The sequence below is a fragment of the Chelonia mydas genome, chromosome 17 (assembly GCF_015237465.2).
Source record: "Chelonia mydas isolate rCheMyd1 chromosome 17, rCheMyd1.pri.v2, whole genome shotgun sequence".
NCBI classification, from domain to species: domain Eukaryota; kingdom Metazoa; phylum Chordata; order Testudines; family Cheloniidae; genus Chelonia; species Chelonia mydas.
In genome coordinates this window covers 19772974-19897508 of record NC_051257.2, presented here as the reverse complement: position 1 = coordinate 19897508, position 124535 = coordinate 19772974, and the positions used below count along the sequence as shown (strand labels likewise).

At 48.0% G+C, this 124535-nt stretch overlaps 4 protein-coding genes and 1 long non-coding RNA gene across 14 annotated transcripts; 2 read left to right on the top strand and 3 right to left on the bottom strand.

The window, feature by feature from the left end:
• Positions 1-4451: 4451 nt before the first annotated feature.
• GAS2L2 (growth arrest specific 2 like 2) lies at positions 4452-20697 on the bottom strand. 4 transcript variants are annotated; one of them, XR_006286376.1, is made up of 7 exons: positions 19252-19666; positions 16354-16592; positions 15430-15537; positions 13419-13515; positions 12153-12453; positions 8853-11181; positions 4452-4605 (listed from the first exon to the last, which is right to left on the bottom strand). XR_006286376.1 is itself a non-coding variant. In XM_043531371.1 (7 exons), exons 2-7 carry the CDS (start codon positions 19607-19609, stop codon positions 9159-9161), a joined length of 3126 nt encoding a protein of 1041 aa, XP_043387306.1. In that variant the 5' UTR covers positions 19610-19628; positions 19712-20697; the 3' UTR covers positions 6858-9158. The 4 variants fall into 4 exon arrangements, 3 of the variants coding, with proteins under 3 accessions (XP_043387306.1, XP_043387307.1, XP_037736427.1); XM_043531371.1 differs by lacking the exon at positions 4452-4605 and adding an exon at positions 19712-20697 and having other exon boundaries at positions 6858-11181; positions 19252-19628; XM_043531372.1 differs by lacking the exon at positions 4452-4605 and adding an exon at positions 20125-20697 and having other exon boundaries at positions 6858-11181; positions 19252-19628.
• Positions 20698-23630: 2933 nt separating this feature from the next.
• On the top strand, positions 23631-27491 carry C17H17orf50 (chromosome 17 C17orf50 homolog). Its single transcript, XM_043531370.1, has 3 exons — positions 23631-23875; positions 26421-26629; positions 27430-27491. The coding sequence occupies exons 1-3, from the start codon at positions 23631-23633 to the stop codon at positions 27489-27491; spliced, it is 516 nt and encodes a 171-aa protein (XP_043387305.1).
• Positions 27492-36556: 9065 nt separating this feature from the next.
• Positions 36557-80317, bottom strand: MMP28 (matrix metallopeptidase 28). 2 transcript variants are annotated; one of them, XM_037880736.2, is made up of 8 exons: positions 79955-80147; positions 67582-67661; positions 64826-65013; positions 51502-51723; positions 47750-47995; positions 45456-45605; positions 43771-43938; positions 36557-39425 (listed from the first exon to the last, which is right to left on the bottom strand). In XM_037880736.2, the coding sequence occupies exons 1-8, from the start codon at positions 80048-80050 to the stop codon at positions 39031-39033; spliced, it is 1545 nt and encodes a 514-aa protein (XP_037736664.1). In that variant the 5' UTR covers positions 80051-80147; the 3' UTR covers positions 36557-39030. The 2 variants fall into 2 exon arrangements, with proteins under 2 accessions (XP_037736664.1, XP_043387015.1); XM_043531080.1 differs by lacking the exon at positions 51502-51723 and having other exon boundaries at positions 79955-80317.
• A 1949-nt stretch (positions 80318-82266) lies between these two features.
• Positions 82267-99669, top strand: LOC122463181. The gene is made up of 3 exons (XR_006286305.1): positions 82267-83827; positions 84524-84588; positions 95378-99669. It is a non-coding gene; the product is annotated as an uncharacterized LOC122463181 (long non-coding RNA).
• TAF15 (TATA-box binding protein associated factor 15) lies at positions 90365-121034 on the bottom strand. Of its 6 annotated transcripts, none has more exons than XM_043531078.1 (16): positions 120865-121034; positions 115771-115810; positions 114205-114256; positions 113897-113987; positions 113696-113816; positions 111258-111454; positions 109414-109528; positions 97667-97701; positions 97074-97106; positions 95225-95334; positions 94295-94424; positions 93037-93138; positions 91508-91592; positions 91328-91416; positions 91120-91222; positions 90365-90749 (listed from the first exon to the last, which is right to left on the bottom strand). In XM_043531078.1, exons 1-16 carry the CDS (start codon positions 120872-120874, stop codon positions 90710-90712), a joined length of 1353 nt encoding a protein of 450 aa, XP_043387013.1. In that variant the 5' UTR covers positions 120875-121034; the 3' UTR covers positions 90365-90709. The 6 variants fall into 6 exon arrangements, with proteins under 6 accessions (XP_043387013.1, XP_037736349.1, XP_037736348.1 ...); XM_037880421.2 differs by having other exon boundaries at positions 90365-90764; positions 93034-93138; positions 120865-121021; XM_037880420.2 differs by having other exon boundaries at positions 93007-93138; positions 120865-121020.
• Between the last annotated feature and the right edge of the window lie 3501 nt (positions 121035-124535).

The window sequence follows — 124535 nt, the reverse complement described above, 5'->3', positions numbered from 1 at the left end:
CACGGCGCTGCAGGCGATGAGTAGCGGGGAGAGCACCCCTTGCAGGGCAGGGTCCCCCTGGGCAGAAGGTGCCCACTACTGGAGCCCCGGTGGCACCCAGGGCAATCCCCTCCCGCCCAGTCCCCAGGAAACAAAAGGGCCGGCACCTTCCCTAGCTCCACTGGGCAGAGCTGTGCCTTCCCCGGCTTGTGAAGGGGAAGCCTCCATGCCCCGACCATGCTCTGCTCCCCAGCAACAGCACCTGGCAGGCGGGCGGGGCAAGAGAAACCCCAGCGCCCCGAGCCTGGTCCCCCACAGAAGCACAGGGCAGGCAGAGGAAGCTACAGTGCCCGGACCCCCACTGCGGCCCTAGGACTGGAGGAGCTCTGGCGCCCTGCCATGGCCTCGGGGCTGGGGGAGCTCTACCCCCTGCGGCATCCCCTGGGCCCTGGCAGGAGTGGGGGGACAGAGGTCCTGGGCTGCGGGGGGGTGCAGAATGGGGTGGGGCCATAGGTGGAACAGGGGCAGGGCCACGGGGGCAAGGAGCAGAACAGTGTGGGGCCTTGGGTAGGGCTGCAGGCAGAAGGTGTGGGGAGGAGGCCCCAAACTTGCTCTGGCCCAGGGTCCCACGAAACCTTAAACCGACCCCCACCATACCCCGATTACCCCAGCCCTAGCTCCTCGCTATGGGGACAATCCCTCCCTGCCCTGGCCCCTTGCTCTGGGGACTGACCCCCACTGTGCCCTGATAGGGCAGGCAGCAGGCTCCGCATCAGCTCCAGCAGGTGAGTCGCGGGAGAACGGAGAGTGAGCCACGGGGGGGACGGGGGGGATGGAGAGTGAGCAATGGAGGGAGGGGGAAGAGGAGTGAGCAGGGAGCGGGGCCTTGGGAGAAGGGGCGGGGCAGGGGTGTACGGTTTTCAGCAATTAGAAAGTTGGCAACCCTATTCCCCCCCCACCTCCCCCCCATCATCACTACCACCAACTGCCACAGAACCTTCCGGGCCCCCACGTTCCACCTGGCAACTTACCTTCCCCCTACCCCCCCCGCATCATCACTACCACCAACTGCCACGGAAACTTCCGGGTCCCCACGTTCCACTTGACAACTTACCTTCCCCCCTACCCCCCCCATCATCACTACCACCAACTGCCACGGAAACTTCAGGGCCCCCACGTTCCACCTGGCAACTTACCTTCCCCCTACCCCCCCCCCATCAACTCTACCACCAACTGCCACGGAACCTTCAGGGCCCCCACGTTCCACCTGGCAACTTACCTTCCCCCTTCCCCCCCCCATCATCACTACCACCAACTGCCACAGAACCTTCCGGGCCCCCACGTTCCACCTGGCAACTTACCTTCCCCCTACCCCCCCCCACCATCACTACCACCAATTGCCACAGAACCTTCAGGGCCCCCACGTTCCACCTGGCAACTTACCTTCCCCCTACCCCCCCCCATCATCACTACCACCAACTGCCACGGAACCTTCAGGGCCCCCACGTTCCACCTGGCAACTTACCTTCCCCCTTCCCCCCCCCATCATCACTACCACCAACTGCCACGGAACCTTCAGGGCCCCCACGTTCCACCTGGCAACTTACCTTCCCCCTTCCCCCCCCCATCATCACTACCACCAACTGCCACGGAACCTTCCAGGTCCCCACGTTCTACCTGGCAACTTACCTTCCCCCTTCCCCCCCCCCATCATCACTACCACCAACTGCCACGGAAACTTCAGGGCCCCCACGTTCCACCTGGCAACTTACCTTCCCCCTACCCCCCCCCCCATCATCACTACCACCAACTGCCACGGAAACTTCAGGGCCCCCACGTTCCACCTGGCAACTTACCTTCCCCCTTCCCCCCCCCATCATCACTACCACCAACTGCCACGGAACCTTCCAGGTCCCCACGTTCTACCTGGCAACTTACCTTCCCCCTTCCCCCCCCCATCATCACTACCACCAACTGCCACGGAAACTTCAGGGCCCCCACGTTCCACCTGGCAACTTACCTTCCCCCTACCCCCCCCCCCATCATCACTACCACCAACTGCCACGGAAACTTCAGGGCCCCCACATTCCACCTGGCAACTTACCTTCCCCCTACCCCCCCCATCATCACTACCACCAACTGCCACGGAACCTTCCGGGCCCCCACGTTCCACCTGGCAACTTACCTTCCCCCTACCCCCCCCCGTCATCACTACCACCAACTGCCACGGAAACTTCAGGGCCCCCACGTTCCACCTGGCAACTTACCTTCCCCCTACCCCCCCCCCATCATCACTACCACCAACTGCCACGGAAACTTCAGGGCCCCCACGTTCCACCTGGCAACTTACCTTCCCCCTACCCCCCCATCATCACTACCACCAACTGCCACGGAAACTTCAGGGCCCCCACGTTCCACCTGATAGCTCAATTGCCTCCCCCTCAACGGCCACGGCACCATCAGGGCAAGAACATTGCCGGAGGCAGCTCACCAGCTCTTTCTACAAGTGACTCTCCATGCTCAATTATCCAGCACCTCAGCAGATGAGAGAACGTGCCAAAGAATTGTCATCCCTTGTTTGTCTATTCCTCCTTTCAGGTTTTGCACTTACCCTGCCCTCCCTAGTCACAGCTGGCCTTCCTGCTCTACAGAGGGCTATCTCTGTTCATATGGGTCTCTTTAGCTGCACACAGACACCACTGAATGCATGGAGACTTATGAACATAGAGGAGGTCTGACCTCCTTTAAAGCCCTCTTCCCCTGGGAACAAGTGGGACCTGATAATGTTGCTGTTTATTACCTGATAACTGCCACATTAACCCACCTCCCCGGATCCATGCTCCCTCCAGCTAACCTGTCAGACACAGAGCCCTGAAGAGGGACCCCCTGTATCATGGGCAGTTTGTCTTCAAGCTTTAAATCCAGAAAAATGAGTTTCCAACAGGTATAAGACACAGATCTCCAACCCTTTCTCCAGCCATCTGTTTCCGACTCAGTTCCTAATCTCCGATTGCCTCATTCTCATGCCACTTGAAACAATCACTAAATTGCCTCCTGATAACGAACCCTGCAGAGAGAGCTGTTTTACCCTTCCTGAAAGAGGAGGAGGGGCGTGCTTGGTGATGAGTCATGGAGGAAAATTTACTGTAAAAAGTTTCAAACCCATGTTTCTACAAACATTACAGAAGCTGCAGCAACACTTGGAAAAAACCCTTTCAGCGAGGGCTGAGTGAAAAATTTCCACAAACTGTTTTTTCAACAGAAAATTGGCTTTTCAACCAAATGAAATTGTTTGCAAAGAGTATTGGCTTTTTTGGATTTGCCCAGATGCCCCAAAACTGGAATATTTAATCTAAAAGCTGAAATAGTGTGAAATGCTGTCATGCCATGGTGCCTTGTGGGAGATGTAATTCAGGTGTCTCAGACTCCTAGTCTCTAGAGCAGTGGTTCCCAAACTTGTTCCACCGCTTGCGCAGGGAAAGCCCCTGCCGGGCCGAGCCGGTTTGTTTACCTGCCGCGTCCGCAGGTTCAGCCGATCGTGGCTCCCAGTGGCCGCGGTTCGCTGCGCCAGGCCAATGGGAGCTGCTGGAAGCGGCGGCCAGTACGTCCCTTGGCCCATGCCACTTCCAACAGCTCCCATTGGCCTGGAGCAGCGAACCGCAGCCACTGGGAGCAGCGATCAGCCGAATCCTATGGACGCGGTCGGTAAACAAACCGGCCCGGCCCGGCCCGGCAAGGGCTTTCCTTGCACAAGCAGAGGAACAAGTTTGGGAACCACTGCTCTAGAGGCCAGGCTCCCCAGTCAGACTTCATCTCCCATGATGCATCTCCAACATGTGACTTCCGGGATGTGCTAACTACCTTCTCCAAGAAGGGAGACAGTGGTGTGTCATGGGAGATGCATTTCGCAATCAAAATGTCTTGGGTCCCAACAGAAATATTTTACCAAAACCTCAACATTTTCTGTGAAAAGCACCCTGACTTTTCCAAGCAGCTCTACTTTCAGACTGGTTATCAAGGAGCTTGTAGTTCTGAACAAAGGAAATTAATCTGTATCCAATGCATTTAAATTAAACACAAGTCTATGACGGATCTTCTCCATTTTTGTTGGTTCTGTATATTTACGACACTCATCCAACATGGTTATGTTTGTCAAGGTATTCAATTGATCTGTCTCGTAAGGCCTGGTCATAAACTAACAGAAACCACTCCAAGTGAATGTTTAGCTGATTAGCTAAATAATTTCATTTCATTCTTAAAAGATCCTTCTTGCCAAGTAGACTTGTGCCATGAAAACAATGAGGAGCCCAGTGGCACCTTAAAGACTAACAGATTTATTTGGGCATAAGCTTTCGTGGGTAAAACCCCCACTTCTTCAGATGCATGGAGTGAAAGTTACAGATGCAGACATAAATATACTGACACGTGAAGAGAAGGGAGTTACCTTACAAGTGGAGAACCAGTGCCGACAGGGCCAATTCGATCAGGGTGGATGTGGTCCACTCCCAATAATTGATGAGAAGGTGTCAATACCAAGAGGATATTCCATGAATACGCTAAAGCTCTGAGGTCTCTCCAGGGTGCTGATTGTCTTGGTAAGTTTCACTGAAAAATTCATGGCTAAGTCTGGGACAAAATTGGAAGCAAACAGAATTCAAAGCATGCCGTCAATAAAGACGCACTGTCAGAAGTAGGAAATTGTAGACATTTCTTAGGAATGCTTCAGGGTGATAAAGACACTCACACAAAGGGCAGCATCACGGCAGTCACGTTCTGTGTACATATTGTTTTGGTTCATTAATGTATCCCTCATTAGTGGGGCAGGGAAGATTAATGGCTATTTTCAATTTCTAATTTCTATGGTCTATTTCATACTGTACCTCTGTTCCATCTGGGCAATGTATAATTCTTTGGCTGCCTCCACCGACATCAAGAAGGCCCTGTATTTTGGTTAGATATTTTAAAGGGAGCTTTGAGAGAACGGCTCAATTGGTGTCTTTTTCCATCCCCAATTTTTAAAGGAATTCAGCAACAAGGATCTTCCTTACTACAATTACCTCTGCTGCTGCACAAGACAAAGCTGTTAAACGTTTTCATACTCCAGAGGGAAAGACAGCAAGAAAAGAAGGAGGGTCTTGTGGTTATGGTACTGTACTGGGGTTCAAAGTTGAATTCCCAGCTATGCAATAGACTCCCTGAGTCATCTTAGATAAGTCACTTGATTTTCCTGTACCTCAGTTTCCCCACTGGTAAAATGGGGGTAATAATATTTCTATAGCTCACTGGGGTATTGTAAGGATAAATTAATCAACGTTCTTAGACCCACCATCTTGCAGGGAAACAATGAGTTGGGCGATCAAGCACTCAACAACAGCTGAAGCAACAAAACCCAGGGCTGTAATTCTCAGAATCAGTGATTCCAAACCACATCTCATACCGACAATGGGGTTGTTAATGTGTTTCTAATGACAGCAAGAGAACATAATGAAAATGGAACATGTGGCAACTTTGTGGGTAATGGAAAGTGTAAAATATCACAAAACTGACCCATTGCAATTGAGGTGGAAGACGGTGACCCCTACACATCTCTCAAGTCAGTTTCAACCCTGCAGCTTTAAGACTCTTGTAGAGGGTGTATTGAAATTCTCACTGAATCTCTGTTCCATTGAGATGGAAGCACTTCTCCACCTAGTATTACCTGCACAAAGAGTTATTAACGTTCCTATCATCCCCACTGATTACAGTTCAGATTTAGATCTTGCTGAAGCCACCTGAAAAAACAACCTGGGTGAACTGTCCAATCAAATCACTCAGCACATGGTTGAACAGCATTCATAGAATTATAGACTTTAAGGTCAGAAGGGACCATTATGATCATCTAGTCTGACCTCCTGCACAACGCAGGCCACAGAATCTCACCCACCCACTCCTGTTACAAACCTCTAACCTATGTCTGAGCTCTTGAAGTCCTCAAATCGTGGTTTAAAGACTGAGGTGCAGAGAATCCTCCAGCAAGTGACCCATGTCCCATGCTGCAGAGGAAGACGAAAAACCCCCTGGGCCTCTGCCAATCTGCCCTGGAGGAACATTCCTTCCTGACCCCAAATATGGCGATCAGCTAAACCCTGAGCACGTGGGCAAGACTCACCAGCCAGACACCCAGGAAAGAATTTTCTTTAGTAACTCAGATCCCACCTCATCTAACATCCCATCACAGGCCATTGGGCATATCTACCGCTAATAGTTGAAGATCAAGTAATTGCCATAATTAGGCTATCCCATCATATCATCCCTTCCATAAACTTATCAAGCTTAGTCTTGAAGCCAGAAAGGTCTTTTGCCTCCACTGCTTCCCTTGGAAGGCTGTTCCAGAACTTAACTCCTCTGATGGTTAGAAACCTTCATCTAATTTCAAGCCTAAACTTCCTGATAGCCGGTTTATATCCATTTGTTCTTGCGTCCACATTGGTACTGAGCTTAAATAATTCTTCTCCCTCCATGGTATTTATCCCTCTGATATATTTATAGAGAGCAATCATATCTCCCCTCAGCCTTCTTTTGGTTAGGCTAAACAAAGTGAGTCTCCTTTCATAAGACAGGTTTTCCATTCCTCAGATCATCCTAGTAGCCCTTCTCTGTACTTGTTCCAGTTTGAAGTCATCCTTCTTAAACATGGGAGACCAGACCTGCACACAATATTCCAGATGAGGTCTCACAGGTGCCTTGTATAACGGTACTAACACCTCCTTATCTCTACTGGAAATACCTCGCCTGATGCATCCCAAGACCACATTAGCTTTTTTCATGGCCATATCACATTGGCGGCTCATAGTCATCCTGTGATCAACCAATACTCCGAGGTCCTTCTCCTCCTCTGTTACTTCCAAGTGATGCGTCCCCAGTTTATAATAAAAATTCTTGTTATTAATCCCTAAATGTATGACCTTGGACTTTTCACTATTAAATTTCACCCTATTACTACTACTCCAGTTTACATTCCTGACCCCATTTGCCATTCCTGATCCCCCCACCCACCTGTCCACAATCTTAAATATGGAGCAGGCCACATCTGGACCTGACTTGTCCTACTGCCTGGACCTGACTGTCCTGTTTCCTGCTGCCTCCTTTAATGAACAGAAATTTAAAAATCCAGAACATTTTTTTGCAAAAAAGTTCCATATTTTTGTAAATCAGCATTCCAAAAAATGCGAAAATTCCCACCAGCTCTAATTAACAAAGACCTTGTAAACTCTTGCATTCTTGTCTTTATGAACTCACGTTTCCTATTTAATCCTCTCTTGGAAAGCCTAGCCATAGGTCCAAAGTTAGGGATTTTTAATGACCCAAAGGAAAAATAGGTTGTTTTGGAAACAATTTCTCCCGTGTAAAGTGCAACAAAGGGTTCATCTAGTAAGCTATTTCATCCCTGGGTTACAGGCATCGTTGCTATCAATGGATCAGTCTTTGCATATCCCCATTGAAACAGAAGAGTTACTGAATCAGACGAGTTTTTGGAATGTCTCTATTGCACAAACACTGAGAATTGTATAGTGATCAAAGGTTTAGGAATACGCTATATAACTGGAACAAGCAGCATTATTAATAGTCACCTCAAATACTATTTCCAAGAGTTATAACAGTAAAGACAATTCACACATAAATTACACAGAGCATTCATGGGTATCAAGACACTGTGGGTGGTCTCTATAGGGCTCTTTCCTGATATCACAGGGCATCTCTAGCGCCAGCATGTTGGTTAAAAACAAACCCACCATCTGAATCTATGATTGTATTTCTTTCAGCTCTTGTCGTTTCAAGTAACTTCCTATTTCAAATGCAAGGATGGCTACTGGTTTAACAATAATAATGACAAGCTTAAAATACGTGCAGGCAACTGTGGCCCAGATCCTGAGCTGAAGTAAATCAAATTTACATCAGCTGAGTATTTGGCCCCGGTAATTTCATGAAAAAGGGGGAAATGGTCTGATTAGGGACTTTGACACAATTCGTGTGCTATTCCACTTCCAGTGTTTTAGAAAACTCCCTTTGAATTCAACGAGAATTTTGTGAACAGAATGAGGCTGGCATGTTGCCCATTTCATATAAAAGGCAGAGCAATCTTGGGGGAACCTTTTCAAAAGCAGGGCTCAATACTTCCTTACAAGTGCACTTGGGATTCCCACTGGGATCAATACAAGAGTCATCCATGAATCTAGGACAATAATAATAATACTTTGCCTTCCTCTTGTGCCTTTCACCTGAGGATCTCAAAGTGCTTTACAAATATTCACTAAGTTTCTCGGTGCCTTAAGAGGTAAGCATTATTAGCCCCATTTTACAGATGGGGAAACTGAGACACAGAGGGATTTAATTATTTGAACCCAGTTGTCCTGCTTTAAAAACAAGACCATGCTCTTTCTCCTCTCTGCATGGGCTAAACTGGCCTCTGTATTTGCAATTTATGGGCCAAATTCTCCTCCCAATTCCACAAGTACACCATCCCTGGAAATCCACCAGATTAATTGAGAGGGGAATTTAGAAGTACATCTGTCAAAGAAAAATATTACAATGGATTTGGTGTGGCTCTCAGGGGCAAGGAGAAAATGATCAGACATATCACTGGCATCTCCCCCTGCTGATAGTACTTTTGCACTAAAAATATTTACATTTCCATCTGCTGGAAAAGAAAAAATGTGGTAGCCATTGTACCACACTATTAGTTATCAGTTTTCACCCTTTGTTCTAAATTCTGTTCTTAGTTCCAGACTTGGGACCGAGTTTTCAAAGATGCCTCATCCCAAATTGCAGACTCAGTTTGCCACTTTGAGGTGTTAGTGCATGTCCAAAAACCAGGAGAGAGCACAAAATTGTACCTGCAGTTTTTGAGGGTCATGTTGAGGCCTCTTTGAAAATCTGCCTCTTAGATTCTCTTCCTTCAAAATAAATGTCGCATTTCTTTGGCCCAAATGAACAGGTTATTTTTTTGAGCCACTCAACTGAGAACCTGGGAAAACTTCAGCTTCACCCCCAACATCATCAGTTCACTGGCTTCTCATCTGTTGGGCCAGAGTCTCCTCTCTAACCCCGTTTCTCCAATGCGGCTGGAGGAGAATGTGGCTCACTGTAGAGCTATAAACACTGACAACTGGGAGGCAAACCTGTCACCAGCAGGCAAGACATCAGACCCAGGATTCCTCATCTTCTTCTGTGAGCCACACTTTGGTATCTGCTAGGACTGTCTTCTTCCCAGATTGTGGGGAGCCACTGTGTTCTGAAAGCCAAGCCTCTTCCTCGGACCCAGCATTTCCTGTGCTGTTCTGCCTTATACTATCCAGGCTGTCCTGAGCTGGCCGGATCTGATGCTTTAAGCTATGGGCCTTCTCTTGGGCTTTGGCACTGGCCACTTTCTGTGCCTGTCGGTAGGTCACTGGAGTGGGGATTTTGGATGGCCGTTTCTCAGGTCTGTTGTCCCTGCGTGGGCGGATTTTGGGGCGTAGCTTTAGCTTGTAGATGGATGGCACCCGTTCGGGCTTCTTCAGGGACCTTTTGGGCTTACCTTGAGGCAGTTTGGACTTTTCAAGGCCGCCCACAGAGGCTGGAGAATTGATAGATGCCTTGGGGCCATCAAAGGCTGCCTGAGGAGCTTTGCTATTTCTACTGACTGCAGCAGACCCTGCATGGCTTGTGTGAGGCGGCTGCCTCCTTGACCGGTTGCCTTTGGTTTCACTGGACACGTTCTCCTGGAACAAAGCCCCTTCTGGCTCCAGAAGTTTCTTTTCCACCTGGTTTCCATTCACCAGAGGTGAACTTGGCTGAGAGGAAACCCTCACAGCCCCCTTGGGTGGGATCTTGGCGATCCAGTTCTCCACATCCACTGGGTGGAGTGGCTTGTGCCCCTGGGAGAGTTCATCAATCACATCACCATAGAGGAATCCAGCCGGGTGCCATTTTGCCTCTCCTCTAGGCACATAGACACCACTCCGGGGCACACCCTCGCCACAGGGCAAGGTCTGCCTGGCACTTGTAACGGAAGACAGGGAGGGCGTGGAGGACCTGAGCTCACTTACATCACGGGCTGTGGTGACGCTCGCTAGGCTGCAGTCCAGGGCGAAGTCGCCCAGCTGGTTCCCTTCAGGGTGGTGGCTTTCATCCGAATCAGCCTCTAGAACCTTTATGTTGGATAAGATCTCATCTTCTAGGCTCCTGTACAGCGCCTGCTCCTGGGCCAGGTTGATGGGCAAAGGCGTATACACACATTCCCTCTCCTCTGAGCAGCCTGTTGGATCACCACCACTCCTGCTGCTGCTGTTATTGGTGTTCCCTGGCTCTACCTCCTGCCCCAGTTTGGCCTTTGGATCCTTGTCCTTCCCTGCTGGATCTGACAGGCCAAGTCTATCTTCTGGGCTTGTGGGAAGGTTGGTCAACAATGTCTCTGGCTTGACTGCCCCACTGCATTGTCTGTGCCCCTGAGAGCCTTCCTCAGCCCTGGACATGACTTTGATCTTTGAGAGAGCTGGAGTTTTTGCCATTTCACTGGCAGGGGCTTTCCACCCATTTCGGAGGCGGGACTCCCCCTGGTGGCTCTGAACAGGGGTTGGGGGCCTGCTGAATGTGGGGCCGGCTTTGACTGGGATCTTAGTGCTACTTTCCTGTTTTGGAGTCTGGCCCATGTGTTTAACTGGGGAGGATGGCAACACAACCCCAGCATCCCCCCAGCCGTGTGCAGCGTTGAGGCTCTGTGCAGCTCCCTTGGAATCCTGTTGTGAGGAGAGGTGAAGAGGTTTCATTGGGCTGCAGGAACGGACCATCCCAGGAAAGCTCTTGACCCCTGATTCCTGAGGCTTGTGAGCCTGTGGAAAGGGTTTGACTCCATACTGGGTGCCCCTTGACAGCTGAGCTGTTCTGTCTTTTGGCACTGTCATCTGGGGCCTGGACTCTGTACACCTGGCTTGCACAAGCCTAGCTGGGTCCTTCTGATTCTTCCCAGGGATTCTACTAGTCTGACGCCCTCTCTGGGGCTCTGGGAGAGCTTCCGAGGCGCCAGAACCATCCTCCTCGCTTCCAGTCAGTTGTGAGGTCAGGGAGGACGTAGAAACACACAGCTTATCCCTCCGGCTCTGGGTGGAGGCGGTCTGCTGGGTAGCAGATCTTTCTTCAGCAAACTGCTGCCTCCGTGAAGGAGTAGCAGACCGCTCGGTTGCCCTATAACAGAGACAAAGCATCAGATTGGTGTGTCAGTCGCCTCTAGCCCTAGGGAGGCGGGTACCCGCGTTGCTCTGGGCATGACGCTGGTTCTGTGCTGACAAGCAATGGGAGGGCGTATACATCCCTCGTTAGGGGCTGTAATCATTGGTCTTGTGATGCGCTCACAAGCTGGCACAAAGGCCAGTGCAGGCCACCACCTCTGGGAGGTGCTGACAAGCTCAAAGTCAGCAAGACAGGGCCCCATAATGTCATCAATTCCACTAAAAAACACAGGCATGGGTTACATTTTGGGTTACAAATGTTACAACAGTTACATTTTGGTGCTGCTGCGAGCGAGGGGCTGAGTGCGCTGCCTGAAGTCACAGTTAAGCACGGGCAGACGCCCCAGTACAACTCTGCCAGTGCATCTCTACCCTGACATACCACCCACCCAATCTACACAGGGACATCACACAGATTGCCAATAATCTACCTGCATCTGGAAACAGCTCTACCTCTTCTAGTTCCGGGCCTTGTCCTACAGCTCTGCCAGTGCCCCTCAATCCTGACCTACAGTCCCCCCCGTTGTTCCAGTCCTAACACACACAAGCACTGCCAATGACCCTCAGTCCAGTCCTGGGGCCTCACTTGAGCAGAAACCCTATAGCAGTTAAGTGACTCCCTCCAGCTGATCCCAAGATGACCCTGATGGGCACTGAAGAAGACCATGGCCAACTATGCTCAAGCTTGAAACAGGTCCTTTGAGGTGGGAACCAAACAGGAACAACGGGGGCACTGGGAGTCCTGGAAGGCACCGCAAAGGAAGCCTGGCTAGCAGTAAAATGTACCGTTCACTGTGTAATTCTCCAGCTTTGTCCAATGCCAGCCGCTCTTCAGTGTCAGTGACTATACCGACTGCTCAGCACAGCATCCATGGGAGTCATTCGGGAAACCAAGCCCAAGGCCTTTCACAAACTTCTTTTCATTACCTGGCCGAAGGGACCCTCCTGGGTTCTGACTGCTCCCGCAGGGGCCTGAGCCTGGAGTCCTTCTTGCTGGTGCTATCTGGCGATGGAGATGAACGAAGCTTCCGGCTGGTGCTGAGGCTCTGGGGGGTGTAGGTCCTCCACTCCACTGGGGGCAGTGGGCTTTGGGACCTGCTCACGATTAGGGTGGGCTGGGGCTTCTTTGGGTTGTCTGTCCTGGGTGTCGGGCAGACCTTGATCTCATGCTGCACCTGAATTGCCTGCAGCCTTTGAGGGCTTGTCAGCTTGACAGCCTGCTTGTGAGCTGTGAAGAGATTCAGGGACTCAGCATCTCTGGTCACCACACTCCGGTGGATTAACCTTGTGGGGGGGCTGTACTGGTGTGCCAGACCTAAGCAGTGCCAGATAGTACCAACCACTTCCGATTCAACTGTGCATGTTCTAACTGGCCATGGAGACTGGGGTAGACCAGAATTTACGCCAGCCCACTCCAAGCCTCATGGTGAAAATCCCTTGTGAATTCTCATGATGGATTGGAAAGTTGGCCCTGTGGCACACCTAGGAATTTCACATGGGTCTTTAACCTCTAGGAATAATTTACTCAGCTGGAATAAAGCAAGATCTCATTGTCTTACGACATTTCTATCGTCCAGATGCTGAAATGCAGTGAGAGCAGATCTCACATTATTCTGCCACCGTAATTGGCTCCCTGAGGCATTTTAAACCTTGTGAAATATACAAAAAAAAAAAACAAAAAAAACCCTAAATACAATAGTCCCAAAGGGCAATTCCTACACACACTCCTAGGCAGGACTGGGGTGTTGTAGGTCTCTCTCCCTTCTGAAGTGCTAGCCTGACCTCTAGTGGCACTATGGGAGACAAACGGCTTCCCTGGAGCCTTCTCCATGCTGTAAGGAGGCACCTGCCTCTTGCTACAAGAACCCAGAAAGAAATGACCCCTACCAAAAAGTTCCTGTGACCCTGTCAGAGATTTATAAAGGCTGAGCTGCTTTCCACCCAGCACCGTAGCCATGGGCGAGCCTAGGGAATTGTTCAGATCGGATGTGCTTCTCCGGTCTGTCTATGCTTCTTTGCTGTCCTTCGCTGTGACCCACACAGTCTTCTACTACTGAGGACCTGATGACAGTGAAGGGGACACACCCACCGGATTCTAACATCATCCAAGGAGAAGAGTCACCCCCCCCGTGCAGACCTCCCCAAGGCTGCACACATCGAATCTGCCAACTGAAGCAGCGCAAGGAGACTTACACAGCGAGGTGCACCGGCAGGGGTCATGCTTATCCAGATAATGCTCCAGCGTGTCCCAGCCACCTCCAACCCGCACCATCACATGATTCCGGAGGATCTGGAACAAACAGAGCACCCATGAACGGGGACTCACCTGGGCCTGCAGCGTCCTGAGCTTAGAAATGAGTGAAAGCTCAACAGATGGATATCGCCATCCTGTTGGTGTTTTTCCAGTGAGGTGTATACAGTATTTCACAGGCACATGACTGGGGATGCACACGGGGTTACATGCACACGTACACGTGATGCGCATAATAATAATTCCAGGTGCCACAGCATATTGTGGTTTTCATGGCCACAGGTGGGGAGAGAACCCAGGACCTTTGGCTTCCAAAACAGCCTCTACCCCTTGAATTAAAGGAGAACCTCATACTCTCTGTGGGCCAGCTACTAGATAACATCCTCAAACAGATGTGCAGCCAGGTTTTCCAAAGAGATCAGGGCCAGATTTTGCCGCGCTTGGCGCCCCAGATTTTCCAAAGAGCTCAGCACCTGTTGTGTTAATACAGCACAGCCAGTGCGTATTCAATGTGCTGAGCCCTTCTGGAAATCCCAGCGCTACGGACTGACCCTGATCGGTGCAGAATATCCTAGTCTTCCACTGACTTCACTGCTCAGCCCATCTCAGGAGCAGGCGTTTAGCTTGTACACTACAATACACGCATGCAAACACATGCACACATTTGGTTTACATGCCTGCCTATGCATGCATACCTAGCCATGCATATGGTTGCATAGGTGTGTGCACACATGAATAACCGCTCTTACCCAGGTACATGTGGACAATGTGTAAAAAAAACCATGTAGTCCAAAGAGGATTTGAATACACTCAGATGAACCGGCAGGGGTGGAGGACCTGCAGCCAGGAGCGCAGTTGCCTATGATTCCTGCCACGGAAAATATGCAGGTTCTCACACACAACACAATACAGAGCTTGCTACCACCATGTCTTACTCCAGCAGGATGCCTCGGGGACCTAGTGATTATTCAGTTAATTGAGAGATGTACATGCAGGTCAGACCATGATGGCATCTTTGATGGCAGGAGAGGGGTTTGAGGGTTAATCTGGGTGGCCACCCCTATAAAGAGAAGAAAATCTGAGGGTCCTCTCCAGGCAACCATAACCTGCAGGGCACATGGGTTTCACTGCAATCACTGATAAGGCTATCACCCAGGAAAGTTAATGAAGGGGCCTAGAGACCTGAAAGAAACCAACTGGAGAGAATACAGAGGAGGATGGAGAGAGGGAGGGACGACCCTACCCATGTTTCCCCCCACAGTGAATGCCCCGCTGGTGAAAGGCACCAGACTGACAGCTCTGGAGGCTGGAGCCCGTACTCATCCACTGGACAGCTGGTATGGCCCTGGCAGCACTAAGGGGAGTTTCCCTCCCGCAGCCCTATTCATTTCTCACCCACAGAGAGCACTTCTAGGGAGAAAGGAGAACGCACGCTCCATGGCCCAGTCAGTCCAACCAATGGGCCGGCTGGAGTGGTGGGGTTTTGAGACATGGTCCCCTGTCCCACTAGGAAGTGGAGTGACTCATTTCACCAAGTGACATCAGAGGGCTTCAGTGTTGGGTCCCCATTGAGCTGTCCCATCCTACTTAAGGTGAAGACATGCAGATCCCATCGCTAATCCTCACTGCCATTCAGCCTGAATGCGTTTTGCTCTGTGCTAACGCAGCATAGTATGAAAATCTCTGCCTTGCGTATGGTCACGATGCTCGGTTACTCTGACTCCGGCAGCCTCGCTTGCCATATCGACACATGCCATCTTCTGGAGTGGGACCAGGCACAACGAGAGGTGAAGAGCCCATGTTTGGTGAATCCCCCCCCCAAGACACAGCATCCCAGCCCCAGATGGTAACAGCAGTGCAGGTGCCCTTCCAACCCCTAGCCTAGATTAGACGATCCCGGTAACACACAGACCAACATAACAGCACCTGGAAAGCACACCCTCCTGGACTTACCCTGACAAAAATAAGGGTGTTGGAATCGCCCACGCGGTATTTTCCTTCAGACACCTTGATCATGGAGAACTGGACTGGGCACGTGCAGCGGCTCACCAGGTGTTGGACCTGTGGAGTCCATTCACGGTCAATAGGAGGAAAGTGCTATCCCTGAACACCCTGGATAACATTATAGCTTGGGGAGGGGGTGCCAGGCTCCTTAGGCCCATTCTCTGTCAGACAGACCGGGGTGCCAGGGCTTATCCAAATCTCATCAAAGCCACTCGATCCTGTAAAAACAGACTGGAAATCCCACACGAAAAGATTTCTGCTGCTGCCTTCTTGTGCTTGGGCCCTGAAAACCAGGCTTCTGGCTCGGGCTGTATTTGGAAACTGGGAGCACAGAAGCCATCACAAAAATAAAAAAACCCAACAGGGGTTGGGGAGGAAATTAGCTGAACATTCTTGAACCTCTAACGAAATCCAGGTCAGGATCACGTAGCGCTCGATGTGAAGATCCAGGAAGTTTAAGCCATGCTAATTTGGGCCTTCGGATTTCTAACTGGGGCCAGGTAACGATTGAAGAAATCAGTTCCCTTTGCACTATTTTGTTCAGTAATTTGACCCTTATTATCTTCTAACCCCAGTTAGTGCGACTAACCACCAGAAGGTCTGGCCTGCTGGAAACAGAGGCGCAGAACTCCTGCTAACTCTGCTGGGCTTTAAATACCCATGAGACAAGAATAAGAATCTCTCACATTCAGGTAGCACCTTCCTCCCTGAAAGGTTCCAAAGTAGATTGCATATAAGAGAGAACCTCCCCCCACATTGAGACAGGCCCCCACTCAGGTCCTCCTGAAGTTCACGCCTGGACAGAATAATGAGTATCAGGGAACTCAGACCCCCAGTGCCTGCCAGTGGCTTACAGTGTCCCCACCCCTTTACCATCTGGTCCAGGTTCTTGAAGTCACAAGGCTTCCTCTGGGGCTTGGGAAGTGGGGTATCCTCAGGGGGGAGGTCCATCTCCTCTCGGATCTCCTCCTCAATCTCCTCCTCCATTTGGATCAGGGTGGGAGCACTCATCCCGAAGCGAGAGGCCCGGCGGGACACCTCCAGCAGGCACAGCACAAAGTTTTTCTCATTCTTCCTCAGCACCAGGTCCTCCGTCTCAAACATCAGCACCTCTGAGGCACAGCAAATGAGCGAAACGTGGGAAGAAGGAGAGGAAGGATGGAGAGAAGGAATGAGAGACAAGGGCAGAGCCAGTGAGAGCAGCAGCGCTGATGTGTCCGGGGTGGTGAATTGTCCCACGGATGCAGCATGTACGCTATGATGGGCATTTGATCGCGTGGCCACAGATCTCTGCAACAGAGACTGTCTGATGTAGGAAGAGCTAAGCAAGGCCTGGTGTGGTGAGACAATATGAGTGAGAGCCAGCCTGACCTATTACCATTCTGCAGGGAGCCAACTGTGAAGACATGGGTGAAGATGTACCCTCAGTGTTTAACCTCTTCAGGCCTAAGGGGGTACAGTAAGTGGTGGGAGACATATTGGATATGTCCTGCCCTGATAGGCCAAGTGAAGGGGTACTTGCATGGAAAATCCTTGATACACCAAGCAAATGTGTAGGTACATACAAGGTGTCAGTGTCCTTGCATGAACATACATCAGGGATTCCTTAGGTATAAATATGGGGTATCCTGCTCATGAGATCATAGAATCAATCATAGAATATCAGGGTTGGAAGGGACCCCAGAAGGTCATCTAGTCCAACCCCCTGCTCGAAGCGGGACCAATTCCCAGTTAAATCATCCCAGCCAGGGAGAGATGCCAGGCAAGTGGGCATTCAGACCCACCTTACAGTGGGAGAGTGAAGGGGCTCATTCTGCTTAGTGTATCAAAAGGAAGCCCTAGAGGTGACTTGATCACAGTGTATAGGTACCTTTGTGGGGAGACAATACTGGCTTTTTAATTACATCTAAGGGAGAAAAGTAGAATAAAAGCCAATGGCTGGTAGCTAGAGTCAGACAAATTCAAGTTAGAAACAAAGCACAATTTTTAATAGGGAGGGTGATTAACCGTAGGAGCTAGCTCCCAAGGGGAGGGGTGGATTCTCAATCTCTTGACTTCTCCAAATAAGGCCTTTCTGCAAGAGATGCTTGAGGCAAACACAAATCACTGGGCTCAACACAGGAGTAACTGGGGGAAGCTCTCTGGCCTGGGTTATACAGGAGGTCAGGCTAGGTGATCTAATGGTCCCTACTGGTCTTAAACTCTCTGGATCTATGAATCACGAGCACGCCCAGCGCTTTTCTGGAAGTGGCTGCTAATGTCTTGATAAAGTGAGGCCGTGAGCACAGACATTGCTTTGGCTGGGGAAGGGTTAAACAGAATCTGGGCTCCCCCCGGCTCAAGCTGTTCAAGGAGCTGAGGAGCAGAGGTTGGGTTCTGTGTGAGAGAACCAAGGCCTGGATTAGCCCTTCCGCAGCCTGCTGCCAGTTTTGACCAAGGAACTAAAACAACCACGTGGGCACAACCTCAGCCAGTCAACGAGGCAGAGATTCACACGCTGTTAGCCCACACCCCCCTCCCCGACCCTAGCTGCCAGCGCGGCACTGAACCCCAATCGGAGGGGAAATACGGAAATGCGTTAAGGCAGTGCTGCGTTAACGACATTCGCAGCTGCTGTTGCACGGGGCTTTAGCGCAGGCTGCCAAAGATTCGGGTGTCTTTTGGAAAGAAGATATTCAAGGGGCAACGCAAATCAATCCAATCTACTAGCTACCTCCGACACATAGCGCTCGTATGTCCCTTTGCCAACTCCTGTCCCTACTGCAGTTTGTTGTTATTGTAGGGTTGCCAGTGCTAACTTGAAATCAGATTTGCAATTCCTTTTTTAGGGGGCGGGGAAAGTGTTCTGACTCCCAATGCGTTGTTGTTATTGTTATTCATTATTCGTATTGTGGTAGCACCTGGAGGCCCCAACTGAGAGCAGGGCCCCTTTGCGCTGGGCGCTGCACGTACACACAGTGAGAGACTAGCCCTGCCCCAAGGAGCTGACAAGCGAAATACACAAGACACACAAGAAGGTGGGAGAAACAAAGGATATTGGCCCCCTTTGCAGATGGGGAAGTGAAGCCCAAAGGGATGAACTGAATTGCCCGAGCTCACATGGCTACTCAGTGGCAGAGTCAGGAACAGAATCTAGGCCAGTGCCTTAGGACACGATACTAGACATTATGCCCTTCCTTAAGATGCTTCATCTCGGCGCTCAATCCCCAGACAGCATCTCAGTTTGGACTAAGTTTAATGAGAAGGGAGGGAAAATGCGCTTGTGATCAAGGCTCTGGATGGGATCAGGACACTTGGGGCTTCCCTAACTGGGCCACTTTGTGACCTTGAGCAAGCGGCTTCCCTCCAGTTTCTCCTGTCTATAAATGGAGGATAAAGATGGAGGTGACGGGGCTAACTGAATGTTTGCAAAGTGCTTTGAGATCCTCAGAGAGAAGGTGCTAAGAAAGAGCGAAGTATATTAGTTTGTCAGCTTTTTGGGGGGCAGGGGCCATCTTTTTGTTCTGTGTTTGTATAGCATCTAGCATCTAGGGTCTGGTCCATGACTGTTGCTCCTACAGGCTACCATAATACACCTAATAAATAATGTACAGCGCCCAGCACAATGGGGTCCTGGTGCATGACTGTGGTCCTAGGCACCAAAGCAAGACAAATAAATAATGAGAAGAAAAAGAATTGCCATGGGGTGAGGGGGCAGAAAAAGGTGTTAGAAATAAACAGAAAAGAAAATAATGGAAAGAAACTGGAGGAAAAGATCAGAATCCCCTTTACCTTTAATATCCATCTCCTTCCTGCACCACTGGATGAAGTTAGACACGTTATCCCTGGCCTGGAAGGTCCCTGGCTGGGCAGAGTCATTACAGATCACCCCGTATCTGGGCAGCTGGAGCTTGTGGGCCAGGCCCGGATAGTCGTGGGAGAACTCTCTGGCCACATGGGTGATGTTGTTGGCATGGTAGCACAGCATGGAGCCTGTCTCCAGCACCTCCAGGAGGGACCCAACGTTGACGTCCAAGTCATAGAGTTCCTTGAGCCACTCGGCCAGGTCCTCCTTCATGGCGTAGAGATACTGCTCACTGGACTTGTAGGGCCGGATGCTCTGCACCGTGGCCCCCTGAATCCCAGCCATCTTGCCATGAGACACGGGGCTAAAGGGAGACAGAGAAGGGGCGTCAAAGACTTCCATGTGGGACACTGAACCATCAACCCCTTGGTTTGGTTCCAGACTTACCCCGGTATGGTGAGTTTCCACCTCTCTGCCCCCAGAGTGGGTTCTCATGGGCCTGTCCCTGGACCCCCCATCGCCATGACTTGCCAAACTGCAGATCTAGGCTGAAAAAGTTGCAATATTTCTCCCCTCCTGAGGAGCGGCAAGTTCACTGGTGGCACAGCTCACTTGGTCCCCTAGTCGTGGGTAAGATCCCCTAGCCATCACAATTGCATTCCTGCAGGGAGAGCAAGTTCCTCCATCCACCCCACACGCAGATGCTCGGCTCCTCCGAGCCCTCCACTGGAAGGTGCTGTCCTCACGCCTCATTCCTGCGCCCACGGCCCAGAGCCCTCGCTACCCCATCCCCCTGGAGGAACCTGCCTGCAGCCGTGCCCCATTGCGAGGGGACACACATTCCTAGGCTGGGAACTGACCTTTCCCCCGGGAGGCTCTCCCTCTTTCTTCGACAAGGAGCTGGGGCGTTTCTCCTTCACCCAGAGCTCCTGCTGCCTGCCCTTCACCCCCTTGGGAATGTCAGAAGCCTGTCTCCTTCCCCCGAGCAGTTGCTTGGAGCTGGAGTCGATTTAAACGGGAAATCACCCCTCCTGGACAGCCCAGTGTTTTGTTTCCTTCCCCAAGTGCTGTTCTCTTCTCCTTGGTGACACAGACTTGCTACAAACACTCCCCGTTAACCCCTTAGGCTCCTGCTTTCCCAACCAATGGGCCTCACTCCTTTTTTTTTTTTTTAAAGCAACAATCCCCAAACCAGGAGATTTTAAAACAACTCTGAACTCCCCCAAAGTTTGGGAGCATTTGGGTCTGGAGCATTGGTTTGGGGGCGGTTGTTTAGAAATATCATATGACTCTACGGCATGTTTCCTCCGAGGATCTCAAAGCACTTTACAACCATTAATGAATTGATCCTCAGTTCCTCCTCCCCCACGGCCCTCTCTGTGCAGTACTGTAGGTCTGTCCCATTTTACAGATTGGCAAACTGAGGCACTGTGACAGGGAGGCGGCTTGGTCAAGGTCCTACAGTGAGTCAGTGACAGACCCCCCAGGAGTCCCAGTCTCCTGCTCAAAATGCTAAACACACCAGGCCAAATCCCACTCCACCCACGCAGCCCTGCTGAAATTAGTCAAAGCGGATAGCCACAACTGAGGTTAAAATTTGGCCCTCTGCCTCAATTGAAAACCAGAGTGCCAGATCGTCAGCTGGGGTGTAACTCAAAACACCTGCACTGGAGTCAATAGAGCTGTGTCCATTCACACCAGCTGAGGATCTGGCCCTTTTGAAGCCAGGCACTGCAGGGCCCGGGCTCATCCGGCCTGTGTAACAGTCTATGGTATCATACGCCAACTGGAGCTTGGGCGCGATCAGGAGGGCGACCACATTTTGGAGTCGGTTTTCCAGGACAGAACAATCACACCACGGTGCCACGCCATGTGGTCGCAGCACCTGCATCACAGCCCCACAGTGTCGCCTCCGCGCATCGGGAGCTGATGGGCCATCTCCCGATGAAGAAACCGAGCTCTGGGCCCAGAGTGAGGCCGCACTGTCAGCGTAGCCATGTCACCACGTCTTGCCACACCTAATGCCTCCAAACGTGGCAGCCCAAGTCATTCGCTGCACCAGCCTGGTCCCTGCACCAATGATCTCCTAAGCGCCTGGATGAAACCGGGCACCTCTCTGGAGGTTTACATGGATGGCTGCTGGGCAGCAACAAAACACGTGGGGCCAGGGCTACCCCACCCTCCTGTGGAGCTCGTGTGTCAGTGAACGTTCAGAGAGAAGAGCCGAGGAGAAGATGCAGATATACTGATGAGGCCTTTCCCCGTAAACGAACCACATTTCCCTGACTGGGGCCCGAAGAAAGATGTGGTCACATTACAAGGTGGGTCACAGATCCAGAGGAGGGGTGAGGAGGCTGCTATAGGGTTAGAGATTATATCAAGGAGAGGTTCTTCAGTGGGAGCTATGGGAGGTAGAACAGACCCCAGCAAGGGCAAAGAGAGCTGGGAGTATGCATGAGTGGATGGACAGATATTCTTGGCCTACTGCTCCCACTGAAATCCACTCTCGCTGGTTTCAAAAGAAAACGGGGCCTTTAGGGTTAGACCTGCTGCAAAGCTGGGCCCTCATGCCCAATGACACAGCCTGGGGTGACCCACCAGGTCACTCCCTTCCACTGGCATGTGTGTAGAACCTGCCTGGAGAACCCGCAAGGTGTCACAATGAGCCGCGGGCCAGCAGCTGGCGGCTAGGGAGCTGAGAGTGGCTTTGCAGCGAGTGGCAGTGAGGCCGCAGCAGGTGAGACTCAGCTAAGAGGCTTTCTCCTGAAATCCCTTGAAATGTAATCTTCAGGAGGAATTTAAAATGTTAAAGCTGAGTGAGCAGGTGGGCAGCTGGGGGCTTGTGATATTGAATCCTGCCTCAGCATGGGGGGCTAGACTAGGTGACCTCTCGAGGTCCCTTCTCCCCCTCCATCACCCTGGTGTAATATGACAAGGGCCCAGACAAGGAGGGCAGGCAGGTCTTTCTCTACCTTGTTTAAAACCCAGCAACAGACTCTGTCTAATCTCCTAACCCTGCCCAATATTGGGACAAAAGATTTTATATTCCCCGGGGAGTGTATTACCTTAGCAAGGACTCCACGGGCCGCTTGATGCCAGAGAGATCAGAGGGACAGACCCAGCAGAAGCATGGGCTGCCTCGGCTCCAGCCATGATGGATTTCATAGGAACTCAGGACTGAAAGGCACCTCCTGGATCACTGTGGCTTGTCCCCTGAAAGCCTCATACAATCCCACGCTCCGTTCCTCTTGGACTTGCCCACTGGCAGGGATGGCAGTATGCAGGGCGCTCCATTGCGCTGTCCCCAGGCTCAGCGGTGGTTGCAGCAGGAGTTTGGTTTCAAACACTGAACTGTACTGGGCTTTGTCTGGGGCATCTCATAGTTACTGGCACTCTAGCTGCATTGACACAAGGCAAATGCTGCAAGAAATGATTTTGCACCATTCCGGCATTCAGTGCTTCCTCTGGGAGTGTGGCATTGCCATGTGCTTGGAGAGAAGGGCGAATTCCTGTGGTCCCCTTTCCCATCCCCTGCTGGCAGGAAGGGGGCGACTCCAGGCCCTGGTCTGATCACTCATTGCTCCCTGCGTTGATTGGCCATGTCCAGGCAGTGCTCCTGGGATTGGCATGCCACTCACTCGCAAGGGGGGCAGAGCCCTGATAAGACCCGCCAAGTCCAGACCCACACGGCTCGAGCAGCAGAGGTGGAGTGTGGCTGGATTTTGGTGGCACGCACGTATGTGTTAATGGGATTTGTTGCACCCTCCCTGGTGCTGGGCAATACCATGTAACATTATGCAAAGACCATTCAGCCAGTGACAAACTCCTCCAACGTGGTAGCTTCCTTAGTTTGTTCAATGGCTTAGAGTGCATTGCAAGGATTTTACTTCAGAGCTTATAGACACAACAGGTCCCCTCCCCAAACCACACCCACCATTAACTATGGCCTACTACAGCTGGTTACAGCTTGAGAGATGAGATGAGCCCCACATCATGCTTTGGAAGGCAACAGACTGTGGGACCAGATAACTGAGTCCAGAGCTGGGGGCCTCTCACTGGCAATGCCCAATGCCAAGGCATCTGGATCCAGCAACCGCCAGCCGAAGCACCCCTCGTGCTATAGGGTGAGGGCCATAAGACAAAAGGCAGTTTTGTTCTGTGGTTTCACGTAAGTGCCCAGAAGCCTTCGGCCACGTGGTCAACCCAGAGAATGACCATCACATGAGTCAGGCAAGAAAGGGCCCTGGCTGATCAGCAGGGTCACTGGTCCTAGCAGCAGGTAGAGGATATAAACATACTGAGGCCTTAGCCCCAACTTCATTTTATGCTGCTGTTTGCCCCTCCCCCAGCATTTCGATAGCTGCCCATGTCTTGGTGGAGCAAAGAAGAGGAGGAGGAGGAAGAGAAGGAGATGGCAGAGGAGGAGGCCGAAGAGCTGGGAGTGGTAGAAGAGGACACAGAGGAAGAGAACGTAGTCTCCTACATCCCCCTTTCTCCTCAGACGTCCAACACAGAGCAGGTCCAAGAGCTGAACAAAGCAGAGGAGAACTGGTTCTGGAGCTGGCTCTCGCCATTCTCCATCTTCTCCGGGTTGACCACGGTGGCAGACAGGTACCGGCACTGGGAATCTGGGAGCAGGCCGTGCTCTGCAGAGGGTGACCCACCTGGGGGAAAAGAGGGGAGCCGGCAGCAGTGCTGGTGTGCCTCACACCTACAGTAGGGGAGATGTTACTACAATGGCATGACAGCTTGGGAGGTGTCCCTCCAAGTCCTCTAGTGAGGCCAGAGGATCACTCCAACCTGCCACCATTTTCTAAATTCCCTGGAGGCTGAAGTCCTCTGTTCCCAGCTCATGCACAGCACCAGTGGAAGCGTCCCGCACACTGGGCCATCAGTTGTGGCCAGGCTGCTCCAGAGGGACTGTTTGCATGACCTGCTCCATCCACTGAGACGGATCATTATCAATGCCAGGTCTCTAAAATGCCAGGTCTCTAAAATGAACTAGAGCTGTGCAAAGCCCTGGGGATGAACTAGAGCTGGGCAAAGAAACAATTTTTCAGTTCAGTGGCTGACCCAAACCACTGGAAACCAGTTTGTTGCGGGGCAACCCTGGGGCTTTTTTAAAAAAACTTGTTAAATATAAAATTGCGGTGAAATGTTTTTAAAAAGACATTTTGCATTAAAAAAAATCTAACTGTTCTAACGCAAAAAATGTCGAAATAAAATGTTTTGATTTGGGGGGAATTTTTTCCCCCTTTTTTCTTTTCTGTTTTTAACTGAAACAATTTGACAAATTTAACCCAAAGTCATAGAATGTTTCAGTCGTCTCAAGTCTGCATTTTTTGACAGAGAAATTTTTGGCAGAAAAATGTTATCGAACTGTGACTTTGGAATACCGTGGTGAGAGTTTTCGTGTTATGGACACTTACCCACTACAAGTGGGCCTGAGACTGGCGATAACTCGTTCCATTCAGACCATATCACAACCTTCACATGGGTGATGACTTTCAATCACTGCTAACATGGACTGGATTGAAAATGGTGACCTAGAGATGAAACAGGCAACCTCCAGTTACTTCAGTACTGATCCCTACAGCCTGCCAGTGTTGTGTGTGTAACAGATATAAAGAGCAACACTATACTTTCAGCCTAAATTAGTTATATTAAAGGAAACAACAAATCAAGAAAGAACAAAAGAAAAGTCTCCATATGAGAGCACCATCTGTGCATCTCCTCTGGAATCTGCTGCTTCATTTCTGCCTCCCAAAATGTCAGCAGAAAGAATCAGTGCTCAGAAAGCCAAGTCCGAGATGGCTTCCAGACCGGCACTGGTGCAATCGCTGCCTAAATAGTGTGTCCATTTCTGGTGTCCACAATTCAGGAAGGATGCTGATAAATTGGAGATGGTTCAGAGAAGAGCCATGAGAATGATTAAAGGATTAGCAAACATGCCTTACAGTGATAGACTCAAAGAACTCAATCTATTTACCATAGCAAAGAGAAAGTTAAGGGGTGACTTGATTCCGGTCTATTAGTAGCTACATGGGGAACAGATATTTAATAGTGGGCTCTTCATAGAATCATAGAATATCAGGGTTGGAAGGGACCTCAGGAGGTCATCTACTCCAACCCCCTGCTCAAAGCAGGACCCCCAATCTAGCAGAGAAAGGTCTAACATGGCTGGAAGTTGAAGCTAGACAAATTCAGACTGGCAATAACTGTGAGGGTAATTAACCACTGGAACAATTTAACAAGGGTCCTCCTGGTGGATTCTCCATCACTGACAAATTTTAAAACGAGATGGGCTGGTTTTCTAAAAGCTCTGCTCTAGGAATTATTTAGGGGCAGTTCTCTGGCCTGTGTCATACAGGAGGGCAGACTAGATGATCACACTGGCCCCTTCTGGCCTTTGAATCTATGTACCACATCCAGTCCCCTAGTTTGTCTCCCACTTTACTCCTATGCCCCTTCAGGCCAGTATTCTTCCTGAGGAGGAAGGCAGGGGAGGATTTCCTTCCCAGCATATCAATGGCATTCCTTCATCAGCAGACCAGGTTAGCTATTGGGCAGTGCAAGGCTCGCCCTTGCTTCCTAAAAAAGCTGGTGAGGCTTGTTCTGAAGGCATCCGTATCTTAACATCAGAGCAGGAGCTTGGATCAGAGGGTAAGAATTTAGCAAGCAGGTCAAAATGTGGGTTCAGAAACCTAACCTAGGAACGTGAGACTTGCCAGACCCCTGTCCCAGATCTCTCTGGTTTCCTCCTGGATTGACTAGACCCTTGATCTATCTCCACCTACTCTAGTGCCCTGTCCCCAAGTGTCCACTACCGGATGCTTCAAGGAAGGTGATCGTCTGATCAATTGTACCATGCTGTCCAAAGGCAACATTTCTTCCTTTGTCTTGCAGGTCAGCAGCTGTCACCCCTGAAGGAGGTTTAATGTTTTATTTTCTTAGCTTGCATAATGAATGTTATTAGTCATCTGAAATCTAGCCAGCCATTTAAAAACATGTGTCATTTCATCACCTTGAAATGGACGTCTCTTAAACTTGCCACACCTGTGGCTACAATCAGTGTCATCCTGCAGGGCTGGGGAGAGAGACTAGCCGCACAGCAGAAGCCATGAGGACTTCCTCTCATCTCCCTTTTCCCTCCTAGGAAGAGATCTCCGCAGGAGCCCATCTGTTGCCGGCTGGACAAGAAGAGGCCCCCCGGCAACACATGCTCCGAGTGCGAGATCCTGTTCTGCAGGAAGTGTGAGGTGCTGCACTACAACCCGAGGTTCATAGAGCACTGCATCCTGGGCCATGGCAAGGAGGAGCCAGAGGGCAGGCGCTCGGGCCTCCTCAGCCCCATTCTGAGCGCAGGTGGGTTGAACAAAGAGCTGATGGGCTGGGATTTGACTTTGTGAAGCACTGCTAGGCATACCGGGTGCATGGGCTCCAACCTGCCTCGTGCTGCAGGCATGGCATCGGGCTAGCCCAGGTATGTCAGGGCCTTACGCAGAGGATCCGTGTGCTTCCCCTTTACCCCCATCTCAAAGTAGATCCCCCCTCTTGCCCTCCCCCTTCCCTACATCAGTCACTTCCCGTCCCTTTGCCCCCATTCTCCCCTTCCTCTTGCTAAGGAGTGGAACCCAAGCCAGCCTCCACGTGCAGTGCCTGAGAAACTCAGTGTGCATTGCACACCCTTCTCTGGGGTCTCCTTGCCTCCGAACCCGCCCGTCTCTTCCTGCAGCCCACACTGCTCCCAGAGCCCTGGGCTCTTCCAGCCAGCTGGCTTTCTCTCGCGGCAGAGCTCTTCCCAGAATCATGGCATCCCTCAAATGGTAACGCCCTCGCTAGCCACCTCTCCAGCTCCAATGCTGGCTGGAAGCTCAGCCTGCGTGTGGCGAAACATCAGCACTGAGGACGCACCGCTGATGCCAACATTGCACAGGGTTAGGGTTAGGGCCACAGTAGATTCCCAAGCTGGTGCAGCTGGCTGGGGGTTGGCACCTGCCCTGCGGCAGGGAGCAGCGTCTAGAGCAGCAGCAAAAGGAGATGGGGAAAGAGAGGCCGCTAGACCACTGACAATTAAACACGGAGAGGAGACTGAAAGTTACAGCATTCATCATTCAGGCTGTCAACCCCCCCCCATCATAACGTGTGATCGTCCCTTATTCCAGATTCCATCAACCTGGCTGTCGCTCCAGGGGGAACAGAAGATGAAGAAATGGAGAGAAAATGAAGTGGCAACTGTAATAATTCTCCTTTATTCCCCCATAAATCGCCTGACACCGCAGACATCTTGCATCCGCATTCTTGCTCCTAAAAGAAGGTGAGGGGCTGCCTGCCTGAGGACGTGTCTATCTGGCCCGTGCCCTCAGTGGTCTTCCGCAGCACACAAGAGCCTTTCCCGTAGGACTGGTTGAAAATTAGCCATTGGAACGTTTTCTCGATGGAAAATGGGGCGTTTCCATTAAACAAAAATGTCTGCAGAAAGCATCTGGTTTTACTCAAACCAATTGGGTGTGTCACTGCAAATGCAAAAATCTGAACATTTGGGACCAAACAACAAATTTATTTTTTGTTTTTTTTTGAATTTCAACAGGCTTTGGCCAAAACGAACAAACAAACAAACAAAAAAAGTTTGGTTGGCAGCATTTTCAGCCAAAATTTTGTGGGGTTTGGTTGCCAAAAATTGAGACATTTTTCAGTTTGGGGCTTTGGGGGTTTTTTTTGACAAAAAGTCAAAAATTTCCACCCAAAAACCCTCCCAGCAAACCCATACATTCTCCAACCAGCTCTCCCCTTGCCAGCCCCACCCCACGGAAGAGAAAAGCAATGCAGGGGGTTTCTTATACACCTCAGACCAATACCTCCACCTCCTCCTCTTCCCCGCTGGCATCTGAATGCTACATATAATAATAAGGGTATAATACAGATTGCATTAGCGACCCAAAAAGGTGACAGGCACTTTCCAACCGGAGACAGAGACAGTCCCTGGATGTGGAGCATGGAAAAAAAATCCCAAGGATGCCGAGGGATTATTCAGGGAGATAAAAAGGGCTGCAACGAAGAGTAACGGGGTGCAAGAGGCTAGGGTAGAGTCTGTTGGTGGAGGAAGGCATTTGGCAGTGGACGGAGATACATACATGCCGTACAGCCAGTGCTGGGAGTGGAGAAGGGCTTTGGATCCAAACAAGCGTCTTTCCATTGGCTGCAGTGGACTTTGGATCTAGCCCCAGGGTTTTCTGTGACTGGCACCCCTTCAACCTCCACTCACTGATAATTCCCCCCATCAGTCCCGTTTCCACGGACCGGCCATCAGCATGGGTCACGTGTGTACTGGGGAGCGTCTGAAATTCTCCCACCATTAGTCTAGCGCTGGTGTAACCTCTCCCAGTGCTAGCAGTGATGGGAGCACTAGCCTGGGTTGGCTGCTCGTGTACCAGACTTAGCTGACACCAGTGGCTGGCGTGGAATAGCTCAGCCACGGCTGATCACACAGGTAGCACCGCACTGCTGACAGATCACGGGGGGAAGATTTCAGAAAATCCTAAGCGTAGACACACCCTGACTTGGAGAGCAGAGTGGGGAGGGGTAGCTCCGTGGTTTGAGCATTGGCCTGCTAAACCCAGGGTTGTGAGTTCACTCCTTGAGGAGGCCATTTAGGGATCTGGGGCAAAAATTGGGGATTGGTCCTGCTTTGAGCAGGGAGTTGGACTAGATGACCTCCTGTGGTCCCTTCCAACCCTAATCTTCTATGGTTCATTAGAGCCACTCATCAGTTGGTCAGGGAGGCTGAAATTCACCGGTGTAGAAGGCCTACACACCCCTTAAATCCCAGTCAAACCCCCAAAATAGGGTGGTGCATAACCCTTGTGCTTGTTGTGACAGATGCTATTTCGCCAGGTGCTCGGGGATTGAACCAGGGCCCCAGAATAGTTTTCTCATCCTGCAAAAAAATTTGAGATTTGAACGTTTTTTCCCATCCTGCATGGAGACAAAAAAGTCAAAAATCTTCAAAATTTTTATGACCTTAAAATCTTGGGGGGCGGAAATCAGTTTGGGTCAATTGAAATATTTCACTTCAATCATTTTGAAACGTTTCATTTTGTTTCGACCTTCCTCCCCCACCCCCACTACAATGAGCTGAAATTGCCAAACCAAAAATTGTTTCAAACTGGGAAACCAAAACTTTGCATTTCAAAACCATTGCAACGGGACAGTTCGACAATTTCAAACCTTTGTTTTCCAACACTGGCTTGAGCCAGGAGCTTCTTGAAAACTGACCCTTTCCCGCCATCGACAATTCCTGAGGAAAAACATTTTGTCAAAAAATTCCCCACCAGCTCAACTCCAGAGCAAAAACCATGAGCTGCTCCAGCGCAAGCTAGAGAGCCAGGCTCTGTACCTCGGGCTGGAGGACCCATGTCATCTGTGGACTGGGCAAGACACACACACTGACCGGTGGGTTACATTGGCCCTCTGCAAAGGGGTCAATTTCAGCCCAAGGAAATTGTGGTCACATTGTGTGTATGAGCATGTGTGTGAGAGAGAGATTCTCCCATGCTTTTCTCTGCTACCTGGAGTTCTGAATTTTTGTTCCTCAAGAAGGTCTTCACCCTCCCTAGGACTCAGTTACTTTCATGTAGGTGCAGTAGCAAGTTAAAAGCCGCAGAGCAGTGATCTGAGAATAGGGGTGCAGTTTAAGGGGTGCTAATTGGATAGCAGGTGAAGCGCCACTAGGAAGCCCAGAGGGGGGGCACTTGGGTTCTGGCTGATGAAGGCACAAGAAAAGCTGAGGTCTCTAATCAGAAAGAGACAAGCTGAGTTTTTCTCTCTGTGCAGCACTCTTTGGCCCATGCTAGCAGGGGGAATTGTTGATAGCCAAGGTCCAGCAGCTGTGCGGATAGGCTGTAAATTAGATGCCTAAAACTAGAACAAGGAGGAGTCCGGTGGCACCTTAAAGACTAACAGATTTATTTGGGCGTAAGCTTTCATGGGTAAAAAAAACCCACTTCTTCAGATGCACGGAGTAAAAACTACTTAACTCTAGACTACGGACCTTTTCTGGGGTCATGTGTTAAAACATGACGGTGCCATGATCTCCTTATGTGCACAGGACCAAGCTGTGTTATAGCCATGTTGCAGCCCTGGGATTTATACATTTGCTGGTGTAGATGCACCCATCGTCCCTGTCGGGAGAATGGCAGGCTCTGGTTATTGCAGATCTCACAGCTGAATAGACAATTCTCAACCACAGAAGACAAAATGCTACTGTAAGTGCTTGTCTCTGGACCAGCCACATGCACTGGTCTGATGGGACCAGGCTGTCTCCTGTGGCAGATGGCACCCGATTCATCTACCAGCCATTTCCAGCTCCTCCTCTCCCCAGTCCTCGTCAGGCTGTCTCCTATGGTGCCCGATTCACAACTACTCTACTTGCTTTTCTCCTCTATCCTCTGCCGTCACCAAACGGTGTCCTCACTCATGCTTGGTGACATTCCTCCTAAGCGCGTGGCCCTCTGATCTCAGGGGGACGCTCCCAAAGCGCAGTCAATGAAGTGCTCATTAATCTGAAGCCACCCTTCCAATCCCACTGACCAGCGGAAGGAAGGAGGAGTGTACTCTGTCTTTTCCACCACTCGCCCTCCAGAACCTCCTGTCTGCCGCACAGGTGCTAGTGGGTCTGTGCTCCTCTACCAACCATTTCAAGCTCCCCCTCTCCCCAGTCCTCGTCAGTGGTGGCAGCATGAATTGACCTGCTTCAGGACTGTTTCACTCCCTTCAACAGGGTTCTGCTTCCAGCTAGAAACTTAATGTTCCGAAGATCACCGCACTCCCCAAGGAATTTTTTGCCTTGGATGGGGTGGATTTTTCAAGCCCTGCTTGTTTCAGTGGTCTTGGGTCTTGCAACACTGAAAGAGCTGCGAGGTGCTCATCATATCTCTTTGTTCCCACACAACCGCAACCCGTGCTAGAAGGGCAGGAAAGAGATTTATAAACAGGCAACTTCCGACCTTCTATATTTGCTCGTATATTTTTCTAGTTGCCTAGCAGGCTGAAATGCCTTCAGCTCCCTGGTTGGAATAGAATCACCCTGCCTGCCTGTAGGTATCCTGATGCCATGGATCTGGTCCCAGGTGAGCAGATGAGTTCCAGGGATATTAGCATAGCAGGTGTCTGGAAGCTCATCCATTTGCTGGAAGAACTCCAGGTCTAGCTATTAGGTGCTTGGATGCCACAAAGCTAGGTTTCTGGCTGAGAGATGAGCTCCAGAGCTGGCAGCAGATGGCTAGATAGCATGAAGCCAGCCATTTAAGTTAGGGACTTAATCTGAAGACACGTTAGTACTAGGCTGAGAACCAAATACTGGTTTTGCAATCTGGGCTCGGTGGGAATGCAGCACTGCCAAACCCAAGCATATGAAAAATAATGGATCGGGTCCAAAAGAATTCATGAGATTGGCATGAAAATCATGAGGTTTTTTTAATAATAAATATTGGGTTCTTTTTGTTTGCCTTCTGGTGTTTGAGCCTCTCTAGGATGCGCTTGCTTCATGTCTTTAAGATTTTCTCTGCAATCACAAGGACTAGAAACTTAATTTCTTTTCATTTCTTCTGACTTTCTTCTCTAAAGACCTGCCTCCAGGAGCTGAGGGTTTAAGAAGAACACCATTAATTGTGAACGCTGGCAACACGAGAATATGAATAGTTCCCCAGACACCTGCTCTCCTGCCCTGTAACAAAGCTTGCAGGATTACAGTGTCTAGTTTGGATCATTTGCTCAAAACCTCCATACATATAATGGACATTTTGTGGGCCATAGATTTAGCTTCACACGTTTTGGCTGCAACAGTGTAACCCTGCCCCCACCCCCAAGAACGAGTGTGCAAGGAGTTTGTGACTTGACACAGAATTGTACTCTGCTAGCCAACACCACATTGGGGAAGGAGGTCCGCGTGGCCGAAGAATCTCAAATATTCCTGCAGGCTCAGGAATGCTGCGTGCCTGACATACTCGGAGAAGCAAGGTCACGGAGGAGAAAAGACCCATTGTAAAATGGGCTCTGAGACAGGGCTGCCTGGTGGCTTGGAGCTTGCCGTATTGCATGAAGTATGAGCTCCATCCAGCCCAAGGAGCTAAGTTGGGAGGATCTCAGCATAGACAACTGGGGCAGTGCTAATTAGCAGGTACCCTGTGTATATTTCTTCTGTCCTATCCCAGAAGGGAGGTCAGGGGAAGCAGTTCCTTTTATTTTCCCTGCTACTTCTTGGACTTCATTGGAGAATCCTCCTCCTTCCATTTCTGCTTCCCCACTTTGATCCAGCTCATGTGATTCACTTATTGCTCAGGATCAACTCTACGATAACAAACCAGTGCATGTAGCCCAGCTCTCCTGAGCAGCCCTGCAATAACAAACCAGTGCATGGAGCCCACTGCTTTTGCGTAGCCCTACAATAACAAACCAGCATATGCTGCCCTGCACTCCAAGAACCACAAACCAGTCCGCATGTAGCCCAGCGCTTCTGAGCAACCCTAGGATAACAAACCAGTGTGTGCGGCCCAGCACTCTTGCATAACCATACAATAAAAAATCATTACATGCAATGGAGAAACAATATTTCAGCTCAGGAAGAGACTTCCATTTTAAGCTCCAGGGAGTTATTGTGAGTGACAGAGTGGAAAAATGGGGAAAACGGCCTGAAAACCCGCCTTCATCAGAGCCACATGCTCTGAATTAGACCCCTCCCTACTCCCCACTGAAGCTCAGAAATCCCTTCATTTCTCAGCAACCGTTTTGGACATTCCACAATGTTTGTTCTTGAGATGATTTTACAAGTAAGGAAGTGCACAGCTGCGGACAGTGTGCTGCCATGCGAACAATCCCAGAATGCACAGAGCCTGACCGCAGAACATTGCACCATGGGATGCCTTCCCAGAAAGCAGCCTGGTCTGTACTGGGCCCAGTCCTATTCAACATATTCATAAATGATCTGGAAAAGGGGGTAAACAGTGAGGTGGCAAAATTTGCAGATGATACAAAACTACTCAAGATAGTTAAGTCCCAGGCAGACTGCAAAGAGCTACAAAGGGATCTCACAAGACTGGGTGCCTGGGTAACAAAATGGCAGATGAAATTCAATATTGACAAATGCAAAGTAATGCACATTGGAAAACATAATCCCAACTATACATATAAAATGATGGGGTCTAAATTAGTTGTTACCACTCAAGAAAGAGATCTTGGAGTCATTGTGGATAGTTCTCTGAAATTATTCACTCGTGCAGCGGCAGTCAAAAAAGCCAATAGAATGCTGGGAATCATTAAGAAAGGGATAGATAATAAGACAGAAAATATCCGATTGCCTCTATATAAATCCATGGTAGGCCCACATCTTGAATATTGTGTGCAGATGTGGTCACCCCATCTCAAAAAAGATTTATTGGAATTGGAAGAGGTTCAGAAAAGGGCAACTAAAATGATGAGGGGTATGGAACGGCTTCAGTATGAGACTGGGACTTTTTAGCTTGGAAAAGAGATGACTAAGGGGGGATATGATAGAGGTCTATAAAATCATGACTGGTGAGGAGAAAGTAAATAAGGACGTGTTATTTACTCCTTGTCATAACACAAGAACTAGGGGTCACCAAATGAAATGAATAGGCAGCAGGTTTAAAACAAACAAAAGGAAGTGTTTCTTCACACAATGCACAGTCAACCTGTGGAACTCTTTGCCAGAGGATGTTGTAAAGGTCAAGACTATAACAGGGTTCAAAAAAGAACTAGATAAATTCATGGAGGATAGGTCCATCAATGGCTATTAGCCAGGATGGGCAGGGATGGTGTCCATAGCCTCTGTTTGCCAGAAGCTCGGAATGGGCGACAGGGGACGGATCACTTGATGATGACCTGTTCTGTTCATTCCCTCTGGGGCACCTGGCACTGGCCACTGTCGGAAGACAGGACACTGGGCTAGATGGAACTTTGGTCTGACCCAGTGTGGCCATTCTTATGGTTATCTGGAAAAAGCACAGTGCTTTGTGGATGTTTGATTCACAGGGAAGTGCCTCAAACCAGCATAAACAAAGCACGGGGAGGCACCCTTCGGCTGTGGTTATTCTGCTTTAGTTATAGTGGAAGAACATGCTCTGTAGAAAAGATCTTATATAGCTCAGCAGCCTTTTAGCTCTGCAGTTAGCAAGATCCCATTCTGCCTTGAGCCTAGATGTTTATCTAGCACCATCTTGCTCTAATCACAGCATCCTAACAGCGCTCCCTGACGAAGGAATGGGTCCTTGCTGTAAAAGCAAGTGACAGGCGAGGAACAGCGAGCTCTGCTCATTGCACCGCCCTCGTTAACACAATTGGAGCCCATCTGTGGGAAAGGATAAGCACTTTTCTCACTAGACAGTGGGACCTGCATGGAGGTGAATGGCACAGCCTGACCACAAGGTCATAGATACAATCACAGATCGAGTGCTAGGGAAAAACCCCTTCACAAACGACCCCCATCCAAGTGTCAGTCCTTATAGAAGCGGTTAAGAGTCTGGCAGTGCCTTGCGTTTGTACAGCGCCTCGCACAATGGGGTTGTGGTCCATGATGGAGGCTCCCAAGTGCTATGATAATACAAATAAAGTATTACCAGAACCCCTGAAACATACAGCTAGGGGCAGGCTCACCTCCAATCAGGGCTGGAATCAGCACCCTTTACTATCAACATCTTGCCTCCTGCCTTGCTAAGTACCTCCAGTGACCAGAGAAGAGGACACATTGTTTAATAGTTAGCGTAGGGGCGTGGGTTTTGGTTCTATTCCCGGTTCTGCCACAGACTTGCTGTGTGGCCTTGGTCAAGTCACCTTATCTTTGGGTGCCCCGTTTCCCCTTTTCTAGAATGCGCCGAGCAATACCCACCTCCCTCCTGGGATTGGGGGGCCTTGTAGGATTCAGTCACTAAGATGTATCAGGTGCTCTGCGGTCCTTGGATGGAGATGGGGAGTGTCTGTAGCTCAGCCTTGGTCTAATTCCAACACTGCGTGAGATCCTATTTGTCCTTCATCAAATGAGGCGAATCCATGCCACCTCCGGGAATATGCCCTTTTGTTAGCAATTCCACGTCTGATTTCCCTGAAGTCCGGGGAGCTGCCATCCTTTATGATTAACATGCTTGGGCTTTCTTCCCAGCCTCTCTTATCTGAAGAAGAAATTCCTTCCCAGCCCTTTCATAGACCTGTGATTGTTCTGTTCTTTCCCCCTATCTATCTCCCCCACGGCCACTGGGAGCTGGTGGAGGTTAGGCTAGGGGGCCAGATCCCTCTGCGGGGTAAGTTGTTTGAGCTCTGTGGAGTTGGAGCAGGAATGAACTCGGCCCACCCTGCCCTCCGCACGTATTGCGACACCTTCCGCATTGTTCTGCGCTTTATATCCTGTCCCCCGCCAACATACCTGGGTGTCAGTAGGCAGCAAACAAAACACACCACTGGCCTGTTACAACACGAAGAAAAACAAACAGGGGCAGATGCCCCTTTGTCTCTTCAGTAATGGGGGAGGAGTGACTCCTTAGCCAGAGCCGGTGTGGGCTAGGAAGTGGTCAATATTGTGTCTCACCAGCTCATCCCCAAACAAAACTGGCATCACCCAAGCACTGCCGCTATGGACGGCCACAAGTTAATCCTCCATGGTCCTTATTTCAGCTCTGGAGGAAAAGGAAATTAACGATCCACAATGCTGGAAGAAATCCTTGCTAATCGGGGGCCTGCTCTTGTGAGGTGAGGCCCTTTAATCCTCAGTGAAGGATCGCATCCCAAGGCAGGAGCAGGCCCTTATTTAGTATAATGCCCTTCATACACACCGTAGCCCGAAATGCTTACACAGTTAAACCAGCTCTTCATTGTAGGGACTGGGTTTTAGTACAGGGAAGAGGCAGCTGAGCAGTTGGTGGCCGGGGTGAAAAAAAGCCCCTGGGAAATCTGCATGATCTGTTGTTGTGCCAGTTGCAATTTGAACAATCAAAGCTGGTTTCGACAGCTACGGATGAAAAGCTTCTAACAGGTGCCTGCGACAATCAGATCAGAGGGAAACTTTTCCCCGCCCCTGGAAAATAACCCACTTTGTGCCTTTATTGGGAACACTGCATTTCATCCTACTTTGGTCCAAAACAGTCTCCAGGATTCCACTAACAAAGCCAGCCCACTCCATTCCCTTGCTGGCAGCTAATCTGTTAAAATAAACTCAGCAATGCCAGCCGCAAACATTCGAAAGAAATCAACAACCCATACGCCTTCCAAATAAATCTTGAGATTGGCTTAAAAATCAAGAGATTCCTTTTATTTGTATTTTGAGCTTTTTAGAGTTCACTGCGGTCACATTCTCAAGCTTTTCTCTGCAGCAAGAAAGGCTAGAAACTTGCACTTGTTTTTACATGAAAGCTGAATTTCTCACAAATATCACATGCCTCCAGGAGCAGGGGGCTTTAAGAAAAAACATCAGCCGGTGTGAGACCTGGCAATATTGTGAGCTAAGGGTGAGATGCCCGGAGCTGCCTAAGCGATGGGATACCCAGATCCCATTCATTGCAATAGTCCCTCTGATTGAGGGAGTACAGTCACTATCAGTTAGCAAGGTTCACAACAGAGATACCTGAGGTATCACCTTGTTCCCCATGCTTCAGCAGAGGGCTCAAGCTGGCATGATAAATGTGAAGGGGTGACTGGTACAGCATTCTCCGAGAAGGCTGGAGGACTCTGGAAATTGCTCTCCTACCAGAGTCAACCCAGCCCAATTCGATGGTCTTCTGGGCAAGCAGTGGAAGACGCCGGTTTGAGAGGCTTTGGAGAAAGGGCCAAGGAACTGGGATTTGGTTTTTATATGGGAAAGGCCTTACCCTACATTGTTATCAAATCCTTTAATTCCTGCCCAGGAGTGCCCTCTGCTGGACCAAACCAGGAGGCCAGGCTGCTTTAAGAGCTGCTTAAATCAGCAAAACTGGAGAGCCACACACACTGCGAGAGAAAGCTGGAGAAGCAGGATGTAAAGGGAGCTGGAAGCCAGGAGACCTCCAAAGAGGGTGCGAGCCGGGACAGCTGCTGGTGAGGAGGCAGCTTTAGACAAGATTTCAAACGCTTTTGATGGCGGACTCCAGCAAAACATGTGTCCCCTTCTACTTCCGAGACATTCACTCACTTTCCCGGGGGCTCAGGAGTTGAGAGTCTGAAGTGTTCTTGAAAGAAAACAGGGCAATGTCTCTGCAGGCCCCTCTCCCAGCACAGGAACAAACCCTGCTGGGCAACTTCTGCAGCGTGGGCAGGATGCAAGCGTAGGGTTACCACTCTGGTTTCTTGATTTCCTGGGCTACCCAGGCCAGCTCCTGCTGAGGCATCCAGAAGAGAGACATCTCCAAGAAGATGGAGAGAATGTCGTAAATACAATCCCCAGAGACCAGGCAGAGAAATTCCCTAGCTGATCCATCTGCGTGATGTGGCCCCACCACTGAGCACCACATCACAGCCCAGTCTACGGCATTACCTGGGAAATCAATACACAATCACTGAATCGGCCAGGAGCCAAAGATGGAGCAGAGTTATTATGTCCCATGAGTCCAAACCACCCCCACCCTCCCACCCCCGCTATTTCGTCTATTTGCCCAGTCTAGATTTCGGTTTCCAGGAGCGTAGCTTTCACCATTGCCCTTAGGAGATTATGCTTCTTTTCAGATGCTCCCAGCTAATTCAGAAGCACAAGCCGACGATGTTTCAAAGGGTTTTAATTGGCGTGTGCAGTGTTTTGTGTTTACTTTCATGGCTACACAGACCACCTCCTCCACCAAGCAAACGGATGCCAGTCTAAACTGCTGTAATTTACAACTTCTTCTGGATCTCTCAGCAAGTTACAGTAGCCTACGCTAACCCCTGAATTTGGCCTGGAGAATGATCAGAGTTGTTCTCATCTGTCACCAAATGAACACAGCAAGATTAGAGCCACTGGAAAAACGGGGGGGAAATTCGCCAGTCATTTGGAAATTACGTTCCGTTTCGCAGGTTCAACGTGGGCCCATTCTCCCTTGGTTTGTTTGTTTTAATTGAAAACGTTCAATCTGCATTTGTCAGCTCCCCCCTTTTTTTCGGTAAATGGTCCAGTGGAAACCCCAGTTTGGGGTAAACGAAAAATGGCAATAGCAGGTTTGATAAAAATTCCCATTAAAAATATTGTGAAAAACAACATAAAAAGTATGTGGAAAAAGTCAACAGGGTTTTAGTTTTTAGAGTCTCCACCCCCCAAAACTTTTCATCTTACGGGAAATATGTTGGCATCTTTGGACCAAAAAACCCCTTCCAAATATGTTTAAAGTTTCAGCCATCTGGACCCTGGCACGTCAGGGTGGTAGTTCTGGGATTATCCAACCCTGCCAGGCTAAAGGGCCAGTCTCCTCCTGTTTGCAAGTGGAGATGTCTTTGAACTGAGAAGCTGGTCTGGTCTTCTCTAGAGCTCTGTAAAATGCCCATTTTAGCGCTTCTGCTTAGGGGGGGCCATGGGCTAATCCACTGAAGAACACGCAGGCCGGAGAGATCTGCCCACTGTTCATCTCAAGGTAGCGACTATCCCTGCTCACCTGTGCCAGTCAGTGGGATGGCTCCTGAGACAGGAGTTCAAGTAGGTCATTGGCAAGAGGCACCTGGGTGAAGGACCGACCTGGGAAGCTAAACATGTATCTAAATAAAAGCCCTCCCCATGGGGATCAGCCGCCATCTTTTCGATGCCATGTTCAGGGCCGTGTGGGAGATCAGAAGAGAGTCTGACTGGAATTCCCGCCCGAGCAGCCAATCCACGGCAGCTGGGCGGCCCATTTCCCAGTCGCCACCACCTGCAGCTTGGCCTGGTCGAACTTCCAGTATTGGTCGTCCCTGAAGAAGTAGACGAAGCCATCCTGCTGCGTCAGAGCGCCATTCACCCCGGCCGGGACCCCGTTCCAGTCCCTCAGGCTCCTGGGGTAGTAGCGCTCCACCTGCAGGGACTCCTCGCTCACCACGTAGTACTTGGGGCCCTTGAAGAGCACCAGGTGGCGGAGCTGCTGGAAATAGAGGGCCGCGTCGAGGTGGCGAGGGAGGTTGCTGGTGCTGCACTTCTGGGGGAATCCCGCCTCCAGGGCGGACCCTTTGTATCGCCAGCATCGGCCGCCTGGGGAGAAGCCAGAGACAAAGCTGTTTAGGATCGCTGCAGGGGGGAGGCTGTGTAGGGGCCAGGACACACAGAGGGGAAGTCAAGAGCCATGATCTATCGACAGCATTTTGACAATGACAAGAGAGAGACAGGGAGCTGGTTTCTCAAAGGTGTGTAGTTAATAAATACTACACAGCACGTTTCATCAGCCGATCTCAAAGCGCTTTACAAAGGAGCACAGCACCATTCCTGCAGTTTTACAGATGGGGAAACTGAGGCACAGAAAGGCAATGTGATTTTGCTCAAGGTCACCCAGCAGGCCCGTAGCAGAGCTGGGAATAGAACCCAGGTCTGCCGAGTCCCAGTCCAGTGCTCTATCCACTAGGCCACATGGGCAGGTCAAACAGGCACTTGGAGGAGGACAGATGGTGTTGTGGTTCAAGTGTAACACTGCACCCCAAGTGGGCTGCCGGCAGGAGGGATCTGGATCTAAAAGCAGGAGCCTTTCCTGCCAACCTAAATGACCCAAGGCTGCAGCAGGCTCGTCTGTGGCCCAGTACCACGCTGCGGGAGGTCCCACGCCCTGGGCTGTGATTCAGATCTGGGGCCAGCTCACCCGTGGTGAATCGCACAGAACTCAAATAAACCGCCTTGGAAGGATGAACACCTTGTGGACGGTGCCCATACCCAGCACCGCCCACCTTACTTTGCAAACCATAGCTACAAGAGGTCAGACCTGCCTGCCCTCATTCACCTCCGTGGGCATGGACCCTGAATCCTAATGCCTGCATTTGGTAGCAGACTCTTTCCGCAGACACACCCAGCCGCTCTGAGATCATGGGCAGAACTGGGGAAGATGCTTTCCACAGGAATATTATTAGTTCCCGTAGCCAGCTGCTGTGTCCTTGGACCATCCATCTATACATGCTCCCCAGTGCTGGTCACACATGCCTGCTGCACCACTGATGGCTGTCAATCAAATGAAAGCAAAAGGAGGTGGGGGAATCAAGGCCATGGCTACAAAAGGCTGACTCAGAGGGAAGAGGGAGATGGGCATAGATTTCTTAATGACAAACAACCAGCAGGTGTCAGTGTGGTCCAATTTATGATAGGTTCCCCAGCCCTACATCAGAATCCCTGAGCGATTCCCAGGGGAAGAGGGATACTTACCAGGTTTGGGGTTTATTATTAAAAGACAACAGCCCAACTAATGCCCCCTTCACAGATCGACGCGCAACAACAGAGGATCCTAAAGGGCTAACGTGGACTGCAAAGAGGCCTAGATGCGCTCAGGAAACCTGTGATCAAACCCAGCTCCGGGCTCACAAGGGGGAACTCACCTGCACGGGATATCCTACCTAAGGTACTTATAGGGTGACCAGCACTGTAATACCTAAGCACCTCACAATTTCTTTCAAGCTTTTCTCCTCCCAACACCCTGGTGAGACAGGGCAGGGTAAGGCTGTTATCTCCATGGCACAGCTGGGGAACTGAGGTGCAGGAAAGGCTAAGTGACTTGCCCAAGGTCTCTCAGGAAGTCTGTAGAAGAGCAGAGAACTGAACCCAGGTCTCTCAAGTCCAAGGCTACAAACACCTGTCTTATTCCGATTATATTTACTCGGTGCCAAAGCGCGCGTCACTTGCCAGACACGCAGCAGATAGGGCAGCCATCCCGACAGGCCAACCAGCTCAATAAACTCTAGGTCAGTGATTCTCAAACTTTTTGGCTCCTTTCACATAGCCCCGACCCCCAGTTTGAGAACCCCTGCTCTAGGTCTTCACCCCCCACTGTTCAGGAAGTGGAAGTGGGAGAGGCTGGCTGAAGAGACTGGCAACGGGATACAGGGCCATTCACCTCTTCCAGGGCATGGACTGAAACCCCTGTGAGAAGAGCCTGTCTCCGAGCAGGATTTATGGAGCGCTTTGTGCTACCCAGGAGATGGAGGAGTGCTCAGTCCCTCTCCCAAAGGGCAAGCAGCCTAAATGAGGCAGGCACTAGTGGATGAAAGCAGCAGAACTGGCCTCCTTAGAGACGGACTGAATGGGCTGCTGGCTAATCTCCTCTCTCAGCCGTTGTGAGGCGATCCCTCCCGGGCAGGGGTGAGGCAAGATCACCCTGCTCTTCCTGTTCCTGCTGCCCGAGGCCCCAGGGCTGCCACAAGTTGTGCAAAAACCAACACAATACACAACCAGCTGAGCACTTGCTATTCCCACTGCTTCCCATAGGGGCCGCTGGTGCGCAGCGCCTCAATGCCAAGCCAGTCACTCCAGAGCAAAACCAAGGATCTCAGGACAGATGCAACCAGCGGTGAGTGCATGGACCAGCCCTTACTGGGATCCTCCACACCGAGGACCCTCCATTGCCACTGAGTGCACCTCCTCCGGCTGGCGAGCCCCGAGCGGTGCAGTGAAATCCCGGGGTCAGGGCCGTCCTTACCCATACGCAAAGTACGCAGCTGCGTCGGGCACCAGGAAATTTGGGGCTGCGTGTTGCTCCAGCCCCTGCTCCGGCTCTTCCCCAGGGTCCCCGTCCTGGCTCTTCCCACCCCAGCCCCCTGGGCTCTGCAGCAGGGCTGGGCCTGCACTCACCCTGTTCCACAAGCCAGCCTCCTGCCCTGTGGAGGCCTGGGGCCCCACACCACCCCCGCATGGGGGGGCTACGTAGGGCCCCTGAATAGCTAGGGATAGCCCTGCCCAGGGACCCTGGAGATCAAAGGGAAATGTCCCCAGCTGGCATTTTGGGCTGTAAACTGAGATCCCTGCAATTGCTGGCTAAAGGCACTGGACTCTGGCTGTCTACTATGGACCCGTTACCATTGTGTCTGAGCGCCCCACAATCTCTGATGTATTTCTCCTCCCCACACCTCTGTGAGGTTGGGCTGGGCTGTTATCCCCATGGTACAGATGAGGATCCGAGGCACAGAGAGGCTAAGTAATGTGTCCCGGGTCATGCAAGAAATCTGTGGCAGTGCAGGAATTGAAGCCAGTTCTTCCACCACCCGCTCTAGTGCCCGAACCGCTAGACCATCCTTCCTTGCAAGGGTGCTCGTGCACAGGGAGAACCTCCCTGACAATCCTTGTAACCATGGCCTGCCTTTGCGCCTCTCTTCTTTTCCACTGCGAAGCCAGCTGCCTACGGCTGGCGGGTTATCGTTATTAGTTTGTATTATGGCTGGGCCCCCTTGTGCTCAGCGCTGTACAACCACATCGGCAGACAGAGTTGGGGCCCTGATCCCTCCCTGGTGGTTATGGCAAAACAAATAAAACAGCCGGAACAGCAGTAACTCCTTCCCCTGTAACCGCAGGCCCTCGGCACATGGGCTGATTTCCCACTGCCCCATCAGCCTCAGCACTGGCTGGGCACTAGGTTACTGGCCTATGGGTTATAGCAAGGGAAGAAAAACAAAAACTCTTTTCAAAGAGCCTCCCCCGCTCCCAGGCTGTTTCTGATCCTAGCCCTGCAGGGGGGGCGGGGGCGGAAGCCAGGGGCGGAAGGGAAGAGGGACTGCTGGGCCCCACCCTGCTGTAGGAACAAAGCCTCCATTCTGAACAGCCTCCAAGCTGTTACAATTACAAGCCAATGTGACACTGACATCCATTCTCCTTTGCAGCCGAGTGCCTGGGCCTGCCCTAATGACCCTGAGCTGCCCCTTTAAATGCTGGAAATGGCCCGACTTGATTATCATACACATTGTAAGGAGAGTGATCACTTTAGATAAGCTATTACCAGCAGGAGAGTGGGGTGGGAGGAGGTATTTTTTCATGCTTTGTGTGTATATAAAAAGATCTTCTGTACTTTCCACAGTATGCATCCAATGAAGTGAGCTGTAGCTCACGAAAGCTTATGCTCAAATAAATTAGTTAGTCTCTAAGGTGCCACAAGTCCTCCTTTTCTTTTTGCGAATACAGACTAACACGGCTGTTACTCTGAAACCTTTAAATGGCCAGTAAGTCAGCCCACTGCAGCAGTTCCCAGTCAGATGGGGGACTACATCGTCTTAGCCATTGGGGTCCCAAACACCATGGCCACAGCCCCTGTAACACTCGGGGCTCAGAGCACTGCACTGGCCTCTTGCTAATCAACAACACTTAGCGCTTGGAAAGTGCTTTCCACCCCTTCGTCCCAAAGAGTTTCACAAAAAAGGGGGAGCGTCATTCTCCCAATTTTACAGATGGGGAAACTGAGGCACAACAAAGCAAAGGGGACCTGCCCAAGGTCAGCGGCGAAGCCAGGAACAGAATCCTGAGTCCCAACTCCCAGTCTAGAGCCCAATGCACCAGGCCATGCTCCGGACGGACAGACAGATCAAGGACACAGCCACAAGGGGGAGATTTTTGCTCCTCCCCATCTGGGTCTGGCTACCTTTGAAGAAGTAGAATTTGCCGTCTGCCTCCGACACAGCAGCCGCATCAATGCCAGCTGGGAGCTCTGCCCATTGGGTCTGGAGCAGCTGCGGGTCGGTGGTGTTGCCTCCCTTCGCCACAACCCAGTAGTGGTGGCCTTTGAAGATGTAAAGGTTGTGATCTGCATCTGTGCAGAAGGGGAAACCGAGTTAGAGGGAGCGTGGCCTTGCAAACCTGAGCAGGGGGTCCTATCTCTGCAAGCCAACCAGCCCCCCTCTGCGCCCCACCCAGAACAGAAAGCAGCATCTGCAAATCCATTACAGCAAGGGCCTCTCTCCTGCCCCTCCAACATCTCTGCTTCTTCCCCCAGGAATCCATGCTCAGGCTCCTCACTCACCCTGGGGGAGCTCATCTTCTCCAGTGCCAGCCCCATCCCAGTGTGTGTCAGCTCCACCTCTCTGCCCCAACATCTCCACCTGGGGGCCCTGCAGGCACCTTGAACATGCCATGGCAAACCCGCCACTTCCTCCCAAGCCCTCCGCTCCCCGTCCAGTCAACCCCACCTGCCCATCTCCTCACCGCAAGGCCATCTTTGACTCACCTCTCCTCTCCCTACATTCGGGCTCTGTGCAAGCCCTACCAGCTCCTCTGCTAAGCCATCTCTAAGCCCCATCCCTACCCAACAGCACTGACCCTTCGGTCCGCTCTCCCCCGACCCCTGCAGCCGCCCGCCCCTCCATGGCCTCCCAGCTTCTCCTCTCAATCCATAGACACTGCTATTGTGGAAGGCGTCTTCCTCCCCTGTCGCTCCATCTAGGTTACTCCCCTTCCTCGCCTGCCTTTCGCCAACAGAAGTCAGCCCAATAAAAGATACCATCTCACCCACCTCGTCTGTCTCCTCCTCCATCAAGTTCATTCTTCGCCCTCCCCTTCAAGGCTCTGCATCGCTGAGTTCATTTCCTACTACATCCGCTATGCCTTCCCCCTGTACTCCTCCCTCAAGCCTCCTCGCACCTTCTTCCTCGCTACCATGTGTACTTAGCTACCCCCCTAAGGAGCGTGTTACAGGTCTACCGCTCTGTGCCTGATCTGCCGAGGACAGGAGTCTGTCACAGTCCCACCCTGGGACACTTGGCTCCTCCTTTTAGTTCTGGGGGTCCCCAGTTCAATCCGTGGTGTGTTGGCCAACACAGCAGCTCTCCCACTTGGCATGTCTTTTTCTTTCCCTGCACACCTCTCCTCAGGACACACGTGCTACTTCCTCAGCTCTGTCAGTGGTACCCTAGCCTTGATCCCCCCGGGGGTTATTAACACTGCCTCCGCCATCAGCAGCTGGAGGGGAAACGGGCCAGTGGATCTAATACAGTGCTTCTCGGACTTTTGTACTGGTGACCCCCTTTCGCACAGCAGGCCTCTGAGTGCGACCCCCCTGAGGGATTAAAAACACTTTTTTATATATTTAACAGCATTATAAATGCTCGAGGTAAAGTGAGGTTTGGGGTGGAGGCTGACAGCTCGTGACCCCCCACATAATAACCTCACGACCCCCTGAGGGGTCCCGACCCCCAGTCTGAGAACCCCTGATCTAATAAATCTGTCTTTTCCATCTCGAACGTCTACAAATGACAAGCAACAAGAGAGGGCGGGCTGGACGGAGCAGCCGGGAGAGGGCTCCAGCTGCGTGTCGGCGGCTGGGAGACTCACCGATGGTGATAGCATCGAAGAAGGACTGGCAGTAATAAGAGCCGAGGCTCCCCTGCAGCTGATTGTCGCCTGGAAAATCAGGGCTCCAGTTCTGGAAATGAGCAAATAACTTCCCAGGAAGCCGCACAGCGGAGCCCCTCGAAGGCTTTCCTGTGATGGAAAGGGAAACCATGAGATGTGTAGAGTGGCTGATGCTTCCATAAAACGGCCAGACTGGGTCAGACCAAAGGTCCATCTAGCCCAGTGTCCTGTCTTCCGACAGTGGCCAATGCCAGGTGCCCCAGAGGGAATGAACAGAACAGGTCATCAGCAAGTGATCCATCCTGTGTTGCCCGTTCCCAGCTTCTGGCAAACAGAGGCTCGGGACACCACCCCTGCCCATCCCGGCTAATAACCATTGATGGACCAATCCTCCAGGAATTTATATAGTTCTTTTTTAACCCTTGTATAGTCTTGGCCTTCGCAACATCCTCTGGCAAAGAGTCCCCCCAGGGCTTCGGCAAACCCAGGGAAAGGGGGGGTCTGTAGATGCACTTAGACATCACGCAAGCCTTTTATCTGGATGCGAGGTTACGACCAAGGGACCCGAGCTGGGTGAACCTTTTCAGCCGAAACATTTTTTTTCAGCAAAAGATGCAGATTTGGCTACCCTGAACCGGTTTGGGAATTCACGTCAATTTCACTGAATTGTTCAGAAACATTTTCAGATGATCAAAATCTAAATGAAACTTTTCAATGTTGCTGAAACAATTTTTTTGGTTACTTTTCAATTCACCTGAAATTCTGACCGGTTTTGGTTTTGATCAGACAACGATGCCCTGCCCACCCCCCCCCACCCACCACGCCCTCTCCCCCGACGTTTCAGAATTGCCAGAGAACCAGAAGATCCATCGTTCACCCGGTTCTAGCTGAAACAAGAGGGTGTAATAGAGGGAGAGTCAGAGCCTGGGGCACTGGGCCTGGTGCAAGATCTGAGGCCTGAACCAGAGGCCGTGAACCAAAGTCAGGCCATGGATTAAAGCAGATGCTCACAAGTTCGTTATCCGGTACACGAACTTGGCAAAGTTGTTGCTAGTTGACGAGGCACTAGATATTTACATAAAGATATTCCAGCTAGTTCAGATACGCCCAGAGGTGAAAGTAAGGCGGTACAGTATGGTGCAGCGTACTGGCAAGCGCCGGTACACAGCCGACCGTACTGGCAGGGGGCAGCTTCCCCAGGCGGGCAATTTAAAAGGGCCCTGGGCTCCCGTCAGCGGCCGGAGCCCCTGGCCCTTTACATTGACGCCAGAGCCCCACTGCCGGAGCCCTGGGGTAGCAGCGGTGGCCGGGAGCCCCGGGGCTCTGGCAGTGATTTAAAGGGCCTGGGGCCCTGGGCAGCAGCCAGAGCCCCGGGCCCTTTAAATCACCACCAGAGCCCCAGGGCTCCTGGCTGCAGCTACAGCTACCATAGGGCTCCAGCGGCGATTTAAAGGTCTCGGGGCTCCCAGCCGCCGGTACCGCAGCCGGAGCCCCGGGCCCTTTAAATTGCCTCCCTGCTGCCAGATCCCCAGGGTAGCGGTGGTGGCCGGGAGCCTCGGGTCCTTTAAATCACCGCCAGAGCCCTGTGGCTCCCGGCCGCCGCCGCAGCTAACGCTACCATGGCTGCTACCGGAGCCGGAGCCCCAGGCCCTTTAAATCACCCCGGGAGCCCCGGGGCAGTAGCAGCGATTTAAAGGGCCCGGGGATTTAAAGGCCCCGCCCCTTCTGCTTGAGGCCCTGCCCCTTCCGCCCGAGGGTCACACACCGCCGCCTGCTCAGGACCCCGGCCCTGCGTACCGATAAGTCCCTTAATTTACTTTCACCTCTGGGTACACCCCAGTCTAGTACAAGAGAAGCTGGTTTGACAATAGGGATGTTTTGTCCAAGATATAAGGAACAAGAGGAGGTAACAAATAGACGTCATGAAACACGTAAGGTGGCATGTAAGTTGTTTATCCCAGTTGTTTGTCTCCATCTATAAACCTCAGGGTACCTTGTCTTAACCCTTTGTCCGGCTTAGGGGGCAGTAGAAAGTCCACTGCTGACGAAGCCGGTCCATCGTAATGGGCACACACGTGTTAGTGGACCTGCAGAATCTGTGGGGTCCTAGTACTGCCGAGCGCCTTCACCACCAACCTGCATCTGGGGTCTTTCTGGGTAGCACTATCGACGCCTGCAGGGTCAGCTACCCGTGCAGAGCTGGGGCAGCACGTGGAGAGAACATACACACAAGCCAACAGATGGTAGAGGGGATCCAGGAGACCTGTGCTCACCGTACAAGTTCTGGACAGCAAGGATGTCATCCCAGCTCAGCACAAAGTCCTTGCCCAGCTTCTTATAATAGGGAGACATCAGGGCGCTCCTGACGGGCGAGTGCTCCAGCCCCAGGGTGTGCCCGATCTCGTGCGCTACCACCACAAACAGGTTGCGACCCTTGCCGCTGTGCAGGGACCATCGCTCATCGCTGTCGAAGTGGGCCTCCCCACGGCGGGGGAAGAACGCGTGCGCCAGGGCGCCCCCTGGTGGAAAGAGAGGAGCGGAGGCGGTTACAACTGACACAAAGGTCACATGCATGTGCCGGTCCTGTTCTACAATGGTGAGGGACGTCTGGGCACAAAAGGGCAAAGGATGCTGTCCATGGGGGCACTAGGTATATATAGATTGAGCAATTGCTTAGATTTAGTATTACCCCTAAAATATCAATCATCTTATTTAACGTGGACTTTTTAACAAGTATATTAGTACGGGCTGTGCTGGTAAATGTTTTGGTTTGTGGAAATAATGCAATTAGTATTTTTAGGGGGTGGTTGAGCTATAAGGGGGGGGCAAAAACATTCCTGTTTAGGGCCCCCCAATGGGCTAGCACTGCCTCTGGATACAGTGGCAGCTAGGTCAGAGTATGTGAATACAACACTGATGGGAGATTGACAACCCCAAAGGTAGAAGCCCTGTAGCTATTCCCAGATCAGGGAGTATATGGGCAGGGAAAATTTGCTTCCTCAGTGATGGGGAGAATCTACGAACAATTCATGCCAAATGTCCTGTTCTGTCCTTAACCTCTCCACTGACTCTGCCAGCGGGTTTGGGAAATGGAAATCAGCCCAATAGGAACTGGCATCTAATCCCAGCTAACACGACATTTTGGTTACAGCTGATCTTGGCTGGATTTGAACCACTCACCTTCAGGTAAATCCTCGCTGGCTCCCTTTCACTAGCTATTCATTTCCTTTCACACGCCACAAACATTCACTGTGGAATCACTACAAAAACTAATTTCCCCCTGCTGATACTCAGACCTTCTTGTCAACTGTTTGAAATGGGCCACCTTGATTACATTGGCCTCATTAGCACTACAAAAGTGATTTCCCCCCTTCTTGTCAACTGTTGAGAATAGCGCACTTCCACCTTAATTGAATTGGCTCGTTAGCACTGACCCCCCACTTGGTAAGGCAACTCCCATCTTTTCATATGCTGTGTATATATACCTGTTACTGTATTTCCACCTCATGCATCTGATGAAGTGGGTTTTAGCCCACGAAAGCTTATGCCCAAATAAATTTGTTAGTCTCTAAGGTGCTACAAGGACTCCTCGTTGTTTTTGCTGATACAGACTAACACGGCTACCCCTCTGAAACCCATGGAATCTAAGGCACCAAGAAGTGATGTCTGTATCAGGGGCGTTACAGGTCTGACAGCATTTAAATCGAATCTCTTATTTGCAGGGATAATTTAAGAAGGGCTCAGCCCAAAAGCAACTGTTCTTTTAAAACCAAATGCATTGGTCATTTGGATAGGATTGTCCCAAAAATACATTCTTAAAATGTGAATTAAAACCAGGGCTTTTAAAAAAAAAAAAAAAAAAAAAAAAAGGCCGGCGGCTGGATATTGTGGACTAATCTCTTTAGCAATAGTGAGATTAAAATGATTTCTGTTATTCATTTCTAAATACGGGCGATTTTATCTGTAGAGTGTGTTGTTCCATTGAAATTGGCATGAAGATCTTTATCACATGGGTTAATCGCTTGGGCGTGGGAGTAGTCACTCTGCAGTAACTCAGTACGAGCTACGATGCTGCACTGGCTGAAGGCTACGGGAATTGAAATGCCCCTGACATAGCAGAATGGCTTAGCAAGGGATGTGATGGACTTGGGAGGAAATAGCCCAAGCTGTGAAAAGTTTGTGGTCCCGGATTTGTGTGAAAGTCCACAGCACAGTTTAACAACTGACATCACAAATTCAACACACAAGAACATAAGAACAGCCATAGCAGGTCAGACCAATGGCCCATCTAGCCCAGTATTCTGGCTCTGAGAGTGGCCGGTGTCAAATGCTTAAAGCAGTTGGAGGTTTAGGCACACCCGGAGCATGGGGTCGCATCCCTGACCATCTTGGCTAATAGCCATTCATGGACCTATCCTCCAGGAACTTAGCTAATCCTTTTTTGAACCCTGTTATACTTTTGGCCTTCACAACATACTCTGGCAAGGAGTTCCACAGGTTGACTGTGCGTTGCATGAAGAAGTTCCTTGTGTTTGTTTTAAACATGCTGCCTAATAATAACAAATTCTAAGGAATCACAAATTCCTTAAAGCCAGGACATTAGGAATAAATATCTGCAACTAACCTCAGGTTTCGAAGGTGTGGAATTTGTAGCCGTCACCCCAGAATCGAGAGGCCCACACTTTACCACTAACCAGCTTTGGAGGGGAAATAAAAAGTAGGGCACAGATCCATGCCTAGTGTCTAGTGCCTAGATCCATCAACGGAGCAGCATTGATTTACACCACGTGAGGATCTGTCCCAAGTCCTTGAGAGCACAGCTGTGTCTAGGAAAGATCTCAGGGCATGCTTTACAGGACTAGCATTGTTCAGTACGTAGACAGGAGTGAGACAAAGGCACTTGCGTAGTTAGTCCCAGTGTCCTAGCCAAACTCCAGCTAAGTAACAATTACATTCTACCCCCCTAAATCCCTGCCTCAGTCTCCATTGGACGGCGTGGCCCCAATTCTGCTCTCACTTACACCTGTGTAAACCAGGAGGAACTCCGTCCAAGGAATGGAGCTGGCACCAGAGTGAGATCAGAGACAGGAAATCATAAATGCAGGGCTGGAAGGGACCTGAACGCACGATCAAGTCCAGGCCCCTGCACTGAGGCAGGACCAAGTAAAGCTAGACCAGCCCTGACAGGTGTTTGTGCAACCTCTAATGACAGGGATTCCACAACCTTCCATGGAAGTCTGTTCCAGAACTAAACTCCCCTTAGAGTTAGAAGATTTTTCCTAACAGCTAACCTAAGTCTCCCTTGCTGCAGATCGAGCCCATAACTTCATGTCCAGCCTCCAATAGACACTGAATCATAGAGCCAGAGGGTTAGGAGGAACTGCAAGGGTCATCTAGTCTAACCTTCTGCCAAGATGCAGGATTTGTTGTGACTAAACCATCCAAGACAGATGGCTATCCATCCTCCTTTTGAAAACCTCCGGTGTAGGAACTTCCATGACTTCCCTAGGCTGTTTGTTCCATTGTGCTAAGGAGAACAATTGATCACAGTTCTGTTTATAACAGCCCTTAACATATGTGAAGACTGTTATCAGGTCAGTCTTTTCTCAAGACTAAACATGCCCAGTTATTTTAGCCTTTGCTCACAAGTCAGGTTTTCTAAACCTTTGATCATGTTTGTTGCTCTCCTCTGGACTCTCTCCAATTTGTCCCCATCTATCGTGAAGTGCGGCACCCAGAATTGGACACAGTGGTCCAGCTGAGGCCTCACCAGTGCCAAGCAGAGAAGGACAATGACCACCCATGTCTTACATAGGACAGCCCAGAATGATATTAGTTAGGCCCATCCTTCCCCTTCAGCCATCGTGTGCTATTCCTGGCCAACGACACTAAGCCGATCTGCTCATGGGGGTGGCACTGGAGCACCACAAGCCTCTTCCCCTTCCCACCCCTCCCTCCCTCGCTTGCTGCCTGGTAAGAGCCCCCGGTGTAAAAGAGAAGCTTACGATGAGGGAGCGATTAGCACCTGGCCCATCGAAGGCGTTGCTGAGTCCATCGTTGTGGTCGCCGTGGAAGAAAGCCAGGCGGATGTCAGCAGGGCCGTCCAGCACCTCCCAGAATACCAAGGATGAGACGTTGCTCCAGAGGTCGAAAGCTGCCTTCACCGCCAGCCGCACCTGGTGCTGGGGCAGATACCAAGGCCAGTTCACAATCCGGTAGGTCAGGTGTCGCTTGTACCACTTTCCACCTGCAAGAGGGAGGGTTTTCTTTTATGCCTCCATTGTGCTTCCCATCCACAGATCTCACTGCACCTTCCAAAGGAAGGCTGGGATCATTATACCCATTTTACACATGGGGAAACAGAGGCACTGAGAAGAAAAGTGATCTGGCCATGTTAGAGCAAGGAATAGAAGCAAGTGTCCTGTCTCCTGACCCAGCACCCTATCCAATGGGCTATACTTCACCTCCACTGAACAGTGCATTCAGAAATCCTACAGATCCTGATCTCAGGTACAACAGAGTTAATCTGGAGTAGGTTCCTTTAATGGAGTGACTCTGGTTTCGCATTGGTGTACATGAGATCAGAATCCAGCCCTGTTGATCTGAAGGTTCTTTCAGCTCAACACATCTCCTCCAGTTCACACACCGGGCAAAATTCAGATCTCAGTGACGAGAAGAAAAAATCTGGAATAATTCCACTGCCTTGAATGGAGTTACTTTGAATTTACACCAGTAAAACTGACAGCAGGATTTGGCCCACTGAATCTCTTCTCGGCAGCAAGGATCTCCATTGCCTACCACCCACAAAGGTTTGCCAGACAAGGGAACAATCACCACCACTGAATTGCTGGAGAAGCTGAGCATTTTGAAGCCAAGGGGTGTTTTGATCTAGTTAGGAAAGAAAGTGGGACCCGCAGCCTGAAGGAGGGCGTTTCCCCCCCCCCCAGAGCCAAGCGGAGTAAATGCACATAGAGGGCCAGATCCTCAGCTGGTGTGGATGGGTGCAGCTCTATTGAAGTCAATGGATCTATACCGATTTGCACGAGCTGCCGATCTGGCCCCATAATTAGCTTTACTACCTGTGGGTTTCAGTGAATGAAAACAAGGTTGCTACTGAAAACAACTGCCCTGCAGGCGGAAAGAAATAGCAAAGATGTGGGAAGGGGAATGACCTCAAACACAGGGGCAAGGCTGGGGGTGGCTGGTAAGGCAGCCCAAAAGGAATGCAAGATTTCAGGCACGCGTCGCTGAACTGTCCACGCGGAAAGCCAGGCTTCGGTCGCAACGCTCCGACTCCTGGGCAGCACGTGGGTGGGGTTGAAATGCGTCCCCAGGAAGGAACGGTGTGAAAAGGTGGACCAGCAGCCACTGAGCTCAGGTCACGGAGGCTGGGAGTGGCAGCTCTTGGGATTGGCCGGTGGAGCTGAAACCCAGTTCTGCAGAGCGGGTTTCCCCTTGCACCCCCCGCCAGGCCACGTGGCGAAGATCAGCTCCGGTGTCGTAAGGCAACAATGCTGCTTTTCAAACCCAGACGGCTGGCTGAGGCTGAGAAGCAGCAGGGGAGCGTTTACACCCATCCACCACCAGTGCACGTGTAACGTGTTTAATCCATGGATCCAACAGTGCTTTCCAAGGCAGGTAAGTATCATTGCCCAGCCCATTTACCAAGGCAGAGAGTGGTCCAACCGCTGCCCTGTTATATCAGACAGGATCCTTTCACTATCACCTTCCTTCCCCTCCTCTTCTGTGTTTACCTTTTGTTGCTTGATACATGCTTAGATTGTAAACTCCTTGGGGCAGGGACTATCTTTTCATTATACACCTGTGCAGTACACTGGGGCCCTGATCCCTGACCAGGACCTCCCCGAGCTACCCTCATACACATGATAAGTTACGGCTGATATCTGTACAGTGCGGACAATGAGACTCACCTCCTTGGTGAAGCCCTTTGAGATCTACTGGTGCAAAGCTCTCGATAAGAGCTAAGGGTTGCTATTATTTCAAAAGTCAATGCTAATTTCGGGGGCATTGGTTTCTACGTGTCCAACATAAAGCACTCGGCAACCTCCGTGTTTCCACTCAATTGTGGGGAAAACAGAGCCGTTTAGTATCCGAACCACCAGCTGTAGTGACCAGGATCTCTGGGGGAAAGTGGCATTGGAGTGGGGGAGTCCTACTGGGGTTCAGATTTCCATGAAGACACATTGCCTGACGTTTTGGGCAGTCTCATGAACATTCCTCCGCCCCCACGCTGAGTTTTAACCTTTGTTTTTCTAAGGGTTTTTTTTTTATTACATTTCTAACATAGTGGAAACTGTGCTAAGTAAACTAGATTGTAGAGGAGCTTCAGTGATTTACAGCAGCAGGGGATGTGGCCCAAAGAGGCCTATGTGAACGCTGTTCTCCTTGCCCTATTACAATACTAGGATGGCTGTGGGTAAGAAATAGCTAAAGCATTCAGCAGGCTCAAACTTGCGTTTTGCCAGCACCAAGTGGACCCGGAACCGCAGCGGTTCCACATTCTCGTTATACTTAGAACTACAATTCTTGAGCTTGTCAACCTAGCAGAGAAAGGTACAAAACTATCCAACGGCTGGAAGTTGAAGCTAGACAAATTCAGACTGGAAATAAGGCGTCAATTTTTAACAGTGAAGGGAATTAACCACAGGATCCATTTACCAAGGGTTGTGGTGGATTCTCCATCACTGGCAATTTTTAAATCAAGATTGGATGTTTTTCTAAGAGATCTGCTGTAGGAATAATTCTGGGGCCGTTCTCTGGCCTGGGTTATACGGGTGGTCAGACTGGATGATCACAATGGTCCTTTCTGGCCTTGGAATCTATGAGCATGTTCTACATTTGGCACCAGGAGTTCTTCCGGTTGGATTACAAGACACTTTACGTTGTCCATTGCAACGCTGTTTCATAGTGTTTTATCCACATACTGAGCTACATCCTCGGCTACCGTCCATCGAGCCAGGCAGCCACACTGTACTGTAGTAGCTGAGCATCTCACAATACATTTATCTTCACAACCCACCCATGAGGGACAGCAGTGCGAGAATCACCATTTTATCCATGGGGAACTGACACAGAGAGGGTAAATGATCGGCCCAAGGTCACACACGAAGTCTGTAGCAGGATAGAGAACTGAACCTAGGTCTCCCAAATTCTAGGCTAGTTCCCTAACCACTAGGCCATCCTTCCTCTCAGAAGAGCAGTGTAGCACCATTAAGTAAATGGATCTATGAACATCAACGGAGCCAGCCTGCTGCACCAGCTGCAGGTCTGGCTCATTACTCCCAGACAACCGAGGAGTTCTGCACACACACACGCAAAAGCCAAAGGACGAGAAGCATTTACTGGCGGTTATGGGGGGGAGGAAAAAGAAATTCCTGGTTCCTCATGTGATTTACATAAGGTCCGAGTGGCCTAGGCTATAACATGTGCCAGCACTAATAACCAGCCGGCCAGCTGGATGCAGGACATGGGAACCGTGCATTTGGAAATGCTTCACATAACTCTGCCTTATGGGGCATCACCCAGGGGAATGGCTGCACCTCTAATGGTTGGAAAGTGGACATAGGCACCAAGCATTTCACACCTGGTATAAATTGTCAAATGCAATTGAGAGCAAGGGATTTTTAAACACCGAAGTGGACTTTCCTGAGCCTTCGGGCTGAGAACAGACGTAATGCAGGACTCTGATGGATTGGATAACCCTAAGAAGATACTGTAAAGAGACATCAGCAGAGAGTTTACGCCAAATGCTCAGGGGTGGGGAAGGACAGGGAAAGAAGCTTACAAAACCATAAGTTAGAGACGTTTGCAACATTGGGCTGAATCTGCCCCAGTCACAGCCAGAGAAATTCCCTTAGTGGAACAGCTCATTATTCACCCTGGTACAACAATGGGAACTGGGGCCCAGATCCTCAGAGGTACTTTAGGCACCTAACTCCCATGGGAGTTTGAGGATCTGGGCCTTGATCTTTGAAGATTTTAAATCCAGATTTAAATCTTGCCCTGCAGCATTTGTAACCCATCATTGCAACAAGATGCTGGTATGTGAAAACCAGAAAGTGTAACTGACTCAACACTAAAATTAAACCAGCTGGCGCCGGATTTCGTTGGCCCAGGAGAGTTAAACATACAAAGGGAACAAATGGGACAAAGCATTTAAACCGTTGTTCCCTTGGTCTAATCCCAGGCAGTGTCTGTGATGTAGGGAAGGACCTTTTAAAAAGACATAGGGCTCAATTTTCCAGGGGCCCTGCACTTTGTGTCTTCATCTGCGCTGGTCCAAAGTGAGTGTGAAGTGCATGCAACATACCAGATCAGAATGGTAGCATTTTACACGCCCTGGGGTAAGTGACAATGCAAGGGTGCAGGGCAACAGCTGATCAGGCCCCTGGCATTTAACCAGAGAGTGTTAACCAGATTCCGAGTCCAGTTGTTCACTCCCCGGCCCTGCAGGGTGGAAGCAGCCAGTTCAGCCTGTGGTGGGGAATATGTCCCTCTCACCCCTTAGCATCAGCCCCTTCCAAGTGAGCAGACACCAGGCACATCGATGAGGCCCCTCTAGCTCCTTTAGGCTGAGGCAGGATTTGGATCTCACTTGCACTGGTGCGAATCAGGAGAGACTCCAGTGAAGCCAATGAGTTCCAGCAGAATAAAATCTGAACCAGGCCCTGCGTCTGCGCATTCTGGGGCCACAGCAGCCCGCAGCTAAAGCAGAGCGAGCGCTGGGGTCTAGGAAAAGGCAACTGCAGCCTGGACGGATGGGTCTTTCCCCGGTGGGGTGCCCATTTCCTGCTGTTTATCCCGGCTCGGCTCTGCTTTTGCAGGGCTTTTTCGCAGCTAATCCCCGTTGATGGACCAGCGTTTCCAAAGCCTGCAGAGGCTGTTTCAGGGCTTCGTTGCAGATACCTCCAGACACACTCTTCTCCTGTCGTGGGCACAGCCAGATAAACGTCTGGGGCTGGCGATTAAAGCAGGTGACAGGACACGTCTTTCTAACAAGCTCAGTCCCCTATTGCAAAGGCAAACCATGGCTGGGGCTTAAAACATCAAGGAACACTGCACCAGACATCAGGGAACACTACAGGGAGGTGCCTGGAAGATGAGGCCCTGCTCTCACTGCAGCAGCCAAGCCAGGACCTACAGATGCTGCAGCCTGTCTGAAGTGAACAGTGGCTCAGTTACGTTTCCCCCACTGCCAGCCCCAACTCAGCAGGGTAAGGATTCTATAGGGCTAGAGGCAGGGGCGGAAAAAAGCAGGGAAGGATTCAGGGGCAGATGCAGTCTGCAGCGTGCTTGCCTCTATGAGCATCTGGTGCCTAAATTAGCATGGCCACAAGCAGAAGCATGCTCGTCCCCTGCCGTGATCAAAACACGGCTCCATCTTGCTGCATAGAACCAACCCTGGTCTGACCCCAGTTTGGACTCGGGTTAAAACATGGTTAGGTCCAGTCTACACTACAAGATGCAACAGTGTTTTATCCACAGCAGGGAACTAGCATGTTGTAATCGGGAGCTCGCATTGCGGAGCACACGGATGAGACTGTCACCTAATAGAAGATCCCATCACGGCTATTCCCCTTTTTCCAACAAAGCTCACCCCGGCTCAGACAGATTGCTTCCTGTTGAAAGCGGGATAAACAATGAGCTCAGCAGAAAGCTTCTGGAGGGTCTGGCTTCCCAGCCACTGGGCCTAATCACTCTTTGTCCTGCCACAGCCACTCTCGGCATTTCCCCTGGGAGGATCACGTGGCAGGAGTGTTCAGCTTCTCTTCCCCTTCCCCGCCCACACGTCAACATAATTCATAGATTCTAAAGCCAGAAGGGACCACTTGACCATCAGGCCTGTATAACACAGGCCAGAAGAACTGCCCCAAGCTAACTGTTGGAACTAGAGCATCCTCCCTAGCTTTGGTCCATTCTACCCAATTCGCCCCCTCGAGGAAGCTGGCCTGACAGGACGTGAAGAGCCAGCTGAGGAATCCATGTCTCCCCTTGCCCACTTCCTCCATTCCCAGGCGCGCTGGAAGCTTCACCCCCCACACTTGGACTGCCTCGCTTAGGGACTCTTCCTCCCCAACCCCCTCTCCCTGGAATGACTCATACGGGGGTGGGAAGGGAAGATGGTTTATGGCTTCAGAGAGATGATTTCTCCCGAGCTGCATTTCTCTTCTCTTGTGGGTTTAGTCTCAGTTGCGCCCTTAGACGTCCCTGGGCCAAGTCCATCCCTGGAGAGAGGCCACTGGCTTCAGTGGATGGATTAGCGGTCAGACTCTGGTCTCAGATGCACACCCCTCACGCCCATTGACCCCATGTGCATCACCAAGGGCAGAATTTGATCCTCGGGGCCACCGCTGAAGCAGGGGTTAGAGTAAGCAGGAGCAGGGGGAGGCCCAGCTAACAGCAATGGCCTCTCCCTGGCTTGGGGTAGCAGTGACCCATCCACACCCCTCCTCTTTCATTCTGTTTTCACCACTGCAAAGTCCACGGGGCGGCCAGCACCAGGCAGGATCAGGCCCCAAGTTTCTGGGGCACTCAGAACCCAGCAGGTTACGTGATGTTTGCACAATTCACACCCCATCCTGCTGGCTTCGCTCTGGAGCCAGCAGGGCCCAGCTGTCCCCAGACACAGAGAGAGACAGCTCCCAGCGACCAAAAAGCCTCTCATTTACATCGCCACCACCAGGCCAACCGGGTTCACATGCCCTTTGGCAAGGGAAGAACGCGCCTCTCTGTGCCAGGTTTTTCTCTCAAGGCACCATGGATTCTGCAGCATTCCAACTCCCGATCCACATCGGGGCTGGGGGGCTTAGCTCCAGATGTGAAGTGCCTAGAAGTGCCTGGCACGTTCATCACTGCAAGGCAGATACACTGGGATTCCCTGCAGCTCCCTGCACGTGGGTCGGTCAGATAAGATCCTCTCTAGTCTCCATGTACACTGAAGATCTCATACTTGTAAGGGTTCCCTGCCAATCCTTCCTCTCCCTGCACACCATGATGGCTGCTGCCCTTCACCCCAGAGGTGGCTGCATTTCAGTGAAGAATGGAAAGATTGTTATACATGATCTGTAAAGTGTCCCAAGACTTTTGAGGATGCAAGAGACCACTTCCCAGCCGCAGTGGGTCCTGCTGCCAACACTCTGGCCAGACGAAATGATTTAACCTGTCACCGGACTGGACATTTCACACGCATGCACACACATCATACGTCACTTCAGCTTGTCATCACCAGGGATAGGGTAGAAATAGATGCACTGGAAACCAGTGTCAGGAAAGGATCAACAGCTGCCATGTACAGCTTCAGGATGCCCAGATTAACCCTGGGTGTCTGTACCAGAGAAAGGCACTGTTGTGAATGCTGCGAGGGCTCTGTCACTGAACATTGACCCTGCCCAAGGAAGACAAAGGGAGAGAAGTCACATAAAACAGTGCAAGGGGCATCATAAGAACATAAGAGTTGCCATACTGGGTCAGACCATGTTCTGCCTAGCCCAGTGTCCTGTCTCTGACAGTGTCCCATGCCGCAGCTTCAGGGGGAGCGTACTGAACAGGGCAATTCTGGAGTGATCCACCATCTTCCACTACCAGTTTCTGGCAGTCAGAGGCTTAGGGTCACCTTGAGCATGGGGTTCTGTCCCTGATCACCATGGCTATTGATGGACCTATCCTCCATGAACGTATCCAGTTCTTTTTTGAACACAGTTATTCTTGTGGCCTTCACAACATCCCCTGGCAAGGAGTTCCACAGGTTAGTTGTGCCTTGTGTGAACAAGTACTTCTCGTTTGCATTAAATCTGCGGCCTATTAATTTCATCAGGTGCCCCCTGGTTTTTGCACTGGGTGAAGGGGTAAATAACACTTCTCCATATACTTTTTCTACACCATTCGTGGCTTTATAGACCTCGAACATCTCCCCCCTGTGGCCGTCGCTTTTCCAAGGTGAAGAGCCTTCATCTTTTTGGTCTCTCCTCCTACAGAAGCCATTCCATAGCCTTGATCATCTTTCTTGCCCTTCTCTGAACCTTATCCAGTTCCACCAGGTCCCGGCAGCAAGGACGCCCGGCCCAGGTTTCCTGGGACAGAACAGGCTGGGCGAGCCAGAACAGGGAGGGGGCATTAAGCAGGGCTTAGAGCAGGGGACCGAGGGTCGGGATTCTCTGCAGCCTCCCCGAGCCCCTGCTCTCCGGCCTCCGGCAGAACGCTGCTGCTCTGCTTCGGATGCGGGCAGAGTAGCCCAGCACACAGCACCCTCCCCAGACCAACCCCGTGGCACTCGAGTCAGTCCAGGATCCTGTTCCAAATCACCCCCCCTCGACCGCAGGGGGCTGCTCCTGTCTATCTCCTGGTCTCTCTACAGCTCTCCCTGCTCCCTGTTCTTTAGCACTCCCTCCCTTCTGCTCCATCACAGTTCCAGCACCTTCTCCTCCGCAGCCCATGTGGCCCTGCCTGCCTCGGTCTCCTCCGTAAACCTGCCTTGCCTATATCCTGTTCGCTTCCCCGCCCCCCGCCTACAAACGCTCGGTCTTATCTCCCTGGAGCCCTGCCAAGATACAGTTTGTAGGAAAGATGCGAAGAAGAGTCCCGTTTTTGTTGTAGGGAAACCAGCTGCGTGTAACAATCCTGCCCGGCCCCAGGGGGGACGTGCTGACTCTGGGGAACATTCCCCACCCCACCACCAACCTCAGCCGCTAAAACAGATGCAGACTTGTCGCTGGCACTTACCTAATCGCTCATTAACTTTTCCCATGTCCCAGGCACAGCTGCGCCCAGCCCGCTCTCACCACAAAGCACGTTACTGACCGGCGTATTTGGAAGGCAGCTGAGGGGCTGGGTAAATGGGTGTGACGGTGCTGACTCGCCTGGCGTTAGGCGTGCCCAGCTCGGAGGCAAATCCGGCCCTGTAGCAACAAATCTATGACCAGAAAGTCTGAAGCAATTGACTCAATGGACAGACATACACCCAGACTGGTGATCACGGTTTCCTCCTCGCAAGGCACTTTGAGAGTCTCCAATGGGAGGCACTACCAAGGTGCAAACCCCTACGTTCGAACACAGGCACCTAGGGCAAAGCATCCTGAGTTTCAGAGGCGATGCCAATCTGGAACGCCCGCTGATTTCAACGGGAACTGCAGTTGTTCAACAACTTTGAAAATCAAGGCACTTTGATTTAGGTGCCCAAATACGGATGGAGCTGCCCGACCCTTAATTTGCAAATTGTGCCCATTGTTATTACTGGTAGGGTCACGTGTCCAGTTTTAAGGAACGTGGTTTTGTTATAAGCCGTCCTAAAAGAGAGCCTCCTAACCTGGCCTAAGTAGCCATCAGTCCCAGAGAGGTGCCCAGCCTGCCTTAATTTCCCCTCCTCCAAGCAATCTTCCCTGAGCAAGCTAGAAACAATGAGAGGTCTTGGTCCTTATCTTCAAGGCACTCAATGGCCTGGACCAAGGGGCTCTGTCTTCCCTGCCAGAAAAGATGTTTATGTTACAGTGAGATAAATAGGCCATCATAATCCTAACGCAGATAAGGCCATTGTGATGTAGCCCAGCAAGGTCATCTCTGGGTTTTGATCTTGAAAGCTACACTGTGGGGAAATCTACCTGTGCCTTAGCTCCACTTGGATTTCACGATGAGATGGCACCAGTGCATTAGTTATCTTGCTTTAAAAAAAAAAAAGAATCACCAAACTTCAGGACGGGGTCCAGAGTCGACAGCTCCATGCCTCAAGCACCGAGGGACTTTCTGTTATAAGGGTCAAACTCACACGTGCAGGAGACAGAGCATCCTCAGGGGCCAGTCTAAGAGTATATCCCCGGAACCGACAGCCAACTGTGACCGGACATCGTCATCACCAATGAGGACCAGAAGAAGATCATCATGGTGGACACCACAGTGCCCTTCGAGAATAGGACGATGCCCGAGCTCGAAAGGTAGAGAAATATGCCCCTCTGGCCAAAACCTTGAGAGCTAAGGGTTACCAGGTCGAGACACACACACTGACTGTCGGAGCCTTAGGCACATGGGACCCCCAGTAACAAACAAGTGCTGAGAGAATGCGGATACGGTCCACGCTACACTTGGCCAATGCGGCAACTCATGGTGTCAGATGCCATCAGGTGGACATCTACGTAGAACACATCACTGGACATCAGCAATACCAGGAGGGATGAGCCGGAGTGCCGATGAGAGGCGCAGTCAGGAAAGTAACAAAGACTTTCCTCATGGATTGTATTTTCTAAATGGACAACCAACCTAATTCTCAAATTACTGAGGGACAATCTCCACTCACTGATCTATTTTGCTTTGCGCAACCAAATCTCTGTGCAACTTTTCATGAGTGATGTACCTGAGTATTCGGATTCTAATATCTAAACTGTATTGTTAAATCTATTCACCTAAATTTGGGTTATTGCTGATTATGTACTCTACGTAGCATATGACATTCAAAAAACTAACTTTGTATTTGTGAATAATCTAAGCACTATACCCAGATGTACAGACACTCTTTTCCCAACTTATGTACTATGTAAATTCTTTTAACATTAGCTTTAATAAAAATTTTAAATCCTAACTCCCACAGGACCCTCACAAACTTTACCAGCTTCCACTCCAACTGCCAGGCACACTCCTCTGACCTGTCTTCTCAGATACAAACACATTTGCTTGGACATTTAAAGCAAAACCAAACCCTATCCAAACAAGACACTCCACAGCACACACACCGCTCCCCCAGGGAGGAATGAACTACGCATGCCAGAGGTTACCCATGTTACTTAATGCATAGTTGGAAGATTGCTCAGAAACGACACTAAAAGAGAGAGAATAGAATAGAACCCGCACGGCATGAACTTGCAATACTGAGAGCAATGCCGAATAAGAGTCATTTACAGCAGTGTCTTTGCAAGCTATTGTCTGTGGAGAGAAACTTGGGACAATTTTCAGAATCAACGTTCAGTGCGATTCCTTCCAAACAATCCTAGTGCTGGGATCAACTCAGCAGTGGCTCAGCCATTAACCTCCAAAAGGCTGGAACAGGCAGATACATGTTTTCCAAAATTTACTTCTCGCTAACAAGCCTGGATCCCAGTCACACAATTTTAATTTCGGGCAGCTATTTCCTTCATGTTGATCAGGGATGTTATGTTCCAATGGGTGAAATTATGTTTAAACAGACAGATGCATTCAAATGTCCTTGAAAGGGAGAAAAGATAATTCTATCTTCTTGCCCCATCTTCTCCAAGCATAACATTACTGCAGTAAAGCCAGGAAAAGAACTAAATAAAAGATACATTCAACTGCCCCGGCCACGCCTAGAGCTGGATGCTTGCAGTGGCTGCCAAAGTAATTTAAAACAGACCTAGCAGGACATGCGGAGATGATCTGGAATAAATAACAGGATCTCAGGGTTGCTAGACCTGGTTAAAATATTTCCAACAGAAGAGTTTTCTATTGGAAAATGCAGCTTTGTCAAATCAAAATATTTCATGGGACCATGTCCATTTCAATAAGGAATATGTTGAAACAAATCCTTATGGGCTCTCATTTCGAGAAAGTCAAAATGTTGCATTTTGATAAGATGCAAAAGTTTCATTTAAGATTTATCATTTCGATTTGTTTAGACATTTATATTGCATTAAATATTCTTTTAATACTATAATATATACAGTATTTATTATAATACTTTTAATTATAACGTTTGAACATTGCCAAAATGAAGTGTTTCAACATCAGTGAAATGGAAGAATTTGATGCTCCCAAATAGATATTTTTTGGAATTTTTGTTCCATGGGAAAGTTTGGCTTTTCATTATGATTCAGGACAATGAAAAAAAGAATTTGGGCTGTCGATTAATCACAGTTAACTCACACAATTTACTCAAAAAAATTAATCACGATTAAGCGCACTGTTAAACAGTAGAATACCAATTGATATTTATTAAATATTTTTGGATGTTTTTCTACATTTTCAAATACATTGGATTTCTATTACAACACAGAATACAAAGTATACAGTGCTCACATTATGTTATTTTTTATGACACATATTTGACTGTAAAAATGATAAACAAAAGAAACAGTATTTTTCAGTTCACCTCATACAAGTACTGTAGTGCCATCTCTTCATCATGAAAGCGCAACTTACAAATGTAGATTTTTATTGTTGTTACATAACTGCGCTCAAAAACAAAACAACGTAAAACTTCAGAGCCTACAAGTCCACTCAGGCCTACTTCCTGTGCATGCTTTCAGAAGTCTTAAAAGAGCAACACTCAGATGCGGAAACTGCAGAACCCAAACCACCAAAAAAGAAAATCAACCTTCTGCTGGTGGCATCTGACTCAGATGATGAAAATGAACATGCGTCGGTCCGCACTGCTTTGGATCGTTGTCGAGCAGAACCCGTCATCAGCATGGACGCAAGTCCTCTGGAACGGTGGTTGAAGCATGAAGGGACCTATGAATCTTTAGGGTGTCTGGCACGTAAATATCTTGCGATGCTGGCTACAACAGTGCCATGCGGAAGCCTGTTCTCACTTTCAGGTGACATTGTAAACAAGAAGCGGGCAGTATTATCTCCTGCAAATTGTAACCAAACTTGTTTGTCTGAGCAATCGGCTGAAGTAGGACTGAGTGGACTTGTAGGCTCTAAAGTTTTACATTGTTTTATTTTTGAATGCAGTTTTTTTGGGGGGGGACATAATTCTACATTTGTAAGTTCCACTTTCATGAGAAAGAGATGGCACTACCGTACTTGTATGAGGTGAATTGAAAAAATACTGTTTCTTTTGTTTTTTACAGTGCAAATATTTGTAATCAAAAATAAATATAAAGTGAGCACGTACACTTTGTATTCTGTGTTGTAATTGAAATCAATATATTTGAAAATGTAGAAAACATTCAAAAATGTTTAAATAAATGGTATTCTGTTATTGTTTAACAGCGCGATTAATTTTTTTATTCGCTTGACAGCCCTAAAAAGAATCGAAATTTCAGAATTTCCTGTGGAACAGAAATTTCAGTTTCCAATCAGCTCTAATTGTTGCTGAGGTCAGATTGTGCAAAAGAATGGGTAAAACTCAGCAGAAGGGCCCATCTTCAGCAGCTTCTAGGAACAATCCATCCTAGGCAGCAGCAGGACGAGGTAACTTACTAGGTCTTCTCCTGCTCTTGTTTTCCTTGGATTAGCTACCAGCGCCTCAGCCAAGTGATGGGAGCGCTGGGAATCAAGTCACAGTATGTAAAAGTTCAGAAGCATGTAGCCAGGTTGTATTGGCCAGCAGCCTGCATTATTGCGCTCAGCCCATGAAAATCTCCGTGACCAGTGAAAGCACCTACCCTGCTGTGCGTAGCGCTTCCCGCGTCTCGTCTTGGCCCGTCTGCCGGAGAGCAGGGCATGTACCCGCTCGGCCCAGGCAGTGTGGCTTTCCGCATCACTCACACCACACCGCGGCAGGTTCATCTGGCGGACCGTGGAAGTATCCAGGACCCCGCTGAGAGGCAGGTGGGTCACCCACTGGAACTCCCTGGGAAAGAAGGGGAAACATCAGAGGCAGCGCAGACGGTGGGGAACTGAATGGCCACGCAGGATGATAGCACGACCAGCCCTCAATCACTGGTTCACACGGAATAGCCACTGGCATTGGTGCATTATGGGAAATGATAGTACTCTACACCTCTAGGACCAGATCCCAGTCCCACGGCAAAGCTCTCTTTGTACTGCGAGCAGGATGCAGCACGTGTCATCCACAGATCTGAAAGCTGTTTATTGATGTGGTTACCCACACTGCACAGAGGGGAAACTGAGGCACAGAGCAGGGAACACAACAGCAGAGCCTGGACTAGAACCCAGGCCTCCCGACTCCCAGGCCTGTGCTCTAACCGCTGCACCACACTGCCTGCCTTGCTAAGATGAGTCAGTGCATCCCAGTTCAGTTTCTCACAGGCAGGTCTCCACATTCAGCTCCCAGCAGACAGATGAGAAGCACACCTGGCTCTGGCAGGCAGCCTTAGCAGGGGAGGCCCAGGATTGATTGGACCTTAATTAGACGGGGGTACACGCATTGAAGTCAGTGCAGTCACCCGAGCGCACACAGGTGTCTCTGAGATCAGAGTGTGGTCCAGGGGAGCTGGAACAGGAGTCTGCCGTGTGACGGGGTATGAACCTTTTGTAGCCCTGTCCGCTGTCAGGGGATTGGGCCCAGGCACATACAGCTCCCGGCACTCCTGCTGTCTCTGCTGCACTACAGGCTCCTGGGGCTGTTAACGTAATACAGCCAGGGGTCGATATAGCGTTTGCTTTGGCCGCTGGTGGCCACGTGATCGCTCCTCTAACATGTGCCATTTTACCAGTGTGAAACTCCCCTCTCGCTGATGCTCATAGGCTGGGCACTTGGGGAAGGGAGGGTAAACTCTCTGGAGCCAGGCTCCCTCGGAAAGGGCAAATCTCCATGGCACCGAACGCAATCCATGAGGATGCACTGGGGTGGGAGGCCCGCCCCTGGCATTAATCAGTTAACTAAAGCCCCAGGAGAAGCACAGCTTCCTGGAGACAACAATCTTTTTGTTGGGGACTGGTCCTGCTCTGAGCAGGGGGTGGGACTAGATGACCTCCTGAGGTCCCTTCCAACCCTGATATTCTATGATTCTATGATACCCTTCAATCACGATGGACCCTTCTGGCCTCAAAATCTATGGCCCCTCTACACCAGCGTAGGAGAGAACATAGACAGTGCATCCTAGGGAACAGAGCACCTGACTAGCGCTCAGGAGACCTGGGTTCTATTCCTGACCTTCTGGGTGACCTTGGGCAACTCATGTCTCGTGCCTCAGTTTACCCATTTGCAAAATGGGGGTGATGATACAAAGGGGGCCTCCTGTGTAATGTGCTTTGAGATCCACTGATGAAAAGCGCCATAGAAGGACCCGGTGGTGTTGTTGTTATAAGCGTGGCTGTCATCCCAGGCATTCATGAAATCTTCCAGCCAGCCGTGAACTGCAGCATTGCTGCAGATATTATTCTAACCAGGCCATAAAAGGAAAACTAATCAGTGCAGTAAGATACTGGGCTGAATGGCGCTGGGCATGCGGCTGTGTATTTTAGAACAACCAGCTGTGCTTTTGTCTGCTCATAAGGGAGACAGAGCATAGCAAAAGACCTTTGCTGGGAAGAGACTTTACGGTTAGGGTGACCAGGTGTCTGATTTTCACCCGGTCAAAAAGGGATCCTGGCAGCTCCGATCAACGACTTTTCCGGTTGGTGGCCTCCCTGCTAACCTCCACGCCACGCGGCTCCTGGGAAGCAGCTGCCATGTTGTCCCCCCAATGGGAACTGTGGGGGCAGCACCTGTGGACGGGGCAGCGCGGAGAACCGCCTGGCAGCGCCTCCGCGTAGGAGACGGAAGTGGGGGGACATGGAGGCTGCTTGAGGTAAGCACCGCCCAGAGCCTGCATGCCTGATACCCCGCCCCCGTGCCCCAACCCCCTGCTTCAGCCCTCATTCCCCTCCTGCCCTCCGAACCCCTCAACCCCAGCCCCACCCCAGAGCCCGCACCCCCAGCTGGAGCCCTCACACCTCCCACACTCCAGCCCCAGCCCAGAGCCCCCTCCTGCCCTCTGAACCTGTCGGTCCCAGCCCAGAGCACTCTCCTACACTGGAAACCCTTCATCCCCAGCCCCACCCCAGAGTCTGCACCCCCAGCTGGAGCCCTCATGCCCCCCCATATCCTAACCCACTGCCTCAGCCTGGAGCACCCTCCCGCACTCTGAACTCATTTCTGGCCCCACTCCGGAGCCCGCGCCCCCCAGCTGGAGCCCCCAACCCCTCCCGCACCCGAGCCCCCTGAGCCAGCCTGGTGAAAATGAGCGAGTGATTGAGGGTGAGGAGAGCAAGCGACAGCAGGGTGCGGGGGTGGAGTGAGTGGGGGGTGGGGCTTCGGCAAAGGGGCGGTGCCAGGGTGTTCAGTTTTGTGTGAGTAGAAAGTTGGCAACCCCATCTAAGGCCAGGGGGCAGCTCACACAACCCAGAAGCCGGGGGCTGGATGGGGATCTTGGTTTGCTGCATTTGAAATTTCTACACGAAGGAAGATTCTTACCTCACTGCTTCTGCGAACTGCGCAGACGTGGGTCCGCTAGGAGCTGGCTCATCAAAGTAGCCATACTTCTCCAGGAACATCTGCCATCAAAGGAAAAACAGGAAGAGAGAAAACTAAGTCACAGCTGAAGCACAATTGGGGGGGAAAAAAAAAGCCTGAAAGTATTAACAGTCGCTCATCTGCACTTGATTGCTTGGGACACAGTGTTCACGTCTGGAAATAGTGCAGCAAAACCAGGCCCACCTAGGAGTACACAGTTGCGTGGATGTTGCTTACTTGTGATTTTCGTGGGGACAGAAGTCACAGAACTGAGATCTTCCCGTCCCAAAAGCATCAGCCTCTACCACTTTGAGCTAAAAGGGACTCTTCTTTCTCTGCTGGCACTATAGGCCTCATGACATTATTGGGCCATTCTGATTCCAGCCAGCAGAGGGCAGTAGTTTTCGCACTGCCACATACCCGCACCCGTTCATTACAATACACTGCCAACATTTTTGAGAGCCACTGAGTTTTTGGAAATACTGCGACGTGCCTCTCAAACAGAGAGCTCTGGGCACAGCCTGCCGACCACACAGCCCATAGCCAAAGTTCACCAAGCGTCCTGAAATGGTTCTAAGCCTCTGAGGGACGAGGAAGACGCCGGATGTCGATCAGCTCCATTCTGCGCCCTACAAAGTCAATGGCCAGACTCCCATGGCCTTCAGTGGGGGAAAGGATCGAGCACAGGAGAGATTTGTGGCCACAGTGAAGTTGTGTGTGCAAGGTCTTCTGCTGCAACGGAACCGGGTGCATCACTGGAGAGGGAACATGCTCTCATGGCATTCTCTGCTCTGCAAACAGGCAGTTCTGTTTTCCAGATTGTTCTTTAATTATTAATTATTTAAATAAAGGGACCTCGTCAGGTCAGACTTGGTCCAACATACAAGATGCATAGAAAAGTTCTCAGGAAATTGTCTCCCATCCCAGTGGAAACAATTTCATTAGACAACCAACCTCCCCGGCTAGCAATGAGAACCAGAGAGCGTAACTGACGGGAAACTGAAGTGAGACCAACTGGGCTGTTTTCATGATCCAAGGTGTCACCAATACATTTGGGTGGGTGGGTTAAGCAGGGTGGATGTAGATATTTTGTTTTAAACTATATATTTGTGGTGTCCTGAGGACCATGTTGGATTTGCAAGCTATCATTTTAAGGGGAGAAGGGGCTCCTGGTCTTGCTTGCAGGCTAGAGGGCTCTGCAGTGAAGCTTGTGATGAGAGTCAGGCTGGAAAGTTATGCCTCCCTGCCCCCAGGGAGCAGCCTGTTTTGTCTCTCCGATTTTTGGGTTCTTGTGTAGTTCTCTCTGAATTCTGAGAAATAAAGTTATGTTACATTGCAACCTTTCAGCAAGAGTATTTACGGTTTTATCTCACTTCTTTACATATGCTGTCAAACATAACAATGGCTTTTAACTACTATTTACCTTACACCTCCCCAGTTCCTGGACAGGCAAGTTACACTCTGTCGCATTAACATCCCATCCTTTTTGGTGTCTGCCATGACAGGCCATAACCCTGCACCCGCAATGGGAGCTTTGACGCTGAATTCAACGTGAGCAGGATCAGGGCCTAGTTGTCGCAACTCCCTTTGGCGAGTCCATTCCAGCCTCCAGTTGCTATGGCTACGAGCAGATCTGGGATTTCTTCCTCCATCACATTTAGCCTGCTGCTCCTATTATTCTGTGAGACGAACAGTTCCCTCCCTTCACTCCTCAGAATTGTTTATAGCTGCCTTCCTTCAGTCTTCTCCTTCCCAGGCTATAATCTCAGTTTCTTCAGACTCTCTTCTCGGAGGCCTTCTTCTCCAGCACTGTCCTTCACTACAGTGGGTCTAAGATAGGCTAGAGCTTTCGCCACGAGATCTGGGTTCAATTCTCAGCTCTGCCACGGACTTACGGGGGGGGGGTGTGTGTGTGTGTGTGTGTGATTAACACAGCAACGTGACTGATACTACCATTAACTCAAATCTGACTTAAACAGAGTCTGTTGCGGACAGAGTTACATCACTAAAAGCCTTTGCACAGACCCAGTTATACTGGTATCGATCATTTTGCTCTGCTGAATCAGAAAAGGCTATACTGATACAAAAGCTTTTAGACCACAAGTGCATCTAGCCTCGGGGTTTTTGCCCCTTTAACTATACCAGCATACCTGAAACAGAAACATTTTTCAGTGTAGACAAGACCATGGTGTCCCCGTGCCTCAATTCCCCATCTGTACAATGGGGATCCTGCCCGGCCTCCCAGGGAGGTTGTGAGGACGAATCCATCCATGGTAGTGAGGCGCTCAGGTCCTAAGGTTTCCAATTATTGTTCCTAGGTGTCTGACTTTAAATTCATTAGCACTGAATCTCATCTCACTGCACGCAGCCCTCGCGCTTCTGATCAATTCGGGTGACTTTGCTGTTTGGCTCGGTCTTTGTGAGCAATCGCTTTCAGGGAAAGCCAAGCCGTTTCCATTACATGCTATCCTAGCATGCTACAAAGAGAGCTCATTTCTCATTAATCCAGCTTCTAGCCAAGACTCAGCAGAGACCAGCAGACCCCCAGAGGCACTGCGCTGTTCCATCTCTGTTCTCTCCGGTACTCCCCTTTCCTTATCAGCATTCCTGGAGTCAATACACCCAAGTTGAGGGAGGGGAAATGCAGGCAGACCACAGATTTCATCATATAGCCCTGCCAGAGACTGTGTCTTTCCAGTTGTGATATACAACACCTGGTATAGCCAAACACACACAAAACGTTAGAGACACAAGGTGGGCACGGTGATCTCTTTTATTGGCCCAACTTCTGTTGGTGAGAGAGCCGAGCTTCAAGAAGAGATCTGTCTCGCTGGAAAGCTTCTCTCTCTCAGCAACAGAAGTTGGGCCAACAAAAACCATCACCTCACTCACCTTGTCTCTCTAAGATCCTAGGACTGACACGGTTACAACCACACAGCATAGAAAAAAAATGTCTGAGGAATAAGACGGTTTCTCTCCCCTCCCCTCCCCTCTTTAACACCTATGCCTTTGTATTTGTTACTCCGCAGATGAACTCAGATCACCACCAGTTACTTGTATGGTGCTTGCTGGTCTTATTTCCAACTCTTTCATTGCACCCAAAGGTGCAATGCAGCACAAATGGAAAGCCGACGCCCCTGATACAAAAAATGCACGGTCTTATTACAATACTGTTATGCCACAACATATTTCCAATCAGAGAGTCTAAAAGCCCTTTACAAACATTCAAAGGGATACTCGGTTTTAAAAAGAAGTCACGTTTTAAGCACATTCCCGTGTGTGTGCTTTAATAATACCTCAAATTCTTAAAACGGGGAGGGGGGGAAATCTAATGTATTTTTCTCTACAAAGGGCTTGTCTGTAGTTGAAAGTTAACTGCAATTTAGGTAGGGTGTGAATTTAAAGCACAGTCGCTATTCTGGAGTAATTGTGTGGGTCAACAAGGTCTCATGCTGTGTGTGAAGCGCTTGTCTCTATGGAGAGTTACTCCAGAATCGCTATTCCTGATTAACTCTCGGTTTGGATGCTTTTATTCCAGAGTGCCATATTCCACATCAGTTTAATCCACAAAGTGGGGTTAATCAGGAATAGCTGTGCTGCTTTAAATTCATACTGTGCCCAATCTGAATTAGCTCCCCAGCATATACAAGCCCTTAAAAGGTTCTGGATTTCACTCCGCTTTGAAAATGAAACTAGGCTTGTCACCTTTCCTTTCGTTTCTGGTCAGTTTCACTTGCCAGCTCTCATGGGAGGAAATATTTGGGTTGTAAACACAGCAGGGGAATGTTTATTTTTAAATGGTTTCCATTATTACTCTGGGGACCAGTTATGTAATCAATTGCACAGACCCTGGATAGAGCATGATTAGTCCTTGTGGGTGACATTCACTCCTGCACGGAGAGGTGGCGAATAGAGCCCTGCAAATCCACAGATATTTGCGGACCTTTTTTTGCGGATCATTGATCAGATGCAGATACAAACCTCTAGTAGTGAAATGGATATAGGTTTTATGCTGGCCATCCACAAAGGGGTGAGTTCTGCTTTGTGTGTCTAGTTCTCTGGCTCTGCATGGCAATTATCAGACATTGAACACGACAAGGGTCCAGGTCCTCAAAGGTATTTAGGCACCTAATTCCCACTGAAATCAATGGAATGCAGGTGCCTAAATACCTTTGGGGATCGGGGGCAAGGTCCCTGCACCAGAGACCTTTGACTATAACAATGGAACCCAAGAATCCTGACTCTCAGCCACCTCTGCTCTAACCAATAGACAACACAGCCTCTAGAATTGCCACAGCTCTGAACCCCCACCCCGGAGAATACAAATAGGGGGATTTAATGTCTCTTGATCAAAACAAGATGATTAAATCTCATTACAGCTACAGTTTAAAGTTACTAGGCAGAGCTAGAAGCCATCATTAAAAGTTTCGCAATGCTAGGAAAGTTTTAGCCCCCACCCCATCCCGTCCGCTGCCACAGAAGGGGAAATTCTGTTTTCCATGCAATATAAAAAGCAGCAGGAAATGAATAGTTGAGCATTAAAGGAGAACATGCCCAGCACTCTCTCTGCACCGGAGAATGGAGCAAAACAAGAGGGAAATTCTTCTGGCTGGTTCAAAGCCAGAGCTGCTCACAGAAGGCAGCAAGTGCCCCAGGGAGTAGATCAAGCCAGGGCAGGAAGGACTTACTATGCACAGGGCTGAGGATGCTGCGGGGGAGGGGATTCATGGGGTGAAAGTGGCGAAGGTATTTGACCCTTTCAGGCCCTGACACGGATGCTCACTGACAAAGGAGCACACCCCTAAAAGGTGGCCTGTATTATCCCATTTGGCAGACAGGGAAACTGAGGCAGGGAAGTGAAATGGTGTAGCCTCTCTATGCCTTGGTTCCTTATCCATAGGACAAGGAGAACAGCCCTGCCCTGCCCTGCCCCACAGGGGCGCTGTGAAGATAAATACACCAAAGAGCATGAGGCATTCAGGCCCAGATCCTCAAAGGTATATAGGCACCTAAGGACCATTGATTTCAATGGGAACTTGGCAGTTGGCACTTTCATACCTTTGAGGATATGGGGACTCGGGTACTAAGGCAATGGGGGCCTTGTAAGTACCTATGATAGAGATCCTGCTTTCCTGGTCAGGGCCTGACCCAAAGCCCATTGAAGCCAATTAGGCCTTTATGGCAGAGGCTTCAGCCCTGGAGCAGACAGCCTACCCACTGCTGTTCCCATGAACGACTTGCATGAAGCTTGGCCCTGGTTGCCTGCAGCTGGAAGGGAAGACAAAGCTGCAACGTCCTGGCCTCGCCTCGGATAACACTCCAAGAGAGCAAGAGTTCCCGCCGGGGAAAACATCCCTATGGACACTTCAGGCCGAGGGCAAGGTGTTTCCTCACTTGAAAGTGTCCATAGGCAAGAAGCAAATACCATTTGAATTTCCTCCCCTTGGAAACCACAATTAGAAGCAGCAGATTTTAGTTGCAGGTTGAATCCTTAACCCCAAGACAGCGGGACTTCAGTCAGATCGTAATTGTTTTAGATCAGAAACACTCCGAAAGCCCTTCTCCCTCGTTTGAATGATAGTTTCAGCTGCATGCCACGTCCTTTGGACCTCAGCCTCTCTCTGGCTATCGGTCCCACCTGGCACAACTCAGAAATCTACAAGGAACCTATTTTTGTATCTCCCTTTCCCCGTCACAGTGGATAAAGTGGCTGCCACGCAAGCGAATCCACGTGCATTCCAATTCAGCAGTTAAACCAATGAGTTCCCTCCTGCAAGGTCAGCGTTACCAATGGCTAGCACAGTAAACAATTTGTACAGTGGGGGGGGGGGGAGCTGCGAGCCATTGAACCCATCTGTAAACCCTGGATATGATGGAAACCCCTTCAAGCCAGGGGGTACGGCAGCCCTTCCAGCACCCCTGCTTAGGGGCAGCGAAGACACGCAGAGGGCCAATAGCGTCACTGAAATTCAATGGGAGCTGCAGGTGCTCATCACCTCTGAAATGAAGGCCCTTAACTCCCGTGCCTCAGTTTCCCTCCAACAGGGATAACGATACTTACCTACTTCACAGGACTGATAAGGATTTAATTAACGTTTACAAAGCATGGCAAGATGCTTGGGTGAAGAGCGCTGTAGGAGGATAAACAGTGCGATGGTAGGATCTATGCTACCTGCATCACCCTAAGCTGTTCACTGCTTTCTAAACATGTGGTTTAGGGGGATGCAAAGACTTCTTGTTTGTCTATTTCCCACACTCCCAAGCTGCACTCTGGACGGCACAACCTCTTGGAGTGAGTCCTCATGGATCTTTTTTCAAACACACATATGATACTTCAAGTACAGCCCTAGTTTCCTCCATCGCTGAAAAGGTACACGAACCAAGTTCAACGGAAAACGAGGTCCGAGATCGGTTAAACCAACACCCTGCTTTACTCTTCCTCCCATGCCACCCCTGCATATGAAATTCCTCCATAAGGAATGCTCTCTCCTGCATGTCCCTCAAGACCCACTCCAACATGAAATTAACCGACAACAGAATGATTGGAACGAAGATAGAACATGTAAGCTGTTTACATTTTGACCGTATATTTTAAGCCTTTTCCAAGCTCTTCATGCTTTGTTTGTCTTCTTGACCTGCCTTTTCTGGGCAGGGACTGTGGGCTAGATCTTCAGCTGGTGTAAATGGAGTATCTTCATCAATTTCAGTGGACCAGACCTGCAACGGCACTATACCAACCTGGCCCAGTGGCTTCCTGCTTGTTTGGAAAACACCAAGCAGAGCACGGGTGGTGCTGGAACACCAATAATACATATTATATCCCTATAAAAATTAAATACATCTAGCCACCACGAGGAGGTTGAAATGTACACAGTTTCAGACCTTTGTGTCATCTGTGCCGTGTTATTTTCCGCTGAGCAATCAAAGAGATTCTTCTCAGTTGCTTTAATATTAAATAAATAAATTTCACATCAGCATAAACTAGAATTTCCCCTTTGCTCGTGAACTGTATGTCTCCCCCCTCCTTTCGTCTTCCGGCCTCCGCGCTCTGGCTACCGTACACTCCCTTCACTCAGCACGGACGCTGGGAAAATAACTGCCGTTGTAGACGCAGACAGCCTTCTCGGCTTTGCCCTGAGCGACTGCAACGACTTGCGACTGAGCCTGCATTCCCCGCTCGGTGGCCCAGTGGTCATCTCGCTCACCCCCGGGAGAGGCAGGAGTCACTGTGGTGCAAGTGAAACCAGATGGGTTAAGGAGCTTGGGGGAGTTTTGCCAGCATTCAGAATGAGGCTCTGACCCAACAAACACCCAAATACCTGCCAAACCAGTTTTCACACGCTAGTCTTTTTAAAAAGTATTAAATGTTTGGGGGAAGGGGGGGCTTGGTTTTGTTTTTAAAGGGATATCAAGAGAGGAAAAAAATAGAATCCGTCACCATTAGTCAGAATAAAAGTCAGGAAAGCGAAATCTGACTGGTCCCAGAAGCTTTCGAACATTTGACTCCAGGGCGTTCTTTTCAGCAACAAGCAATGATTGTTTCATGACCCAGCTGTAAAGAAAGTTTGATTGTTCACGCTGCACATTCACATCTGTGACTCATGTAATTGCATCGCAATTATCCACATGGAGGTTCACGTTCGTAGAATCGTAGAACATCAGGGTTGGAAGGGACCTCAGGAGGTCATCTAGTCCCACTCCCTGCTCAAAGCAGGACCGATCCCCAATTTTTGCCCCAGATCCCTAAATGGCCCCCTCAAGGATTGACTCACAACCCTGGGTTTAGCAGGCCAATGCTCAAACCACTGAGCTATCTTTGAACTTTGACACCTCGGTGCGATCACTAGCCATTGTTAGCAGCTATGATCTAATGAGCCTTTTATTCCTCCTTAGATTACAGGATCAATAAAATTATGACTGTTATTCCTTACAGGAAATCGACTCATGACCTCTCCCTCCACCCCAGTGCTGCTTGTCCTCCTGTTAAGGGGGGAAATATACTGGTGCCAAATTGAAGGAATTATTCCAGCAGCAGAATTTTTTAAAACAGTTTAATTTAAATCTTTCACAAGGAAAGTTTGTGGGGGTGTCACTCTTAGCAGAAATACAATAGCACCTACAGACCAGCATCTCATTGGGCGAGACCCTGCGGAGATACTTGGCAAGAGATAGTCCCTGGCCCAGAGAGCCCAGAGAGAGTCCATGTCTCTGGGCATGTTTTCGCTACAGCCGCTCTAGCAGGACAGATACGGGGCTGCAGCTGGGCTGCCATGGTGTAGATGCTGCCAACAGCGACAGAAGGGGTTTTCCCGTCGAGGTCGTTAATCCACCACTGCGAGGCGGTAGCTAGATTTACAGAAGAATTCTTCCACCGACCTAGTTGTGTCTTTCCCCATGGGTTAGGACTCAGGGTGTGAAATTTCTCAGAGAGTGGAGCTAAATCCATCTAATCTTTAAACGGAGAGCAGGCCTAAGTGATTTGCACAAGGACAGTCGGTGACCAAGCTGGGAGTGTAAACTAATCCATCCAAGTCCAGTGCCTTCCCCAGAAGGTCTTAGTTTTCAAGCAGCATTTTTCTTTCTTTGCCTATCTGTAAATTTCAAATATTATCCAAACATTTTCCCCCTCCCTTTGCGTGTATATGCTGAAATTGACATTTATCGACGTGTGCTAATAAAACCTAACCCTTCCCAGCCTTGCTCTGATGAAAAGCCTCTGATGTGGGCAACGTGATAGATCCACGGTTCAATAAAGTGGGACATATTTGATTTCTGCCACTCCAACATCCCCTATTTCCTGCTGTGGTAGGAGTGCGAGGTTAGCCCCACAAGAGTGAGGTTTTGGGTAGGGTTGCCAAATGATTTTAAAAAAAAATCACAATTAATTGTAAGATTAAAAAAAGTCATGATTAATCGCAGTTTTAAACAATAGCAGAATACCAATTTAAATTTATGATAAATATTTTTGGATGTTTTTCCTCCATTTTCAAATAAATTGATTACAACACAGAATGCAAAGTGTGCTGTGTTCACTTTATATTATTCTTATTGATGACAAATATTTGCACTGTGAAAAAGATAAACTACAGAAATAATATTTTTCAATTCACCTCATACAAGTACTGTAGTGCAATCTCTTTATTGTGAAAGTGAAACTGACAAATGTAACTGTTTTTTTACATAACTGCGCTCAATATCAAAACAATGTAAAACTTTAGAGCCTACAAGTCCACTCAGTCCTACTATTTGTTCAGCCAATCGCTCAGACAAACAAGTTTCTTTACATTTACGGGAGATAATGCTGCCTGCTTCTCATTTACAATGTCACCAGAAAAAGAGAACAGGTATTCACATGGCACTATTGTAGACGGCATTGCAAGGTATTTACATGCCAGATATGCTAAACATTCGCATGCCCCTTCATGCTTCAATCACCATTCCAGAGAACACACTTCCATGCTGATGATGCTTGTTAAAAAAAAGAGAGTTAATTTCTGTTGGCAGCATCTAAGTCAGATGATGAAAATGAAGGTGCGTCGGTTTACACGGCTTTGCATCATTATCTTTTTTACTGTGCAAATATTTGTAATAAAAAATAATAATATAAAGTTAGGGTGACCAGATGTCCCATTTTTAAGGAACAGTCCTGTTTTTTGGGACTTTTTCTTATATATCCATCTATTACCCCCCACCCCGTCCTGTTTTTTCCACAGTTGCTATCTGGTCACCCTATATAAAGTGAGCACTGTACACTTCACATTCTGTGTTGTAATTGAAATCAATATATTTGAAAAGGTAGAAAAACATCCAGAAACATTTACGATACATTTAAATTGGTATTCTATTACTCTTTAACAGTGCGATTAAAACTGCAATTTTTTTTTTTAAATCTCGTTAATTTGTTTTGCGTTAATCGCTGACGTTAACTGCGATTAGTGGACAGCCCTCGTGTTTAGTTCCTTTAAAGGCAGCACCAATTCCACTGAAGCCGCATGATACAACAAGGGAGAGGGAACACACACTACCTCTCACAACACAGCAGGCTAATCCCAGCACTCGATAACAAACAAAAATACAAAATCCACTCCTGCCCGTGCTGGCAAGCTCAATTTTACACACACGGACTGAGTGGCTACGTTGGAGGAGCTACTATACCAAGTGAAGGCAGATTTAGGAATATTTTGGAGGATTTCTCAGCACATATAAATATTCCTAGGGAAGTACATTCATGACTGAGCATGTGAAGGGGGAGAGAAACGGGAGCCAGACACCACGGCGATATTGGGGGAGGAGGTATAAAAAATTCCTCAGTGAGGTTTCAGCTATGCCTTACATTCTCTCTCACTTCTCCGAGAACCCTTTATGCATCCGATGAAGTGAGCTGTAGCTCACGAAAGCTCATGCTCAAATAAATTGGTTAGTCTCTAAGGTGCCACAAGTATTCCCACCCTTTCTCTGCCTTTCTTTTCTAAACAATCTTTCTGCCTATTTCTAATGGCTTTATGGCGTTTCCTTCATCAAGCTACAGGGATTTTGTCATTTAATGTATTGTACACAGGGAGCCAGGTTCCGGAAAACACTTCCGCACGTGCTTACCTTTAAGCATGTGCTTAACTTTAATTGATGCCAATGGGACCGAAGCACACACCCCACTGTTTTAAGAAAGTCCCGCTGACTGCAAGGAGAATTGGCAAAGTGCTTCCCTGAATCAGCTAAACGTTGGCCAGTGCCCTCACCATGGGACTGGGAGCCAACTCTCCCAAATTCGAATCCAATCTGAATCCACACCCTCCTTTTCTCCATGTGCATAGAGGGGATAATAACGGTTCAACATTCAGATATTTCAGATGTAGCTTTTCAACTTTATTTTTTATTGCCATCACAGTCACCACTAACACAAAGAAAACCAAAGGCCGAGCCAGGAAATAAAACGATTAACAATTTGCACACAAACTTGCACGTCTAGTTTATGTAGTCCAGTGTTACCTGCTCCTGTGGTTTTAATGACAAGTCTCGCCAAATTTGAGTTTTTTCTTAAAACCTCAGCTTCTGGAGTCATGTGATTAATTCAGGATAATTATTATTATTGATACCACCACCACCTAGCTCTTAGATAACACGTTTCATCAGCAGATCTCAAAGCGCTCATCTCCACTTTCATGTAAAAACAAAAATAAACGTTGACGGTACTTACGTGGCCTGCGGGACTGTAGTATCTGAGCATGTCACACTTGAACATATTCATCCTTCCAACCCGCCGTGACGCAGTGCTATTATCCCCATTTTACAGATGCGGAACTGAGGCAGAGAGTGACTACATGCCCAAGGCCACACAGGAAGTCAGTGGCAGAGCAGGGATTTGAATAGAGGGTTCCCAAGTCCCAGGCCCTAAACACTGGTCCATCTTTCCTGTTTTTCTAACCCTCAGGACTGAGGGGAGGTGCTTAAAATGTCACACACACACACCTTAAGGCTCAAAACCCAGAGGGGAATAAAAAGAATCCAAAATTATTTATTTATTTGTAAATCTCATGATTTTATGCCAGTCTCACAATTTTAAGAGCTGGGCTCACGGTTCTGGAGCAGTTGGGGTTGGCAATGCCGATAATAATTGGGGGGATCGGGGGGAGGGTGGAAACAGCTTCTCCCAGATCTTGTAGGTTATACTTTAAAACCATGCTGCTGCCTGGTTTTATGCACGTGCTTGATTTTAAAACCATGAGCAATCCCAGTTAACCCAATGGGACTCTACCCATGGTTTGAAAATTATGCATCTGTGTAAATCTTCACTGAATCAGAGGCCCCATGAGAGGAACCTCAAAGCCCTAAAGGCTCCCTTTGTTCTGTGCCAAAATCTGACACCTAAATTCTCCAGAACGAACAGGAGGGGAGACCCCCGTTCCGTGCCATAAAGACAAAAATAAACTGAAACCCAAATAAAATGGCAAACTGACCCAGATAAAGGAATCCCCCGATTTCCCTTAGAGCCGATTTCAGTTGGTCTCTCAAGTAGCCCCGTTTTGTTCTAGGGCGAGGGATAGCGGGATCTCCCCATGGGCCCCCCGGGATCCCCAGAGCCCCCCGGGATCCCCGCAGCCCCCCCCAGAGCCCCCCGGGATCCCCGCAGCCCCCCGGGATCCCTGCAGCCCCCCAGAGCCCCCCGGGATCCCCGCAGTCCCCCGGGATCCCCGCAGCCCCCCGGGATCCCCCCGGGATCCCCGCAGTCCCCCAGAGCTCCCCAGGATCCCCGCAGCCCCCCGGGATCCCTCTGCCCCGCGCACCCCGGAGGCCCCCCGGGCTGGGCAGCTCCCCCCGCCTCGCCCCAGCCCCTCACCTCGGCGGCCCCCCGCTCCAGGCTGGCCCCCGGGCCGGGCGGCGCCAGCAGCAGGAGCCCCAGGGCCAGGGCAGCCAGGGCGGCAGCCGCCTCCATCCCCGTGCGCTCCGCCGGCCGCTCTGGCGCCTCGCCCCGGGAGCAGCCCGGCCGGGCTCGCCAGCTGGGGCAGGGCTCGGCACGCCCGGCCGAGGCGAGCTGCCTGGGCGGGGCTCGGCTCGCCGCCCCCGCTGGGGCTGGTCCCGGCCCCGGGGCTCTGGCAGATCCGCCGGCAGCAGCGTGCGGGGACCAGCTGGAAACTCTCCGCTGGCCACGATTCTGCTGGGTCTGTGCCCCCAAACTTTGGCCAAGTTCCCCCCTGGCTTCAGCCGCTGCGCCCCATAAACCCGCCTCGCCGCTGTGGGCCCCCCGGTGCCCCGCCGGGCTCCTCGGAGCTCGGATGAACCGAAGGGGATGAGAGGCGACCTTTGGAAGGTGCCAGGGCCCGGCCCGGCCCCTGCTGGCCGATGCGCCCAGCTCCTCTGCAGGGCACTTGTCCTCAAGCGGCTGGTTAGTTCTGCCAACCCCTTTCCCCCCAGGTTCCCAGTCTAGACCCGAAGAAGAGCTGGGTGTGAGCTGGCCAGCCTGTCTTTGTTGGTCCAGTCCAAGCTATTACCCCACCCGCCTGGTCTCTGGGGGATAAATGGAGACAGAGCTGGACCAAGAAGGGATGTTTTGGGTCCCTGGCAATTCTGAAATTTTAAACAAATATATATATTATATATGGTTTGGGGTCAAACCCAAGCAGGGATATTTTTGAATCAAAAGGCTGACACATTTTGTTTGAGATCAACTGGAATGTTGCGTGGTGACTTTCGATCGTGATCCTTTAACAAAATTAAAGGAAATTTTGAAACAGAGAGACATTTTGAATGGCAAAATCAAACCCTTGAGCGGTTTTCTTTTCTTTTCTGTTCTTTCTTTTGGGGGGGGGGGCCACGGAAAACAATCGGGCACCATGGACACAAATTCACAACACACTGTGGGGCAGGTGAATCTGCAAAAAGCTTTGGGCTAAAAACATGGCCTAGCTCTCCTCTGGTGACACAGGGCCCTGCCCTGGCTCTGCAGACAGCCATGGGCTTTGTGGGGGAGCAGCACTGTGCCCATTTCACCTTGCCCCCGACTTCCTCAACAGAACAGTCTGGCAGACGCTCCCCCTCCAGGCAGCCCCTTTCCAGGGCAGTTTGCACCAAGATTTAGGTGTATCGCTCTGGCCCGGCTGGAGGTCCAAGTATCTCATCTGCAGATGTGTTCATTTCAGCTAGGCGTGGCTCCAACCCCTTCCAGCTCATTAATGAAGATGTTAAATAAAACCAGACCCAATCCCGGCCCCTCCACACCTAGGGGCACTGCAGAGAGCTAGTAACAAGCTACCGGCATTCACGCCACGCTCCAGCCTTACATCATTATTATTTGTGTGTTTCTATAGCAGCTGAAGTCTCTGACGCCGAGACCCCCTTGCACTACCTGCTGTACACACATATAGCAGGAGACAATCCTGATGCATTTCCAGTATAAAGAGGAAGAGGAAGTTTTATCAGCCCCTTTTACAGATGGGGAAACTGAGGCACCGGGAGATTATTATTTTTTAATGACCAGTCCAAGGAGGTCAGAGCTGAAAGTTGAATGCAGTCCATTGAGTCTCTTACCCATGAGACCATCCTTCATCTCAAGGAATTCCTAACCTGCTTTCAAGACTTTACCCAGCCCTTTGTTCTGACTTTTATCCACCACGGACTAGTAACCCGGGAACAACAGCGACATGGGGTTAAGAAGCCCTGATCAAAAGTCTTGTGTGTCTTTTGCAACTCAGGGCATGTCTACACTGCAGCTGGGGGTGTCACGTCCCCCTTGGAGAGACATACCTGCTTTAGGTCTGACTGAGCCAGCGTGCTAAAAATCACAGCATGGCAACAGCTGCACAGGGAACCAGAGGGGCTAACCACCCTGAGGCCAATCCTGTTTGAAACCCTACGTCCATCCTGGGGGCGGTTACCCCATTGTGCCCCCCCTGCGCCCGGCTGCAGTGTAGACAAACCCACAGGCTCATTACAACTGACTCACTCAAATTTTTTCCTTTCCCCCCTTTTCTAGTCCTCCCCACGCTGACCGCTGAGCCTGTCCTGCTCCCATGTACCCCGTCCCGCCCTGCAGACAGTGGGCTCGCTTCCCAAGATTTCTGCACAATTGCAGCTCCTAGAAACTCATTTGGATGGAGAATACAGGGAGGCCCAGCTCAGTTTGAAGGGGTTCCAAGGCCCATTAGTCGGTCTCAGGAGAAGGCCACCTACGATTGATGCCAAAGTAGCACCAGTTTATATAGGCCACATCAACGCCCATCCCAACTGAAAACAATAGCCAGCCTCTGATTCTCCCAGCGCGCCTTGCCTGATGTTTGTCTGTCGTACAGATTGCCAACTTGCAGGCCACAGAAGTGATTTAAAGGAAGAGAGAGGGGAGACCCTGGTGCTGCAGGATATCGGAGGCTGAGCGATAGCCGGCCCAAAGACAGGAAACGAAGGGAGTGGCGAGGCTGGAATTGGGGCAGACGCTCAGATGCCGGGGCAATGAGCCTGAATGCCGGGAGGGGCGAGGTGGGATATCATAAGAGACCAGGGCCAAGATGCGGGAGTGGGTGGTTCAGTGGAATATTTGGTGTCCGTTTACCGGCACAGCCAAGCGGATACAAGATCAGAATGTTCCTCAGGGCACTTCTAAGCAACAGTCCCTTTAGCAGCAAAAAAAAAAATGCATCATGCATCAGTGTGTGAGACGGCTTGAGGAAGTAACCGTCCATCTGCTGTTTCACTTGAGAATACAACTATGGGAAAGTGACTGGCTTAGGTCCAAACAAAGCAGGAAACTCCATCCTCACATTACCCCGCTGCGCAGAGGTGTCTGGAAAAGCACCTGCACCAGGGCCCCCTAATGACTCAAGAAATGTGTGAACCTTCTAACTGCATTTCCTGGGTTTCCTTTCTGTGATTTTTAGGAGGCTGGTGTCTGACCCATGCCGAAGCTGGGTCAAGGAGCCGGCCTTGAGCTCAAGGCTGAGTCAGGGGCCCAGGCTCAAGTCTGGGTTCTAGAAAGCCCAGGTCTGAAAAGCTGCTGCTCAAGAGATTTTGGCCCCTAAAACCAGAAACGTGAGTTCAGCTGCTCCTGTGAGAGCGATGGTTCTTTCAAGAATTTGGACACAGCTGAACTTGCCCTAAAGACCCTTTCAGGTTCAGGATCAAACTCAGAACTGCAATGTAGGGTGGGAACTACATCCAGGAATTTGAACCCTGCCACTTTTCCTTCTTCCCCAAACTGAGAGAGACTCAGGTTCAAGGCTTTAAACAGTTTTCATCATACAAGATCCCAAAGAATATTGCAAATTACCCAGACCCAGGAATCAATTAACCTAGCATGGAAATGCAGCCACCTCTTGGGAGGAGAACAGCAGCCGGGCAACCAACACGCTATAGAGCAGCACCGGGAGGGGAAGTTTGGCCACAGACACCCATACAACAGCACCACAACTTCTTGAACATCCATACAGGGCCTTGTTTCTGGAAGATCGTAACTGCAGGGACTTCAAATTCTCCTTTTCTCCCCCAGCAGGTGATGAGACTTCCAGAATTTGAGCCTCTGATTCTAAGGTGGCTCACATCCCAGTGCTTAGCCTGAACTGCGGCCTCTAGCATCGTAATTGTAGCCTAAAAAACGTAATGGAGGGTAAAATACATCGCTACAGCAGCAGCTCTGCAGCCGTAAAGGTTTATGAAAATATACGGAGAGTGATGGCGTAGCAGTGCCGAGCAGCAAATAAATCATCGTCTGTTTCCGGTGGAGGTGAGTTCAGGAAAAGTTTATAAACCAACATTATGAATCACTATCGGCCAAGCATTCCAGGCTCCTCTGTTTGTTATCTTGATAACAAAATGACAACAAGAATTACTCTTTGCCGGGCCTTCTGGCAGATGGAATTGATGCGCAGGGATTAGATACATAACTTCCCGTTGCATTGTGATAACGTTTTCCCATTGGTCTCATGCACATAAGAAAAATCTTGATGAGAAGGAGCGCCTACATAGCGGCCGCTTTTCAAAGCTGGCCTTTCTCCCATCCACCAACAGAATGGTTAACAGCTGTTTAGCAATAGGAAGGGTTCAAGGCAATTTTAATGCAATTAAAAAAAATATCAAGTGGAAGGTGTTCATAGAATCATAGAATATCAGGGTTGGAAGGGAACTCAGGAGGTCATTTTCAGGCTTTATTTTGCTTAAAATTTCCCAGGAATTTATCAGTGTTTATTATAATTTTTTTTTAAAAACAGGACAAAATTAACTGCATAGTTCTCTGGGTAAATATCAGGATTAACACTGGGGGATGGGAGGCCAGAAGAAAAACAACAAAGAGAGACAAGTGGGCCCAGAAGTAGAAAGGGAGTCATCTCCTCATGCTACCTCCTCCAACTCTTCCATTTCTGGGCCCACTTCAGTTCAGCAACCTGACCAGGTTACTGAGCCCCCATCTCTCCTTCCACAGCGGAGAGCCGGCTTCAGGGAGTTACTGCACTTCTGTTTTTATGACTCAAGTACCCACCTGCACAGGTGCGTATCTTCCACTACCGTACCTTACTTTAATAGACAACCTTGCATTTGCACTTAGACTAATTTATTAACATAAGCACACCTACCTAATGCAATGGATTGGATTTCCTTAATGTGATCAGTATTTTCATGTACCTGAGTGGCCAAAATTCAGGGGGAAATCAGTACAACCCAATAGCGGGTTTTGTAAAACCCAAGGTAAAAATTGGTAACCCAAAAACGAGGGGCCTTACCCATACCCAGTGTAACCTTGGGTTAGCACTGACAAGGCTTGATTTGACCCGTCGAGCTGAGTGGGAAAGGCAGTGTGTATCTTCCATCTCCTGAACCACACAGTTCCCAGAAGACTATTTTTAAATTAAAGCTATTTGAGTTATGCGTGCGTAAAAATAAGTAAAACACGTCGCAAGCTTAGGCCCTTGATCCTGCAAGCGTTTATCCGCATGCTTCACTTTACGCACCGAGTCTCGCTTCATTGGAGCCAAAGGGAACTTTTCGGCGGGCCCGCAGTTAAGCAGGCAACCACTTATGCGGGATCAGGGCCTCGTCTGAATTACAGAAGGGTGTCAGAACTAAAAATTGAGGAGTTGTTTTTTTTTTTAAAAAAGCCTGCTCGCACCTGAGAGTGAATTTGGACTGCTGTGTTGTTGCCAAGCTTGTATAACGAAACTGAGGGCAACCAAAATTGGGGCAGGAGCAGGTGCCACCTACTGGTGGAAACATAATAGATACCTGTGTCTTGGCTAATCTAGGTGTTTTTACTGGATGCAATCCTAACTACACTGAAGTCAAAAGAATTTTGCCATTGGCTTCAACGGGGCCAGGATTTCACCCAGTGGCACAACCGTACAAGAGGTGCTGGGATAGTGTGCGACCTATATAGACAGCGCTGAAATTGCTTGGCCTTGTGTTGAATTCTTAGCTATTTTTGTGGCATTACAAGTTCTGGAATTACTGCATCCCCGCTTTCTGTGCTGGCATCTCTCTGTGGTATGTAGTTATTTTATAAACTTGTTATTCCTCCTGGCGAGTGCCAGATGCATTTTTATAAATAATCTGTCACTGTTTCATAACAAGACCTTCCGAAACTACACCCCCGCTGGCCTTTTTAAAAATGGCAAAGTCTTTACATCTCTTGTGTTAGGTGCTGTACATGTAGGGATCGGGGGAGTGAAGGGGGAAGAACTAATCCTTACCCCAGAGCCCTCAAACCCATTTATTCCGCCAATCTTTCCCTACATGATCTGTACAGGAGCTGTTGGCCTGTTTCTCTTTTTGGCTGCATTAATTATAAATTTGTCAGGACAGAAAGCTTTCCATCTTACAGCAGGCTGGCCTAACGGACAGCACAGGCAACTAGAACTCAGGAGACCTGTACTCTATTCCTGGCTCAGCTAGTCACTTGTTGGGTCACTTTGGCCAAGTCAGGTCTCCTCTCAGTACGTCAGCTTCCTCAGCTGTAAAATGGTGATAATATACTAATCTCCTTTGTAAAGTTGCTGTGAAGTCTACTGATGAAAATTGCTACAGGAAGGCAGGGTATTATAAAAGCATCTTATCTTTATTTACATAAGTCCATATAAAACCAGAAACCCTCCGCTGAACCCTTTAGGAGTTGCACTGATTTAGATTTGCAACTGCGCCGTAATTCTGGGAGTAAATGCAGGCAGCTTTCTAGCCTAGGTGCAAGACACTATAGGTTCAAAGAGCAGTAACCTGCTTAATTGGAAGGCAAAGAGTTAGCAGCTGTCGTTACCTTGTCTGGAAAGCACAAGTCTGGACACAGCTCCTGGGCAGCTCCCAGCTATTCATTTTCCTTTTAGCTCGAAAATCAGATGCTAATTCCTGCCTCATTAAATCTTGTTCCACTGATCTTCATCCAGTATCCACTGACGGACCTGGTAGGAGTGCTGTCATACTTAAACTTTCATCTGGGCTTTTGCACTGGTTACAAGACCCAAAAACACCACAATAAAAAACAAACACACCACTGTCTTTAATGCTGTATCTAAGCAAGACCAGCTAAGAGAGTGGACCTGTCATTAGGGCTAATACTACCCTTCCCTGGCTGGCCGGCAAGTTTCCCACAAGACACAGCATTCAGCAAAAAGTGTCCTTCATTTCATGAGAAAGGTGCAAAACATTGGTAGCAAAATTACTGGTACAGCCAGCAATGCTAAACCCAACCCAAGCGACATGAAGTTTTCATTGCAAGAGTGGGAAGAATAAAGCTCCAGTGGTTGGCCTGGCCAGTTTAATTGGTCATTTACCTGCTTAGTAAGACAGATGGACTTCAGGCACCCAAGGCAGCATTAAGATTTATCATCCTGCACACGCAGCATCAGGCCATTTGAAAGCACAGATGCTCTTAACTAAGGGAAAGCGCTTAGGTCTCAGTGGGAGCTATTGAGACTGCACCTGATTTGAAATGAAAAAGGCAGGTAGCAGTGGTTTTAAATCTCAAAAGGTGGTGCGGGGGAGGGTGGCTATTAAGATACACTCATGCAATTTGGAAGCGTTTTTATGCCCAAAGAACTAACACCCTGTTCCGTTTCCCCTGCTTAGTTAAGTGACCAAGGCCCTTTGTGCCACTTCCTGCAATTCACTGTCCTTGCTTTGGCTCTTCCAAGGCAGCGCTTTCTACCTGAGTGAGGAATGCAGAGATCAATCTTCCTCCATCTTCTCTGTCAGCCCTGATATTCTATTTTCCTCCCCATTGCTCCCCTTGGCCAGGTGTGCTGCTTGCCCCTAAACTAGCCAGGTGAGCACGTGCAGCGGGGAGAAGGGGAAGATTTAAGTTTTATTCTTGCTAGTGGCGTATTTGACTTGATTCAAGCCATTCTATACCGAAGGGGTTTTTATTTGACGTGACAAGCTTCTCGCTAAACTCTAGATATGTGAACTCACCTTCCGCATGAGTTTATAATTATGTTGTCCTCCCACTAACCCAGCTGCTCATCAGCCTCGGCTCGTGTTCATTTGAGGCCCCAATCCTGCATGGAGAATTGTGCATGTGGATCCATGCATCCACATAGAGCCCGAGGGCTTGAGATGGTAAGCTCTCTGCGACCAGGATTCCATCTATCAGGAAGGCAAAATCACACTGCACAGCTATGGAGCTCTGTGGGTAATAAACAACTCTGCCTGTGTATTTTGGACTGGCCCTAGCCAGTCAAAGCCAAGGCAATTTACAAACTAGGAAACCTCAGTTTGTTCAGGGTATTTTTTTTTTTAGGGGGGGGGGGGGGGCGGTTTGGTTAGCACTTATGCTGCGACAAGATTGCAATCACATGAGCGTAGGAATTTACAACACAGACTGCCTAGCTCAATGGTGATGCATACTTAAGGCCTAAACCAAAAAAGTAAATCTACAATCTACAAGAAGCCATAGAGCAAACGTCTGTTTGACTAACATGGCAACGCCGCCTGCACAGAAACACCAAAGCAGACTGGTGCTCACCGGCTCCAGTCTTGATGTAGTTCAGGGGAAATACGTAACACCTAAAGGGGTGAAAATGGGAAGTGCTCATTTAGTTTTACGTTACCTCCCCCTCCACAATATATATGTTCCATTCCATGCATCCGATCAAGTGGGCTGTAGCCCAAGAAAGCTTATGCTCTAATACATTTGTTAGTCTCGAAGGTGCCACAAGTCCTCCTGTTCTTTTTGCGGATACAGACCAACACGGCTGCTACTCTGAAGCCTGTCTTCTGGCAGTGGCCAGTGCCAGGTGCCCCAGAGGGAATGAACAGAACAGGTCATCATCAAGTGATCCATCCCCTGTCACCCATTCCTACCTTCTGGCAAACAGAGGCTCGGGGACACATCCCTTGGGGACATAGAAAATGTACATCAACCATTCTGCTCTAAAAACGGACACTGAAAGGCATCGGTTAGATCTAAGAGTCGTGGTATCTTTAGTGCCCATGCAGAATTGACAAGAGGTCTGTTTTTGAGATGATGCCTCAAAGATCCTCACACAGCAAAACTGCATCATACCCAATTGATCTACAAGACGAGGAGGCTGATCCTGTCAATATTCTACTCTGTTACTGGGAGGTTATCCAAAGATTACAAACACAGAACGTGCACCACGCCATATGTCAGCGTTTACTAAACTAACTAAAAGCCTTTTGTTGTTTTTCCCAAGTCCATGCAGAATTGAACAAGGCAAACTGACTACAGATACGGATCATCCACCCATCCAGTTATTAGGATCAAAACTGGCCCTCAAAGCCCACAGTTATAATATTTTTGCCCTGCAGGATGCCTTAGACTATCAGCTGTCCTACCTTTACTTCAGGAAAGTAAATGTAATGCTGGTGTAAGATTGAGAGCACTAAAGATCAGGAATGTCATTCACAAAGCAGCAGTGCAAGACTCTCACAGCAACCCACCAATCCACTGCAGCCTTGATTTCGAGGGACCACCTTTAGGAGGCTTTCTCCCTTGCTCCTTCAAACGTTGGCTTCCCTGCTGAGTGCCCGCTGTGGCTTGAATTATCTGGGTTACCCCTCTACTAGGTGGGCTGAGAGCCGAACTCATCCTTAAAGAGGCTATGGAATATCTGCCTCTTTACTTTTGTTCACCACCGCATTAGTTTCAACAGCAGTGACTCAGAGGTGAAGCGGTACGTAGCTATTTACTTCTCTTTTGAGCCATCCTGTCCCACCTTTTGACTTAACATTCCCTTAGTCTGATCAAGTCCCAAACAGCATGGGAACACACTGGCACCTTACGGTTTCCCAGAATGACCGCAGTGAATTCCAAAGAGTAGTAGACACTCCCAGGTGAGGGCTGACTTGAGCTTCTGCTCAGCAAGGAGGGAAGGAAAGTGCAAAGTAGTAGGGGAGTTGTGGAGCTGCCACTGAGCTACACTGCTAAGTCTGGGGCCAAAGACATGGATTGCAAGTAGCTTCTCCAGGACTAAACCAGGGGAGGGCAAACTACGGCCCGGGGGCCGCATCCGGCCCTCCAGATGTTTTAATCTGGCCCTCGAACTACAGCCGGGGAGCAGGGTTGGGGGCTTGCCCCGCTCCGCGTGGCTCCCAGAAGCAGTGGCATGTCCCCACTCCGGCTCCTATGTGTAGGGGCAGCCAAGGGGCTCCACACACCGCCCCCACAGCTCCCATTGGCTAGGAACCATGGCCAACGGGTGCTGCAGGGGCAGCGCCTGCGGATAGGGCAAAGCGCAGAGCTGCCTGGCTGCGCCTCTGCCTAGGAGCCAGACTGGAGACATGCTGCTGCTTCTGGGAGCTGATTGAGGTAAGCGCCACCTGGAGCCTGCACCCCTGACCCCCTCCTGCACCCCAACCCCCGCCCCATCCCTTATCCCCCTCCAACCGGCCAAACCCCTCGGTCCCAGTCCAGAGCACCCTCCTGCACCCCCAGCCCTACCCCAGAGCCCTCACCCCCCCGCCCCCAATCTCCTGCCCCAGCCTGGAACCCTCTCCTACACCTTGAACTCCTCATTTCTGGCCACACCCCAGAGCCCCTCACCCCCTTCCGCACCCCAACCCCCAATTTCGTGAGCATTCATGGCCTGCCATACAATTTCCATATTCAGATGTGGCCCTTGGGCCAAAAAATTTGCCCACCTCTGGACTAAACCAAAGAGGTTCTAAGAGCACTTCATGGAGCTAGGGACATAAAGTGTAATGTCACTTGTAAGCAAGACCCTTATTTGTTACACAGGTTGCACCACAGAAAGACAGGGAATGTGGAGGGAAAGGATGGGGCTTAAAGTTATGAAGTAATTGGAAAAACAATGTAAGATTTCACAAATAAAACAATCAGCTTTTATTGTTGTATTACAAAACACTTCCGATATTGGCAATATTTTACAGTTCATTCTGTTCCTTCTTATAGCCGGCTGAAGAGCTCAGGGGGAGAAAACAGGAGAATGTTGGAAATTAAAGATGAAATTTCAGTGGACTTGTGAAAAAAAAAAAACAATAACAAAAAAAAAAAAAACTTCCCCAGTCCCTCCCACCAAAATAAAAATCCAAATTCCTTGTCATTCGCCATCCAAAAGCGGCCATGGGTAAAGCAGCAGGCAAAACTCCGGCAATTTCACTACTGACTGCATCGAAGAGACAAACAGAGCATTCACGAGGGTCTCTAATATGGCCTGTTGCGCTGGTCGTTTCTGAAGTCATTTCTGAAAGAAAAAAATCTGAGAGTCTAGTGAGTCACAGTACAACTCCATCCTTCCCCACACCAACTTGTGCAAATTCCTTCTTTACCCTCCCCTTCTACTGTGAGCATTGCCAACTGCTGATAGCTGACATCTGCCTAGCAGAAATTATTATTAGTGACCTGTGTTTGTATGTCCTTTAGCAAAAGGAATCTACATTATGAACACACAGTTATACTATGAAAAATACATGTGCTTAATACTGTTACTTCATGATTCATGACTCCCCCCAGACTGTTCCAGCCAATCATATGTTCTATTAGTCAAAGAAAAGCCCACACTCCTAAAATCTACATCCCACACGTACTGACAAAGTAGCAAAGATAATGCTTACCTTCCTCCCATTTTACCACCATAGCCACCACCTCGGTCACCCCCTCTGCTACCGCGCCCTCTGTATCCTCTTTCACCTCCAAAACCACCTCTCCCACGAAAGTCTGCAAGGGAGAAATGCAAGATCAAAACCATGTTGTTAAAAGGCCCCAAATGTAACTAAAACAGTCAGAAGCAACTCATTACACTTGTGCTGATTTCTTACACACCTCCTCCTGATGGACGTGAATCTTCCGGTCTGGGCTCATTGCACTGATTGCAGGAATTCCTGCGAGCAAAGTTCATATTACCACAGCTCCTGAAAGAGACAAAGATTCCTCAGATGGAGTTTTCTCAACAACTGAATGTACATACATGAAACACTGCTACCAAACTAACACAACACTTACGGGTTAGGACAAATCCAATCACCATTTTTGGGATCCCCACTTCTACCCTGGAAGCCTCCACCTCTTCCAAATCCACCTCGTGAACCTGTGGACAGAATTATCATTAGAATAAAGCAGGGGAAGTGCTCCTGTAATCTACACACGAAACATTTATTTGCAGACTATCACTGACTTCAGGCCCCAAGTGACAGACTCAGTTTCTTGGTAGAGCAATAAGAGATAGCTGACTTAATCAGCCACCTTCTAAGATTATAGTTTCACTGAATTAGGAACTCTGGAAATGGATGACAGCCTGTAAATAACAACAAAGTGTAATTTACAAACTGATCGTTTTAGAATTTCTTATGAAATGCTAAAATGTAATTAGCCAAAAGAGAAAACATTTAATATTTAAAAGGTACTGCAAATGCTCTATAGGAGTTTAAACATCTGTCAAACCTCTGAACTGCAGGACTCAAGTCTCCTGCAGTTTATGTATTTGGGCAGCTACAGAGCTTCAGGTATGAATGAGCTTATTTCAGCTCAGGCAGAAGGGGAAATATTGTGCAGGAGCAGCACCCGGTGGCCAGAAAAGTCCGCTCCATGTATTTTCTATTTATTCCCTTTTCAGCACTACAAGTACTCTACCAGCTGATAGATTTATAGTTAATCAGCTTGAACTCTGTCACACGCATTACTGAAGTTTCATTGAAATTCTAATACACATCCAACTCCAACCACACATGAACAGATCAAGTCACAGAATAAACTAAATATATGCTCTCCCTGACCATGTACACCAGGGTTATTCCAATACACACACTAGGATTCTGTCCTTGCTTTTGCCATCAGAGTCCTGACCTTTTACACAAAATGGAGTTCTTAAAAATGATCTGTTTATCAGCCACCTAAAATTCTTGGCCTAAAAACTAGTGTTTGTTCACAAGAGTCACAATGTGTAAAACCCTCATGTCAAAGGAAGTGTAGTAAGATCAATATCCAGCAGACTCATTTGATAAGGCTGTACTATGCAAAGGGTCTGGGATTTTCAAAGAGGGTTATAGGAGTTGGGCACCCATCTTCCATTAACTTTGAGCAGGAGTTGGGTGCCCAACTCCCTGCACTCCCTTTGCAAATTCCAGATAATGCATCCTAAGACAATCGCTGAGAACGCAGTGTTGTGTAATTATACACGCCCAGCCTTGAAGTTGCTACTTCACCATTTCTTTATAAGCCAGGATGAGCACTGAACCAGAGAGCATCTCCGCATCGGGAACATACAGAACTAGTTATGGTCCAGTCCAGAAGAGTGGACTACAGACTTCAGTTTTCCTGAACTCCCACATGCTGGTGCCATCCCTACTAACCCCCTAAGTGCCAGAAATCTCTTCCACTATGCCTTCCCAAAGCCCACACTTCATTATTTAACAAATTACTGCCATAAGGTTAGTCCTCTTAATAATAATTTAAAAAAAAAAAAAAAGAGAGAGAGATCACAAGCTAAAGCATTTAACATGCACAAGGAAAGACCCTCTCAGTTTTACTACCACCTCGACGTCCGCTGCCACCGCCACCTGCTCCACCTCCTCTCAGAAATTCAGGCCTCCTGGTTGCAAACGAAACTTTGATAACGTTGCCATGGAATTCCTTTCCTAAAGGGGGACAGAGAAAGAGGAACAACTCACAGGAGCTCAATAATGAACAGCAAGATCCAAAGGGACTGTAACTTGCATTGTTAAATTCAACACCAGCAGTATGAGAAAAAACATCCCGGTAAATCGAAATGCTTTTGAAAATATGAGTTGTAGCATCGTATCACATCAACGCACAGATGGCAAACAGTAAGGAGATACAGATTTGTAATTACATCTGTTCTTGATATAATATGCTATCACAAAGAGATGCGTATTTAAATCAAAGTATGATCTACAAGTTGCAATTTAAATTAAGGTCACATGATGCAAGCACGTAACACATTTCCCTGCTATGCTTGACATCAGTATAGCTTATTACAGGGCAGTTTAATCTAAGGAATAATAAGCTAGCACCATACACTGTATGCTCCAACTAGCTATATACATTGGTTACTGCAGTGCCCAAGTTTATGTTCTCACAGATAAATGTTAAAGAAAGCATCCACATGAAGGAAAAATAGGAGCATAAATGAAGGGAAGATGTTACAAAAAGAATCATGATAGGGCTCAATTTAATTTGGTTTGAAGTACTTTTGGAGGCAGTGTGGTCTAATGGACAGGGCAACAAAACTGGAAGCCTGGAGACCTGGGTTCCATTTCCATCTTCCAGGCTGTCTTGCTTTGGGCAGATCACTGTTCTGTGCCTCTGCTTCCCCTCCTGCTCTTTGTCCATCTTGTCCATTTAGATTGTCAGTTCTCTAGGGCACAAGACGTCTTTCACTGTGTTTGTAGCGTGTCTACCACAATGAGCTCTTAACCTTGTCTGGGGTTTCTAGGCACTGCCACCAACACCATGATACCTCCCACACCACACATCAGTTTGTATGCTCCTGCTCACTGCGATATTCTAGTTTCATGGGCTGCACATGAAGATGCATGGTCTTGAATCACATCAGAAAAACCCACCCTCACATTAACTAGACTGGATACAGGGACAACTGACATGCAGCCCCATAAATAATGGTTTTCGTCGCAACTAGTGCATCAGAGAAAAAAACAGGAGTCTGTTTGAAATGAATTTAAAAAGTGGCATGCAGTCCACATGTGAACATTAATATGCAGTCTCTACTGATTGCTAAGTTTCACGCAGAAAAGGAAGAACAGGCAATCTTACCATCAAACCAGTCAATGGCTGCTTTAGCAGAAGGAGGGTCATCAAAAGATACTGTTGCTTCTCCCTTTGGTTTGCCTGTATCCTTATCTGTATACAGATTTATCATAAGTTTGCCAGTCTTTTTGTTAGTCTGGGGGGGGAAAAAAAGGTGTATTTCCTCAACATTCAGTTAATGGAGAAAACTGCTTGAGCCAGTTAACAGTAAGAGCTGTTATAATTAATTAGTGTTCACAGAGGAGATTCCTGGGGGCTAACTTACAGAAACAAAGTGGTTGATGGAAGAAAGCTGACTGCCCTCCAGCTCACAGCATGAACTTTAAAATGAAGTGGCCCCAGGCCTTGTTTGGACATTATTTGAGGTCAAGTACAGTGAATGAGAGCCCTGATTTGGATTTCTGAGGATAGGAAGAAAAGCCCTAAGTGAGTGGGTCATGGAGCATAATTACTTGTTGAAGCATTTGAGATTCTCTACTGATAGGGACATGTGGTAAGGGAATTGATTAGAGAATTAGGAATAGAAAAGAGAAACAGCAGCTGACATCTGTGCTAGTAAGTTGGTAGGACCAGCAATTTCTTTTTCTGTAAACTGTCATCTGCGACCCAGTAGGATAAAAGAAAGATCTACAAATTCTGGGAAATAAAAGGGAAGAAACATGCTGCTATTCAAGACACTTCCAACATATTCGATCTACAGGTTTCCTAATAAGAAAAGGAGTACTTGTGGCACCTTAGAGACTAACCAATTTATTTGAGCATAAGCTTTCGTGAGCTACAGCTCACTTCATCGGATGCTGTAGCTCACGAAAGCTTATGCTCAAATAAATTGGTTAGTCTCTACGGTGCCACAAGTCCTCCTTTTCTTTTCGTGAATACAGACTAACCCGGCTGCTACTCTGAAAAGGTTTCCGAATGATCTGTCACCACACACACCTTTATAATACCTATTTGCTTGAAATAATCAGCCACTTGATCTGTCGAAACACCTTCTCCAAGTCCTTGCACAAAGATGGTGTTGTTATCAGAGTTGTCAGATTCTGTATCTATTAAAAAAAGTAAATTTTTTTACCAAATGCTTTTGTACAGATTAGCCAGAAGGAGATGTTACATGCTGCAGCCGTTAAAAATGTTACTTCATCTGAGGTCAGAGAAAACCTCCATCATTTTAGACTCATGTGTGGTCCTGCAACATCTCCTTGGATACCTGGAGGATTGGGAGCTCTCATATTAACGAAGGGAGAGAAGTCTGAGGTCGTGCTGTTAGCGCTAACACCAACAGCTTCAGAAGTACAGGAAGATAGCCTTAGGATGCTACAGTACATCACAGAATGATTACATTGACTATCTGACAACTTTTCTCTGCACCTAGGACATTCAAGTAGAGTAGGCCCCAAATGCATAGATTTTAAATAAAAAAGAGGCCTATAAAATTTAACTGAAATACCACGGAAGACACAAAAGCACTGTATCAGCATAAAAGAATCAGAAAAATGAAACCAAAAATAAGTGTGAAACAGATTAGTCTACTTTCATATCCAAGACAGTGCAAAAAGTGAATAGCAATTGTAAAGAGTAATTCAGCTTTTGAAAAGTCCTTCAAGTTTTAGTGAAGGACTATGGTGAAACAAGTATAAAAATTAAAAGAATGTTGCCAAAATAATCTATATCAGAAAATTATCTATATTCAGCATCTTCAAGGAAAACAAGAACATCATCAGTTACTTGACTCAAGTCGATCCAGAATTCACTAGACAAAACTTGACTTTTACTTGCTGAGCAATGCGTTAAACATTAAAAGAATATGCTTGTATAGTCACATGCACCAGTATTTAACAGAGCTGATCTATCCCAGAAGAAAGCCCACCTGGTTAAACTACATCTGAATCACACAAAAATCCCAGCCACCCCACCTCTTTCCAGGCATGCATTTTGAAGTACATCAAATCATAGAAATGCAAGGTTGCAAGGGACCTAGAAAACTCAACAGGTCTAACCCCCCTGCACTGAGGCAGGACCAAGTAAACCTAGATCATCCTGATAGGTGTTTGTCCAACCTGTTCTTAAAAACCTCCAATGAGGAGGATTCCACAACCTCCCTTGGAAGCCCATTCTAGAGCCTAATTACCCTAACAGTTAAAAAGTTTTTCCTAATATCTAACCAAAATCTTCCTTGCTGCAAATTAAGCCCATTACTTCTTGTCCTACATTCAGTGAACATGAGCAACAAGTGATTACCATCCTCTTTATAACATCCCTTAACATATTTGAAGACTTAGGTTAAAAAAACTGGGGGGACCTGCTTTCTTCATAGGTCAGATTTCCTAAACTTTTTATTGCTCTCCTCTATTTCCAATTTGTCCATATCTTTCCTAAAGTGTCACCCAGAACTGGACACCGTTCTCCAGCTGAAGCCTCATGAGTGCCAAATAAAGGGAGACAATTACCTCATGTCTTACACTCGGCACGCCTGTTAATATACTCCACAATATTAGCATTTTTCACAACTGTATCACATTGATAACTCATGTTCAATTTGTGTTCCATTATCATCCCCTGATCCTTTTTAGCAATACTACCACGTAGCCAGTTATTCCCCATTTTGTACTGGCACATTCGATTTTCCCTTCCTAAGTGTAGTACTTTGCACTTGTCTTTATTGAATGTCATCTTGTTGTTTTCAGATCAGTTCTCTAACTGGTCAAGATTCTCCAAAGTGCTTGCATATGTTACAAATGCTATGAAGGATGAAGAGCTGCAATCCACACAATGCTTGTTTTCTTACCAGCATCTGATTTCTGTCCATAATCCCTTTGACCTGTAGAATGGGTAAAAAAAATGAAAGAAAGGCTACTTTAGCAAGGAAAGCCTTTTTACAAAGCTTGTTAAATAAGATAAGATATTCAAGCTACATATGCAATGTATCTAAAATCTAAGTCATTAACCAGAGATCTGGAGAATATTTAGATTAAAATGTTCAGTAGCAGGCATCTGCAGAATGTTAACACGTTCTTTAGCTTGCAGTCTATGGCATCTGCCACATTAGCATTATGCTGGTGTTTATCTTGCAAATGCTGGTTGTCAGACGACCAAGCAGTTTACCACAATTATTTTGTCACTAGTACCTTTCAAAGCAGCATTTGTAACAAAAAACCCAAAATCCGGTGAAGGTTGTAAATCTCCACAATTTCTTTCATGCAATTTGACAGAGTAGAAATCCAGTTTATTGTTAAAAGATTGACTTTTAAAGCACACAAACACACCAGCCCCAGAAAAACAGAAACGCTAGAATGCTTCTACTGGATAGTAATAAGATATTGGTGGCTTTTAGATTTATACAGAATTTCCACTGAAACATTTTGGATACTTGGCACTTACCACCAAAATTTTTGAAGCCACCACGGTCACCACCACTGCAGAGGAAAAATTGAAGAAATGATTTCTTCCTCAAGTCTCTACGTGCTGAGCCTAAGGCTCAATCTACACTTATCTGATCAAAAGTTATTGTCTAGTGGCTAAAGCTTCACCTCTATGTTTTGCACACTATTTATTTGTGTTCAGAGATTATTCTTTCAGATAGCTAATCTCCTAGGGCACGAATCCCAGAAACTAACCTCCAAAAGAATTGCTGAAACAAAGGTGGGTGTATACACTAATTAAAAAACCCTTTTCCAGCCCACAAGCCAAACGAATGCTATTTAAAACTGGGATTTAAAACAGAGGCATACTTTTTATAAAAATTAGTGGGCTTTACTCCAATCTAGCAGCTGCATGGATAGTTAATTACCACTTGTGAACTGAAATTAATTAATCTCTATTCTTATGCATTCAAGTAAATTTGGATAAATTAGTATTACTAAGCACACTCTGAAGTAGGATGTGTGAGGATCTGGGAATCTGTGCAACAATGTACTACTAGCATTTGACATTAATGATAAGGTGTGTGTATGAGAATGAGCTTCAATAGCAGAGGTCGTGAACTTTTAATTAATTCATTCTGAAACCTGTGGCACAAAACGTAGACCAAGTTAATAGCTTACACACACAGATTGCCAGGGAATGAGGGGAGTTTAGTTGATGTGAAGTCCCATTCCAAATTTAATGGTAGTAAAAGCCTGATATCTCCCACGCTTATTCTATTTAATGTGTGGTTCACGGTATTGATATTTCCCACATTTAACATTAACAACTAAATCCAGGTGCAAGGATTAACACACTCAATATTCAAGGCCTTTAGAAAAAGATCAGCAGCATTTTTAAAGTTAACAGCCAAGCCTTTCCAAGTTTACAAGACTGCCTGCTTGTGTGGGAGTGCAGGTTTTCCACAGCAGTTACCAGCAGTAAACTGGAAAGTTCATTTCTCATTGTGGGAACTCTTATGCAGAGTAACTAAGATAAAGAGAGTACAAGTAAAAATCCTCAACTAGCACTCCTTGCCTAACCCTTGGAGGTTCTGCCCCACAGCTAATGCACCAGCCACTGCAGTAGTTTATGATTAAAGTCTGGAGGGACTCCTAATTAACTCCAATCTCTCAACTTGTTAAGGTCCAAGTGTGGGACAAGAGCTCAAAATAAGGGACATTAGTAAAATAGGCTTGTGACGTTGCACCCCATAAGGCTTAATGGAAATATGCTTATGAATGTATATATGACATAACTGGAATATGTTTTATGCTACATATGCCATGTAACATCTCTCTGTAAAGGTTACGAATACATTCCTCCTATTTGTATGCATGTATCATTTTTGTATTTGAAGTTATGAATATTGGCTATATACTTGCCTGATTTCTAAGTAGCCTTAGTAGAGCATTTGGTCAGCTTCTTGAGAAAGGAATGTGCAAGTTAAATGCCCAGTCAAGAACCACTTAAGCCAACAATGAACTTGAAAACGCCAATCCACATCTGAGCTTTCCCAGGAAGGTGGCTTGGCTGGTAAGAAACTCAGTCATACGTGTACATGTGACTTGCCCATGTGACACCAAAACTCCATTTTGTAGCTGGATTCTACACAGGTGTATTCACCCACAAGAGAAAGTCTATTTAAGCCCGTGGGAGACCCCTCCATTTTGGTCTTCAGCTGGCTAAAGAGATAACCTCTCCACCCCCAAGGATACCTGGAAGAAACTGGAACAAAGACAGTAACTACAGGGAGTGAGAGAGATTGCTGGACCAGACTAGAAGGAGACTAGTCTGTAAAAGGAAGTTCACTGGAATTCCTCTAAGGGTGAGGTTTTTATCTGTATTCAGTTTTCTTAGACATAGATTTGCGTGTTCTATTTTATTTTGTTTGGTAATTCACTTTGTTCTGTCTGTTACTACTTGGAACCATTTAAATCCTACTTTCTGTATTTAATAAAATCACTTTTTACTTATTAATTAACCCAGAGTATGTATTAATACTGGGCCGGGGGGGAAACGACAGCTGTGCATCTCTCTCTATCAGTGTTACAGAGGGCGAACAATTTATGAGTTTACCTTGTGTAAGCTTTATACAGGGTAAAACGGATTTATTTGGGGTTTGGACCCCACTGGGAGTTGAGATCTGAGTGTTAAAGACAGGAACACTTCTTAAGTTGCTTTCAGTTAAGTCTGCAGCTTTGGGGCACATGGTTCAGACCCTGGGTCTGTGTTGGAGCAGACTGGCGTGTCTGGCTCAACAAGACAGGGTGTTGGAGTCCCAAGCTGGCAGGGAAAGCAGGGGCAGAAGTAGTCTTGGCACATCAGTTGGCAGCCCCCAGGGGGTTTCTGTGATCCAACCCGTCACAAGGCTATGAAGCATCAATATGGGATTCATTTCTTTAGGATACTCTATATACATTTTCTGATACAACAAATGTGAAGTGATGAATGCAAGATGTAATTTACAATTTTAAAAAGTCAAAAGTTTTCTGTGAGGTGACGGTAAATCTGTCTAAAACGAGGGCCAGGATTTCATTAATCATTATGTAAGCTAGCTTTAAAGACTTATTACCATATAAGGAAAACAGCTGTTATATCATGACAAAACCTTGCAGCAACTGCTGTTATATTTACATTCATGGAATATTACCTTCAGCTAGGATCTATTTTCATGAACTTGCTGTTGACTTTCAAATGTTATATATACACACAAAGTTATTTGAAACACTAAACGGCAGACATTCATATGCAATTATATTCAGCTGCATGAAAGATAAAAATGTATGGGTTCCAAACACTATTTACAGTAGCCTCTGCTAAAGGATGGATAATTTTAAAGACTGATGATAAAGCAAGAATGGTGATCACAAAAATTCTATTGCAAACACACTTCTGCCACCCACAATTCACTTCAATCCCCTAAGAACCGACCAACAGGTTTCCTCGTATCCTTCTTATTAAATGTCAGTTAAAAACTTTGCCCCATTGGCATATTAGCTCAGAACTTGGTACACTGATTTATAGTGAATGAATCAGTCACGCAAATTTTGTCTTCAAGATTTCAAACTCTGGATTCCTTCCCCAGTTCACCAGGACTGCACGATTCAGAACGTGCATTTTTTCTGGTTTGTAAATATACAACATGAAAGATGTAGATAGAGAAATAAGACACTTATTTACAGTAAACAATCAGGATGTTATGGAAAATGAATACCGTGAGTAGAAAATGTATGCCCCAGAATTCAAGAAGGTGACTGAGCTGGATATGTAATGCCTGAAGCCACAGGCTGAAAGCATTACTACCCAACAGAGATCATTTTTGCAACTTATAGACTGTTTATATTTTTACTATACACCTCTATCCCAATATAACGTGACCCGATAGAACATGGGTTCGCATACAACGCGGTAAAGCTCCAACACACTGCTCTGAGCAGCGTGTTAAGGATGCCGAGCCGGGGCCGAACGGTTGGATAAGGGGCAGAGGGTCTCGGGGCGGTCAGGGGCTTCCCCCCGCAGGGTCTGGGAGTCAGAAGCTGTGGGGGGGCCCTTTTGGGGGCCCCGCAGTCCCAGAGTGGCCCGGGGGATTTTGAGGGGCTGGGAGCAGCCCGCTCAGCTTCCCTTGCCCCAGCCCCAGCCATGTCACTTGGGGGTGGGGGCTTGGGGGAAGGGATCCCCCCCCGACACTCACCGGCAGAAGCGGAGCAGCCCTGCCCCAGCCCGCTCCACTCCACCAGCTCCCAGCCGCGGCGCTCTGCTTCCTGCCGCAGGTGAGTGCGAGACCTTTCCCCAACCTCCCGCCCTCCCGCGACACGGCTGGGGCCAGGGCAAAGAAAGTGGAGCGGACTGTGGCCGCGTCACTCCGCTTCCCGCCGCTGGTGAGTGCGGAGGGCGTCCTTTCCCCAACCTCCCCACACTCACCGGCGGCGGGAAGCGGAGCGCTGTGGCTGGGAGGTGGCGGAGTGGAGTGGCCAGGGGCCACGTTGCTCCGCTTCCCACCACTGCCAGTAAGTGCCTGTCAGGGGGCGGGGGGGTGTGGCTAGTCAGGGGACAGGGCAGTCAGGGGACAGGGAGCCGGGGGGTTGGGTAGGGGGTGGGGTCCTTTGGGTGATTAGGGACAGGGTCTCTGGAGGGGGCAGTCAGGGAACAAGGAACCGGGGGGGGGGGGGGGGGGGGGGCGCAAAGCAAGTGCGATATAACACGGTCTCACCTATAAACGTGGTAAGATTTTTTTGGTCTCCCGAGGACCGCGTTATATTGGGGTAGAGGTGTATTCTGTAAAAGTGTATTGTTGTCCTAATGTGCTTCAGTGTTGGTTATTCTCTGCTATGTCTCATGTGACCAACTGAACTAATGTATCTGTATTAGTTAGATGGCAGACCTCTTGGATGAATGTAAGTGACAGATTTTCCTCTTTCACATGTACTTTAGTATTACATTTTCCCCTGAGATCGTTGCAAATAGCTGCTGGGGACCCAGGGACTTAAACATCTTATTTCTCACCTTCCCAACATGAGTTTAGGTTTCTTAAGAAAGAGAAGAGGTGCATGGATATGGATCCAAAATGCTGCACTAAGTGAGGGAAAAGTCACATAGACCTGTTTGCTCTAAACAGCTGATGCTGTGCAGCCTCACATTTACCATGAAGACCTAGTTAAGAAGACAGTCTCAGCAACTGGACTGTTTGGCAATACATGGATGCAACAGAACACACACCCCTGTCCTGGGATGTGTGTAACATAACTAGTATCACACTGTATACTGCCTTTTAGAAGCTTTATATATATAGACTGAATATGACAGATAATCAGCTTGAGTTCCGGTTTTTAAAACATCCTTTAATCAGTCAGAAAACTAGCAAAAAATTCAGCCATATCACCAATGCAAAAAATTGAATTCTAGGCAGCCAAAGTGAATCCTAATCACCATTCACAAAAATTAACCCTAATGTCACAAAAATGCTGTCATTAGATTTTTCTTGTAAGCTGGTATCCACCCATCTTCATTTATTTTCAAACCTATTGGCAGAGTCTGGTGTGACATTGCACTCCATACGTTTTATGGAAATATGCTTATGAGTGTGAATATGATTTAACTGGAATATGCTTTATGCAAAAGGTCTCTTGTAAGGTATCATAATGAAGGTTATAAACTAGTAAATATATTCCTCCTATTTGTATGCATGTATCATTCTTGTATCTGAAGCTAGAAATATGAAGTATAACTCTGAGGTCCTACTGTAATTATGCAAAGTATGGGCCATTAATGGTGGTTTAGAACCTTGATGGCTCCCATTGACTAAGGACAATTGGTTGTAAATGGTTTATTTATCTGCAAACCTTCCTGTGTACGAGTGGGCCAACCAAGGAAGAATAGAGACTAGGGGTCTTACAGTGACATGTGACCATGTCACCTGATAATGAAATTCATCTTAAATCTGGTACTTTTCCATTTACAAGGGGGGCAGTAGTGTCATGGAGCCAGGCTCATACTCAGAAGGGGCCCTGGCCTGCTCTGCTTGCACTGTGCCCTGAGCCCCTGGGTCCGGGGCAGGTGGGATGCTCTGGCCATAGGGAATCCGGGGGGTGGAGGGGGAGGTATTCTGGTGTTCAGCAGTGGGGCTGCGTGGCATGGCATGGGCCCACCCCTGAGGGGAAGGGGGCATGCTGGCAGCACAGGGCCGGGTGGGCCACTGTGCATCTGGCAACTGCCTGTTTGTAAATAGTGCCCTTGCACTGGGCTGGGCGGAGTGGGGCTGCCCTGACATGCCATGCCCCATTGCCGCTTGCTGGCCCCTCGCTCTGGGGACCAACCCCCTCCCCCTCCCATGCTCCTCCCCCCCCAAGGGGGGCCCACAAATATGTTTGGCACCGGGCCCACAAAAGGTTAATCCGGCCCTGAGAGGGGTGGAGACCCAGAAAGAAAAGATTCCTGCCTTGTGACAGAGCTATAAAATGGGGTGGAGCAGGCTGCCAAAGTGGGCTGCCAGTCATGAGAAAACCCCTACTTACCACCTGAAATGTCTGCTGGAACTAACAACAACTGTACCAGGTGAAAGGATTGGGCCCAAACTAGGAAGGAGTATAGTCTGTGAAAGAAGCTTATTGGAACATCTTTGAGGGTGAGATATTACCTGTAATCAGTTTCTTAATGTATTAGGCTTAGACTTGTGTGTTTTGTTTTATTTTCTCTTCGTGACTTACTTTGGTCTGTTATTACTTGAAACCATTTAAATCCTATTTTTTATACTTAATATCACTTTTGTTTATTAATAAACCCAAAGTAAGTGATTAATGCTGGGGGAGCAAACAGCTGTGCATCTCTCTCTATCAGTGACACAGAGGGTGAACAATTTATGCATTTACCCTATATAAGCTTTATACAGAGTAAAACAGATTTATTTGGGGTTTGGAACCCATTGGGAACTGGGGTCTGGGTGCTGGAGATGTTTTCAGTTAAGTCTGCAGCTTTGGGGGCGTGGCCCAGACCCTGGGTCTGTGTTGCAGCAGGCTAGTGTGTCTGGCTCAACAAGGCAGGGTTCTGGAAGTCCCAGGCTGGCAGGGAAACTGGGCTCAGAGGTAATTTCAGCACATCAGGTGACAGTCCCAAGACAGTCTCTGTGACCAAACCTGTCACATCAGGAATAACAGCTGCTAGAATCTTAGGAGTACAAATATCACCAGTGTTCCCAAGATCATGGTTGAAGCAAGCAGCATCTTTCAGCTAAAATTCTTCAAATAGCTTTACTACTCCCTTTTTATCAATGATGCATACTTGTATTGTCTTTAGAGGGCTTCAAGCAATAAATGTTCCTTTCAAAGAGAAAAAAGCTGCAGATATTGGAACAAGTGGCATTAAAAGCCAAAGGCCAAATTCTTCCCTCCAATATGCACCTAGACTTCTCATTGAGCACAATGGGAGTTACTTGCAGGGACATAGCTTTCTAAATATAACTGAAATGAGAACTGACTATTTAGCACAGCACTAAAGACACAGATTCTGCTAACTATGGATTTTACTTCTATCAAAGTATTAAATTTATGCTAGTATAAAGAAACAGCTGCAGGAAGTGACCTACTTGGAAGTGTAATGGGGATACAAAGAGATGAGAAATCACTATTGTTATCTAATGAAGTTCCATACAAACAGTTATTTATTCACTGAACTCCATAAACCTGTGTCCCTGTTTATTTTCTTCCAAACTCTGTAAAGCCTGAACATGAACGTACAGAAACCTAATAACGTAATATTAATTCTAAACACAGATGGCATGATAATACAAGCCACTATGGCTGTACGACAATTTCTTGGTATTAGATTAGGCTCAGTCCCCACACAAAGGAACTAAATATAACAAATAAGCAGCAATGCATAATTTTCACTTGTAATATAATAAAGTTAAAATCAGGTTTAGATTTAATCACACACAACCAAGAAAATCCTATGTTTAGCAGTGTGATAACTCAATGACTGAGTGGAACAAACTCTGTTTTACGTTGCACAAGAAGCTGCATGGGTGTAGCCAAATTTTCAGTGTAATCTGAAGGCAGAACTTCACCCATTGAGTCCACAGATTCTGATACAAGGGGACAGAACAATTATGGTTGCTCCATTGACACTGCACTAATTGAGTGACTTTTTCTGGATTTTAGGTACTCCCCCCCCACACACACACACACTTCCATAGCACCTCTCATCTAATGGGCTGGAGACATTTTGCAGAAAAGGATTAAGTACCACAACAACCTGAGAGACACATTCTCTATTTTCCAGAGAGGAAAAGTGATTTGCTCAAAGAAGAAAAACAAGCTGGAGGCAGAGCCAAAAACAGAACTCAGGACTCCTCAGTCCTAGTGCTGTGTTCTAACCGTAAGAGTACAGAATGGGTGGAGGGGAGGGGAAAGGGCATATCGAACAGTTACTACGTAAGTGCCAGCATGACCTCTCCCTAAAATCAGTGCATCTCAAGCGATAGGTGATGGTTTTGTTTGGTTTCAGTTGTAAATTTTTTTTTTAAATGGTTTTATAGTATAGATTTAACATTTGTTCTTAGCTAAAGTCTGGCACAAAGGATCTCAGCAGTCTATTTTAAAAAACAACAAAAATGGAAGTTTGGATGGATTGTTATTTTGCATCTAGAGTTCCAAGAGATCCAGCTCAAAACCACTTTTAAAAAGAAAAAAAGCAATTATCAGACCACTGGTTACTTACCACGATGCAAGCATTTGGGGCAGAAGTTAACTACTGAATTTGAATATGGGTTACTGGATTTGAGCAGCAATTTTCATATAAAGCTCTTTCCCCCAAAGCTGCTTGACTCTGCACATGCACAGGAAGTGAACTGAATGCTGTAGGCATTAAGTAAGGTACATTTTTGGGAATCCCTGCACATTATCTTGAAAGCAATTAATTCATTTGTTAAGTGTCAGGACAATATTACACATTTTAAGAAGCATCTATATTTTCAGCTACTTTTGTCCAAAATGCTTATGGAAACAATAAGCTCTCAAATTGTTTAAGAACAATAATTTGGTTTTGTCCCACACAAAAGCCTGGAATCGCACAAATACAGATATGACTCCACACCTAGCAATCCTCCCTTGTTAAAAAAAATGCTAGCAAAGAAAGTCAGGACAGTGCCAGCAAAGGCACTAACTGCTGCTGGCATTTTAACGACTCTGTTGCTCATCATGGCTCACAGTAGGGTTAGACTAAGTCAGGGGTAGTCAATGGGTGGACCATGGGCCAAAGCTGGACCGCAAGACCCCTTTGAACAGACCCCGAAATCTTTTTGTTTATTTATCATTATTACTTTATTATTTCTCTGAAGTCTGGACCTTGACTATACCCTGACCGAAAAATTCGGACCTGGACTAAGTGGTAAGAACACCCGTGGCTGGACCACCCGCCTGTCACTGTTACCATCAGGGGAGCGAGAACATCTTTATGAACAGCTAATATGCAAAGGACATTCATCCACTGTAGTCTCAGATTAGCTAATGATTTCATGCAACATCCAGGAAAAGTGTAAAGAAGGCACTTCAGACAAAACGTTACAGCATCTTTAAAGAAACGTATTTAAATTTTTAAGTTGGAAATGTTTAGTGCAACCTAAGGGCTGGTCTAACTTTTTTTAGACCACTAACTGCAAATGTTTAAACCTATATAGTTATATCAGTACAAAAACTGTGTTTAGACAAGCCTTTAGAGTTAAATACTTCCTGATATTACTGGAAATATCCCATTTAAGTGTTACCATGCAAAACACTATCACAGTCAAACACTGTGTAACAAATAACCATCAGAAGTAGCCTCAGCATATGTGCACAAGTTGCTTTTAGGTTTGGGCTGATTTTTGGGGGGGGGTGGGGGGGGTCGGGGGGGAGTGTGCGCAAATATTGTTCTCAGGACTAAAAGCAGGGATCTGTTACCTTATTAAAGTTGTTCTCCTTCCACCACATTATTTTGTGATTGCAAACAACTCAAGCTTTTGTTAGAACTTGGTCAAGAAGTGTTTGAATGTGGAGTAAAAACTGACTTTTTAGGAGTAGAAACCTTAATCAAAATAGAAGACAACTGCATCTAGGCTGAAAAATTCTAGGACATATTTTAGTTTGAGTCATTAAGCTTAAACACCATCGCTGTGCTGTGCTGAACAGAGGAAAACAGAATCATTAAAAATGGCTCCATTCCCCTCCCACTAATACATTCCTTCACATTTTTCAACCCCCATCCACACTCTTTTCCTTTCCTGAAAGTGGATGTCAAGCAATGGGATCAACTATATTTACATGCCAACATGATTATTTACACATCTGTTGAAACAACAGTAATGCGGGAGTGATTTATTTATTTATTTTCCTGGCTTCTGTTCCACCACCTTGCAAAACACACCAAGCTTGTTTTGAATGGACATTGTCCACCAGTTGTATGTCTTTTGACACTTACTTTAAAATTTCTTCACTAAAAGAGGCTCAACGACAAAGACAAAAAAAATCTGGTTTTATCACGGGAGTTATAGAGACCCTTACCCACAATGAAGCAGCTACAATATTCTTAACCTCAATTCTAACTGAAACTGCACATCTGAAGAGGGTTTGCTGCCTGTGAAGCTTACACTATACAAAAGCTGCCAATTATGAAGGAGCACAGAGTTCGCTCACTTCTAAGATCCATCTAAAATGAGTTTCTAGTAACTTTGATACCATATACCAAGTCAAAATATTCAAGATCCATATACACCATCGAACTGGTTACAAAGAAGAATAATGTAGGACCAACCTAGTTAGAACATGACTTGGACATTCCTATATGGATGGGATCAGAGTAAACCATGTTATAACCAGGTTAAATAACATGATCTCATTTTTATTTCAACTATGAGAAACACAACCATTTTCATAATATAAAAGGGAGCACTAAGTCTAATATTACAAGAGAATCTATGGAAAGCGTTCTAAAAAATATCCATTCAGAGAAATACCACATTTGCATGTGAAAGGCAGTCCTACAACATTATGAGACGTGGTTATTTTACTTAAACCTCGACGGCTCCCCACAAACAACAGGATATCTACTTCTCATTCCACCTCAGCAGATCTAGCACTAACCCAAAGCAGCCCCATGTGGCAGTGGAATGGTGGTGTTAATAAACAACAGTTCATGGGTTGCTGGTAGCTTTAATTTCTATTTGACACTGTCTTGCTTTACATCTGTAGAATTGCAACTCAAAACTGTAGGTAGCAGGTATAAATTAACAGCTTCTTTGCATCTTTGCTAACTTTATATGTAGTTTGGGCAGTTTAAATGGATTTTAAAACAAAGGCCCCCAATCCTGCAAACTCATGCATGTGCATGAACGCTATACATATATACAGTTAAGCACGTTCATAAGTCTGTCTTTGTAGGATCAAGGCCTAAGTCAGCTGTAGAAACATTTACAGTAAGTATAAAAACCTGACATCTAGTAAAGGCAAATAAACTGAATTAGAAGGCCACCATCGTTTTAGTTTGATAGCTAAAACAGTGACAGAAAAACGTAGCTAAGCTGTTGAATTCCTTCAGGTTCATGTTTGTTTATTCAGTCACTACTTCAGAGGAAATACTGGGGGAAAAAAGTAGTCAAGATCGAGTAATCTGAGTCTTTCTGCTTTATTAAAGACATTAGCCAAACCTTGCATATCATCTGTAATAATACTGGCCTTCTTTGTAAAGCACACTGAAATCTATTGATATAAAGCACTCTATAAGACTTGGTGATATTACTGTAATAAGTCACCATATACAGAAAATGCTTTCCTGCCAGAGGGTTATCTGCCATTAGGCTGCAGAACCTTGGCTCTAAATTCTATTTTTGTGCCTTTCTCTCTCTTTTTTTTTTAAAAGCATCTAGAAAGAATCTTGGTTTATAGCATGTAAAATACTTGATGTCAAAGAGTGGTCTCTTTGAGAAGCCTTGTATCACAGCCATTAGATATAAAATGTAGCCAAGTGTCTTTATGATCATCACTTTAAGTCTTGTCCTATTCCAATATAAGTAATGTTCCCTGGGCTAAATCTTTAGTATTTCAGTGCAGGCTGATCAGTGTAATTTTAGGAAGCAACAACCTTCTGTTTTCTGTGCTCAAAGATCTGAATTGTGTTATCTTAAACACTGAAACCAAAGCAACTAAATAGCAAGATATTACAAATACATTTGCAGGTATTGGGATTAGATCACTTACGTTAATCCAGACATATGACCTCTTCCATCCATTTCATATCCCCCTCTACCTCCTCCCTGTGAACCGCCGTATCCTCTATTATCTTCTCCATACCTACTCTTTTCACGTGGACCATCTAGACAACCACAAAGTATGTGTAAATTGAATGGCAAGTTTATACTAAACCCATTGCTTAAATTTTCCAGTTAAAAAATAAATAAGACTTTCGTGTTTTAAGCTCTTTTCTTGCATCTGTTCCACACAATCACAAGGCCTAAATCAAGTCCTGATTTATCTCCCTAGAGTACTATGGGACGTGATATTCCTTAGAATGTGGATGCCACCATATTCTGGTACATCACATTTTGCAGAAAATAAATTCATAGCGACTAAAATCCCAGCTGAGTTTCTCCTACCCTGAAAAAGACAGACATGTAAATAGTTCGGTTAAAGGCTACGTTTTAATCTTCACATCACTTGTTTGTCAAGACAGAAGCTGAGACATTGGTGCTGTGATAGATAAGTAAAGCAGATCAGACCACTGTCCAGGGAGGTAAAAACAGATTCCAAGGTGCCTAGTGCCTGTGCATATGGAGATATTTCTTCCCTCCACTTCCCAGTAACCCTCCAATACTGGCAGGCAAATAAGACCACAAAGCCCTGGAATATGGAACCAGCGACAGTCAGCTCTGGCCCTGCAGCTTCCACAATACAACTGAAGGAGAGAGAAAGCCTTTCCCCCCCCATCAAGTCTCCCACTTTTTCTGCCTTTACTCCACCTGCAGCTGCAAAGTCTCTTATTCTCCTCCTCCCCCCATGCTGCTTCAGACTCACCATCTTGCTTCACTCCCCACTTGTATCTAGTCTGGAAAAGAGTGTAGTAAAGAAGAGAACCTGCAGTGACAGCCACCAGGGCAGAAGGATGTAACTAAGCTGCTGCAAGCTGATGGGAGAGAGTAAACAGAGGGAGCAAAAGCCTCAGGTAACTACAGGCTCCTTTTCCTTAGCAGCTTTGACAAAGTGGCAGAACTTGAACAGGAGCAGCTTCCTTCTCATAGATTCTGCGCATAGGACGCAGCTCCCTTTCAGAGCCCCTCTTCTTTTCAAACGTACTTTAAGGAGAGGAGGGACAACAAACATTCTTTACATGCAGGGAAAGTCATTTCATCTGCCTGTCAACTCCCTGTACAGAGCTTTGATCTCCCATGCACACAGCCAGACCTTCACATCCAGCCAGTCTTAACAAAGAAGTGACACAGGGCAGCAAATTTGCAATATCTCTAAATATCTTCATTTTTCCCCCTCAAAAGGCAACTGTGCTCCTAGACATTGGAAAGGATGGAAAGCCTTTCTGGTGGGACTCACCCTTTATAGACATTCACTTCCCTCCCTCCTCTTAAAAATATAAAAACACTCCAAATGAAAAACATCAAGGGGGCTGAAAAAGGGCACGCCAATCACCTGATATTGTTTAATTTAACTAAGGCAGCTGCAGGCTTGGGATGAAGATTCTTATAACATTAGTGTTGATCAGGGCACCCACCCTCAAATCTAAAGTGAAAACCTTTCTTCCCACACATAAGGAAGAAAAAGGTGAAAAAAGTTTCAGGGATCAGAAAACTCACACATAGGTGCGGACACAATTTTTGACCCCACCAAGTCATGAGTAGTTAGTAAGAGTTCTCCATCTCCATCATTCTACAAGAAACACTCACCAAATTGGAGAAAAAGACTTTCACTGCTTTCCATCTCCCCCAAATAATAATCTGTATGCAGAAACCCAAAACGTTTCATATCACAAAACAGAACGAAGTTCTTCAATTTAACTTGGCTAAAGATTGCTATACTCATTCTGCATGCTCTACCTTGCATGTTGTGACTGTAGCTTTCCTTTTGCTGTGATTGATAGGATTTCTGATGCTGACCATATGAACCTTGCTGCTGATCATAGCTTGACTGCTGGTCACATGAGCCCTGCTGCTGGCAATAGTCTGACTGTTGGTCATATGATCCTTGCTGCTGACCATAGCTCGACTTGGGTTCATATGAAGAGGCTCTTCCACTGAAAATAAAGAGGAATAATAATTTAATTATTAGACACTAAACAGAGTTTATATTCCCAGTATAGAGAGAGCAGAATAATGGCTAAAAATGCATAATGATTCTGATCAGACTTCCTAGTCTTGATTTCCTTCAGGACTCAAAAATAAAATACAAACCCACAAAACCACCACCTTTATTTATACAGAAATACCACACTGTTTGACTTGGCTAGGTGTGGCTTCAGATGCAGGGGAGCAGAAACGCGTGTATTATCATCACATCATCTGTTTAACAGCAGAAACAAACCAACAGAAAATGCTATTAACACCATAGGAAACATGGGTTTTGTTTTATTGTTTTCTATTGATGACTTTAGCAATCATAGTGAAAATCCAGACAGCTAATGCAAGCACTGTTCCTCCTGGTTTACACCTACTTCCACCAAGATCCTGGACCACAATCAGCCTCAGAGTAACTCCATCAAAATCAAAAGAGTTACACAGAGGATGAATTTGGTCCTCCATGCTATTCGGGATAAGAAGATTGAATCCAGATGCTTTCCCAAAGAAAGACAAAGTAAATTATATTAAATATGAAGTTCTAGCTATAAATTTCCCAAACTCTGAAAAGTCATTCTTCCAGAAAACATCTGGGTACAAATGGGCAACCAATTTTATAAGATACCTGGGGATTCAAATCTCAAACACCCTAGAAGAACTCGACATTTAAATGTCAAACCACTATTTCAGCAAATGAAAAGATCGGGAGTACTGGGGGCAGTATGCAATTTCTTAGTTGGGGAGAAGAGCCACAGTCAAAATGAGTATTTTGCCAAGGGATCTCTTTCTTCTTTCAAAATCTTCTTGTAGTCATTCCAGATAAAACTGTAGCAGAAATACCATGGATGATGTTAGAATTTATACGGAATAAGAAAAGACCAAGAGTGAGTGCAGATACCGTGTACAGATCCATTAAGCAGCCAGCTCAAAGCAGTAGCAGATTAGAGGTGCTCTAACCCAGCCAACAGTGGGTCTTTACTGAAGAAAAAAAATTTTGGCAGTGTAAATACTGCTAGGCTACCATGGATCAATAAAAAATTCACACCCTCCAGAAATGTACACACATCCTTTAGCAAAGGCTACTCTATGAGTTTGGGATAGAACTACAGAGAAGTTCTTTTTCCTTGCCAACTACACCAATTACAAATAATCCAGCTCTTAACCCACATCATGAACCAGAGAAGTTTAAAGACTGGTACTATTCAGTACAGAAAACAGCACATTTGTCCAGTTTTTTTGGAAAATTTATATTTGACAGACATGCCTGATTACACATTTAAACAATCACTTTAATAAAAAAATAATCACTAGAAACAACATGTTCAAGCAGGCTTGAATGGTGTTATGATGCTCACTGTAATATGGCAACACCCTGGTAACCAGAGAGCTCTAAGGAGTATATTATTTGTATAGTGTCTCCTTAAACAAAAGGTCAGCTTTAATGGTTTTGTTTGATATTTACATGTGAAAGATTTGTAAACCTGTTAAAACTTCCAAAATAAACAAACAGTAGTTAAACCACAACAAAAAGATGGTCTTTATCCACTTCATGATTGCTAAAGCTTCCTGCTGTTGAGACAAACATTAGACCCCTACTCCAGTCTGCTTTCCCTCCCTTATTCCTAAATCAAGCCGCCTGAACAGGGAAAAACAGCAGGCAATTGGTATTTAAAGTCTTCAGTTGTTAAATATCTAGATTGTCCTACAGTGTCCTGGCACTGAATTGGTTTACATACAATTCTGTATAGTCAAGCATTTGTATCTGTGACTATAAGATTAGTGACACCTTCCAGCTCCTCTCCAGAGGAGTCGTGCAAAGTATCTTACAGTGAAAGTAGGCGGCCCTTAAGAAAGTCAAATACCTCAAATGTCTATTGATGTTGTATTTAGAGCATTTAGATCATATTGTAGTGGTAAATAATCTTTAGTTTAAATTAAACACTATCCATGGTGTCAACAATATAAGCAATAAGGAAGCCACAAATTATCAGGACAGAGAATTGTTAGAAGAACAGACAATTGCTAGTATGACTGTTTAACCCATTTATCAGAAAATTACATTTCCATTTAAAAGCTTCCAGAGTTGAGAGTTGGAGGATGTTCTTAAAGGTTGCTCCAATAAGTTTCCAAATATAGCTACTTAACAAGGTATCTCTGGCAGACAGTGCTTGAAACTTACATGGTTAACTTTATTTCCTTACCCTCCAGATGATTCTTTTTGTTGCTCCTGATTGCCATAAGACTGTTGGCCATATGAGCTCTGATTCTTATTTTCATAACCAGATCCTCCACCATATCCTTGTTGTGAAGTTTGTCCATAACCTGAAAATTGAACAGGAGAATTTTTTACGTAATCAAACCATGAATATTTACTAGACAGTAAATTCAGCAAGCTAGCCAACCTGTTTGACTTTGTCCATAGTTTCCTTGATAACTTCCATAGTTCTGTCCATAAGAGGAACTCTCCCCACTCTGCCCATAGCCAGAATAACCCTGTAATTTAGAGAAAGATTTCAAGCAGAGGTCAGATCCACTAGAGGAAATAATGTCTTTCCTTGTCTAGACCGGGGGCCTGCATCAGTGCAGCTCTATTCCACTGATGACTGAAATTGGGCTATTTCTTAATGCAGACAAGTCAACCCAACAATCATCTCTTACTCAGGAAAAAAAAAAAAAAAAATTGAGAAGCACAAATTGTATTTCAACTTACCTGTGGTGCTTGTCCATAATTTTGATTGCCTTGACTGCCATATGATGAATAGCTGTAAAATATAGAATTTTTCAAGTAAACTTGTATCAAGTATTAGATAAAATAAAATACACAGTATAAGGAAAAGTATATAGTAAACTATGCTACGTAAACTGCAAGTTTCTTGTACTTACTGTGATTTGGGAATATTTCTAATTTAAGTATTTGGCTTTTATGTACTTAATCTATGTGCCTACAGTGATAAGCAGATTAGAAATGCAGAGATAAAATAATGGATGACTAAGATGAAAGATTTGGTAGACAAAAGCTGGAGAATTTAAACTCAGATTCTGTTTCAAGTATAGATTTTAGGGTATAGGAGCTGAGCCTTATTGTAATTTTCCAGAATATCCTATAATGAAAATGAATCTTATATGAATCCAAATTATTCAAAATTAAAGAACACTTAAAAAGGTCAAATACAAAAACACAAAAAGCATACTAACAGATTTTAAGTCAGTTGCCTTTTAATCAATTACTATTCCTCTGATAATTTGCTGAGGAGTCTAACAATATTGTAGTTCATCCTCATGAAAAACTGCACCAGCTTCAGACTATATTTACTTGATATTGTCCCATTTTACTGAATCCATCATGAACTTCACAGAAAAGTTATGAACTAAAATAAGGTACTGTTCAGCTGTGTATAACATACATTGCTATGACCTATTTAACCATGTGTTAATGTACACACACATACTGCAGACACTTTCACTAAAACAGTCAGGTGTATCCAGGATTTGAATACTTTTGTAAAGGAATACTATTATCGATAATATCTTTTTCACAGTTCAGACTGTAATACTGCATAGATTCCAGAATTAATGTAATTTCTGCAAATGTGCATAAACCCAGTTGTAGTCCATTTTTCCTATTTCAATACAACACTTTTAAATATCAATTTCTCATGGTGAAAACCAGATTTACGCCTATATCCTGCTATTGGATCTCCATGGGGAGAGCCCCAGCAAATTCACTGGAACTATGTATGGGCATAAAGGTCTGCCTGTGTAGATCCAATTGAAGAACTGGGGTTTTAGAGTTATAACACACAAACCAGCTACTGTATTTACATTCTATGTGCAGCAGAGAGCCAAATCCCTACAATTGGTTAGAAGAGGCATTCTGGGAACAAAAGAGCTTAAGAGCCACTTGTCCAATAACAAAACACATACAAGTGATTGTGAAGCAGCCCTGTAAATTTAAAATGCATGGGATAGATTGTCACATGGAAAACAACTGTGGCTATTTTATGAATCAGCTTTTAAACATTCTTAGCTATGAATTTATCAATTTCAGGGAGCACAAAGGTAGGTTTTAAGTTCTTTCAACTAGTTTTGGGAAGAACATTTACCTTACTTGACACTTCTGACTACCTATTTTGCTCCAAGTCTTACTACTTACCATATCTCTGACTACCCCACAAACACCTTAAGAAAGTAACAAAAAGAAAAAAATACTTGTGTATATTTATGGCATCATCCACACACACTTTCAAAAGTACTTCATATGTTATGTCATACATACCTCTGCTGCTGGCCCCCAGATTGACTGTAACTTCCAGAATCTATTTAAAAAAAAAAAGAAAAGAAAAAAAAACGTATTTTAGTAAGAAGCATGGAGCGTTTCTGATTCACCCAAATGAGACCTCAACTCTAGAGCACCTAGGTAAGGACTGACAAGAAAAAGTCTCGTAAATAGAGTCAAGATGGTAAGAACCAAAGGCAGAAGTTAACGGTTAATCCAGAATTTCTTCTAAGTCATTTACAGATTTTCAATGAATTCAAAGAAATGAGTTTTACATAAAAAAAGTCAACCTATGCACGCATATGTATGTTTATTACACAGTTTTTAGAGCAGTCAAAATGGACAGTCACCAAAACAGCAATGTGTCAAAGTGAAGTCATTAAAGGACATCAAGTTTAAAAACAAAGACATTTCTTTGAAAATCTTTTATCTATTACTTTCAGAAGTAGCTCCTAAAATTATTGTAAATGAAACAGAGAAAAAAAATTATTTTCTTGGGTTATTTTGTGCACTGGACAGTATTTATCAGTTTAGTATTTTCCTTTTATAGTCAACCTGTCTCCCCTTTTGTCTGCAAGAGAAAACAGGTGAGAGAAAATCATTTTTTAAAATCTGTTTGTAAAACAACAGAACTAATAGTGGGACTCAGGCAAGTGCAGTACTCGTAACTACTTTCATCTTGCGTTTTGAAATATAGATTTACTTTGATGACACCACTTTAAGTCTCAAGGATCGCATGACTAATGAACAGGCACCCTCTGATGGCTAGAGAACGAAATACCATTATCAATTAAGAGTACATCATAAACATCTTAAAATAAAGTAAACAGACAAAGCCAAATCTGTCAGTTTTATCTGATGTCCATATTAAGACAATGGGTTAGGTTAGAGAGCTTTTCTTGGCAAAGGAGCAGAGGGCAACGTGGAATTTGGGGGAGCATTAGTGGAAAGAAAGACCCCCGCACCCTCTCCCATGACATTTCCCTGCCTTTTGGCAGTGGCAGAAAAATTATAATCACCAGCACAAGCCAGACAGAAACCCCAGTTTTGGTTGTTCATTTACAAAGGATGCAAGTTGTCCGAACAAAGGTCAAGACTTTACTACTCTACTTACAAATGATGGAATCTTTCTGATAGCAGGCAAACAGATTCAGACAACACAAGTACATTAAAAAAATGTGGCTTTTGAGGGAAAAAAAATCTCAGAACCACGGTAATTAAGATCAAGTTAAACCTGTACTTTGTAAGACATCTTAATAAGGATCCTGAGCAGCAAAATCTGCACCTGAAGCTCCCCAGAATATACTATTACCACATAAAGTCTACGAATCTAGACTTTAAAAGCTATCAGAGAGCAACATTAGGGTGAGCATGCCCATTGCCTAGGTATCAGGGATTTAATATTCTGAAGTGTGAATTGCCTTTCCCTGATAGATTAGGCCTACCATGTTCCTCTACAACAGTTACGGATAAAGGTGGATTTCCTTGGCTTTTTACATTTTAATGGCTGATACCATTTACAATGTGTAAATGTCAAAAACTCTTGATAGACCTGGTGAAATGGTATCTGTTAGAGCAGTGGTGGTCAAAGGCGAACCACAGCCACCGGGAGCTGCGGTGGGCTGTGCCTGCGCACGGTCAACGTCAGCAAAATGTCTTGCCACCCGCAATCATATTACCTTGATGGGCCGCATGCAGCCCACAGGCTGCCCACCACGGAGTTAGAGACTGAACTTTACAAGTCATCTACATACGTTCCAGTAGTCACTTACCCATTGCCATGCCAACTTTGGTCCCTTTAGAAACTACACTACCAGTCACAACCAAAATTCTAATAATTTGTGTAATTACTTTTTTTAAGTACTTCCTCAATTCACCTGCAATCCAATCCAAATTTAAGTCTCCAGAGATGAAAAATTAGAACATAACTATGGTTTCTGTGTATATTAAAAAAAACAACTACTATTTATATCGCCCTACACAGCCAGGCCTACTTTCACAGTCCACTATTAACTTTGTCAAGTTTTGACACCATCGAATTAGGCCTGAATAAAGACTGAGAGTGGCTGGGTCACTACAAAAAATACTTTTCCCTCTGTTGATACTCACACCTTCTTGTCAACTGTTGTGAATGGGCCACATCCACCCTAATTGAATTGGCCTGGTTAGCACTGACCCCCCCACTTGGTAAGGCAACTCCCATCTTTTCACGTGCTGCATATTTATACCTGCCTACTGTATTTTCCACTCCATGCATCTGATGAAGTGGTTTATAGCCCATGAAAGCTTATGCCCAAATAAATTTGTTAGTCTCTAAGGTGCCACAAGGACTCCTTGTTGTTTTTGCTGATACAGACTAACATGACTACCTCTCTGAAATCTTGACCTAAAACAGAGTGAAATTCACATGTTTCTTTTCTTGTCCAAGCTGACAAATGCAAAAGGGAAACAATCACTATAAAGGTGAAGATTAATTCAATTTTAAAATTTTTTAGTTTTAATGATTTAATAGAGGTTACTATTAAACAGGTAAGGGTATTTTTAATAAATTTTTAACCTGAATGTCTAACAGCTTTCATGAGATATCAGTTTCAAAATGAATTGAAGCACTGAACCAAAGAGTACCATATCAGTTAAGAACATAGCTGGCTTTAAGTTATTAACTTGTCTTTTATCCTCCCAATTTTTCACTTGTGACTTTCGGCCAAAGTGGGACTTTTCCAAAAAGTCTGAGGGTAACTGGACAAGGAGTATGTAAGATAAGAGAATACATTTTGAAAAAAAGAAAAGTATTTTTGTATACTTTTTCTAATGTTTTGAGTGTCCTTTTTTACACTGAACACAAATAGAAATAGATATACTGGGTCAGACCAATGGTCCATCTAGCCCCGTACCCTCTCTATGATAGTGGCCGGTGTCAGAGGCTTCAGAGGGAATGAACAGAACAGAGAAAGTTTGAATGGTCCATCTCCTGTGATCCAGTCGCAGCCTCTGGCAGTCAGAGGTTTTAGGGACACCTGGAGCACAGGATTGTGTCCCTGACTGTCTGGGCTAATAACCACTGATGGACCTATCCTCCATAAACTTAACTGATTAGTCTACAAATTTCATATGTGGTTTATTTTTATAGGCTTAACAGGTACTAATATTTTTGAGTATTTTTGGAGAGTTTAGATGGCTATTTTGGGAGTTACTGTATATGCTATTTTTAAAAAACCTGTAAGAAGTCCCCAGGGGCTTTGGCTAGGACATAGGCAGTGCCTATCAATATAGCAGCTTCCTCAGCAGATTTTCATGAATTCAAGTTACTTGAATTATTAGCATGAGACAACTCTGCCTCTAAATTTTATCTTTTTATATGAAGAATCGTGAGTTTGAGCAACACAGTGAGGAAAAAATGGAAAAGCCTATTCTCAAATTCCAAGCTGCTAAACCTTTTGGGGTGTGGGAAGAAAACTTCTACAATTTTGCTGCCAAATCTCCTGAGACCAATCTCATTCTCAATTTTTAGGCCGCTTTTGAAATCTTTTCTTTATGGTGAAAGACTGTCCTCTGTGCCTTTCCACAAGACACTGAACATCTCATGCCTTTCTTATCCATTCTGTCATCCAAAATGTCACAGCCTGAGACAGCACTGTAACAGCTCAACCCTGACAAAGTAAGGCTGACCCTCGGAAGCACCTGCAACCACAGGACTTCTATCTTGTCCCTCAGCTGCCATTGCTGCAGAGCTTAAAATAGGGCTGATTTTTATAAACAAGCAGAAACAGCAATGTTATTTTCACATTGTCTCCCCACCCCCACAACCCTCCATCTACAATCCATTCTAGGTACCATGGATCCTGTGACGACAGGACACTTTCTCAAGATATCAGTACCAGAAGTCAAAGACATCTGCGCGTTGACAGATGCAAAGGGACTGGTGTGTTCTCAAGGAAGCCCCATGGAGCTTATGGGCCAGTTAATGCTGTGACAGCACAGCCTCTACTCCCCACCCCATCTACGAAGAGCCTCAGTACGTGGAGGCAGGTGCTCTTTTTATATCACGCCATGTAGGGTGTAAAGGCCCCTCTCTCAGCTTTCTGCTGGGGGTGAGGAAAAGGCAACAGACCCTTGGGCTATGTGGTGCCTGCAGACCTATGGAAAGAGAGATGCCAGGGTCACCCAGCCGCAATCAGAGCTAGGAGCAGGAGCCATTTCCACCCTGTTCCAGTGGGTGCCAGGAACCACACAACCCCCAGGGTCACCCTCACGGCCACTGACGGGGACATACGCCTTCCAGTGCTGCACTATCACCCCCCAAAGGGTGCCCGGGCCCTAGCCCAGTGAGGGCACATAAGGGGGCCCCTGCTCACCACCACAGGGCACCCACCCACTGAATGGGAGACAGGAGCCCCCATGAGTCAGGGAGCCGCCCCATATCCACACTCCCTAGAGAGAAGAGAGAAGAGAGGCAACCCCCCCCCCCCGACGCAGGGGGGTTGGGGGCGGGGCTGCCCCCAGGGGAGAGGCAACCCCTCTCCCCGACGCAGGGGGATAGGGCTGCCCCCAAAGGGGAGGACGCAGGGGGGCGGGGGCGGGGCTGCCCCAAACGCTGCCCCCAGGGGAAAAGCGCAGGAGGAGGGGGCGGGGCTGCCCCCCACGCTGCCCCCAGGGGAGAGGCGCAGGAGGGTGGGGGCGGGGCTGCCCCCAGGGGAGAGGCAAACCCCCCTCCCCGACGCAGGGGGGTAGGGCTGCCCCCAACGGGGAGGACGCAGGGGGGCTGCCCCCAAAGGGGAGGACGCAGGGGGGCGGGGGCGGGGCTGCCCCAAACGCTGCCCCCAGGGGAGAGGCGCAGGAGGGTGGGGGCGGGGCTGCCCCCAGGGGAGAGGCAAACCCCCCTCCCCGACGCAGGGGGGTAGGGCTGCCCCCAACGGGGAGGACGCAGGGGGGCTGCCCCCAACGCTGCCCCCAGGGGCGAGGCGGCCCCCACGGAGGGGCGGGGCTGCCCCAAGGCTTCCCAGAGGGGAAGATGAGGCCCCGGGGGCGGTGGGGGGAAGCGGCGAGTCCAACATGGCGGCGGCCCGGCCCGCCCCCGCGGAGCGAGGCGCTTACCGGAAGCCATGCCGGCCGCCGCTGCCGGGGCGCGAGAGGGAAGGAGGCCGAGGCCCGAGCGCCGCGCCGGCCCCACGCGCCCCGAACAGCCCTCACGCCGACTGCGGGCTCGCGCCGCCAATCCGCGAGCGCAGCGCCTACCACCCGGCTGCACGGGGGGGGGGAGGGAACGTACCAAGTAGTTGCCGTTCGGAGGGGGCGAGGGTTGGTGGAACTCTACCACTGCGCAAAGGAGGGGGGCGCGGATTCTACCACTCCACACTACAGCATTAGGTCGATTTTAGTTAAGTCGACATCGAGCCTCCGATTGAAGCAAGTCGATTTTGCACGTCCCCATTATGCTCGTTGCGTCGGCAGAGTGCATCCTCACTAGGTATCCCGCAGTGCCTGGAGCCAAGTGCCACGTTGGGTCGGGCTTGCAATGCCCCATGAGACCAAAACGTTTGCACAGGTGGAAATGGAACGTGGCATTAGCCTGCCACGATGCACCCACCGCTCTCCCTCCCTCCCTGAAATAAACGGCAAACAAACCAAGCCTTTTTCGCACCCCTTGTTTCCTACGTCTAGGGTTGCCAGGTATCTGGTTTTTGTCCGGAACGCCCGGTCCAAAAGGGACCCTGGCCAGTCCTGCTGATCGGTACCGCTGACCGTTTAAAGCCTGGTTGGTGCCACAGCGGGGCTAAGGCAGGCTCCCTGCCTGCCCTGGTTCCGTGCAGCTCCCGGAAGCAATGGCATGTCCCCCCTCCAGCTCCTATACGTCCCAGTTCTGCAGCTCCCATTGGCCGGGAACTGCAGCCAGAGGGAGCTGCGGGGGCAGCGCCTGCAGACGGGGCAGCGCGCAGTGCCGCCTCGCCACACCTCTGCGTGGGAGCCGGCGGAGGGACATGCCGCTGCTTCTGGGAGCTGCTTGAGGTAAGCGCTGCCCAGAGCCAGCACCCCTGAGCCCCTCCCACACCCCTGCCCCATCCCTGATCCCCCTCGCCGCGCCCCCCCAGCCCTAGGTGGTCCCCAGTCCTGGGGCTCAGGCAGCTGGGCGGCACAGTCGTTACGCCCCCAGCCCTGGTGCTCAGGTGGCCAGGCACCACGGTCACTGCGCCCCCAGCCCCGGGGCTCCGGGTGGCCCCCAGTCCTGGTGCTCGGGTGGCCAGCCCCGGAGCACCAGGCAGGCAACGCGGCCCAGCACCAACGGCCCCAAGTCCCCGCAGGAGGCAGGCTGGCCTGGGGGCGGGGCCACAGTAGGCTGTTTGGGGCGGCGCAGCCCCCCTTGCCTATGATACCCACTGCCCATGCTCAGTGCATTTCCCTGCAAGCCACAACGTAAGCAGAACCCCTGGCTACTGCAAGAGTCAGTTTGTTGCTGCAACCATGGTAAGTAAGGCCACGAGGCAAGGACGGGAGACCTTGTGCAGCGGCTTTTGTTAAGACATCCTTGGGATCAATGGTTCCAACCTCAGCACAGCCCCCTTTCCCATAGAAACCGGGATGGTGCTTGAGGACAGGCACCGGCGTAAAGCCCCGCAAATAGTTTGATTGTTACAGAAGCAGCACCTGGTTGGGGTTGAAGGGAGACGAACAGGAAGTGTCGCCCCTGGTTTTTTAAAATGCTGGCTGCAATATGGGGTGATCCCTTCCAACCATGACCAGGGCACGCTCAGGAAAGTGTGGTTGTGTGACCCACAATTCAGCAAACGGGTGGATTACTTATTGAATTGATTGCGGTTTAAGGGCTAGCATTTAAAACCTCCCCTCATTTCCCCTAGGTGACCGTATGCAATATCACTCTCCTGAGGGTAACAGATGCGGAAAGGGAGCAGGTGCTGCAAGCGTCTGGGTACAGATCTGGTCCTTATGCTGCAATGCTGCGCGCCGCAATGATGCCAGAAGAGTTAATAAAAATGAGAGCATGTATCCCCGGCATCACACTCCGCCGACAATTGCTCCTGTGAGGGGATGGGCTCCAGAGTTAAAAAAAAAGTTCTTGGATGTTGGGGAAAATGGATCCTCTGCTTGCCTGACACGCATTCTCCTCCTCCTCCTCCTCTTCCTCATCAACAATGTCCTCCTCCTTGTTGCCCGAGGTCGCCTGGGGCCCCGGGAAGTATACACGGAGCATAGTGGCAGGGTCGCCACCTAGAATCGCATGCAGCTCCTCATAGAAGTGACATATCTGTGGCTCAGAACCAGAGCAACTCTTCAGTCTTCTGGTACGCTTGCCGAAAGCTTCTTTATTGTCACGCGGCACTGCTGTGTGTCCCTGGTGTAGCCCTTCTCCCTCATGCCCTGCGCGATTTTGGCATAAATGTTCATGTTTTTTCTGCAGGATCGGAACTCTGCCTGCACAGACTCTTCTCCCCACACAGCAATAAGATCCACCACCTCCTGGGTGCTCCATGCTGGAGATGTTTGCGGCCTTGAGCATCCATGGTCAGCTGTGCTGATGAGCTCTCCACACTGATCAAACAGGACATGAAAGTTCAAAAGTTCCCGGGGCGTTAACAGGGGGTCGGCTGTTTCCTGTGTACCTGGCTGAAGTGCAGTGGAGTTGAAAGTGCTCTCCAGAGTGGTCACAGTGGAGCACTGTGGGACACCTCCTGGAGGCCACTTGATTCGAATTACACAGCACAGTGTCTACACTATCCCCATGTCAATGTATGGATGTCAACTGAAGCGCTACGCAGAGGTGGAGTACAGAAGTCAACTCTACAAGCCCTGTAGGTTGGCGGAAGGGACTCGGAAGTGTAGACACATACATTATTAACTCGACTTAACGCAGCAAATGTCGACCCAGCTTTGTAGCGTAGACCAGGCCTAAGACTCTATCCTGGGGAAGGGGTAGCTGACTGCACTAACCTGCAGGTATGGGCGTGCATGGAGTGTAGCACCAGCCTGTGGCAATCCAGGCCTTTGGGACCTCCAGGCTCCCCCTGGGACTGCCCAGGAGCCTCAGCTAGTGATGTTTAGAAGATGTTTAGTGATGTTTTGAAAGGGGCCTTGAGAGCTCATCTAGTTCAGCCCTTTGCACTGGGGCAGGGTCCTAGACCATCCTTGACAGGTGTTTGTCCAACCTGTTCTTAGAATCCTCCAATAACTCGGATTCCACAACCCCCGCAGGAAGCCTCTTCCAGAGCCTAGCTACCCTTATGGTTAATTTCCAACACCTGCCCCCCCACACCAAATCTAACCTAAATCTCCCTTGCTGCAGATTAAACCCATTACCTCTTCTCCGACCTCCAGTGGACATGGAGAATAATTGATCACCGTCCTCTTAACATGCCCCTAATGTATTTGCAGACTGTTTTTAGGTCCCCCACTACCCCCCCCCCCAGTCTTCTTTTCTCAAAACTAAACATGGCCAGTTTTTAAAGCCATTCCTCATAGGTCAGGTTTTCAAAACCTTTTTTCATTTTTGTTGTTCTCCTCTGGACTCTCCAATTTGTTCACATCTTTTCTTAAAGCGACATCCAGAAGTGGATACAGTCCTCCAGCTGAGGCCACATCAGTGTTGAGTAGAGTGGGACAGTTACTTCCCAGGTCTTAAATGACACTCCTATTAATACACCCCGGAATGATATTAGCCTTTTTTACAACTGCATCACACTGTTGACTCTTGTTCAATTTGTGATCCACTATCAGCCCCAGGTCCTTTTCAGCCATATTACATCTAGCCAGTT

What these genes read in the sequence shown, in the direction of transcription:
- GAS2L2 (XM_037880499.2), bottom strand. Translation starts at nt 19,666, where the DNA reads ATGGAAGTCTTTGACGCCCCTTCTCTGTCTCCCTTTAGCCCCGTGTCT. An exon ending in TCAAGAACCTGGACCAGATG is followed by an intron (nt 15,538 to 16,353) that starts GTAAAGGGGTGG and finishes TGGACTCCACAG; the next exon opens with GTCCAACACCTGGTGAGCCG. An exon ending in CTGCCGGTGCACCTCGCTGT is followed by an intron (nt 12,454 to 13,418) that starts GTAAGTCTCCTT and finishes ATCTCTTCACAG; the next exon opens with CTCACAAGCAGGCTGTCAAG.
- C17H17orf50 (XM_043531370.1), top strand. Translation starts at nt 23,631, where the DNA reads ATGTCTTGGTGGAGCAAAGAAGAGGAGGAGGAGGAAGAGAAGGAGATG. An exon ending in TTGACCACGGTGGCAGACAG is followed by an intron (nt 23,876 to 26,420) that starts GTACCGGCACTG and finishes TTTCCCTCCTAG; the next exon opens with GAAGAGATCTCCGCAGGAGC. An exon ending in CAGCCCCATTCTGAGCGCAG is followed by an intron (nt 26,630 to 27,429) that starts GTGGGTTGAACA and finishes CCCTTATTCCAG; the next exon opens with ATTCCATCAACCTGGCTGTC.
- MMP28 (XM_037880736.2), bottom strand. Translation starts at nt 80,050, where the DNA reads ATGGAGGCGGCTGCCGCCCTGGCTGCCCTGGCCCTGGGGCTCCTGCTG. An exon ending in CAGTTCGCAGAAGCAGTGAG is followed by an intron (nt 65,014 to 67,581) that starts GTAAGAATCTTC and finishes CTTCTTTCCCAG; the next exon opens with GGAGTTCCAGTGGGTGACCC. An exon ending in TGCTGTCCAGAACTTGTACG is followed by an intron (nt 45,606 to 47,749) that starts GTGAGCACAGGT and finishes TTTCCATCACAG; the next exon opens with GAAAGCCTTCGAGGGGCTCC.
- TAF15 (XM_037880420.2), bottom strand. An exon ending in CAAAAAGAATCATCTGGAGG is followed by an intron (nt 111,455 to 113,695) that starts GTAAGGAAATAA and finishes CTTTATTTTCAG; the next exon opens with TGGAAGAGCCTCTTCATATG. An exon ending in AGCAAATAGGTATTATAAAG is followed by an intron (nt 94,425 to 95,224) that starts GTGTGTGTGGTG and finishes TTCCCCCCCCAG; the next exon opens with ACTAACAAAAAGACTGGCAA.